A 139727-nucleotide genomic window follows, 5' to 3' on the forward strand; every position below is an offset into this window, starting at 1 on the left:
ATATATTATTTAAACTGATGACAGTTAAGCTCAATACACAAAAAAAATTGAATCAGCCTTTTTTTAAGCCACTTCATCAAAACCTCTCATAATGAGGGTGGGGGAACGGATTCCGACAGCTGTTTTTTTGCCGTCGGATTCTGTTCCCCCCCTCTCATGTTTCTTAGCAGTGAGGTTCAAATACTCAACAAACATTCTTTTTGCAGTTGTCCCCTATAGCCTAGCTGTCTAAGCACTGACATTTAACACTTTTGGGATTTTGACGACCAGAGTTCAAGTCCCGGGTCATCGGATTTTTTTTTTTTTTTTTCATACTTTTGGGATTTTGACGACAGGTCCCGGATCATCGTTTTTTTTTTTTTTTTCATACTTTCCTATCATGGTTAAAAGGCAAAATATATTCTTTAAACTGATGGCAGTTAAGCTCCATCCACAAAAAAATTGAATCAGCCTTTTTTTAAGCCACTTCATCAAAACCTCTCATAATGAGGGTGGGGGAACGGATTCCGACAGCTGTTTTTTTGCCGTCGGATTCTGTTCCCCCCCTCTCATGTTTCTTAGCAGTGAGGTTCAAATACTCAACAAACGTTTGTTTTCCAGTTGTCCCCTATAGCCTAATTGTCTAAGCACTGACAGTTAACACTTTTGGGATTTTGACGACCAGAGTTCAAGTCCCGGGTCATCGCTTTTTTTTTTTTTTTTTTTTCTTCATACTTTTGGGATTTTGACGACAGGTCCCGGGTCATCGTTTTTTTTTTTTTTTCATACTTTCCTATCATGGTTAAAAGGCAAAATATATTCTTTAAACTGATGGCAGTTAAGCTCCATCCACAAAAAAATTGAATCAGCCTTTTTTTAAGCCACTTCATCAAAACCTCTCATAATGAGGGTGGGGGAACGGATTCCGACAGCTGGTTTTTTGCCGTCGGATTCTGTTCCCCCCCTCTCATGTTTCTTAGCAGTGAGGTTCAAATACTCAACAAACATTCATTTTGCAGTTGTCCCCTATAGCCTAGCTGTCTAAGCACTGACATTTAACACTTTTGGGATTTTGACGACCAGAGTTCAAGTCCCACGTCATCGGATTTTTTTTTTTTTTTTCATACTTTTGGGATTTTGACGACAGGTCCCGGGTCATCGTTTTTTTTTTTTTTTTCATACTTTCCTATCATGGTTAAAAGGCAAAATATATTCTTTAAACTGATGGCAGTTAAGCTCCATCCACAAAAAAATTGAATCAGCCTTTTTTTAAGCCACTTCATCAAAACCTCTCATAATGAGGGTGGGGAAACGGATTCCGACAGCTGTTTTTTTGCCGTCGGATTCTGTTCCCCCCTCTCATGTTTCTTAGCAGTGAGGTTCAAATACTCAACAAACGTTTGTTTTCCAGTTGTCCCCTATAGCCTAGCTGTCTAAGCACTGACATTTAACACTTTTGGGATTTTGACGACCAGAGTTCAAGTCCCGGGTCATCGCTTTTTTTTTTTTTTTTTTTTTTTTTCATTCTTTTGGGATTTTGACGACAGGTCCCGGGTCATCGTTTTTTTTTTTTTTTCATACTTTCCTATCATGGTTAAAAGGCAAAATATATTATTTAAACTGATGGCAGTTAAGCTCCATCCACCAAAAAATTGAATCAGCCTTTTTTTAAGCCACTTCATCAAAACCTCTCATAATGAGGGTGGGGGAACGGATTCCGACAGCTGTTTTTTTGCCGTCGGATTCTGTTCCCCCCCTCTCATGTTTCTTAGCAGTGAGGTTCAAATACTCAACAAACATTCTTTTTGCAGTTGTCCCCTATAGCCTAGCTGTCTAAGCACTGAGATTTAACACTTTTGGGATTTTGACGACCAGAGTTCAAGTCCCGGGTCATCGCTTTTTTTTTTTTTTTTTTTTTCTTCATTCTTTTGGGATTTTGACGACAGGTCCCGGGTCATCGTTTTTTTTTTTTTTCATACTTTCCTATCATGGTTAAAAGGCAAAATATATTATTTAAACTGATGGCAGTTAAGCTCCATCCACCAAAAAATTGAATCAGCCTTTTTTTAAGCCACTTCATCAAAACCTCTCATAATGAGGGTGGGGGAACGGATTCCGACAGCTGTTTTTTTGCCGTCGGTTTCTGTTCCCCCCTCTCATGTTTCTTAGCAGTGAGGTTCAAATACTCAACAAACGTTTGTTTTCCAGTTGTCCCCTATAGCTTAGTGGTCTAAGCACTGACATTTAACACTTTTGGGATTTTGACAACCAGAGTTCAAGTCCCGGGTCATCGTTTTTTTGGGGGGTTTTTTTCATACTTTTGGGATTTTGACGACAGGTCCCGGGTCATTGTTTTTTTTTTGTTTGTTTTTTTTTTCATACTTTCCTTTCATGGTTAAAAGGCAAAATATATTATTTAAACTGATGGCAGTTAAGCTCCATCCACAAAAAAATTGAATCAGCCTTTTTTTAAGCCACTTCATCAAAACCTCTCATAATGAGGGTGGGGGAACGGATTCCGACAGCTGGTTTTTTTGCCGTCGGATTCTGTTCCCCCCTCTCATGTTTCTTAGCAGTGAGGTTCAAATACTCAACAAACATTTTTTTTTGTAGTTGTCCCCTATAGCCTAGCTGTCTAAGCACTGAGATTTAACACTTTTGGGATTTTGACGACCAGAGTTCAAGTCCCGGGTCATCGGTTTTTTTTTTGGTTTTTTTTTTCCATACTTTCCTATCATGGTTAAAAGGCAAAATATATTATTTAAACTGATGACAGTTAAGCTCCATACACAAAAAAAATTGAATCAGCCTTTTTTTAAGCCACTTCATCAAAACCTCTCATAATGAGGGTGGGGGAACGGATTCCGACAGCTGTTTTTTTGCCGTCGGATTCTGTTCCCCCCCTCTCATGTTTCTTAGCAGTGAGGTTCAAATACTCAACAAACATTCTTTTTGCAGTTGTCCCCTCTAGCCTAGCTGTCTAAGCACTGACATTTAACACTTTTGGGATTTTGACGACCAGAGTTCAAGTCCCGGGTCATCGGATTTTTTTTTTTTTTTTTCATACTTTTGGGATTTTGACGACAGGTCCCGGGTCATCGTTTTTTTTTTTTTTTTTTTTCATACTTTCCTATCATGGTTAAAAGGCAAAATATATTATTTAAACTGATGGCAGTTAAGCTCCATCCACAAAAAAATTGAATCAGCCTTTTTTTAAGCCACTTCATCAAAACCTCTCATAATGAGGGTGGGGGAACGGATTCCGACAGCTGTTTTTTTGCCGTCGGATTCTGTTCCCCCCTCTCATGTTTCTTAGCAGTGAGCTTCAAATACTCAACAAACGTTTTTTTTGCAGTTGTCCCCTATAGCCTAGCTGTCTAAGCAATGACATTTAACACTTTTGGGATTTTGACGACCAGAGTTCAAGTCCCGGGTCATCGTTTTTTTTTTTGTTTTTTTTTCATACTTTTGGGATTTTGACGACAGGTCCCAGGTCATTGTTTTTTTTTTTTTTTTTTGTTTTTTTTTCATACTTTCCTATCATGGTTAAAAGGCAAAATATATTCTTTAAACTGATGGCAGTTAAGCTCCATTCACAAAAAAATTGAATCAGCCTTTTTTTAAGCCACTTCATCAAAACCTCTCATAATGAGGGTGGGGAAACGGATTCCAACAGCTGTTTTTTTGCCGTCGGATTCTGTTCCCCCCCTCTCATGTTTCTTAGCAGTGAGGTTCAAATACTCAACAAACGTTTGTTTTGCAGTTGTCCCCTATAGCCTAGCTGTCTAAGCACTGACATTTAACACTTTTGGGATTTTGACGACCAGAGTTCAAGTCCCGGGTCATCGCTTTTTTTTTTTTTTTTTTTTTCTTCATACTTTTGGGATTTTGACGACAGGTCCCGGGTCATCGTTTTTTTTTTTTTTTCATACTTTCCTATCATGGTTAAAAGGCAAAATATATTATTTAAACTGATGGCAGTTAAGCTCCATCCACAAAAAAATTGAATCAGCCTTTTTTTAAGCCACTTCATCAAAACCTCTCATAATGAGGGTGGGGGAACGGATTCCGACAGCTGTTTTTTTGCCGTCAGATTCTGTTCCCCCCTCTCATGTTTCTTAGCAGTGAGGTTCAAATACTCAACAAACGTTTGTTTTCAGTTGTCCCCTATAGCTTAGTGGTCTAAGCACTGACATTTAACACTTTTTGGATTTTGACAACCAGAGTTCAAGTCCCGGGTCATCGGATTTTTTTTTTTTTTTTTTTATACTTTTGGGATTTTGACGACAGGTCCCGGGTCATCGTTTTTTTTTTTTTTTTCATACTTTCCTATCATGGTTAAAAGGCAAAATATATTCTTTAAACTGATGGCAGTTAAGCTCCATCCACAAAAAAATTGAATCAGCCTTTTTTTAAGCCACTTCATCAAAACCTCTCATAATGAGGGTGGGGGAACGGATTCCGACAGCTGTTTTTTTGCGGTCGGATTGTGTTCCCCCCTCTCATGTTTCTTAGCAGTGAGGTTCAAATACTCAACAAACGTTTGTTTTCCAGTTGTCCCCTATAGCTTAGTGGTCTAAGCACTGACATTTAACACTTTTGGGATTTTGACAACCAGAGTTCAAGTCCCGGGTCATCGTTTTTTTGGGGGGTTTTTTTCATACTTTTGGGATTTTGACGACAGGTCCCGGGTCATTGTTTTTTTTTTTTTGTTTTTTTTTCATACTTTCCTATCATGGTTAAAAGGCAAAATATATTATTTAAACTGATGGCAGTTAAGCTCCATCCACAAAAAAATTGAATCAGCCTTTTTTTAAGCCACTTTATCAAAACCTCTCATAATGAGGGTGGGGGAACGGATTCCGACAGCTGGTTTTTTGCCGTCGGATTCTGTTCCCCCCCTCTCATGTTTCTTAGCAGTGAGGTTCAAATACTCAACAAACATTTTTTTTGCAGTTGTCCCCTATAGCCTAGCTGTCTAAGCAATGACATTTAACACTTTTGGGATTTTGACGACCAGAGTTCAAGTCCCGGGTCATCGTTTTTTTTTTTTTTTTTTTTTCATACTTTTGGGATTTTGACGACAGGTCCCGGGTCATCGTTTTTTTTATTTTATTTTTTTTTCATACTTTCCTATCATGGTTAAAAGGCAAAATATATTCTTTAAACTGATGGCAGTTAAGCTCCATCCACAAAAAAGTTGAATCAGCCTTTTTTTAAGCCACTTCATCAAAACCTCTCATAATGAGGGTGGGGGAACGGATTCCGACAGCTGGTTTTTTGCCGTCGGATTCTGTTCCCCCCCTCTCATGTTTCTTAGCAGTGAGGTTCAAATACTCAACAAACGTTTGTTTTCCAGTTGTCCCCTATAGCCTAGCTGTCTAAGCACTGAAATTTAACATTTTTGGGATTTTGACGACCAGAGTTCAAGATCCGGGTCATCGGGGGTTTTTTTTTTTTTTTTTTCATACTTTTGGGATTTTGACGACAGGTCCCGGGTCATCGTTTTTTTTTTTTTTTCATACTTTCCTATCATGGTTAAAAGGCAAAATATATTATTTAAACTGATGGCAGTTAAGCTCCATCCACAAAAAAATTTAATCAGCCTTTTTTTAAGCCACTTCATCAAAACCTCTCATAATGAGGGTGGGGGAACGGATTCCGACAGCTGTTTTTTTGCCTTCGGATTCTGTTCCCCCCCTCTCATATTTCTTAGCAGTGAGGTTCAAATAATCAACAAACGTTTTTGTTTTGCAGTTGTGCCCTATAGCCTAGCTGTCTAAGCACTGAGATTTAACACTTTTGGTATTTTGACGACCAGAGTTCAAGTCCCGGGTCATCGTTTTTTTTGTTGTTGTTTTTTTTTCATACTTTCCTATCATGGTTAAAAGGCAAAATATATTCTTTAAACTGATGGCAGTTAAGCTCCATCCACACAAAAATGTAATCAGCCTTTTTTTAAGCCACTTCATCAAAACCTCTCAAAATGAGGGTGGGGGAACGGATTCCGACAGCTGGTTTATAGCCGTCGGATTCTGGTGGCAGTTACTGTAACCGGGTTTTGTCTGTTTGGTAAGGTAAAATGTTCCAGTATGCAAGTATGACAATTTATTATTATGCAAGTGGTTAATTGGAATAAATAAACATTTTTCGTACAATGGAGTTCAAAGGTGCAGCACGCACATCCAAAACAATAAAACTGGGTGCTGGGCAGACAAGTAATAGTGAAGGTAAACAATGACACAGAAACGGAACAGGTACAAAATGTAATCAACCTATCCAGCAAACCACTATCTGACACTTGCTTGACTGCTTTAAGTAAAGGGCTCTCTTTTGTTCCCACCACACATTGCCAAGATTTTGATACAATTGTAGACTTTCATAAGTTTTTTCGAACATTGAGACTTAAAGAATTTTTCAGTAGTCAAAATAAGTTCCCTTCCAACTTTACTGTCACTGTGACGGAAGGCACTGAGGACTCAGAAGACTTATCCGTGGCGTTAGAACGGGAGAGTGAACTAAGTACCAGGCTTCCTGCTGGATCAAGGACCCCTTTTAGAGGTAAAAGCACTTTTATTCCCCCTCATAAAAGAAATGCATCAATAGATACTTACTGCAGACTAGTGGAGAAGGATGTTTCCCTCCTATTAGGTAAAAAGAGGGATTATAAGGTAGCCAATAACATGTCTAAAGATCAGAGAATGGAATTGAACTCTATAAAAAATGATAAGTCAGTGGTGATCCAAAGTGCAGATAAAGGTGGTGCTATTGTCATCATAGACCGGACAGCATATGATGGGGAAATTCAGAGACAGTTGAGCAATACGATCTTCTACAATAAACTCAATTATAATCCCACACAGGAGTTCAAACAGCGTATCAGGGGGAAGTTGGATTCCCTCCTACAAATGGGAGAAATTACAAAACCGGAACATGCTTTCATGGTAGTAGACTTTCCTGTCACTCCAGTTTTGTATACTCTCCCCAAAATCCATAAAACCTACACAAATGTACCCCCAGGACGGCCCATTGTGGCAGCCATTGGGTCTTTAACAGAGAAAATTGCAGCATTCGTGGATCATTTTCTCCAACCTCTTGTCACTTCTCTTCCATCCTATGTAAAAGACTCTATGGAATTCATTAATATGATACAATCTATTCAATTATCAGATGAACATTGCTTCCTGGTGACCATGGACATTGAGTCTCTTTACACCAACGTACCCTTTGAAGGAGGGTTAAAGGCAGTAGAATTCTTTTTAAATCAACGCTCTAGCTGCACCCCAAGCACTTCCTGTATTGTGGACCTCATTGAAGTTGTTCTCACATCTAATTATTTCCTTTCTGGCTCTGACTTTTACTTCCAGGTGTCAGGTACGAGCATGGGAGCAAAAATGGCCCCAAGTTTTGCATCTTTATACTGCGGACTCCTTGAAAAGGAAATCATCCTGAATCAACTATGCAACCCACATCTACCCTCAATTTCCAACTGGAGGAGGTATATAGATGATATTTTTTTCATTTGGACCGGTTCTGAGACTCAGTTAAAAGAGTTCCATGAGTTTGTCAACGCTAACAGTTGCCATTTGAAATTCACAATGGAATATGACAAACACAAGATGAACTTTTTAGACATCCTGGTTTACAGAGTCTTGAATAAACTGAGATCCAACTTGTACCGAAAAAGCACTGACAGAAATTCTATTCTTCATGGACAATCCTTTCACCCTATTCCACTCAAGAGGAGTCTGCCTTTGTCTCAGTTCAGCCGCATTCGCCGGATCTGTAGTTCTGATAGTGATTTCCAAACTCAAGCAGCTAACTTAGAAAAACGTTTTCAACAGAGACAATATAAACATGAATGGATTACCCAAGCACGTAATCGCTTTGAAAATATATCGCAAACCGATTGTCTCAGCAACATCAGATCCAGAACTTCTGAGTCTAGAGTTAACTGTATTGTCCAATATTCACCTATTGGCAGAGACTTCGAATCCATCATTAAAAAACATTGGCATATTATTGACTCTGATCCAGCCCTTAAATGCTTCACTTCGTCACCTCGCATTGTGTACAAGAGAGCACCTAATCTCAAAAACATGTTGGTGAGAGCTCATCTTCCACCATTGACTCCACCACATTTTTTGCAGTCTATTCCCTTTGGGAATTATAGATGTGGCAACTGCCCTCAATGCAACTTCACACATAAAACTACCACCTTCAATCACCCATGCACTGAAAAACTTTATGACATCAAAGGTGTGATCACCTGTAACACGAAGAATGTGATCTATTTACTTAAATGCCCGTGCGGCTTGGCCTATGTTGGTAAAACGACCAGGCCACTGAAAACAAGAATCTCAGAACACAGATCAAACATTCGTAACCATGACATCAAAAATCCAGTAGCGGTGCATTTTTCACAAGCCTCTCATAACGTTTCCTCTCTCAGATACTGTGGTATTGAACTTGTGAAAAAGCCCTCCCGTGGAGGAGATGTAAATTGTCTGTTACTCAAAAGAGAAGCATTCTGGATCTATACCCTGGACATTTTAGCTCCAAAAGGGTTGAATGAAGATTTTGACCTAAGGCCATTTCTGTAACAATTTCTGTACATTTCTGTAAATAACTGTTGTAATTGTGTAAGATTGTAAGGGTTGAGGTTCTGTCTTGCTGACTTGATATATGATAGATGTTACACACCTTTGCGGTTTTCCTTATGTATCTATACTCTTGCTCATCTATCACTACTGCCTACAGTGGTAGAGACATTTTTTTTTTAAATTCTAGACGATGTTTTAAGCACTGCATGCCTTCTCTTAGCCATTTAATGTATTTTTAGGGTATTTCTAATGTATTTCTAATATGTTTCTAATATATATTTTTGATATGTTTCTAAAATATTTCTAATATATTTTTTTCCCCTAATATATTTTCGTATTACAAATGTTGGTGAATAATTTTCCTGTTTTCTAGATGTAATTGCTTTTTCACTTGATTGGTCATGTGACTAATCATGGTTGTAGGTAATCATGTGATCATGTAGGGCTGTATATATGGAGGTGTGTCTCCCCACTTGTTTCATGTCTGATGAAGGGCTTGGGCCCGAAACGTTACATGCGGTGAGCAATCATTAAATTTGCCTAGGAGCACTTTCTGGTGTGCGGACTCATTGTTTACCTTCAATAAATAAACATTTAACATGGTTACCGGTCTTGGTTTAACATGGTTTGAGTTCTTAACAATACATAAATCAACAAAAAGAGAAATTAATAACTCAGTAAATGTTAAATTACAGAAAAAGGGCATGGTGAGGACATGTACAACACGAAACAATACACAATCAGTAACACACATATATCTGCGTTAACTTGATGTTAACATATGCGCAAATCAGATAGTGTGTTAGGATGTTAGTGTGAAAAGTGTAAGCACTGACATGTAACACTTTTGGGATTGGGACGACCCGAGTTCAAGTCCTGGCTCATCGAATTTTTTTATCCCATACTGTCCTATCATGATTAAAAGGCAAAAAAGTTAATCAGTTAAATATGTACTGCAATGGGCCAAACCCAACTAAAGACGATAGACAGAAGATATTAAACCTCCAACCTAAACTAGATGAAATTTACAGTCGTAAGGCCCAGGGGGCTTCATTAGATCCAGAAAAAAGAAGACAGGAAAAAAATAGCATCAGATGGTTGATAATAATGAAGTCACAGATGAAAAATTGATCTATTCAGAAATCTGGAAAGTCTATAGCCAGCTCTATAGCTCTAAATTTTCTAACGTGGACTGTCAAAAAAAATTAATGATATAGCAAAACATATTCCTAAAGTAGAGGATGGCCTCACACAAACATGTGATAATCAAATAACAATTACAGAACTTGACGCTGTAATTGGTCGTCTCTCTCTTAACTAATCCCCCGGATCCGACGGTCTCACAGGTGTCTTTTACAGACATTTTTGGGTAGATTTAAGAGACCTGCTGCTACTACATGTTTTTACCGAAATATTTGAAACGTGTGCTTCCACCAACAATGACACATGGGGTTACCGTCTCAATTCCAAAACCTGGGAAAGATCCCAGAATTATAGATAACAGTTGACCCAGGCCATTACACTCAGAAATTCAGACTACAAACTCCTAACTTACATCTTCACTTCTCGTCTTCAAACAGGGATTTCGGATCTTATTGCAGATACACAGTCAGGATTCTTAAAAGGAAGGTCAATCCATAATAACGATAATGGACATACTGTAAGATTGATAATGGACATCATTGAGTATAGAAGCCAAATTGAGGATGATGGTTTCCTTAATCTTTCTAGCATTTGACTCCGTGGAGGGAGCATCCATTTATTCTTTCGGCGCTCAAACACTTTGGCTTTGGAGTCAAGTTTAGAGAATTGGTTGGTGGATTATATTGAGATATTAGTAGCTGTGTCCTATTACCTGGTACCACCCTAAGCTTCAAGATTAATGTAGGTATTCCTCAAGGTTGCCCCATCTCACCATAGCTGTTCATCTTAGCCACAGAAATGCTAGCAATCTATATTAAAATGTACTTGGCACAGACATAATAGTCAGCCAACTAGCAGATGACACAACAATATTCTTAAAAGATAGATACCAAATTTCATCAACTATTGCCAAAATTGAAAAATTCTCCAAAGCCTCAGGCCTAACATTAAACTTAAAAAAGTGTGAATTGCTGGCTGTACACGACACTTCACTGAAAGACATCTGTAATATCCCTAATAAATCGGAAATTAAATACCTGGGGATTTACCTTTCCAAGGACCAAAAACAAAGCCAACTTCTGAATGTAAAATAAAATTAAAGAATGCAAGTCAAGACTCCTTCCAGCCGCACATTAACAAACTAAGATCTAAAATTAAATCTAGAATTGGCTTTCTTTTCCGCAACAGGGCCTCTTTTACTTATGCTGCCAAACTGGCTTTGGTGAAAATGACTATCATTCCAATGTTTGACTTTGGTGATGTCATTTATAGAATTGCCTCAAATTTTCTGCTGAAAAAACTGGACGTTATCTATCATAGCGTCATACGTTTTGTTACAAATGCTCCTTACAACACCCACCACTGCGAGCTCTATGCACTAGCTGGTTGGCCGTCATTAACTGTGCGACGTTTAACTCATTGGTATCAACTTATTTACAAGTCTTTGCTTGGTAAAGTCCCGCTGTACTTAAGCGGTCTAGTTACTATTGCTGTACCTACTCGCAGTCTACGATCTAGTAGGTATATTGCCTTAGTCACCCCGAAAGTCTGCACAACATTCGGCCGCCAATCATTCCAGTTTTCAGCTGCCAATGACTGGAATGAATTACAAAAAACTTTAAAACTTGAAAAACTCATATCACCAGTTGCTTTTAAACTACTCCTTTCTGAACATCTGACCGATCTATGTACCTGTTAATTGCCTCCAATCTTTTTCTCTTTTATGCTATATCCGCTTTGCACAGTGGACTTTTTCACCTGCACTACTGTCATACTTGCTGAGTTTCTTGACTTATTGGTTAGATATATTTTAATAAGATACATTTTATATATCCAGTAAAATAATTATTTTTAATCTTAAAATACTCTCGCCAAGTCTTAATTATGTTGCTTAACAGACTCGCATAGATCTTATCCTGTTTTGACCCTATATTGTCCTATTGTGTTCACTGTAATTTGTAAATTTGCACTCTTGTGTTCTGTGTATTTATTATGTAACACTGTTGTCTTGCACATGTTTTTGCCTTATCTTGGCCAGGTCGCCGTTGCAAATGAGAATTTGTTCTCAATCGGCCTACCTGGTAAAATAAAGGTAAAATAAAAAATAAAAAATAAAAAGACTAAATATATTGCTACAGAGGGACCTATCAATACTAGGTCGAATTTACCTAAGATGGAATGTTTATCGAGATGTATTTACCCAGCCTATTCCAATGCCATTCCAAACAAACTGATTTAATCTATCAACCAAATCCACCTAAACTTCATTTGGAGAAACAGACCACATTATATGAAGAAAAGCAGTATGGTTAAAGACACAAAGGATGGAGGACTAAAAGTTATTGGTTTTGACTGCCTTAATGGAACCTTAAAAATAAATTGGTTAAAATTTTGGATCAAACACAGCAACTGCTTTTGGTATTGTATTCCAAAGACCTTATTCAAGAAAATTGGAGGATTACAGAATACAGAATCTTCTTAGAGTGGACTTTAATGTTGACAAATTACCCATATCATTGTCAGAGTAAAATGTTATATGTAACTTCTCACCCCACACATCTGTACTCTGGAACAACAGATATGTTTTGCACCGCAACAGATCTCTGTTCTTTGAAGATTGGTAATGTAGAAATATATGGTCCATAGCCAACTTAATGGATACCAACTGACATTTTTTAAATTATGAACAATGAACAATGAATTATGTCATCAAACATAATTTCAAACCCTTAAAATCAGACTTTACAAAATTACATAGAGCACTACCCAAAAAAAATTTCTTTCTAACAAGAAACATTTTGGCATGTTATCCAATATAACCACAATTGGCCCCACTATCAATTCAAGGGATCTTTGTTCTGGATAAAAATGGCACTAACCACTTTGTTGTCTTCACAGATGTCTTCATTCCCAACCTCTGTCTCCAGTGACGACATAATTGGATTGATATTGCAAAGCAAGGGTGATGAGCTCTGTACTAATACAATTGTATGTCTAGCTAAATTTTTCATTCACAAATGTAGAATTGTGAAATCATCTCCCAAATTAGTTTTTTGTTTTTTAAATGAATTTAAACTTTATATAAAATCTCTGAAAGGTCCTAAAGCACCAAAAATATATGAAACCCTAAAACACTTTCCCACTGAGGTGAATAGCTGAACAAAGACTGAATTCTCCCCTAATTTCTTACCGTTTATCTATTTGAATTTGTTTATTTGAATATTTATTTTTTCTTTATAAATCATCCTTATTTTTGACTACATATATATATCCTGTTTGTATTAAGAGCTGCTCCCTCTGGCTATATTTTCTCTGTATCCTATTCTGAAGAAACGGATTTTATGCAGCCATGTTTGTCCATAAATCTTGATATTTTCAATAAAGCAAAAAAAAAAAAAAAAAGGAGTGAGGAGGATTCCTGAGGAGTCATGAGCGAGGATACACATGTGTATCCTTACACATTCTCCTCCCTCTTCACACCGGTCACAATCATTTTATTTTATCCTTTACCTTTGCAGTTTAAATAAACCACACATCTATTTCAACAGGGTATCTGCCTTTATTATTATTTATTATTTAAAAAAATGTTAACAAAACTTCAACAACATAAGGGCAGATCCTCTGATGAGTGATCAATAACCCCAATGTATAAATAAGCTTTAGTTCGATTCCCCCGTCCTCCTTTTCTTTCCTTGCAGCGTTCCCTCACACCCTACAGTGGGTGGAGCTGAGACGCGAGGAAAGGCAACAAGGATCCACAAATAAGAAATGAGAAGCACTCCCTGTGCATTTGGCTCCTTTGCCATGTCATGTTCTTATTGGTTTATGAACTCGTCATGTGGTTTTCAGTTGTGTCTTCCCATTGGTTCATTGTGTTGATTACTTTTAGGTGTGTCTCGTTATTTCATTAGTCCTTGTGTATACATAGGCATCATGTTTCCATAGTCTTTTATCAAGCTTTGTTCTCTACTGTTTGGTGAGTATCATGTTCATGTTTATTTTGTTCTTAATTTAAATAACTTGCACTTGGATTCAATGGTGCTCCTATCAGTGGGCTAAGTATAACGATACTGCAATAATTTGAGAGTGAAAAAATGTGTTTTAGAAAATTTCAGAGCATCTGAACTCCAATTTTGTACTTTTGTTTTTGTTATAAATATTGTGTGCTCATGTGTCCCCTTAAAATAATTCCAGGGCTTTCCTTCTGTTCACACATTCAACATGCTGGTGCAAAAGCTAAGCTGGATCACTTGTAAGTACTGATTCAGAGTCAATTCAACTTGCATGATTTCAAATGTTTCAACTTGTTTTTATTGGACTTTCAGTGCTGCTGTTCCTGTATCAACATGGTAAGGCAATACTGACTAATACATGTGTAGTCTCATTAAATAGACTTTTGAGTGCAGAATGTTTAAGTAATTTTACTTGTTTCCTCTCTTTAGGTGCAGAAGCAAAAAAAATGGTGAAAAAAATGGTGGTCTGTGAAGGAGAATCTGCGCATCCCAAATGTGGTGAGTAATAGTCATTTACGTTTTGCTTTTATTTATAGGACATTGTGTATCTTAAGCTTTTGTGTCTCCAACCACATGGACTGTGCTTAAACTACCACAATTCTGTGTTTTTTTGTTTTTCCCTTTAAACATCAGATTCAGGATTCATAAAAGTCATTAAAGCCAACTATGGGCGGACTGATTGCAAAACGTGCGCTAGTGGGAAACCAGCTAATCAGCTCTCAAATAAACTCTGCAGGACAGAAGCGTCCCTCTCTATAATGTCCGCTCGGTAGGTTTAACCGATAGGAAAATAAGTTTACAATTTCAGTTTTTGCATTAAGCACAAGATGCATATTGTCTATAGTATATTAACGCTATAAGTACTGTGATTTGTCTGTCCATGAATCAGGTGTGATGGAAGAAAGAGCTGTACTGTTCCTGCAGTGAACTCAGTTTTCTCTGATCCTTGTGTTGGGACTTATAAATACCTGGATGTATCTTATAACTGTATCCCAGCAAGTAAGTTCACCTTAAGTTTAATATTTTATAAATAAAGGCCTGCAAATGATTACAAATATTTGCATATCTTGTACTGGTAGTTACTGTATATCTGACCTCTGTCTAGAAACAAGTGTAACCTGTGAAAATCATCGAAGCGTCATAAAGTGTTGTAAGTACTTTACTTTCTGTATGTTATATGCTGAGATCAGTGTGAATGGCCTCTTGTCCACAATGCTTTGAATGGATCATTGCTGCTGTACGTGTTGGCACAAATTGTTTTGTTTTTTATAAGTAATTGATATCAATGTCTGTGTATCACAAGGTAAAGGTGTTATTCATGTTCATCATGCTAATTATGGGAGGCGAGATCTCGCTACCTGCCCTCATGCGTTAGCAACCACGCCAGACTGTTACTCTCCTCAGACCAGCAGCCTGCGTTCCAGGTACAGCAGCAGATGCACTTCATCTAGAGACACTTTAGACTTTAGGTCACACTGTCTTCGGCTATATTTGAAATTTTATTTATACAAATTTTATACAAATTTTCAAAGGGACAATGTACATTGAGAATAATTTTTCTGTGTATTAAATAGCTGCTTTACACATGGACTTCAGTTTGAGACCGTAGAATGATACAAGAGCTAATAGACAATCTTTTCTAATTCTTCCAATTTTTCTTAAGGTGTGACGGGAAGAAGTCTTGTCAACTAAATGCTTCAAATTCTGTCTTCTCTGATCCATGTGTGGGTGTTTATAAGTATCTGGAAGTGACATACAGCTGTTATTGACCCTCCTGCCACAAATACACCTTATGACTGTCAACCAATGATGGAAAGCAAAATAAAAAAGAATCCAGATGCTTTACAAATGGTCTATCGTTTTTTTTTTTTTTTTTTTGTGGAGTGTCTAATAAATGTTACACTTAACTGTAAAATATAGTGCACATTAATCAAAATAAGCTAAGCAACTTAATTATACAATTTTCAACTTAAAGGGTCATTGGATGCAAAATTCACTTTTATATTTTTTCTTAATTTCTAATATGCTTATTTTGCAATCTGACCATGGTGAAATGTCCCGTGTATGTTTTAGGGTGTTTACTTCCAAGTCTTCAAGGTGGCATAAAAACAAGTGTTTCTGGAGCTAGGCTCAAAACCAGGGTGGAAAATAGCCTATTACTTATTAATTTTGATGTTTTAAAATGTAAAAACCAAGCAAATGTTGTAAGTTGACCTCGGACAATAAAACATTTTTTTTAAAAGCCAGTTCATGACCCCTTTAAGAGGCTTATCACATCTATGTGTAACAACCAAAGGATGACAGGCAGAAACATGGATCTAAGTGCAGGAATTTTAATAAGAGGAAAATCAGAAGGAACAGGAAAATGTTCTGTACATGTAACAACTGACAAAAAAACATGGACCAGTTTATAAACTATAATCTATTATAGGCTAACAGAGGAACCAATCGGAAAATGAAATTAAAGGAATATAAGCTGACAAAGGAAGCTACAACATACAAATCTAACACAAGACAGGAAACATTTCAGTATAAGAAAAAGTTAGAAGAAAAGATTAAAAGTATATTATATTATCTTCCCTTCCATTATTCTCATTTGTTGACATGATCAATAATAATACTTACAGATTCATTGTAATCATTCATTTATTTTAAGATGAACCCCATATTTCAGTTTATTGTTTTGTTTGGTTTTGCTGGGGAATGAATGAATAGACCAAAAACTATTAGCGTGCATTTAACATCTATAATTTAGCCCGTTTTCATTTAAAACAAACACAAAACAAATACAATACATTTATGTGGTAGGATAATCACAATATTATTTACAGCTGTATGTCACTTCCAGATACTTATTAACTCCCACACATGGATCAGAGTAGACAGAATTTGAAGCATTCAGTTGACAAGACTTCCTCCCATTGCACCTTAAGATAAGGTAAAAAAAACAGCAATCAGAAATATTATTATTAACATAGCTTGCCTTGTGTTTCTCCCATAAAATCAAATCATTGTTATGTCTATATATTAATTTGGTAAGTAGCTATTTAATACACAGGATAATGACTGACAAAATGTACAGTATAAGGGTGGGTGATATGACCAGAATCTTATATCGCAATGCAAGTAATTTTATTATTATAATAATTATATGATTTCTTTAAGTAAGGTTATGCTATCAACATTGAACATTGAAATGTTATAATTATCAGTATTAATGATATCACGAAAACATTAAAACTAGCCCAAACAAATGAATTAAAAAAACTAGGAAGTTAACGAAGACATGTAGTCTTCACTATATCAATTAAATACATTTATGCTCATTAAAGTTAGGCAAGTGATTCAGTCAAGAGCAGTGTATGATTTTCTTTGTTTTTGGTTGTATGATTAACTAAATGACACAGATGTGCTTTTCACACGTGATCACCCTGCAGGTCATTCTAAACCCCAGACAAATCCTGGGTTATCTTACTGCTCATACTTTACCAGGGGTTACCAATGAATCCTGGGTATTCGTACGGTAACGTTTCACACTGTACATTCCTAAACTCGGGTAACGTTCTCATTTGGATATTTGCAGTATCAGTGTCATTGATTGACAGAACGAAGCACGCAAAGTGTGTACATTAAGGCTCTAGCATTGCGCATCCATATTACATACTGTATATCAGATAGGCCATTATTTTCTTCGCTCCAATTCACGTGTTTCCCATCAGCATTTGACATTTTCCCTCAAACGCTGAAACAAAATTATGAATGATAAGTCGTAATAAATTATCTAGTTGTAACATTCTAATACTGCATCGATTTATACTGTACAAGTTTGGCACCCCAATGCGGTTAACTTTGCAAGAGCGACTTTTAAGTCTGCTTCTGTGTCTTGTGCTCTGAGGGACTTTTATGTTGTAGTTTCTCTGTGCCTAGTTTTTGTGTTCTCTTCTGTGTTCTGTTACCTGTGGCTAGGTTGTAGTTTTGTAGTTTTTTTCCATTTTCATTAGTCTGCTCCAGGTGTGTCAGTTTTCCTTGTTAAGCTTGTTTACCCCTCTGTTTAAATGGCCCTTGTAATCTCTGGGTCTATGTTGGTTGTTGTCTGATGTCATGCATATGTCTGTGTTCTCTTTATTTTGTTCCTGAACTATGTTATAATAGTTTATTTTAATTAAAGTCTCCCTGCATTTGGATCTTTCATCTCTGCCTGCCGTCTTTGATTCCCCCGTTCCGTGACAGCGACGAGTACAACGATAATCCGGGGTTAAGGGCAATGTGAAATGCCCAAAACAGCATCAGGTATATTAGGCTGCTGTCACTTTAAGACCTCAGGTACAGTCCAATATACTGACATGCATCCGATTTTTCTAATTTTCAGCTGTTTACTTTCGCTTAAGACATAACCGACTGTGTTTACATGAATACTTGCCGAGACTGGCATTTTAACACATAAGTGTGTGTATTTGACTTCACACACAATAAGCTGCAAAAAATTAATTAGTTCAGTACTCAGTGGCTGTGCGACCAGCGGCAGTGCTGCTGCTAGCCATTTTGGTGCCCTAAGCATAATTGCATAATTCCTTTATGATGCCCCCAACCCCGAAACTTCGGCGGCGGGGATGATATTACATGCGCTTCATGAGGCACACGCGCGCAATCTCTTGCTCTCTCTCCCTCTCTGCCGTGCACGCGCTTACGCGGCTTGGAGCACAGTCTCGATCTCGCGGGCGCGCTTGCTCTAGATTCCGGAGATTTTAACTAATTAGCGGGCATCAGTGAGTTGCTATCAATATGCGGGAGACTCCCGGAACTTCCGGGAGGCTGTTTTTTTGGTGCCCCTCAGCTCTTGGTGCCCTACGAACAGCGCGCGATGCGAGCGGCGGCACTGACCAGCGGCTTTATGTGCGCAAGCGTTTGGTGTGTGTGCACAAAAAAATATCTAAGACATTGCGTCGTGCATATCGAATTGAGTTCTTTTAGCTGTTTATTAAAATCACTTATTTAAGGCTGCATCTCTTAAAAATGAATCCAAACTATACACTTTTGTGGTTGCACAGCACTACAATCTCATGATGTGATGGAGACAATAATACAAATCTCTAGTGGTTGACAAATTCCAGTTTATCGTGTCTACCGGTATATCATCCACCCCTAATTGTCCCTTATGTATATTTTTAATGTTTCACATATAGCTGAAGATTCAGTTTATGTGTGTGTGTGTGTGTGTGTGTGTGTGTGTGTGTGTGTGTGTGTGTGTGTGTGTGTGCGTTAAGTGACTCTAGATGAAGTGTACTGTAGGCTATCTGCTGCTGTACCTGGAACGCAGGCTGCTGGTCTGAGGAGAGTAACAGTGTGATCTGGTTGGTAATTTATGAGTGCAGGTTGCGAGATCCCGCCGTCCATAATTGGCATGATGGACAAAAATAGTACCAGCATCTTTTGAAACACAAACAGCACATTTTAAAACAGTAATTTATGACACCACACACTGTAGCTGGACTGATACAAAATATTGTGGGCATGAGGACCTTGAGGGCTAAACAAAAGGTTCTACCTTTTTTGATGCTATGATCTCAGCATAGAAAAAAAACTTACAGAAAGAAAAGAGATCTTACCACAGACAATGACGCCTTGGGTAAATTCACAGATTACACTTCTTCCTAAAATGAGTTTGAGGAAAATGGGAACCGAGGTCAGTATAATAACAGTAACAACCAGTTATAAATATGTAAAGAAAAGAAAACATTCAATAAAAATAATTTTAATTAATAATCAACTTCAAAATCTAGGATGAAAATTCTATGTATAAAACCACTGGCTTACTTGCTGGGATACAGTCATAAGATACATCCAGGTATTTATAAGTCCCAGAACAAGGATCAGAGAAAACAGAGTTCACTGCAGGAACAGTGCAGCTCTTACTTCCATCACACCTGATTCATGGACAGATAGACAAGTAGACCTACATAAGAATAGCTTTAATATAAGATAGACAAAATAATTACACTTGGAAAATTATGCATAAAATGACTTTTTTTTTTTTTTGCTATCTGTTAATCCTACCGATTGGACATCGTATGGAGGGATGTTTTACGGAAGCAGTGTGTATTTGAGAGCTGATTAGCTGGTACTCCACTAGCACATGTTGTGCGATCAGTTCGCCCATAGTTGGCTTTAATGACCTTTATGAATCCCAAATCTGACACATTTAAAGAAAAAGAAAAGGAAAAAAATTAACATGAGAATTGTGGTAAAGTTTAAGCACACTGTACATAGTTAAATTCCAGGCTCAAGATCCCCTCCTGATCCTGTTCTACCGTCTTGCTGCTTGTCTATCTCGTACTGTCCTATTTATACACAAAAGGCCAAAGCTATAACTTAAAAATGATTGAATTACTCACCACAGCTGAGGTGTGCAGATCCTCTTTCACAGATCTTTGTTCTTTTTGCTTCAGCACCTGCAAAGAGGAAACATTCTGTTTTAGGCGAAATTATATAAAATTACATGAAGAAGTGATGAATAGAAGAAGAGGTTCTATATAGAACCTTAAAAGGTTCTATAGGCGCTTCGTATTTGGAACCCCTAAAAGGTTCTACACTCTTAGAAAAAAAGGGTTCATTTGGGTTCTATATAGAACCATAGGGTTCTTTACTCAACTCCAAAGAACCTTTTATGCTAAAAAGGTTCTATAATGACAAGAAAGAACCCTTTCTTGGGTTCTGTATAGAACCTTTTAGGGGTTCCAAATATGAAGCGCCTATAGAACCTTTTAAGGTTCTATATAGAACCTTTTCTTCTAAGAGTGTAATAATGTCTTTTTTATTTAAAGAGACTATTGTAAACTGCCTTACCTTGTTGATACAGAAACAGCAACACTGAAAATCAAAATCAAATAGAAACAAATTGAAAAACTGAACATTTGAAATCGTGCTACTTGAATTGATTCTAAATCAGTACTTACAAGTGATCCAGCTTAGCTTTTGCACCAGCATGTTGAATGTGTGAACAGAAGGAAACTCTAGAATTCTCTTAAGGAGACACATGTGCACACAGTATTTATAACAAACACAGACCCACCATTATCTGTTTACTGTAGAATCTAGATAACAAATGCGGGAAAAGAACAATGAGGATGTGATGACAAACAGGTCAATCGTTTATTGTTAACTTGGTTGGTTGTACTTTGCAAATGTTTTGATTATATGATATCCTATTTTATTGCTTTGTTTTGAAGGTCAGTCTCCTTTAGGACATTTCTGGAAAATTTGTTCCTGTTGTGAGATTGCCTGATTTTGTGCATTTACAGTCCCAGAGCATTCCAGTCGCCGTGTTCGTGTGCTCATGGACAGTCCAGCAAAGTAGGCCTATTTCCCAATCCTGTTTCTGCAGACACACCACGTGTTTGACGTTTTTGTTGGAACTCTTCCTAAATCAAACACATCTGATTAAACTCATCAGCTTGCTTATAACAAACACAGACCTACCATGTGCTTCTTTTCCCGCATTTGTTAGGCCTACAGTAAACCAATTTACTGGTTTATAGCCTACCAATATCTGTTTACTGTAGGCTAACAAATGCGGAAAAAGAATTATGAAGATATGATGACAAACAGGTCAATCGTTTATTGTTAACTTGATTGATTGTACTTTGCAAATGTTTTATGATTATATGATATCCTATTTTATTGCTTTGTTTTGTTTTGAAGTTCAGACACCTTTAGAAAATTTCCGGAAAATTTGTTCCTGTTGTGGGATTGCATATTGTTTTGTTTTTTTACACACAGTAGGCCTATATTGCTATTAGGCTATTAGTATTATGTTTACAGCGTCTCTTCTCTTCCGAAAAACGCATAGGCCTAAACTGTTCACCCAAGAGGACATCTACATCAATCATTGGTGATGTTTATGCAACTGGCAGCTGAATACATCAGCAGAGTTTCACTCACGATCAGCGATCAAGTCATGATACAAAGTCAATCAGCGTTCGGTTGCACCTGGCTAGTTACCATGGTTACTAGTAAACATCAGGACGCTATGGCGACACGGGGCTCAGGTAATTTGACCCATTATCAGATATCTTTTGCCATCAAAAATGGAATTTACTAATAGTTTTTTTAACCACTTTCTAGCTCCACTGGTCGCGTTCGGCAGCTCCCAGCAACGTCTTATTTTCCCAACGCACTTTGCGCCTAATCGCATGGGCAATGAAATGCTCGCACTGCACGGTTCTGACTCCAAGGAACTAGGACCTGGATGTTACGACAACCACACGGTATGAAAGCAGGGCAGTTAGTAACTTATAAGTTAAAGCTGCAGTCCGTAACTTTTTTGTGTTAAAAATTGACACAAATTATATAACGAGCGAGTAGCCTACATTATGAAATTGTCTTATCCTGAATCACTACGGTACACCTATAATAAATATTTATATTCAGGTTAACAGTTAACTTACATGCGGTAACACGTGACAAACCGAGAGAAGTAACGTTAGCTCCGGCTACAATGTGCGCAAGATGCATGCAGTTCTTCTGTTTATTAACTGCTAGAGCTACAAAAGTTACGGACTGCAATTTTAAGCAACGTGTTATTCTTTTCATCTAACTTATCAGTTCACATCACAGGTGGGCACTCTTATATATGACCTCCAACACAGACCTGAGAGTAAGAGGGGATATGTGTTAGCAGCCCGCACTGCACCACGCTTTCTGCCTCCATTTAAGGTACGTTAGGCCTATATTGTATGCATTTCTAAGTAAAATCACAACCATTTACTTTGTTTTAATTTCATTTGAATCCCATCGCCTGTTTTTATAGACAGTCACCCCTTCACCACAGAAATACCAGCAGGACTGGACGCAGTCTAAAGTGTGTCCTCCAGGAAAAACTCCCTTCAATAGTACCACTTTAAGACCCAGACCCTCAAATGCAGACTCCAGCCCTGGGTATTATCTTTTTTAATATTTGATCTATCAAAAGCTGTGTGTTTTGGTAACCAAAGCAACTAATCTAGAACAATAGTTTTCAACCTTTCTGGCTCCATTGTCCTCAACAATAATCGAAGGCCCCATAATTTTTACAGTTGTTCCTGACTTACTGAAAAAAAGGATTAGGGATCAAGTAAAATATGCTAGAGCTTGGAATAATAAACATAATATAGCTTGGAAAATGTATGTTATAAAAATGGACACGTTTTTTATTTATTTACATGCCTCTGTGAACCACTAATCTAAAATGAATTTTCCCCCATATTTGTTCAGATTATTTATATACTGGGTTGAGGCAAAGCACATTTAAAGCATTACATAAAATGTGGGGTCCAAAAATGAAAATGTTTCTTTTTTTTCTTCATCATTTTAATTGTTTTGCATTACACATTACATTACCAATAACAATCAGTGAATGTTGAATTGGAAAAATCAGCATGAATTTCAGATGAATGACCATCTTGAACTCCAAAAGTATATGAACCTGATGCTTATGTCTTCTCCGGCTTTATTTGGGAATGGTTCAAAGAACATATGTGCTTCTGTACAAGCAAGAACCACCTAAAATGTTTAATTCCAGGTTTAGTAAATTAATCCCAGACTTTCTATGTATATCTTTTATTTTTTTAGTCCAGGGGCATATGCTCACAATACCATCTTAAGCAAAAGGGTGTCGTGGCCAATGAAATTCGGCTCTCCAGACTGGTCAAAAGTGCCGTTGCTGGAGAGAAGAGCACTGCGGACAGAGGTACAGATATGTCTGACACTGCAAATTACAAATCAAAGAAGCAATAAAAGTATCTACACAACAGCCTGTTTTCCTTAGCCGATATATTATTTTAATTTTTAACTTCATGTGTTTTGTCCATGCAGCTCCTCCATGACAAAGAGTTTAGGAAACAGAGGAACAGGGTGGCATATCTGAGCTTGTTTTACTGATGACTCCGTAATACTACCACAAAAATGCAGAGTGATTCTCAATGTATACAAACATTAAAGCTTTAAAAGACAAGTTCTACTTGTTTCCCATTTCCATTTCATAATGTCCAGTTTGAAACCAGATACATTACTTAAAATGTAACTAATGTAGTAGTGAGTAAAGTAACAAGACACAGGACACATGTTTCTAATGGAGATGTTTACTTTATCCCCACATTCTGGTTTAATTTTCAATTTGTCCTTTTGAAACAACGGCTTAAAATAAACAATAAAACACATGTATTACCATCATTCACAAATGAGTAACAAACACGCACAAATCAAAAGAGAATGTCATGTTTCTGATGCGTGGAGAACTGTAAAAACTAAATGACATTTCAAGGTAAGGCTTATCAAAACAAACTGCCAAAGATCAACTGTAAGGGGTGTTACTCTTTAGGGAAGTTGCCTGTGTGAATTCCATCTAACATTTGTGAGATGTACAGAACAGTCTGTCATAAGAATCCAACGTCGGTAACATGATGGACCACTGTGTTTCCAAATTCCAGTTGTTGAAGACTCCTCCATGTGTTAGCTGTTACTTCAAGGGGCACAATGTGATTACCAAGTGCTAAGAAGTCATCATTCGTCATAACCTGCTGATGTAGAAGTAGCCGAGTCAAAGCAGTTTTCATTTTTTCCTTCTCACTTTGGGCTTTTTGACTGGCCGTAGGTATGGGTTGTCAATCATGTTTTCCTCATTGGCCTTTCCTGTAGGCACAGCGCCACCAGGTGGCAGCACTGCGTTCTCCTTATCTGCACCTGAGTCATCCTGGAAATGGAAAGAAAAAGAATTAATACTTTTTTTTTTAATAAATATTACATTATTATTATAAATTTTTAATATATATATATATAATATAATGTAAATTTATAACATTATAAATTAATAATGTACTTAACTCTTCCAATAGTATGCATTATATGTATGTATATAAATAAAAATTATATATATGTGTGTGTGTGTGTAAATAAGTACATTATTATTATTAATTTATTTTATTATTTATATGTACATAACATTACAATAAAAAATCAGAAAAGCAAAAATTTTCTTGCATAAAACAAACATTTGACAAGGAAAAACGCTTTAGGCTTGCCTGAATGATGTGACTGGGGTTGTTCTCCGAGTCTGTCTGGTCGTCCTGCTCGGATGAATCCGTCTCCTCCAGGGTCTGTAGCTCTAGTTCAGAGGGCAGCAGGGCGCTCAAGTAAGGGATGGAGCTCGGCCTTGCAGCGATCACTGACAGATGAATAAACAGATGAATAAACATTCACTGGGAAGGCAAAATGTCAGTCAAAGTATAATGGGAAACTAGTGATATATGGGACAGAAAAACTCACAAGGAAATGCAGTGATGTCATCCTTAAAAAGGCTTTGTGTCTCTCCGGTCTTGGCCATGAAGCGTGTGAGAGCACGCTCCACATCTCTCCTTTGTGATGCCGCCTTCTCTCTCACCACCTGGTAATCTGACACAGGCTCTCGAAAGGTCTAAAACACAACAAAAGTGAGATATGCTGAATGTATGTGCTTAATGTTGTTAAGCTGAGTTAAGTTGCACGATAACAGGGAAACGGGAAATCAATAGAGGACTTACTGGTGTTTTGATGTATGTATGAGGATCTGGGAACTCTGGGAAGTGGCTGGGGATGTGTGATGGATGAGTGCGCTTATGTCCAGCCATGAGGGCTTTTGGGACCACTGGAGCATTTGTTACTGGAGCTGTTCAAAGCAGAAGTGTTATACGTTTAAAAAGGAAAGGTTAAAGCAGATTATATAAGATAAATGGATATATTCGTGAAAAACGGTACACATACGTGCAGTTATGACCATCCTTTGTGATCTTTTGGCATACACTGGAAGAGTATCCACATTAAAACCTGCAAATGTGACAAAGTAAACCTGCTTGATTCAACCACATAGAGAAGCCCTTAAGGGACCTTAAAGAAAAAAATATAGACTTTTTACAGTAATACAGACATCATTTTTTGCATGCTCACACGTTACAACTTCCATTTATGTATACTATGACCAATTTCCTTTGTGCGTCACTGCCATTTTACTATGAAGAAAAGGAGAGTACTGATGTGCATGAATTATTAAAGATCTATTTTCTAAAAATTTGGCTTTAGTTAGGGCAGTATACCTCTAATATCACAGCCTTATGTCCACTTATCCTCTGTGACGGCTGAGAAACTGCTGTGAACTGGGCTGATGCCACAATACGGCTGTGTGCATTGTCCTATTTCCCAAGTTCAAGGGTCCATAAAGACATATACAGTAAAAATGCTTAAACTGGCAGGGTTAGGGTTAAGGCAGATTTCAAATTCCCCTGCGCATGTGAAAAGTTTATTGTGCGCACGCAAAAGTCTGTATTTTTTTTATTTTTGCAAAGGTCCCTTTAAAGAAGTGAAATCTTTTATACTTTAACTATATATTGATAAAAAGGGGAACCAACCCATTTCGACCAGAGTGATGACCACATCAGAGAGTGTAGGGGTGCTTCTAGCTGTGTGCTCACAGTTTGCCTTCGCACAACGTCCAACCTCGGTGATATCTATCACAAGACAATGAGACTCTTAATAAGGAAAACCACATAAAATAAACTTCTGTTCATTTTGAATTTGAAACATACATATACACACACTTATATACAGCTATATATTTATAAATATGTCATTTGTATCATGCTATTTACAATATACTAAAAATAAGATTTTTAGAAATTATACCATGGAATTAGCAGGGTATGTTTTAGTAATGGAAATTCCAGGAACTCAAAGTGTGTCTTACACTCCTGGATAATATTTATTTATCTAAAGCTGGGTTCATACTGTACGATTTATAATAGTCCTTAATGACTGTTGCTGGTCATTGTTCCCTGATCCCTGCCAAAAGCCATGTCACACTGTAGGATCTGTTATCATTAATGTTAGACTAGTGACTAGCAAACAGACACAATTTCTAGCATTCATTTTGCGTTAATTAAAAACCAAGACTTGTGTGAGCAGCAAGTGGTGATTTGCTGTTGTCTCACTAATTGCCTCAATAGGTTCAAAAACTAAGAGGAGAACGCTGCAGTACTGCGCCTCAAAACTAATGACACTGCCAGAATTTCATCTGAGTTCAAATTTGATTCCAATGGTTATTAATCAGCTGCCCACTGCTCTGGGTGTGTGTGTGTTTAATGCTCACTGCTGTGTGTGTGCACAAATTCCGAGTGTGGGACACCACACCTGGCTAAACGTCACGTCACTTTTACTTTACAGTGTGAACCCGGCTTTACACCCCTGGATGGTCCGACACATGCAGACGTGGTCTAATGTCCAAGCTAAACATTTGACAAGCCTCACAGGTGACCTGCTTAAGACAAATGATGGACTCACAGCTCTGCATCATCTCAGTGAGTGTCTCCACCGCAGCTTTCTCAGCGCTCTCAAAGCCACACTCCGTCAGCAGAGAGCTGACCACCACCTGCAGTGTGCGTCTCCGGGCCAGCTGATAGTTCTCTGTAGGACTTGTGCTGGTCTTACTGCTCCCAGAGCGCTGCAATTATTAAAAGAACAGAGTATTAAAGATCAGGATGTCCCGTGCAATTTTTTTTACTTATCTGCATTATAAACATTTTAAAAAGGCAATTGTTTGGATGTCTCAAAACAAGTGTTGGTTCCTGTCATTAATGGTTCTAATCAAAAAGTTAAAACCAGCCTTAGATTTTTTGCTGGTTATCCAGCCTGGTCAAACTGTGAGGCAAGTTAAACATTTTAGGGACAGTGGTAGCTTTTTGGGTGTGTGTCTGTATTCCAACAGCATTTCTGGGCATGTGATGCAAGACCACTACGTTTTAGAGTTAGACTGTAGCCTATGCTAATAGACACTGAACTGTTACTAGATAGCTCAGCAAATGTATTGTCCACATGTCGTTTCTATTTATGCATAACATCAAAATAAATAAAAAAGTGCTCGCATATGAAACAGTGTCTACTTTTAAATATAGGACACATTTGCCCTTAAACATGCCTTATATTTAAACAGAGTCATACAGTTATTGTTGTTTGGCTAAGCTAGCAGGCTGCAAGCAAGAGAAATGAAAGGAGATATTTACGCTTCCGGAGTTTAAAGATCCGCTCCCCATCATTACAGGGTCTGCCATTTTTTACTCTAGTGATTTTACCTCTGGTATTTATTATTCTCAAATAAACTCATTGTGCGTTCTGCGTTTACTAAAGACTGTATTTGTTTTGTTTTTTTATATTGAGTGAAAATGGCAACCCTATCAGAATTTCCAACAGGGCCACCGGAAGGTTGTTGTTTTTGGTGTCTGTTTCCAAAGTAAAAGTCAAGAGATAAACTTGCAGACGTAATGAGTAAAAAAAAATATAGATTTGTGTGTGTTTTCTTTGAAGTCATCTATGTGCTTTACTTTTAGTAGATATGGATATATTTACAATTGCTTCAAAATACGTTTTGTTTGGATGCATGATTGAACAACACAATATATGGGATGGGTTTCTCCAACATCCATTTAAAAAGCATGATCCTAAAACATCTTAAACATTCTAAAATGTAAACTGTTAAATGATCAGCATAAGCGAGAGAGGTTTGTTTGCTCATTTATTTTATTAGTTTGAACAGAAGAGGGCATATACACTGATAAGAAGAACTGAAATGTGTGTATAAGAAAGTAAATGTGTGCCTTGAAATGCAATGTAAGTCGCTTTGGATAAAAGCGTCTGTCAAATGCACAAATGTAAATGTAAATACACATGAACTCCCTTTTGTAAAGCAAAAAATCGAGCCAAGGATTAGAATCACTTTCTTACAGAACACGCCTCATCCTGTTGAATAAAAAGGACAACAATCAAATCACCCTTCAGTATAGAACATCTACTTTAAAATCTTTTTTTAGTTATCATTAAGACCTGCATTAAAATATTTTTATGCAATCTTAACATTTACATAATTGTATAGGCTATTATTTAGTGAAATTATTTGATTTGACTTGATTTTAAATTATTTAGAAATCATGATATTGTGATTATACTTCATTGTAATTTTATCTATAGTTTTTAACAGTAGGAAATTAAAACAATTTGGCCCCTGCCCCCAATTCTTCTGCAATTCAGAATGGTAATTGTAATCAGATACTTTTTAGAAAGTAATGCAATACTGTAATGCATTACTCTTAAAAGTAACTTCTTCTAACACTGTAATAGTTGGTAGAAAAATGTTTAATTTAACACATTGAATATTTTCTAGTATTCCTACAATTTCAAGCTTCCATGCACAGGATAAAAGTATTTTTATAAATGAAATATATAAGTAACTATATTGTTTTTATATGCTTTATATATTATAGAGGGGTCCTTTGCTAGGTTTATCTCACGGGCATTTATTTTGAAAGTTGGTGCAGCATGCGGCCATCACGCTGGTGTCGCTATTTTCAACTGCCTCACCAGCTAAAGACGCACTCATCACGTCTATAATCGCAACACAAGATTGTAGTCTTGGTTTCCCAGCCTCGATTCTTTACTGATGAGGGACTTTCGGCCCGACTGACACAGGGAGATGGGGGTACTCAATATTTCAGACCAGGTGAGGGATATTAAAACTCCACGAGTTGCATAAATCAAGCACATTGTTGTTCGCTTTTTGCGCTTGTATGCAGAGCCTGATATGTTAGCTAGCTTCCCGACGATGGATTATCCTATTTCCCTTATAGATCCTGCATCAAAACGTGTTTTTTTTTGTTATTCATTTAGGTAAAAACCTCATGGGTGCACCGTATAATGAGGGTAGGACTACCAAAGAGAGGTCATAAATGAAAAATATCCCTTCTATCACGCCCAGACGTTAGCCAGCCAGCTAGCCTAATGAGCTGGGTGTCAGCCAGCCGCATAGGAAAACATCTATTGTGTGTTTGTTTTTAAAACGCACATGCTTATTAACCTATTTATCAAATACTACTTTTGTAAAGAAATGTCTTTATATAACAACATTGTACGCATATTTATCTAATCTACGTAGATACAATAGCAATGTGTGTTGTTTGCAGCAGCTTGTTAATGATATTCAGTGATAATCATATTTGATTATGATTATACAGCTATACACCTCACAATTGGCACTCAAAGTTTTGCACTCAGAAGTATTTAAAACCAAAGGGTTGAAAATGTATTGTCATGTTTTACAGCAATTTCGTAACATCCACCTTTTTTCCTTCTCCAGCCGCCTCTGGTCCAGGCCATATTTAACAGAAATGCAGATGAAGTCAAGTTATTTTTGCACAAGAAAGATGAAGTCAATGCACTGGTATGTTTTGAATTGCATATATTAGTGTGCGCATGAATTATGTGCATCATCTGCTTTTGATGGCATAAAAATTTAGTAAGAATGGACAGATTTTCTGAATGGCTGCACATATGGGCCTGTAAAACTCGCCACTGTGGAAAAGAAAGTTAAAAAAAAAAAAATCTGTTCCTTTTCCCCCCCTCCATTCTCGTGTCAGGACCAAGAGCGCCGCACACCTCTTCATGCTGCTGCCTGGCTGGGGGACGTTAATATAATGGAGCTTCTCATCAATGCAGGTATGAAGTTATACAGCATTGCTGCCACCACATGCAGTGTTTTTTATTGATAAAATTGATTGGTCAATACAGAATTCAAGCCTTGCTCAAATGCATGAAATAGTATTCATGCATTTGCCTAAATTCAGTCTTTCAAATCAAGGTTTCCTAAATGAGGGTTTGAGGGTTGATAAAAAGTTAATTATTAAAGGCCCCGATATATTCACCAGTGAAGTTCTTTTTCGCTGTGGATGTTAAAATAGTAGATGCATTTTGTATTACTCGCTTTTGTGTTTTTGCCTCCTTCCGCCATTCTACGCTAGCGAGACCAGCGCATATGCGACAAATTGGAGCCTTTGTGAATTCACCATACCACTATGCTATAGTTTGGTTTTTAAATGGTATTTAATACCCCGTGCAGCCTAATAACAGTCTAATAATGTAGTTGATGGATTCTCGTCTGTGAAATGCACCATTTCTGGTATTTTGCCTGTTGCTTGACATGGGTAAATTGCTATCTACTAATGTAATGATAAATTACAGTATAAAACATACTGTAAATTACAATATAATACATGGAAAACGTGTCAGTGTCACTTTCATTTAGAACTACAACTTCAATTTGTCCTATATAGCAGCTCTCCAGTATGTTCTCATCTGTGTGCAGCTTATATTGTTATATAATATAAATATAATATAGTAAATGCTGCTTCACGTAAACTCCATCTTTGCAAATGTTGTGAGATTAACGTGTATTTGAGAACTCAATATTTGTCTTGTAAATTAGAACTTTCTGTTAGCAGTAGAGTCTTTGTTCTTTGCATATGGATATGTCTCAGGAGTAGCAAAAGGGAGACTTTAGCAACATTGACGTGCATTTTTTACCTGTTTGGAAACCATCATTATTTTTGACTTTTCATTTGTTGATGGAATTTACACACTTAAATTAATTTACTACGGGTTTTAATAAAATTGTCACAGCTCTACTGCATGTCACAATGCCCTTTATCCATGAATGGAATTTACAATGTAGAAAGATGTTATTGCTAGTATTTGTCTTTATTTATTTTAAACTTCTTTCTTATATATATATATATTTTTTTACTTCACTTAACTGCATAGGTGCGAATGTCAATGCAAAGGACCATGTGTGGCTAACACCATTGCACAGAGCAGCTGCTTCCAGAAACGAGGTGAGCAGCACGTGTGATTTAGGCTATGTTCAGACTGCCAGCAAAAATCTGGTTTTATCCAGATGGGTTTTTGAAAATCTGGACAGCAAAAAAATGGATGCATTCATGTCTTCATATCGTGAGGCAGCTGAGACTGAAGACCCTCCGAGCGTCGTGTGTGTGTGCGCTAAATGAAGCCGCACGTCTGTGCCATTCATTCACACAGACAAGCAGAACATGCATGATTCATATTTTAAAAGTATTTTTGTGGTTTAATATTCACAGACACTAGTATATATCGTCTACAGTGCTCCTTGTAAAAACGACAAGTCCTTTTTATTTATATAGCGCTTTTTACAATACAAATTTTTTTCAAAGCAGCTTTACAGTGATAACAGGAGAAGTTTGTTTCGGCTGTACACCAGATCTGGAGCCTCTGGATAAACACAGAAGCAATAGAAAGCAGGTGCCTATTAGTGGGTACCGAATATACTCTGTACTACAGAATGCTGGTATAGTCACATTTTCAAAATTTCAGTAACGACTTGTGTACTGAAGTACCGGTACTGTTGACAACCCTAGTCTGAACATAGCCTTATATGCCTGAGTGGAGGCTTAGTCTGAGTAACCGCTTACTCATGCCATTGTTTAGCATTTGAGCAATTTAATATAATTCATGCATTGTTTTGTTTGTTTTTTTTACCCAGAGGGCTGTGGGGCTGCTGCTGAGGAAGGGAGCTGACGTGACCGTACGGGATAAGTTCTGGCAGACACCACTGCACATTGCGGCAGCCAACCGAGCCTCGCGTTGTGTCGAGGCCCTGCTGCCCCATGTGACCAGCATGAATATGGCCGATCGTACGGGCAGATCGCCCCTGCATCATGCTGCTCAGAGTGGTTTCCAGGAGGTAGGGTGGAATTAGTGATCTAATGCACTGAATTAAAAGACAGGGTGGGCCATCAGCCCTCAACATCTTTATTACAGCACTCCACAAGGCTGTGAAAGTGCAAATTACTATTAGAGCAAATAACATCCTTATCTCTGGCTGATAACAGAATATTTCCTGAACATTTAAACAAGCATTTTCTCTAAAACTGCTTTGAAACAATATGCCGCCAATGCACAGATGGTTTTGATTAAACAGATACAATGTTACTTTGTGCTTTTGCTGCCAACTAGATGGTTAAATTGCTGCTGAACAAGGGAGCCAATCTGAGTGCCAGTGACAAGAAGGACAGGCAACCCATTCATTGGGCAGCTTACCTTGGTAAGTCCATATTTGGATCTCCTTGAAGTGTTTTACTTGTTTTCTGTAGCTGAATAGTCGTTTTCCTTGTGTTAGATTGTTAAATCATATTCTGCTAGTGGTGATTCCTGTTAGTTCTAGTAAAACTAACCTGTTTGTTTCTCTCAGGACACCTGGAGGTGGTTAAGCTGCTGGTGTCTCAGGGCTCAGATAAGAGCTGTAAGGATAAGCGGGGATACACCCCTCTCCACGCTGCTGCTGCCAGTGGCCACGTCGATGTGGTCAAGTACCTGTTACGCAATGGAGCCGAGGTCAGCACTCACAATTGTTACTTTATTTCTCAGAATTGCAAGTTTATATCTCGCATTCTGACCTTATGTCTTGTGATTGTGAGTTTATATCTCGCAATTCTGATAAAGTCAGAATTGTGAGATAAAAGTCGCGATTACATTTTGTTTGTTTTTTATTCTGTGTTTGAAACAAGCTACCATGAATATCATAAATAATTTGTCAGGTAACCAAATGACTTTTCAATAAAACAAAAGGATCAGTACGAATTAGTTATGTTGAGTGTTGGGAAAAGTTACTTTTAAAATTACAATATTGTTACTTACTGCGTGACTAATTGCCTTACATTTATGGAAAGTTGCAATGCTTTTGTATTACTTTTTACCGGCTGGGCTTGCTTCTTTGTTTGTTGTTAATAACAAAAAAACAAGGGTTAGGCCTATATTCTTGGCACATGTAAATGCCCTTTCACACCAAAAGTGAAATGAATAAAACTCGGGCTGAAGGAAATGCATATTCACACCTGTACAGTAAAAGGCACAGCTCAAACAAACCTTTCAGCCGTGCTGCCTTTCGGGATTGTAGAAAAAAAGTGTTTTTTACGCTTGTTGTTATGGTTGAATCGGATCATCGAAGGGCAGCAGCAAAGACATTGGTTAATAAAGTGAGATTAAATACATAAGTAAGTTTGTATTGTTGAACATTATTGCAGGTTTGCATGTAACTCCCTTTACTTGTAATGTTTTACCCCAGCACTGGTTAATACACCGTCACGACCCATGATTTTCTATTTGTTAGGTGGTTGCAAAAATCTGTATAGTGCAGGATGAGTCATTCATATTTTGTTTTTGTCTATGTTCCGGGAAGAGAAAGATGGTTGATCTATGGTTTATGTCTGTTTCTCAGATTGATGAGCCTAATGCCTTTGGAAACACTGCTCTCCATGTGGCCTGCTACACGGGACAGGAGGCCGTAGCCAATGAGCTGGTGAACCGTGGGGCCAACGTCAACCAGCCCAACCACCGTGGCTACACGCCCCTTCACCTGGCTGCCGTGTCCACTAATGGGGCTCTTTGCCTGGAACTGCTGGTCAACAACGGTGCTGATGTCAACATGCAGGTCTGGATTAGTTTAATATTAAGACCACCCTGTTATTGGATGATCTAAATTTGTTTTTTTAAGTCAGATATTTATTTATTTTCTCTGCAGAGTAAAGAAGGGAAAAGCCCTTTGCACATGGCAGCCATTCATGGACGTTTCACTCGCTCTCAGATCCTCATTCAGAATGGTAAGGTCTCTTTCCTTCTCCTTTTCCTCTTGATTTCTAATTCCTTTTGTAATGTTTAAACCCCGTAATTCCTCTTGTCGTCTCCTCAGGTGGGGAAATAGATTGTGTGGACAGATATGGCAATACACCTCTTCATGTTGCTGCTAAGTACGGCCACGAGCTGCTTATCAGCACCTTGATGACAAACGGTGCTGACACAGCCAGGTAAAGAATCATGCGTTTGTTGAATGAGACTGTTTGTTTGGGTCTTTTTTGTAGGTAATTGGGGTAAGATCGTCTCCTAAATGTTGACAACTGTGCATAATGTCTCTATCATATACAACCTTAAGTAAATTATCTGGCTAAAAATCATGAATTATTTAAACATTTATGCAAAATGGTATATGAGAGGCTAAAGCAGTGTTATTTTAGTAAAATGTATATACTATTATAGTATTCTATTAATGTTTTAAATTAGCTTTAATTTTTAGATTTTCAATTTATTTTAATTTGAAATGTTTAGTATTTTTTATGTGCCTCTGTTTTTAGTTTTTTTCAGTTTTAATTTTAGTAATTATAATATAAATAGTAATATAAATACCGTAATATTAATCTTACAAATCACCATAAAATGTTGTAAATTGTACCACTACATTTAGATATTCGTATTGCACTTTTCTCTTGCTTATGAAAATGTGAATATTATGCAGCAAAATAATATATATTATAAGTTTATTGAATAGGATGAACCATCTCGTTTTCGAGGGGGTCCTAAAAATAAGACTTAATAAATATTTTTTTTGGCCTTATGTTATAGATGCTTAATGGTTGTATATGCCCTTATGTTATAGATGCTTTATGGTTGTATATGCATCTCATTTCTCCTTGTCTTTCTAACAATTGAGTTAAAAGTGGCATAGCTTAACCCACTCTATATACACATGAGACAAGGAATTTGCATTTACAGAAAAACTTGATTCTAATCTTTTGATAGTTTGCATGTAATCTGCTTCTGTGGCATGTGTAGTGAAATAATTAGCTTGTTTGTCCTCTTTCTACAGACAAGGGATTCATGGGATGTTTCCTCTACACTTAGCTGTGCTCTACGGGTCCTCTGACTGTTGTCGTAAGCTACTTTCCTCAGGTATGCACACTTACTCCTACAAATTACAGTAAAGGCCAAAGGAAAATAATTTTGTCCCTTAGTCTGTATTATATATGTCCTTGTGCCTTACACAAATGCACAGATTGTAACAAAATGGTACTAAATGATTGTCATGTTATGTACAAATGAATTTACACAGTGATTCAAGTAATACCATGGTACTTTTGTGTGTGTTTTGTGATGGATTAAAGTCATGATTTTGTTAATTTCCTTCCATTAACTGCTTTTCACAAGACTCCAGCTAAAATGAAATTGTATTCCCCTAACTATCATTGCAGTGACTGTGTGCGTGTCTCTTGCAGGTCAGCTCTACAGCATTGTGTTGTCAATGAGTAAAGAACATGTGCTCTCGGCCGGATTTGACATCAACACCCCAGACAATTTTGGGAGGACCTGTCTGCACGCTGCTGCCTCTGGAGGGTGAGACTGCAGCTCTACTTAGAATGGGCTATTTAAAAAGCCACTGGCCCACTTTTTCAGGTTTCAGGTGTCCTCATTAACAGTGTTTTATGCACACAAATGCCAACCAAGGTCATTTTGCAGATGTCACTCAAAAGCCACCATCTAAACGTAATAGAAAAAGATGTGTAAAAGATGTATTCATGCCTATCCTTTATTTTCTTTACTCAGAAATATTGAATGTCTCAACCTGCTCTTAAGCAGTGGAGCTGACATGAACAAGAAGGACAAGTTTGGAAGGTACACATCTTCTTTCTTTAACATGGGATGCTTATAATTTGTCATGAACATATCTGAAGTGCGCCTCATGAAAAGAATCCTAATGCCAACTTATTTGTATAATTTCTTATTTTAACTTTGGATTTTGGCTTGAAATACGATGTGGATATCTTTTTGTGAGATTCACCTGTATGTTAAGTGTTAGAATTTCTGTGTCTCTCCATCAGGACTCCTTTGCACTATGCGGCTGCTAACGGGAGGTATCAGTGTGTGGTCGTTCTGGTTGGAGCGGGGGCGGAGGTCAACGAGCGCGACCGCTCTGGCTGTACACCTCTACACTACTCGGCTGCATCGACTGCGTTCTGCAGGTGAAATGCATTTACACATCTATTTAATATAATAGTTCAGTGTACACAGCAGTTCTAATGTCTGGTGTCTTTCTCAGAACGGATCGACCCCATGCCAGCACCCATCAGAACCAAGAGGATGGAGAGAAGGAATCCTTCCTGTAAGTCCACAAATATTTCTTCCCTAAATTTGACACCCACATTTTTTTTTTTAATTATTATAGTTTTGTGTCATTTGGATTTTCACTTTAATTAAAATTAGGGACACTATACTGTAATAAGCTCTGTCATTCGGATGAGACGTTAAACCGAGTTCCTGACTCTCTGTGCTGTGGTCATTGAAAATCCCATGGCACTTCTCGTAAAGAGTAGGGGTGTAACCCCGGTGTCCTGGCACCATTGTACTGTGGCTGCCGTCGCATCATCCAAGTGGATGCTGCACACTAGTGGTGGTTGAGTGCTTGAGTTTCAGTGTGGGATTACGCGGATTGCACATAATTTTAATCATCCCTGCAAATTTTGTGCTTGCGGCCAAGTATATTGGCTATATAAAACAGAATAATGGGTCCGTGCGTCAGGTCTTAAAGTGACAGCAGCCTAATATACCATCTGCCAAATTATGAGATAATATTAAAAATATCTATGGCACTTTTCGATGTCAAAATTTTGGTCAGTAAAAAGCTGAGTTGCTAGTAACTTTGGAAAACCACTAGCCACAGTGGCTGGTGAGCAAAAAAGTTGGAGACTGTGTGTGTTTATATATATATATATATATACATACACAAATGTCTGTATACATCACAACTATTTTTCCAAATCAGTATATTAAAATGATTTCTGTAGGATCATGTGACACTGAAGACTAGAGTAATGATGCTGCAAATTCAGCTTTGCCATCACAAAAATAAATTGCATTTTAAAATATATTAAAATAGTAAAGTTATTTTAAATTGCAAAAATATTTCACAAACTTTAATCAAATAAATTAAGCCTTGGTGAGCATAATTTTTGAGCTGTATTGCAGAAGTATGAGAAGATGTTTTGAGTTATTACTGCTTATTTCAGTCTTTAAATCCCATACATTTTGATACTTTTAGGTGTGTGGAGCATTTGTTGGATAATGGTGCTGATCCATCTCTGTGCAACACTAAAGGATACAGTGCTGTGCATTATGCTTCGGCCCACGGCAACAAACAAAACCTGGAGCTGGTGAGATTGACCTTTCACTCTAGCATTGTCCACCATGTTTTTTTTAGCAAAAAATAAATACATTTCAAAGTTTAACACTTGATATATGCTATATCACTTTTTGTTCTTTATCTGTAGCTTTTGGAGATGTGCTTCAACTCACTTGGAGACAATGAAAGCAATGGGTCCGTCAGCCCACTACACTTGGCGGTACGTACGAAACAACAGCTTCTATTTATTCAGGACATATAAATCAGCAGATATTCTGTAATTCTGCCGAACTCTGCCCCCTGTTGGTGCAATGTATATTATTGATTATTCCTATCAGGTGGAGTCTGGTCACTGGGAATGTGTCACAGTGTTAATTGAGTCTGGAGCGTGTGTGGATTCATGTGACCCGGTTGGGCGCTCTGTGCTGTACGTGGCCTCGCAAAGAGGGCATGCCCGCTGCGTAGAGCTCCTGCTCGGCCAATCAGCATCTTGCCTGCTCACGGAAAACTGCAGCAAATGGGGCCCTCTTCATGTTGCAGGTACAGAATATATGTATGTGTGAATTAGCTTGTGAAACTTATCATTGTGTGGGAGTTTGACACATCCCTTTGTTTGTTTGTTGACAGCTGCCAACGGCCACTCAGAATGTCTGCGGATGCTTCTCTGTAGTGAGGGAGGAGCTGATCTTGTTAATGTTACAGACGCGGAGGGACAGTACGTATGAGCTCATGGCAGCATTCAGTATTAATATACAAGAAAACAGATGACAAGTAATGCATCTTGCATAATGCAATTAATAATGGCCCAAATATGCAACCATTTGGAATCAGCTCATTATTTTTTTATACTATTGAGTTTGTATTATAATTGTATTTATATATTTTTAATTATATTGTTTTATATGAATATAGCTAAAAATATTATTGAAATTAATTCATTATTAAAAATATGTATATTATAAGGCTTGAGCCTGTTTTGAACTACTGTGCAATTAAATATTCATAATCGCATAATCTGCTAATATTCCAAATAATAACAATAAATATGATCTGTTACTATACTAAACTACAAATCAAAAAAAAATATTTAAGCTTTTGTCAGATTTTAGTTAAGTACTATTCATGTCACACCCTGTGCGATGTTTATTTACTGAAATCATACTTGTTCATGCCATATACATTTCAGAGATGTAAACAAAAAAAGACAACTTATTAATTGCAGTTGATTGTATGTAATTTGTAAAAATAAAAAAAACGAAAATAAAACAAGCAATGCATAGCACTTGATTTTGGATAAGAGATCATCGTTTACAAATTGTAAATAAAATCTTAAAGGTTCCCAAACAATGCTGAAAAAGGATCAAAACTGTATTACATCTTCTTTGCATTCTCAGCTTCGAGTTGTTGATCTCACTGTTTCCCTGTCTTCATAGAACTCCACTAATGCTGGCAGTGCTGGGGGGACACACTGACTGCGTGCATCTGCTGCTGGAGAGAGGAGCTTGCCCTGATATGAGAGACAGGAGAGGAAGAACAGCCTTACACAGAGGGGTGAGATCCTGGAAACATTACTAAAGTTTACAATGCATCGTAGTCCTCATAACGTGAGGGGTTTCTAACCAGGACTGTTTTTGTAGGCGGTGATGGGTCGGGAGGACTGTATAACCGCCCTGCTGTCCCACAATGTCTCAGTCCTCAGCAGAGATTTTCAGGGGCGAACCGCGGTGCATCTGGCTGCCTCTTGCGGCCATGCTGACATTCTCTCCAATCTTCTTTCTGCTGCTGACCACTCCCATCCCCACGACCCAATCACAGACCGCCACGGCTACACACCCGCACACTGGGCAGCCTATCACGGTAAGAGATCAGACTTTATGAGCCCCTTAATAATTACTAAAACTATATTTGGTTAATTAAGTGACATTCGTTATTTGTGAAGCAGGTCATGAAGACTGTTTGGACGTTTTACTTGAACTTAAACCATGTAGTATCCAGGAGGGAAACCCCTTCACCCCACTGCACTGTGCTCTGTGAGTATTGAAGTATTTCTCTTTTTAGTTTTAAAGGTGGTGTACTTATTTTCAATTTTGTAATAATTCCTGGAAAGGCAGAAAGAGTGTGGGGGGAGGGATGAACTGAAAAAGACAGGGAATTCTTTTTTTTTCTTTTTTTTTCAAAAAGTAATGATAATTCTAGTTATTTCACTCAAATATTTTTAATCCCTTTATTTTTTGCTTATTTTCTTATTGTAGTTTTTTGTTCCAGTACTACCCCAATGTACACTACCATTCTAAATTCACACTACCGTTTCCAATAAATGCGTTTTTTATTTTATTTTATTTTTTTATACTATTCATTTCAGAATCCTGGAAATGTGTATCATGGTTGCCACAATTTTAAGAAGCACAACTGTTTTCGACATTCATAAGAAACGTTTCATGAGCAGCAAATAATTTAAGGCATGCATTTTCTAATCGCCATGTTGCATGTTCTTGTCATCCCATTGCAGCATTAATGGCCATAGTGGTTCTGCAGAGCTGCTGTTGGAATCCAGTGTTTGTAATTTGCTGGTAAACATCAGGGATGCCAAAGGAAGGTTAGTGCAAGTACATATTTAAATACAGCTGCTGTGTAGAAGCTGTCAAATAGTTACAAAACCGTTTCATAAATTGCACTAGCTAAATGACCGTTCTGACATCTTGCTCCCAGGACCCCGCTTCACGCGGCCGCAGTTGCTGAGGACGTGGCTGGGCTGCAGCTGGTTCTGCGGCACGGAGCTGACATCAACGCCGTGGACCACTCAGGGCGTTCTGCACTGATGGTGGCCGCCGATAATGGCCAAAGCGGTGCCGTAGGTAAGAGTTTCACCATGTGTCATAAGAGTAATCCCAGACTGAAACCCTCAGACATTGTAAAACATGACTCCTTAGTTTTAACAGATGTTTTCATTGTTGTATGCAGCCCTGCTGCTGCACAGAGCCAAAGCTGACCTGTCCCTCCTGGATGTGAACAAGAACACTGCCCTGCACCTGGCCTGCAGCAAGGTAACAAACACAGCTAGGGCCCTCTGAAATTAATTCCGTTTTAATGGTTGAATTAAATTTTAGCAATCATGTCACATGCATTGAAATCATGAAACTTATCAAATTTAACAACTTAATTTTAACAACCAAAAAAAAAAATCAATATTCCTTAAATAATTTTTTTATATTTTTAAAAACTGGTTTAGACTTGGCAAATGTGCTTTTTGCTAACATTGTGAACTTCACTGTGTTTGTGTTTAAAGGCTCATGAAATGTGTGCCATGCTGATCTTGAAGGAAATCCACAACCCTATCCTCATAAACGCAACCAACAGTATGCTTCAGATGTGAGTATCTTTGTCAGTTTGCAAATACAACTAAGTTATAGGTTGTGCATGGCTCTGTAGCATTATCATTTTCAGCTCTTTGTTTGAGCTTCCTGATCAGCCTGAAGCAGCAAATGGGCTTTGTTTACCTTTGTGAATTACACACACCACCATGTCCCAATGTGATTTAAACTTGGCAAGCCTTTTAGCATTTTAACTTAATTTGATCTATATTTCAGGCCCCTCCACATTGCCGCCAGGAATGGTTTGGCCACCGTGGTTCAGGCCTTGCTGAATCGTGGAGCCACAGTGCTGGCAGTGGATGAGGAAGGTAAGACAGTATAAAACAGGGAAATTCATGTTTTGGGATTTTGGTTAAAATTGTTAGTTGCTCACAGCAGTAAATGACAACGTGGGTGGGACAAATGTTAATACTGTTGAAGTTTGCGTTCTAACAAACTTTACACATTGATTTTAGTTCTGAACATCGCAAATCTGTTGATTATCGCCAGTTTAGGTTGGCCAGGTTAAAGGGTTAGTTCATCCAGAAATGAATATGTTGTCGTTATTTACTCACCGTCAAGTTGTTCCAAACCTGTATGAGTTTCTTTCTTCTAAATGTCTCTGTTTTTGTGATGTCACAGGTCATACGCCAGCCCTGGCTTGCGCATCCAATAAAGCTGTTGCTGACTGCCTAGCTCTCATTCTGTCAACCATGAAGCCTTCCTCCTCCACACCTTCCTCATCCTCACCCTCTTCTCCCAGCCTCAACCTGCTCAAGCACTGTGGCATCACCGCCGCCTGCCCCCCCCTGCCCAATGGAGGCCTTCACCATGGTTACGGCAAAGATCGCCATGGTGCTACCATCGGCTTGGATGGCTGCTTGACCGAGTGAGGCGTTCTTACTTGTTTAAAAAAAAAAAACGCGTGGTCGCTTGTTTTGGTCCTCTCTACACACCTAGATAAACCTATATGCAATTACAGCCACACATCCCTCCTGTGCCAGTATCAAAGCTTTTCTTCACATCTCAGTAGAGAGCGAACACGAGAGGACAAATTTAGCTATTTATTTCTATTTATTTTCCCCCACTTTCCCCTCTCCTCCCACCCCCTGACTCCCATCTTAGATGCTGTCCATTCAATATGAGTCTAATAAGTCTAAAATCTGAATCTAAGCCATCTATTCGAACCAGTATCCATCACTGGCGAGTCAGTCCTTTATTTCTTCATTGCAGTCGATATGACTCGGTTTATGTTAGAATTATGCAGCTGTGTGTCTCCATGGTAACAGTGATAATGGATGGGTTTCCATATCATGCCTCCTATTTGCGTGACGCTGTGGCCTTGCATAGGAATTTACAGCCTGCCCTGAGGAACAATTTAAACGGGTTACTCTAGATTTGCATGAATTTGCGGGACCATGTATTTGATAGTGGTCTTGTGTGTATGTTTGTGTGCGTGCGTGAGTGTTTGCGCTGTATGTGTGACATCCACTTTTGCGCAACAGTCCAAGTTTTTCATCCCATACTTGATTCTTACTTTTTGAAATTTTTATGTGAGGTGCAATCTGATTTAGCACAGATCAGGAAAAAACAAACAACCTAACAGAATCATTTTGACAGAAGGGAAACCATACTACCTTAAGCCAAAAGACCAATGACCTCCTGGTAGAGGGGTCCGATATAATATAATGCTTGTTTACTGTTAGAGAGAAAAGGGATAGTGTTCGGATGGGTAAATTCATATTAGGTTTACAATAAAGGTAATAGGTAGTCCAGATCACTGTTTGCAGGTGGGCAGAAGAAAGAGGAGTTTAAAGTGTCATTATTTTGGGCGTTTAAAACTTTATGAAGATACTACACTAGGAAGTATAGAAAGCACAAATGTCATTACAGATGCAAACGTCATACACAGTACTTGCTCCTTGGGACCTTTGGTTTTATTTATTTTGGGTTGGCAGGGCCTCGTAAAATATCTTCAATAAATCTACTGCTTTACTTGTTTATTGTTATACTATTAAGTGTGGAGTTGCTTTCACAGTGCCTACTGAATTATTTTTTTTGTCTATTTAGTGTCCAGTTAGTTAAACACAACATATGCACTCCCCAAAGTTGTTGAGATGGTGCTTTGACCAGTGAAACATGAGTTGAGTATTTCACTATAATCCGTTATGAAATGATTACCTAAATAGATGGATGTTTGATTCATGTATCAGAACCCACTTGGGGGAGTGTATGTAAAAAAAAAACCGAAGTGTTGAGGCTGATTGGACCTTTTTACTTTTGTTTATGGTGTTGGGGAGCAGTCATGGGTATGACCAAAGTTGCGTGATTTCTAAATAGCATTTTATTAGGCACTTGCAGATATCCCCCAAAAAAGCATTATCTTTTCAATTATAATCCTTGTTTTCTTTTCAATAATATTCACCCCTGCTCTATATAAAATGCTTCCTTATTGCCAAAGGTAGATTAATTAATAAAGTTAAGATTGTGCTTCCTTTAGGTTTTTTGCACCTAAACACAAAATAACAACATGTGAATGAGTGTTTTTGAAACGTCCCTTTTTTCGTGCACCACAAACAGGCAATATATGCTCAGTCAGTAATGAGACAATCAGTTGAAAGGGCTTTTAATTTTGCCATAGATTTCTTTTTTCCTAAACAAACAAAAGCATACACTTTTTTTTTAACAATTAGGAAGATCTATACCCCTTAATTCAAGACATCTACAAACTAATGCATACTTCAGGCATGAAATGTGGACTTGTTCTCAATTATACCAATACTATTATTTTCATTACAGTATATCAGGATTTTAGTGATGTAGATATAGTAGTATTGTAACTGATATTTTCTTGATGAATGAAGGTGCGTAGAAAAATGAAACCGTAACGTTAGATGTTTAAAGGCTGCGTGGAGAGCATATTTATACTGATTTATGAAATGACCTCTTTGTCATTGTAATGACAAGTTTTGGCTGCTTAAACTAGATTCTCCACTCTACGCTGGCCTGATATAAAGCACTTGCTTGTTCAGTTACAAAAAAGGTTGGAAAAATACGCTTTTGCATCTATCACAAGCTGTAAATGGGCAAATATCTGACCTCTACTTGCAGGAGTACAAACGTGCATGCGTGCAAATCAGATTAGTCAAGTTCTATCAGTGTTTTGCCTGGGAAATATTAATTCATATAAAATATTAGTGGGAGTTTAATTCAAGCTTATTTACCTGTACTTGATCTTGACTTTATCACGTACACTAACTTTTGCTGCGGTGTGGTGGAGGGGAAGTAGTGCGTGTATAGAGACGGCACAGGGTACGATAATGAAGTGCAAGTTGATTATGAGCTTGGAAGTTTTTTGCACTGCCAGTTATACTGCTTATAGTTGTAGAAAAACACATTATTTATAAATTAAGTCTAGCTAGTCATACCACACTTAGTCGAGATCGAAAAACAAGTGCCCGTGGAGCCTGTGATTAGTAATGCATTTCATTTGGTGCAAGAAAAAGTGCTGCTTTCGGTTTGTATCTTGGAGCAATTTTTTTTTTTTTTTTTTTTTTTAGAGGTGATCTTTGTCTATTTATTAGCGATGATAATTCTTATCCAGCCAAAACAAACTAAAATGTACTTGTTTTAATTCCTCAAATTTCTAATTGTCTTATTGGCATTGCACTAAAATTGTTGAATTTGTTTCGTCGAATGTATGCCGTGATAAAAGCAGCTTGCTTCGATGTTGGTGAAAATCTTGTATGCAGTAGTTGGCGATTAAATGATTAGCTTGACGACAGGAACTTTGGAACTGAACCCTTTCAGAACTTTTCATAGATTGAGTTTGTGCAGCTGGTGTTCTGTTCGAACAATAAGGGAACCGGTCACAAAGTGGCAAGACTTTTTTTTAGGGTAGAGCATAACTTATAAAGGGGAGTTTCCTCCCTAAAATCATTTAGTGCCATAAATGTTCTTTTCCCTTTTTCATTTTGACACATTTGTAAAATGTGAATGAATGATTCCTTGGGTTCAGTTTTTGAGTGTGCATCAAGACCATTACCAAAAAAAATAATGAAGTCCAAGCTAACATAAGCTACTGTGCCCATTTATTTATATATATGTATATATGTATACATGCATACAAATAAATAAATAAATAAAAAATTGGAGATCCACGTAGTGTTAATTATTGTAAAATGCCAGTACATTCACAATCAGACTGTCTCAAAATGCCAGTATATTCTTAACTGAGCTACTGATGGGCTGGTTAACTCTAAGTGGACCTCCCCTCCACCTTATTAAGTGAAAGCTTTCATGGCTAAGCTATAACTTAACATTTGCCCTTATTAATTGAATAGCCGGAGTTGAGTCATTCAGTCAACAGCTCCTTTAAAAACAATATTTTCTAAATCTTCCATTGTAATTGATCAAACCCACGAACCATTGATAACTTGAGGTTTATGTCTACGCAATGGAATTATGAAACGCCTTAATTTCATTTACTGAAGGGCAGATTTGAAATTTACCAAAATGACACTTACTTAGCTTTTCTTGTTTTCTTCTGGATCAACAAGATGTGCAGTTTAAGGAGCTTTTTGTTTTTGTTTGTTTTACGCAACTTTGCTATGAAGGGCCAGCTTTCATTGCCTGTTGACCAAGCTATAATGGTTGCAGTTGTAAACTCGAGTTGTCTAATAATTGTAACCATTTTGTTGGAAAGCAGATTAATTGTAGCTAACTCAGTGTCCTTATTGTATGTCCATCCTTGCATATTTGTACCGATATCATTTGTTTTTCTCGCTAAGGTATTAATGGCTGATAGAATGTCTGATTTACCTCAGCGGACCTCAGCGTCCCTACTACTTGAAGACATCCATTTAAGGCAATACTCAAAACACCCGTTTCATTTAACCTTTGTCTATCTCCCAACGTTTTGCCTTAAGAGGAAATGGTATAGTTCAGCAGTCGCAGCACTTGAGGGATTTTGTCGTTAACATGGGATCTCATTTCGATGAGATTCATAAGAAGCACAGTTTTACAGGTTGTTTTGCTGAAAGATGTACCATACTGGCTTCTGGCCTAAAAAAGAATTTTCATTGAATTTATTAGGAGTTTTTGCACTAGAATATATAGAGAAAAAAAATTAGTGTGTTTTTGTTTAACACTTATGCGTATTTAGCTGTAAAAAATAATTAGATTTTTAATATTTGACCATGAAACTAGAAACTCTTTGAGGGGAAAAAATAATCATGATTTAGTTCCAAGTACTGATTTTCACACTTGAATGTGACTTATAAAAACATCATGAAAGTCTGCAGGAAAAAAAAAAAATCTGTATTGGAACGACTGTGGAACCACATCTAAAATCAGTAAATATAATCCAATGGTAAATTCTTTTTACAAAACAGGTTCGATTTTGTCCCCATTTTTTCAGTGTCTTGATTGAAACATTTAAGTGGTAAAACTTGTGTATTGTTATAAATGCAAATATTTCTAACAAGGTAAATAACAGAAGCACAAGATGTGCAAGGTGTAATTCCTCACGTGTGGTCGGTATTGCCTTGACGTGGCAATCTTACCTCATCGACTAGCAGTCCTTAAAATCTATCGTGCTATAAATACTGGTACATGTAATTTGGGTGGGCTTTTTAGCTACGCATGATCCATGCAACTAGAATCCTAAGGTCACGTTCCAAGGCCTTGAAATGGGAAACATTGGAGTTTTCAAGGGGTGCTCATGAACTTAAATGATGTCCTTCACCCTGGCTTAGTGTTACTTAATGTTTCTACTTTATAAGCGCTAATAGTTCAAATTGTAAATCTGCAAGCGAATGATCTAGTCATAAAAAAAGCTGCTTTTTGTTGTTCTCGCCAGCAGCTTGTTTTCATAAGGCTATTTAGAAGACCATCAGAGCCTGACTGAATGGCTGATCTGACAGGGCACATAGGGATCCCTTTAAAATACATTTTCATATTTAAAAAAAAAAAAAAAACCTATGCAGGAATATTTTCTTTTTATCTCACAGAGTTGCATAGTGCCACCAGAGATAGCCCAAGAGCTTCACTGACCGATCACGGACCTTCAGAAGTTCATCTGTAAATCTAACACCGACCTCACTTGCTTGTTGGCTTCGGTTGAGAAAATGACTGCTTTGCGTGGCATGCTGCTATTTCTTTGGAGTCTGCAAGCATCTTCATCATCTCTTTAAAGTACTACACTTTGTGACGAGTATGTGGGATTGTGCCTTTTGTTATCAAGTACATGCCACAGGGTATGGTCTTCCATTAAACACCTTTAGTGAGCCTTATGAATGAACAACTGTTGTAAGTTTCAGAAATAGCCACCATCCACGAGGTTGCGTTTTGAGCCGTCAAAACCTGCGATCAAATTTGTCACAACACCGCAGATGAATAAATAACCTTTGTAAATTGAATTCAACCGTAATGGCAAAACATTTGATCGGTTCTAGCTAGTGACCTGTTCAAACTCTGTATGGAGAATAAAAAACGTGTTTAGTTTTACAAAGTGTGAACTCTTAGTGAAGTAGACGTGTGCCGTGTCGTTTTTGTGTGGTAATGCATTGGAGATTAGTTGTAACCCAGTGTCTTGTAGAATGTTGGCATGACTCCTTTTCTCTATGTTGTATTGACGTCAAAGTATCCACCTGAAATGGACTGAAGTGCAATAACTTTTTTGTGCGCCATAGTATCCTTAATGGAGGAAAATGCCCTCTTACATAATCCATCATGTTTTTGGTTTTTTTCTTCCTTTAAGCAGGGTATTTAATTTCACTTATTTATGTTTTTTGGATTGTACAAATTTGAACTCCTTCCTGCTTTGCCTCCGTAAGTGGCACTTTCTTGTGGAATGTACAATGGACTTGGTGGAAACTGTGATAGGTGTCAAAGCCTTATCGATACTTCTTGCTTACTGGAAAGATGGCATTTCTGTTTGTTCATCGATTGATAGGTCAGAGAGTGCCGTTTTCCATGAACCTTCTTCTGCGCCACTTAAAGTCGGTGTCTGCTTTTTGTGGCATGTTAAGCGTTTGTGTATGTTTGTGGGGGGTGTTTAGACCTGTTCATTTACCTCTGATCAATTGATACCAAAAGCAAAGTGCATTGCCAGGAATTACAGTCCTTTTTTGGATTAGAGATTGTGATAGCTGTATTTGGAAATGGTATCTTGAATGTTGTTGTTGTTGTCACCAGTGAAATATGCAGTTTTTTTTTTTTTTTCTCCCCACAACATTTGAACTTTGGGCCATATGTTCTGCGGTACCAAAGAACGTTTCATTGCTGATCTTTGGATCAGGTTTTTTTTTTCTGACATCAAGATCCCAATATTTGTTATTTCATGCCTTTGTAAATTTTCGACAAATTAAAAAAAGAAAAATGGAACTTGTACCATAAAGAAACATTCCTTTGAATTTCATTGAACAAAACAGAGATAGCGTTGGCAACTAATACCAGAAGTCATATAATAATCTTCAAATTAACTTAAGTTGTAACTTAACTTTAAGCTCTTTCATTTTGGCCTCAAGCAATCAATGACTTCATATTTGATATCACAGGGAGCACACTGAATAAAGTAATCTAGTATTTCACAACATAGGACCAATGTATGTCTCTGTAGAGATGGCCACTTGATTTCATTCAAGAACAAGCAATACAAGTATCAAGAGACAATTGTATATTTCTAAAGATTTGTTGGCTCTGGCTGCTTTTGGCCTGGCTATGTAATCTGTGGCACCTTAGGTTAACACCCTCTTCTTGTAACTGAAACCAACATAAGAGATTTCAGTGCTGAGAGAGCCTTATTTCAGTCAAACTGAATGTGAATTGGATGTGTGCAGGATTTGGCCATTTCAAAGCGACTGGCTTTAATCGAGCGGACCTCCTGCGATCCGTGTTTAAATCCAGTTTCACTAAGACCCGCCGTCTTTAAGACTTTCCAAAAGATTGCTGTTTCAAGAAAAGCAAATATACTACACAGTGGGTACGTTTCCATCGCCAAAACGCTGAACCTAAAGGCTGGGATAGATGAAAGGCTCATTTATTTCTGATAAAAACAGGGTTACCGTCAAGCTCTGCTTGAACATGCCAAGTATTCGACTCGGTGATGTGACGAAACGCATTACGACGTGAAGGAAATGTGACCCTGACTAAAAAAAATGCCACCAAACTGCACTATTTACTTGAGGATTGAAACCCAAGCTGTTCTCTGCTAATTGTTTAGACGACGGAAACGTAGTCACGATCGTGTAGGGCAGCACCCGGTGTGTATGTGTTGTGCGTGCGAGTGCGACAAACAGGGGTCATATCAACCCTGTATACCTCATCGACATATCTGCAAATATTCTTATCCTGTCTTTAAGTTAAATGTGTAGGAGATACCATCACCAGCAGAAGCCTGGGACCATTGCAGGGTCTATGACATCACACCAACTCCATATCAAACAATAAGATCACGACTTGCTTGCCGCTTCAAGTCTGACCCATACCCGCAGTGTCACAAACAATGGTTTAGAATTAGCGAAACGTGAGGCATTTTAAGTAGCATTATCCTACCTCTGTGTTACAGCTTGATGCATCTAAATCTCCACCAGTTGTTGACAAATGGAAATATATATGTATATGGAACAGATATAACTTATAACCAACAATCGGTGATATAAGACAACAATTAGTGTACTCGACTGTGTGTGTGTCTGTCTGTGTGTAACATGACATTTGTAAGTGTATACACAGAGTACCACTGGAATGTGAAGCCAGACTGTATTATTATTTTGTTTTTTTAGTGTGTGCGTGTGTTTTTTTTTTTCTTCTTCAAATTCAACTTTCTCCCCATTATATTTCAAATGATGTCAAATGTGTCTTGCCTCTATTGCTTTTTTTTTTTTTGCTTTTTACAAAACGGAGAAAAATATCAGCCTATACTAGCTGGCATTTACATTTGTGCTCATTTTTTCCCCCTCCGTTTTTCACTTTCTCTCACTCTAAATGTTCACTGTGAGCGCTCTGAACTCAAGTTTACAGCTCTTCATGGTATGTACGTGTATTTGGTCGAGTTCAGTAGAGTGCGTGGATGGTTGTATGACTTTGGTACTGAAGCAACAACTCAATTTTCTACTGGTGGTGGGGGTTTGAAAGGGGGTTGGTTTGAGTTATGCACATTCATTCTGTACTAAAATATGGGGTATGTAGAATTCCCTAGCCTTACGCCCTTCCAAAAACACTACGCCGGTCACTGGCTAATTCGCGTTAGCTATCCACCACCCTGCCAACTTTGTACCTCTGTACATATCCATTTTGGACCTGGGGGCACGGGGCGAATTTGGTGGATTCTACCTGAATCTGTCAGGACGGTCACGTGACCCCCCTCCTAGACTTGAGGAAGGAGAACCCTCACCCTTTCAACCCCACAAAAAGACCTCAAGCCATTCATTTCCTTATGTGACAATGCAATCCTGAAAGCACTTTGCCTTGTTAATTCATAGTATGAGCTTGTGAATGGTTACTTGTTACTAACAGATGTGAAACTCTGTACATGTATTTAAGTAAGAAAGAACATAATCATTTTTAATTTTGAGCTTATTAAAAATGAATTGGTCTCTCTGACTTTAAAGACAAAAAAAAATCCCATATGTTTTTGTTAGTCAGGTTCATGAACTGCTGCAGCCAGTAGGTCTTGTCATTCAGTATCGTGGCTTAGAATTGGTAATGTTGAAATAAAATGCTATTGCTACATACAAGTTGTTGTTTTGTGTCTTCTGTTTCTCTTAACACTACACAATGTTAGCATGTGGTAACGGCATATTTTATTAAATATCATGTTTGTGATGGGATGTATTTAAATCGCATCGTATAGGCCTTTTAACTTGGAATTTTTCAACTGCTTTGGTTCAAATTAAAGTCAATCCCTTTTCCTCTTTAGCAAATCATATGAATGCCAAGGGCGGTTATATTTTTCATTAAACATTTTTATTGCAAAAAAATTTTTAATTTGCAATGATACCTGGAAATTATTCTAATATAAAAATTATGAAATTATAACCAATTAAAAAATATAATAAAAGAACAAATTCTTAAACACCCTTTTGCTGGAAACAATGACATTATGCTTATTGTAAATTTGTAAAGATTGTAGATTATCATTTTAACAACCATGTTCAAAACATTTTAAAAAAAGCGTTTAAGGTTGAATAGGCATAGAAATATTTATATGATAAATGAAAGACGTATTGATAACTATTTTCCTCATAGGATACACATAGGATCACATTATTCAGATGTATTTCCCACATAAAATTCAGAAGGAAAAAAAAAAAACTTTAGTGAGCTTCAGTTTAAAATATGTTGACCGATGATGCCTATGTATGAGAGCCTCCCATTGTTCCTCTTTTTATAATGATCCATTATCCAGTTCCAGTGCACTTTCTTCAGAATATCCACATCTACACAGTAGTTCATAATGGGATGAGGTATGTGCACAATACTGCTGGTTTGGATGGAAATTCTCACACAGGTGTTATCCTGAGGATGACGTTGCATATGAATGTTCTTTAGTTAATATCCTTAGTCTTCTCCCAGACTAATGGCAATATGATCCTCAAAAAGGGCGATGCAAAGCATGATGGCGCCCCCTATCAGCAGGCCCAGACTCTGCAGGAGGAAGCGCTTCAGAGGACTCAGAGATCCAGCATCTCCATGGAGCATTTCCGGCATCTAGGGAAACAGCGTCACAACGTTAAAGTTATATAAATATACTGTATTCATTATGACTGTTATGGAGATGCAGTCTTTAACATTAACTACAATGATACAGTTATAAATAAAACAGTGTGTTCTATGAGAAAATATTATGTCAGTCAGTCAGTGTGATAACACAAAGGGTTCCATTTGTTACCATGAAATGACAATGAAAAATATTTCTAAAGCATTTATTAATCTTCACTGTTAATTAAAAAATATACAAATACATTAAGCCTATTAAAATAAAAAGTTGTAAACCATATATTAATATAATATTTAATGGATCTGAGCTAACACAAACTAACAATGAACAGTTGTACTTTTATTAGCTAACATTAACAAAGATGAATTAATGTTTTGCTTATTTACACTTGACATTAGTCAATGCATTAACTAATGGAATCTTATTGTAAAGTGTAACCTTCAGTCTTTCTACTTCAGATTTCATGTTTAATCCAGTGTTAATTGCCATTCTTTTATACTTAATTGTGAAATTACTAGCAATTTGTGAGTTAAAACCGCAGTGACTTCATGACATAGGCATTCTGAATTATATTAGCTTTTCAAGTCAAATAAAAATGAAGAAGTCTTAAATGAACATTATGTTTACCATATCAGCAAGAGCAACATAAAGGAAGACCCCAGCGGTGACGGTGAGAATCCAAGGTGAGTGTGTCGCCCACTGGTTTCCCAGCGCCGTCCCTGTAAAAACACCAAGAAAGCCCAGCAGAGCCGAGATCGCGCTGAACACAGCCAGTCTGCGTACAGGCCAGCCTGCAGCCAACAGAACCGCCAAATCACCTGCAGACAAAAGCAAACATATATATATGCAATACATTATGATGATTCATAATGACCATTTATAGGCTACTTGAAACGACTCAATGGTGTACCCAGCTCATGTGGAAGCTCATGGCAGAACACAGCGATCGTAGTGCTGAGTCCACCGGTCAGACTCTGAGAAAACGCAACACCTAGAGGACAAAAAGAAAAATGAAGATTAAATGTAATAAATGCATTCAAAAATACTTTTATACCTAAATTAAAGGTCAGTGTTTCTCAGCCTGTTTTGTGACAGGGCAAATATTTTACATTGTGCACCAATTCACGGTAATGTATGAAGACTTCAGATGCAAAAGCCTTTAAGTGCCATCTGAAATTTTCTTCTAGAATGATCCTTTTTATCAAGCTTGTATGTTTATGTTCAGTTATTTCACTTTAATGGCAATGAAAATTACCTATTAATTGTCATTAAATATATATATATACATATCATTTATTTTTTTACAAATATCTTCATCTAATGAAAGTGTAATTAATGAAACATTAATTTTAATATTATTATTTAGTAGTTAGTACACCTTTAATGAGTGATCGTTTTATCTACCAATGGCTAGTCCATCTGTAAGGTTATGTATTCCATCTCCCATCACCACCATCCATGCCATGCTTCTGATGTTTGTTTTCCCTGGTCCAGGCTGCCCATGAGAATGCCCATGCCCTGAGCTCTCATTCTGATTGGCTAATGAGGTACCTATAACAGAATACAGATACATTTATAAGATGCGTAATCGTTTTTTTTTTTTTTTCCTTTCTGGTTTGCTCTTTCTCACGTGTGAAATTAAAATACCTTGCAGGTCGTCAAGCTCCCTTCCAGACTCTACATTGTGCCTCCTTTTCTTTAAAATCTGTTAAAAGAAGGGAACATTTTGTAATGATAAATGACAACCACTCTTTCCTCAAAACTAAGTGTTTTTATTTAAGTCACCAGGTCATAATGAAAGTCCAAAAAATATGTTTCCCACTGGACGAAGCTCACCTTGAAATGTTGCTTAATTCCCAGAAGACTCTCAAAGACGAATAGAAGGTAAAGTCCTCCCAGCACACTGAGACCCTTGAAAACAGCATCCTGGTGTGCAGTGTGTTGACTGAAGATGGCCTGAAATCACAAACACCCAACATCTATAGCACTTGAATAAAAAAAATTAACTTTATTTTATTCGTTTTTTTATATTATTGTTTATATATATAATATATATATATATATATATATATATATATATATTATTTATAATTTAATAATTTATAATTTAATAGATCATTTTAGTGTATCCCAGCTAACAGGGAACTTTCTCAGAACTTCAGCTAACGTTCTAGCAAGTTCTTTCAAAGTTGTGAACAAAATGTAACGTTAATGGAATGTTCATTCAAAGTTATCTGGTCTTTAATAAAGTTCTTAAAACATCTGAAATGTTCTGAAATGTTTTAGTTCATCTAACATTTTTTAAATGTTACTGCTTGTTTCAGATTGTTCAAAGAACATTCAAAAGTAACACAAAGAAAGATATTTTGAAGAATGAGTTGCGTTCAGCAGAAGAAGAACATTCATACAGGTTTGGAACAACTTGAGGGTGAGTAAGTGATGACAGAATTTTCATTTTTGGGTCAACTATCCCTTTAAACTTTAGTCCCAGACTAAAATGCATGTTTGAACTCTTTTAACTGAAAGCAACTTGTCTTGCACTGATATCTTAAAATATGTCAGTGCCATTGTTTTGTCTCAAGATGCACACCAGTAATGTTTTTTCTAAGGCACGTTTATAAAAGCTACTTATCCTAATTGAACTCAGGCCTAATACTGGCATAATCTAAGCCTTGTGTGTGAAACCATGCCTGCGGGGGTTTTAAACATTCAGAGAATGTTTAAAATTATGTTTTTATAACTTAATGGGAACATTAGCAAAACGCTCTTATGACATATTTTTGTTAGCTGGGATATTTAAAGAATTACAGAATAATTATGTGACTTTTCATTTGCATTGTGTTACTTACATGGGGCAGGAGGTGCAGGAGGGCATCTCCACAGAGCGTGCCCACTGCCATCCCAGCCATCGGGCAGAGGAATATTTGAAGGATAGAAGGTTGAAGCAGGGGTGCCAGTCCCAGGGCAACCAGAGAGGGCAAACTGATGACAAAGAGTGCCAAGGAGGCCCAACCTAGAGCTGAGATCAAATTATTGTTTAATCATTATCATGAAAACAAACACAAATTTGTTCTGATATTATACTTAAGGGAAACAGTTCACACACACACACCTCTGAGGAATCCCTCACTGGTTTTGCTTCCCTGTGACTGGTCCTCTGTGTGTCGCAGACACACTCGGGTGTCAATCTGGTACAGGAGGGCAGGGCACAGGAAGGTGAAGTGGGCAGGAGTGATATGGGACGCTTGGCCCAGCCCAAAGTTCCACAAGAGCTGGGTAACGTTTAGACACTGCGATAAGGTAATAAAAAATGTGAGATAAGATTCAGATTCAACATTATTACATGGCTCTCTGGAAAACTCGATTCTGATTGGTCAGTTTTCCTTATCCGCTGTTGTCTGTTGCAATGGTGCATATTACAGTGCTCTTCAAAGTAAAACTTACATTACTTCCATTTCTCCCACTTTCTCTTGTTTTATACACTGAAGTCAGAACTGACTTTATTATTTGAAGTCAGGCAGCTATTACTGCAATATTGTTGCAGTGGTCGTCATGTCAGTATAAGGTCGGATGTAAATAACTATTATTTTCCTTATGGGACAATATACAGGCAAAATAGTCTCAAATTCATATTTGAAAGATATAAATTCATCCATATCAGATAATGACTACGACTACCTATCTCGTAATGGAAACCCATTTCTGACACTTTCAGAAAATAATAATGCTTTGGTAAATGGTAATTAACTTTATGACAAAAACTTTGAAATTATGAGATTAAAAGTCATGTCTGTTATGACATACTAAATTATGAGATTATAAAATCAAAATTATCATATTTCAATTACGTTTTTTTTTTTTTTTACTTTTTAGCTCATAATTTCAAAATTTTTATAAAAATAGTTTTTGTCATTTTTTGTCATAATTATTACAATGTTAACTCATAATGTCGACATTTTATCATAAGTTTGACTTTTATTTTATAATTATGGTTTTCATGTCATAATTTAAACTTTTTGTAAATTGAGGCTTTTTATCTCATGATTATTACATTTTAACTCGTAATTTCAATACTTTGTCATTTCAATCTTTGTCAATTATTTTTTGTCATAATTGTCATAATTACTCACAATTATGACCTAATATGTCACCATTTTTACTTTTTCATCTCGTAATTATGACTTTAATGTCATAATGTTGTGACTATTAATGTCATAATGTCGTGACTATTAATGTCATAATGTCGTGACTATTAATGTCCTAATTATGATTTACCAAAGCATGATTTTTTTTTAATGTGGCAGAAATGGGCTTCCATATTTACATATGTTAGATACTGTGTTTTTTTAACGATATTTTCTGGTGGTTCAAGAAGGATTATTTAAGGCTTTGAGTTTAACCAGTATAATTTGATCAACCAGCATCACCAAAAAAAAAAAAAATATGACCATGATGGTCAACTAACTTTGCCAGTTGAGTTTTACTCATATACACTATGGCTTTTCTGGCCCACCAGCTAGACCAGCATTAAACCAGCACTAACCAGTTTATTATCTCTCTCCAAAATAGCCTGTGTACCTCACACAGGCCAAGAAAGGCAAATGGATTGAATTTTACTGTCTGCACACCTCAAGATATCAACAGACCTTTGGTCATGTGATAGTGAAGAGGATTCATTTGTAGACTTTGTCCATTTGTAACACCCTAACAGGAAGTCCAGGAGAAAATACTCACATTCCCATGAAGGTGTTTCTCTGTAGGATGGACTGACAGTGGTGACACACTTTCTTCCACTTTGTGTCTTAGGCCAGGGTTTGGAAAATAGTCAGAGTGACCCCATTCTGCAGGAGATCCACTGAGCACTGCTTTATTGTGAGGTCTAGGACTGAACGTTTGAATGGATTAGTCTTTGGCACCAACCAGAATCTGTGAATGTAGAGAAGATAATGCAATAAATGTTTAGCCATCTTACCTTTCTTTGAGTGGAGGTGAGTTTGTGGTCTTTGGATGATGATGATGGTCATCATGTGAGTGGGAATGGGACAGGGTTTGAGAAGAATGCTTCACTCCACCATGTTGGATCTCCAGGACACTGACTTCCCCCAGACCTAAACTGCCTAGCAACTTCTGCAGACCCTCATAGGTTAAAGTCTCATTGTCCCCATACTGAAGGAACAGGCGTTGCAAGTAGTAGCCCTTGAGAGAATATTAAATCTGGATCACTATTTTGTCAACAGCCATCATTTTCAAGGTCCACACATGTAAATCTTTTTATGATAGTGCATTGTGGTTATAAACTCAGTCTGCAACTGTAACCCCAATCCATGAATTTCAACACAGGTGCTGAAACTGTAACCTAGTTAAATTTGAGTGATTGCATCAGAGTCATTGTTGATAAGATTTTTGCGCTCAGTGTTAAAATCACTTGATTTCTTTAGCCTATGTTTTAAAAAATCCCACAAGGAATGTGGTAGATCTACTTTACCAGGCATGTAGGAACCAGTAAATCACAAAAGTCACTCTGGATTCTCAAAGACAAGCATACTTAAACTTTAGTTTTTTTATAAAATCCTCTAAACATACCTGCTCTTCAAAAGCTTCCTCTAATTGTTCCTGTGTAGATTTGACTTGTGTGCTCTCATTCAACTTTTTGACCTTGTCGACCTGGGCATGTGTTGCCAGTATGAGGAATGGTGGGATCATCACAGAAATCATACAGTGGTAGAGCAGAAGCTTCAAGCTCAGAGTCGTCCTTGGGGGAAATGAAAACAAATATTAATCATTTTATCATGTGGGCCTCAGCAATCAATATAAGTTTTAATTAAGCATAATTCAATAGGCATTGCTGCATTAGAATAGTCAAGTCACATACATTTATATAGCGCTTTCTACAATACAGATTGTTTCAAAGCAGCTTTACAGAGATAATAGGAAATTAATGCATCAAAGATTATTTTGGCTATACAGCAGCTCTTTAATTAAAAGTCATGTGTTTCTAGCAATTATGCTATGCAATGTAGCCTAAGAAACATTCAGAGCTATGAGAGAGCAACATTTGAGCAATTTTCATCTGTGTAAGCCTTTTTGTGTAGAATTTTCGAAATAAATTATTGCTAAAGACATTCTTGTTACTGTAATAAAACAAAAGTTTAAAAGAATAAATACTTTAGAAGATTCTTAAATTAAAAACTTGCAGGAAGCACATTGTAATTAATTTAGCTAACATGCAGTCTTTAAAGTTATATGCAAGTATAAGATATATATAGAATATACATTTAGAATTTATGCTTTAACGGATCAACTCTTTACCAGACTATCTGTCCATCCATTATTTTCTGCAGTCTCTTAAGCGCGTTCCATGATCTCCTGTATCCTCTCAGTATCCCAGTGTTTAAGCATGAGGCATGCCGCACTGTTTTTATGAATCTGAGGTTAATGTTTCACCAGCGGCCAGCTTTGAATCTATCAGAGATCACACGACGCGAAGGTATTGATCAACTTGGTTTACCTCATGACTGACTGTCTGTGATTGTAAATTCAACACATGCTCACTTCCATCACGTCAGATGTTATTGAGTAGGCCTGCTTTGACCTGTTCAAATAACTTTCATGTCATCTGTATTTTCATTCTTATATATACCTTACTATGCTTTTAGATTAGTAAGCATGCGGTAGCCTATGTTTAAGGGTAAATCTGGTATAATTGCTCCTCCACACACACACTGTCCTGTAGGCGCAGCAGCAGATTCAGACTTCATCCGCTCGGCTCAGGAAGAGAAATCAGCCATCTCTCAGATCACTACAAATATCAGTCTCTACATCCAGAAATCACATTAAAAGCCTTGGAGGAATACCGCAATCTACGGGAACAGGTATTACAGTCCTGCTGATAACGTTAGATTTTTAACGCTTTATTCATGTCGACTTGTAAAATGACCGTATAGTAGCACAAACTAAAGGCAAATGCAGTCACGAAACATGAACACAACAAGACGTTATTTAAACGGTGTTTAAATGACATGTACGTGGGTTATGCTGATGGCTAGAAATTGTAATGTGGCATTTAATAACGTGTGGTGTAACGTTAATGTTTTTAGACCAAATCTGCTCTTTCGCATACGTCAGCTAGTTGGATTTCATGCTAGTTAGCCACGCTAGCTCCTTAGCATGAGCGGATGCTTTAAATGTAATTTTACAGTGAATAAAATACATTTTGAGCCATTCGTTCCTTGCTGTAGAAAAAAAACGTGAACACGACAAATACGTCATATGGTTGTGAGGATTATTTTGGTTGTTTTTGCACATCACCCTTAGCGAGCCGGCTAATGCTAAGCGACACATTTAGTCGCTCAAACACATCAGCAAACGTGTTTTAGGTTGGCAGACTTGAAGCCTTTTTCATCGCCAGGAGGTGTGATAGCTATACATTTGTTTACAGGTGTGCTGTCATGCCTGGTTTATTACTGTATGTATGTTAACAGGAATGTACTAACGTTAGTTAACTTAGCCTGTCTGTCTGAATCCAGCATGATATATTAATGTTCAAGACTGACTGTTATGTTCAGATGCAATTATTTATGATCTATATGCATATCGTTTAAATGGCTACATCTGTCCATTTAACATTAACCCCTCAATGAGTACGCTTATTTTTTTATTGGTGTCTTTGCAGGAGTCTGTCTGTCTGTCTCTCTCTCTCTCTCTCTCTCTCTCTCTCTGTATGTAATAATACGTGTTTTGTGAAAAGCACTCTACAAATAAAATTGAATGGTCCCTTAGTGATTGCAGTGTAGGACCCTCTTGATGACATCTAAAGATCTCCCACTTAAATGTAGTGGTTTGTCAGACCTGTCATCTGCTAAGTGGTCCAAAATATAAGGCAGTTTACACTTGTTTAATGGAACAAAATATTTTTTGCCACTCGTAAATGTTTGCCAGAGCAGCTCTGTTCTTCCAAATGCACATTTGGTGATCATGCATCCGTGCATGATCGACTAGATCTTTATTGAATGAAAGCGAGGGATGCCATCGCTGAAATGGGGGTTTAGGGGAGAACGTTCTGAACCACCCACGCTCTCCCCCTCCATCTGCTTAGACAAGCTAAAATTAGGTCACCACCAGCCTACTGGGACAAAACACCACCCCTCCCTGAACTGTTATGAATCGAAAGAGATGCTGTACCGTTCTTCGATTTGGATTGGATTTAACAAACAAGAAAAATTGATCTGTGTAGTAACCCCAGCATTTTCCTTCTTCTGTTTTATGTCTTATCAGATTTAAGGGAAAATTAGTGCTGGTAAAAGTGTTTTTAGCGCTGTTACATCATACATGTTTAATCCTTGCAGACCACATCTGCTTTGTTTCAGTAGGCTGTGGAAAAGTGATGGATGTCTAAAAACACAAGATTTTGTGATTGCATTGAGTTGAAAACTCACCGCTATAATTTGAGGGTGTAATTGTTGCCAGGGTGTTCTGGGTGGTTGCTTGCTGCCATTCCAGCCATAAGCCTCTGATGATTTGGTCCCTATAAATGGCTCAATGTAAGACTATGGTATTTTTTTACATACCAGGCTAAATTCTGATTGTGTGAACCACATTTGAGTCATTGTTTCATAATCACTCTTAAAGCACTGTCCACTGATGGCCACCCAAATATATATTGCAAAGTGAACACATTTCATCACACATCCAACCCTGTGATAGGGTGTACACATGTGTCTTGTTGTACCATTACGTCATCAGCCCTTTTAAATGAGCTGACTCTTAATTCGATTGCGATACATCAAGGCTTTAATGGTTTTGGATTTTCACTCAAGAGACAAAGTGGAAGGAAAAAGCATCTCGATAAGCTTAAATGACGACGTCTATTGGATACAAAACCGCTTGAAATAGGGAATGGACTAATTGATGATGGTAAACATGCCAAACTTGTCTGAAGCTTCCAGGAAGTGTTTCAAACAGGCCTTTTGAGTCTTAATTAATAGCAGTGTATTGATTGCATCGTAATGTATGTCCTTTCTCTTTCTTAAGGGGGATGGTCGGTCTTGCATCGTAAGGAAAGTCGCCTTGCCCACCTGACACATGAGGACCGCTCATTGTACAGGGAACATGAGGGCTGTGCTTTAGTGAGGTACGAATGGTCTTTTCTTTTAAATATAATGGCAGTTAAATCACTTGTACTCCATTAATGCTACTGTGCACTTTCTAATTGCTCAGATCATGAATATTTCATAGAAGTTAATGCATTTTACTATAGATCTATCTTTTGATCTATGTGGTATATCAAGGTCTGATTTCTGTGAGTTCTAGGACAGATAATGATGAGTGATGAATAATGAAGATGGATTTTAATAACTGTCTTTGGAGTTTATTTTGGCTAATAATCGCTCACTCGATCGAAAATGTCGGTCTTACTGACATGTAAAATGACTAACAGTTTGTTTTGTTTTTATTTGTAGTCTAGGATTGAGTTTATCCAAAATGGTTGATACCAATAGTAATTTGGCACCGGAAACACTCAAATATGTTCAAAATATGGCACTGCAGTCTCCGTAAATATAAATTAATTGCAGAAATGTGTGTAGATATTGTTTTTTTTAAATAGAATTTCTATTTGTTCTCTAGTATTATTTCAAAAACAGATACTCTGCTTGTGAATGTCTACGTTTAATCTACTTTTGTTCTATATTTTACTTGCTGCTAAGTGAAAAGTAGCCTATCACATGGGAATCAGGGCTATTTAATGTTAAATATACACAGCTACATGAAACGATTTGGTGCCATAAGATTTCTTGTGGAAAAATAGAAACCAACCAATTTACAAAATGTCCTGACGCTTGTTGCAGCTGGTTAGGACTAAAACTGAATTTACATATAAGTGATGGTTTTTTTTTTTTCTTTTTTTCTTTTTTTTTATCATGTCACACCCATTTAAAACACAGACAGTTTCATCTAACTGATTAATGATTGCTTTCCATTTTGTTGTTTCCCAAAATGAAGTCAGAAAGGAGGTGAAATTTCCATCCACACAATATTAATCTTAATGCAATCTCTAGGCCACTCAAAATGATGTTGCTTTACTGAGTTTGCCGCCACACTTCACAGAGGACCCATATTTCCTTGACAGCACATTAGTAATCTCATACCAGCATACACACAAACACACAGCCATTGCATTTTTCACTTGAGAGAGCTGTGTAGTGCTAGTGGAAAAAGAAGAAAAAGGTCACCTTTGAACAGGAAATGCGATCATATTACTTCTGTATTGTAGCAGGATATTGAGTGCCTCCGTGTTCAGCTCAAAATGCCATGATCATTAAACCTCTATCAGTTTACTTTTAGTGCTTCTAAGGAGTTTTGTGATAGCTTTTCCGAAACCTACATTTTAAAGCATTGTTTTGCTTCTGGCATAAAGGGTGTTCCAGAAGCGAAAGCGATGTCTTGTTTTAGCCAAATTTAAAGGCTGCATCGCTAGTATCCCTAAAAGAACACATCTTTTGTTATTGTTTTGATCTAAGCCATTCGCTGTAATCCTGAATAAAAGCTTCAGTTTAGTACTTTGGTTTAAATCCTTTTTAGGCCTGCTTCCTCAGTTCTTCTGCTCCTGTGTTAGATTTGTTTTTTACTTCAAAATGGCCAACAAAGGCTGCAAGTTTTCAGTTTCATCTTGTTTTACACCCAGAGCTCCTCATGCTTTTCTGTCTCAGAGGCAATTGGCAAGCGTACTAGCCGAGCTCTCACTACACGCTCTTCCTGCTGCTTTTGTTTCAGATATCAAAGGGTTCCGGTAATGTGCCATGGGGTACGACGTCACCAGGTTCCAAGGAGAGGTGGACGAGGATCTGTTGTGTCCCATCTGCAGCGGGGTGCTAGAGGAGCCAGTGCAGGTCGATATTTATTTTCATTCAACCGCAGCATCCCAGAACACCTTGATATGAGCCTCTGTCACGACATTATGGGTTTGTGGTTATCAGATGTCACTGCCCTGAGACCATTGTGTGAATGTGTTTCACAATCACAAAGGTCCAAATTTTTCTTTGTAAAACCTGCCAATGGCAAGGGAATTAAGGGGAATTGACAGGCTATATTTCTTTCACCAATTTTTTTTTAGTTTTATTAATAAAATTGCTAATAAAAAAAACTACAATTGATTATTTATAGATAACTGTTTTTTCCTTGCATATTAGTAAAAAGCTTATTGTAACATGAAACAACTAGACAGTAAAAGGTCTGAAAAATGCACATCAGTTAGCCAGAAAAGTCAGTGCCTACTGAGTTCAAGTTACTTCCTGATCCGTTTTTCTGTTTTCTCAGGCCCCTCACTGTGAGCATGCCTTCTGTAATGCCTGCATCACACAGTGGTTTGCACAGCAGCAGATCTGCCCCGTGGACCGCACCGTTGTGACCCTTGCCCACCTTCGACCCGTCCCCCGCATCATGCGTAACATGCTTTCCAAGCTGCAGATGTCCTGTGATAACGCCGGCTTCGGCTGCACGGCCACCCTTCGGCTGGACCAGCTGCAGTCGCACCTCAAGGACTGCGAGCACAACCCCAAACGACCTGTCACGTGTGAGGAAGGTTGCGGGTACGTACTTGAACAACCATCTTCGCCATCTAGTTCCCACTTGGTAATTCATAGCAGTCTTTGGAGGGAGAATGCAGGGCTCCAGACTAACATCCGAGAGCAGTAGCACTGTTGCCACTAAGTTCTACAGATGGGGGTACCATCAGAAAATCTCTTAAATTAAAAAAAAAAATCTCTGTTTGTGCCTGACTGCTACACAAATCATACTCAAATCTGCTTTTACTCTTTAGGCTAGAAATGCCCAAAGATGAGATGCCAAATCACAAATGTATTAAGCATCTACGCAGTGTGGTGCAGCAACAGCAGACCAAGATTGCAGATCTGGAGAAGACTGCCGCTGAGCATAAGCACCAACTTGCAGAGCAGGTCAGTCCTGGTGGATTAAAAACTTCCCATAATTTCTTGGATTCTAGGCTCTGTATTTTTAATCTGCCCATGATTTATTTTTTTCAGAAACGTGACATCCAGCTCCTGAAAGCTTATATGCGAGCAATACGCAGCGCTAACCCTAACCTACAGAACCTGGAGGAGAGCATAGAGTACAATGAGATCCTGGAGTGAGTGATCTGTTCTTCTTCTGCCTCTGTTTATGTCAATATGAATTCAAACTAGACTGTTTAAACTAATTTTGCATAATTTTAAACTTGCATTAAAAAAATTGGGGTTGGCATGTTTTTTTTAGTTTTTTTTTTAGTTTTTATGTTCACTAAGCCTGCATTGATTTGACCAGAAATACATAGTAATATTAATACTATAAATAGTAATATTGTGAAATATTACAATTATTAGTGTTTTCTATTGTAATATGTTACAAAATGTAAACTATTTCTCTGACGCAAAGCTGAATTACTGAAATCTGACGCACCCATTACTCCAGTCACATGATTCTTCAGAAATCATTTAAGACACAATTTTTTTACTATCATCAATGGCGAAAACCGCTGTGCTGCTTATTTTAAGAAACTGTAATTATTTTTTCACATTTCCTTGACTAGAAAGTTGAAAAGATTAATTTCAAAATTTAAATCTTTTGTCCTTGCTTAATAAAACGATTAATTTCTTTACAAAAAAAAAATCTTACTGACCCTAAACTTTTAAATGGGAGTGTTAATTATTTGTGTTTGTATCTAATATATTTATCAAAAGAATATGAAAAACAAAAATCTAAAGGCACAGTATGTAAATTTTGCTGTTAGAGGTTGCTTATTCAAAACAACAACAAGGGCGTAGCTTGATGATGCCGTGAATGAGTGTGGCATCATGGGAGTTGTCTTCACCTCCACAGCTGATGGAAAGCAATCAGACGGGACTCAGACAGAAATCATATTCATGGATGAGCTAATGTATTAAAGTTTTATTCACGTTACTGTGGTATGAAGCAGGGTGGGCCGAGAGCCTGGGACATTTTCAAATTAAAATTGTAGGGTAACGCAGCGCTGTTTTACTCGCTTAAAAATACATTTGTGTGTTGAAAGTTATGTTATAACGTTCACTCGGTGGCTGGTGTGAGACACTTGCTGCCCACTGCAGTAAGCTAGATCGATATTAGAATATCATATTAATAAAAGCTGGATGCTAAATTGCATGCAATTAATTTTAAAGTATATTGTATGGTGGAGAAAATGCTGTATTACTGTTCCTGCAAATCAAAATCTTTCTTATTATGTTATGTTAGCCACTTGATCAAATATTGCTGTCTATGAGGCATGGTACAAACATGTTAACTCACGGTAAATCTAGAAAACAAGAGATTCAAACAATAGGACTAACCCGATAAAAGGTATCCAAAGAGTTGCAAACCTGTCAATATATTAAAGCATCTTTGGTGTTTATATGGAATTAAAGGATAACTCTCACCAAAATTGAACCTAGGCTCTTTTTGTTAATCTACCCGAGTTAAACTTTCATGTAAAAGTATAATCAGAATGGAAACGCCACTTTTAAGATTGACTGTATTTTCGTTTTAGGTCAAAGTACCTTTTGAATGGGAGTGCTAGGGCACTTCTATGATAGCATCAAAATCGCTATTTTTAAAACACTAAGAAGGCTCGACACAACATAAAACTGCTCGATGCATCACCAGGGGCTCTACACATTAACTTGAGCTTTGACTACATTGTTTGTGTACTCAAAGTTTACTGAAAAGAAAGGTTTTGTACGACTCACTTTATCAGTTAGTGTTTCCGGTGGCTGGAATTTTGTCAGTCAAAAGTAGTCGATCTCCGAATGCAAATGTAACATGAGGAGAGTAAAGATGGAAAGCTCATAAAGCTTGTTTCCATATATATTGCCATGAGCTAAGTGTCTAAGTTATCATGCTTTTCATTGGAATTACAAGTTCATGACATTTCCTCATATCGACTACTTTTGACTGGCAAAATTCCAGCCACCGGAAACACTAACTGATAAAGTGAGTCGTACAAAACCTTTCTTTTTAGTAAACTTTGTGTACACACAATGTAGTCAATGCTCCAGTTCATGTGTAGAGCCCCTGGTGATACATCGAGCACAGTTTCATGTTGTGTTGAGCCTTCTTAGCATCAAAATCGCTGTTTTTAAAAAACTATCATTGTAGTGCCTCTAGCACTCCCATTCAAAAGGCATTTTCACCGAAAACGAAAATACGGTCAATCTTAAAAGTGCAGTTTCCATTCTAATTATGCTTTTACACGAATGTTTGACTCGGTTAGATGAACAAAAATAGCCTAGGTTGCAATTTGGCGGGAGTTACCCTTTAAAACCGGAACTCGGGGGTAAGGCGGATATTACGTCATTGACAGGCAACGCAATGACATTACAACCTGATTTCTCTGGATTTAAACCTTATTGGAAACATTTGGGATAATGTTAGTACACAAGTCAAGAAAAGATATAATATTGTTTTAGTGGATATATTAATCCAAATCTCTTGCATATAAAGCCATAATCATAGTTGTTTGTATTGTGTTGTGAATAGAATGTCAGTTTACTAAGTACTCACGAGTAATTTACTTGCTCATTATTTACAAATAAATTACTGTTGAGCAAGTTATAATACCATAATTGACAATCAGATGACTGTCAAACTAACTACACTCGTTTGGCCACAGATGGGTGAACTCTCTGCAGCCCGCTCGCGTGACCCGCTGGGGAGGAATGATCTCCACACCCGACGCCGTCCTCCAGGCCGTCATCAAACGGTCGCTCATAGACAGTGGATGTCCTTTGTCGATCGTGAATGACCTCATCGAGAACGCCCACGAGCGCAACTGGCCCCAAGGCTTGGCTACGCTGGAGACGCGGCAGATGAACCGCCGATATTACGAGAACTATGTGGCCAAGCGCATTCCGGGTAAGCAGGCCGTGGTGGTGATGGCCTGTGAGAACCAGCACATGGGTGAAGATATGATTCTGGAGCCAGGTTTGGTTATGATCTTCGCTCATGGTGTGGAGGAGATCTTATAGTCTGTACATAGGTGGGTGCAAACGATGAAAAGCAGGAAGGGGTTTACAAAAACTGAATTACCACCCCCACCCCAATCTAAAAGATTCTTAAATCATCCCACTAAAAATATCAAGACCTCTTCGGCAGTCTTTACCTCAAATTTTCTGGAAGGACGAAGGCAGAGAAAGCTCTCCACTCGTTTGACGACCTCCAGCATTCCTATTCTCTTTGCCTTAAAAGGACATTTTTCAAAAAGTGGACCCTAATGACAAATACCAACTTGAAACATTATCAGGGATGATGGTACACATATGTTTTAGCGTTAACATTGAAATCGAAAGGATTTGAAGTGATGTCTAATTTCCCCTTTAACATTTATTTCTCTTGAGAGCAAATACATGTCAATCACAGCTTTCAACAGTGAAAAAGACCAGTTAAGATTCTTGTATATACAGATGATTAAGAAATATAGACAAATATGCTATCTGTTCTTGTTCTAATAGAGTAGTAGACATTTTGCCGTCTTCATCTCAGTTTGCTATTTACAGTAGTGTGTTTTAGCTACCATGGATCTCAATGTTTGTTTTTGTTTGTTTGTTTTTTAAGAGAGCTATGATTAAAGTATGCTAGATAAAGAGCTCTCTTCTCGGTGTTTGCACTCTGTGGCGATTGGAAAAACAAGATGTCATGAATCTCGTTTTGTGAAGATGTTTGTCCTTCTTGAGGAAAGAGTGAAGAAGGATTTGTATGATGTAAATCAACAGCCGGGTTGATACCTTTTATTCCACACTGCTCTTTGAGTTTTTATGTGCAACCAGAAACTCTAAATTTTCAAATTTTTCCAGAAACAATATTTTTATGCTTTTTATTATTTTCTACTGGCATCACTGGCTCTCTCACTATTAATAATCAGAACTAGATTTTTTCTTTTTTTTTTCTCTAAGACTGGTCTGGTTGACCTCAAAGGTTTCTTCTAGGTGATTTAGCGAAACCATAAATGATGGATGAAATGTATATGAAGTATACAAACATTTTGAAAAATGACCAACTTAATACAGCTGATGTAAAACCATAATGTCTGCAGATGCTTAACCATATCTGGAGTGTACATCCGAACCGTTTTTTTATCCATCATTTGCCACAGCACCTCTTGATGAATTTTAAAGAATAAAGAGATGGGACGGTGGTATATTTGTGTATATTGTGCAATTGGTTAAGAATTTATTTTGCATATTTTACGTACCTTCATTGTATATAGTTGATTTAATCAGTTTAATTTGTGTTGTACGACAGTTGTCCTTGCAACCAAAGTGTTTTATTGTGTTGAATGCACATCGTGCTTGCTTTTTTTGTTTGTTGTTGTTATTGCGTGGACACCGAAAATGTAAGTTCAGCGATTCTGAAATGTATCTTTGAAGCTATTGTGTGTCATCTGCTTCAGTGTTACATAGACCTGAATGCTCAGTGCGTTGTTTACAGTAGCTTTTTTGCAAATGTTGTTTAATAAGAGCTGAAAACTAAGGACCCAGAATGTTTTAACTGCAATATTCAGCCGGGTCTACGTGAATTTGAGAGAAATGTATGTGAACTGCCTTATCACACTTCATTCGACACTTTACTGCATGATTGCTGTATAATGTGTCACATGGCTTCTCACAATCTCACCCTGAAGCTGGAGAAATTGAACATGACCCAGTGGATTTCACTTCATGGATCTGATCACCTTATGCTGTTCATTAAATAAAGGTTCACTACTTCTTGTGCTCAGTTTAATGAGGCCGATTCATCATCTCTTTTTGGACACGCAAGACTTTCTTGACTCTCAGGATTTATCATCTGACGTCAGGGATGAAACGTTCAAAGAGCTCATGTTTCCCGCTGCAGCATTGTCCGTGGATGTGGCAGTCTTCTGTTTGTTTTTGTCTTTCATTCTTGCTTTTGTGCTGTGGGTTACTGAAAGAATATGAATAAATATCATTGATTTTGCAATATGACACTAGTGTCGTTGTCATTATTATTATTATTAACTTGGTAGTAGGAACTTCTTGTTGGTTGTGTTGTTGTAATCAGTGGTTTTAAAAATGACCAATGCAATGCCAATCAGCTTAATGACCTTACTTCCTTTTTTGTTGTTTTTTCTCTCTTCTACCACACAATGTCACTAAAGTGCAATTTTACGGTTACATTTTTATGTAACAGTCTGAAGGGGTTTTCAAGTATTTCTGTTTCCATATGATAATTTTCTGCTAACTTTGCCATTTACCGTTTAGTGATGGTAACTTTTATCTGCTGATCTCTATCTATTTAATGGCTTGAACCCAAACAGTGCACACAGGAATAATCCTTCTGTTGTTGGTATTTTCTTTGACCAGGCCATAGCCACGAATGCAGCAAGTCATTTTAATCCAGCCCATTATAGTGCCTGTGAGGAAAGGAATGTCGCATTGTTTTCCCAGCAGCTCTCTTGACCAGTTTCTGCTCGACTCAAGCTACATTGGCTGGTCTCATATTTCGTTATAAAATTATCTTATGGTTTTGATATTGCAAATACCTACCATCCATCCATCCTGTCATGAGCAATCACAAAAGCCTGACAAGTTAAACAGTCATGTCTCCCTAATAAATGAAATGGTTCTTAATCCCTTTCAAAAAGTAAGGATTTGATTGGAGCTTTTACAATCTGGTACCACAAATTCCTGTATCAGTTAATCAAGCATTTGCCAATCAAATATATTACAGCTTAATTGTATGATAACTGTTAAAGCAGTTGCACTAAGTACTGATATAAATACAATCACTCAGATGCCAAGCCTAACACTGAAAATAATGGCATTTAACGATGACACTTTTAATAGTTTAAATGTCACACCACCCTGTTGATTGTCGATGTGTAACCATAAATGTAACAAGTTTCTGTTGATTAATCATTCATGCATATGCCTATATCTATCTATCTATCTATCTATCTATCTATCTATCTATCTATCTATCTATCTATCTATCTATCTATCTATCTATCTATCTATCTATCTATCTATCTATCTATCTATCTATCTATCTATCTATCTATCTATCTGTCTGTCTGTCTGTCTGTCTGTCTGTCTGTCTGAATGTCTGTCTGTCTGAATGTCTGTCTGTCTGTCTCTCTATCTGTCTGTCCATTCGTCCATCTATCCATACATCCATCCTATCTGTCTGTCTGAATGTCTGTCTGTCTGTCTGTCTATCTGTCTGTCCATTCGTCCATCTATCCGTCCGTCCATCCATCCATCCATTCTATCTATCTATCTATCTATCTATCTATCTATCTATCTATCTATCTATCTATCTGTCTGTCTGTCTGTCTGTCCATTTGTCCATCTATCCGTCCATCCATCCATCCATCCATTCTATCTATCTATCTATCTATCTATCTATCTATCTATCTATCTATCTATCTATCTATGTGTCTGTCCATTCGTCCATCTATCCATACATCCATCCTATCTATCTGTCTGTCTGAATGTCTGTCTGTCTGTCTATCTGTCTGTCCATTCGTCCATCCATCCATCCATCTATCCATACATCCATCCTATCTATCTATCTATCTATCTATCTATCTATCTATCTATCTATCTATCTATCTATCTATCTATCTATCTATCTATCTATCTATCTATCTATCTGTCTGTCTGTCTGTCTGTCTGTCTGTCTGTCTATCTATCTGTCTATCTATCTGTCTATCTATCAATCAATCATCACGCTCGATGAGAAGCACAGAGTTCCACACACACATCTGATCAAAGTGCATCGCTCAGCTCAGACACGAGTGCGGGCGGTGCTGTGACTTTATGGGAGTGTCACTCACAGTTAGGCGTGTTCACTTTACTGTCAGTTCTCAGCCGGACAAACACAGCTAAACGCTTTCTCACAGACGAAGCTAGTTCTGCCTCCTTCGCCACTTATTTATTAATTTTGTAAGCTCTGAAGCAGTTTTTGAGTGCATCTGAGTGATTTTGTTCTTGGCGTCTGTTTTAAAAACAAGACAGAATCACTAACCGGGTGCTCCAGACCTCAAGACATTAAGGTAACGCAAATGTTTATTTATTGTTATGGTGAGACGAGCGAGTTTTAGAGAGTTGACGACCTTTAAAACAGTAATTTAGCAGGGATTTTATACTGTGCTGCATGTCGTTTTTATGCATCATTTCTAACGGCAGCGACTCAAAACCTGACTGTCCATACGGAGTGTTCATATGCGACTTCAATCGATTCGATGCCCAGAATGTTGTCTTGATAACGATGGGAATTGTAAGGAATTTAATGAATCTTTCGATTCGTTTAAACTTGTTCGGTTCCTTAACGGTTCCATTTAAGAATGCCATTATTTTAGTAGGCTACTCTGACGAAGAGATATCTTTTTAAAAATCGATTGCATTCAAAGGTTAGCAAGTGATGAGTTAATTACAGGTTTCAACAAAGCATTAGCATAACAATAATGTGTGTGTGTGTGCGTGTGTGCGTGCACAAAAATAAACAGAATAAAATTTTCTTGCAAAAGGTAGGCTATTTATACACACTTTTTTTAGGCCACACAAATGCAGTCCAATAATTAGCTCTTTAATAAATACAAATACTAAACTAACAAAATTTGGTATCATGTTTCAACTATTGTTTATATAAAATAAACTCATCATGTATATCAAATAATTGTCATATAAACAACCAGTCAGTAGCCAAACTCATTATCAGCCAGTAGGCTACAACATAAAAGACGATAAAAGTTGTTTTCGAGTCGTGAATGATGACGAAATTAATACTTGCGGTTAAGTAAATGAGCATACATTCAGTAATCGATTCATAAGTTTTTTTGATTCACAAAAAGAACCGGCTCATAATTTCCATTCGTTCAAGAATCATTCTACGATGCTTGCGCTGTATCTTTACGGTTCTTTAAAAGAACCGACTCATATGAGTAATTCGTTTGGGAATCGGACTGCTGTGTGTTCGGACTGTAAATTCGTTAGTATGTAAGTGCAGGAAAAAAAGATCACTGTATTTTCTAGCATGCCTTCCGTATAAATATATGTTAACTGATCGGAACGTCTTGAAAACAATTCTGTTAAGGTATTTTAGTGAGCTAAATAGATAAACAGCTCACTAGATTTTGAGACGCATCCTAGCTGTGGGATTCTCAGTCATTCGTGTGATGCACAGATCAGTCTATTTTTAATTGTACCAGTTAACTGCATTTTGGTGGTTTTACTCTTTGTTTCAAAGTTGTTGGCTTCATCTGGTTGTTTTGTCAGATGTTTTGTTTTTCTCTTCCACTGAACTAGAGACTGTGAGTCATACCCTACTGTTATGTCAAGTTATGTGTTACTGTTATGTGCTTGGAAACGTAAAATACACTTAAAGAAGGAAAAGTCCTAAATAGCCTACGTGGTTTTTGGAAGTTTTTTTTTTTACGGTTTAAAAATACAAATATGGTTATGCAACATACTTCAAAGAATACCATACTGATCTTAACTGGGTTTAGGTGGTCTCATAATCTGACCAACCGAAAAGTCCCCCAAACCCATTCAAACCCATCAAAACAGACTGGCAAACCACCATAGCTTGGTTTAATATGGTTTGGTTTTATTCAGCAATTACTTTTTGTACTTCTTATCATGATGTTTGTTGACACATTTATCTGAACTGGTTAAGTAACTGTTGCATTCTCTTGATTTTTCCCCTGAATTGTTTATTTTACCATTATCTCTTCACTAGATTTATGGATATCTAAATGTCTGCATTGCTCATGCTGCCTTAATAATACAGATTTTATGTACTTATTTATTTTAACCGTCTTTTATTTAAAGGTTTCCAATAACTGTGGACTGATAATGTCATTAAGTTCATCTTATTTCAACATCATAAGAGATTTAAACTCTTCCAGTTAGACACGCATCTTTTTTTTATACCATACTGGAAGTATTTTGTCACATATCCAGTTTTAGCCGACCGGGCTATATAAGTCACGAGTCACGACAGTTGAAGAGAAAGGGTTTTGAAGGTCTTTTTCTGCTCCCCTGCATTTACACCTTTTGCCAAATTGCTTACAAAGTCAGTCATTCCTGTTTTTCCACTCTTGTTTCTGCTGACCAAAACGTATCCATCTCAGTGCAACATGATTATATTTTAGTTTGCGGTTTTGTATCTCTGACTCATTTGAAACCCTATACTAAATTTGTGGATGTCCCAAAAGAAATTAAAAGTCCTAATTTAGTCCCACATTCTCTCTGGAGCTCTTGGCTTAGTTTACCTGATAATCGTAACTCATTCTCTGAGGAATCTATAGCCTTATGGGCTTGCTAGAAAATCACAGGGTTGGTTTACTTTCTTCCCAGCTATCTCCTGCTTTTATAACTCTGAAAAACTGGAATCAGGAGTAGCTTGTCTTTCCTAAAGCCCAATCATAATCTAACTGCATTTATGCAACAGGGACAGATGAAGGTCTAGCTTTGTAAATGGAATGTGGGTCAATATTCATTTCACCGCAGATTTCCTCACTTTCACCTGGTGAGTGGTAAGTACGTATTAATCTCTAAAAGGTGGGTGAACAAAACCTGGAAATTGCTGCTCCAAAGAGCTTGTATTCCCATATTTCCATTCAGTGGTCAGTAAAACACCACCACCATCTACTCTAGCTTGAATAGTTGGAAGCCAGAGTGGTGCAGATTCACAAGAGTATCAGGACTGCAGACAAAAAAATTATGAGGAAATGAACCAAATTACATCTCACTAATACAACGTACACACTCAGCGGTCTAACATTGCTCGTCAGTGTCAGAATGATTGAGGTGGCCAATCAAATCAATGAAGGCAGGCCTTATACTGTTCACAGAAGACGAGTGAGAATTCCAATGCAACACTTAGTTTAAAGGAACACTCCGACTTTTTGGGACTTTAGCCTATTCACCTTATCCCCCAGAGTTAGATAAGTCCATACATACCTTTTTCATCTCCGTGCGTGCTATAAGTCTGTTTGACGCACCCACCGCTAGCCTAGTTTAGCACAAAGACTGGATGTAAATGGTTGCAGCTAGCATACTAATCCAAATAAGTGACAAAATATCGCAAACATTTTCCTATTTACATGTTGTGATTTGTATAGTCACAGAGTGTACAAAAAACAAAGTCACATGAGACACAGACATATTTTAACCGTATACTGGGAACTATATCCCCTGAAGGCGAAGCACTGCTACTTGGGCGGAGTGATAACCGCAGCACCTGAGACATCACGTTGGTTTTGTTGACAGAAGAAACAACGGCGCGTCTCAGGTGCTGCGGTTATCCCTCCGCCCAAGTAGCAGTGCTTCGCCTTCAGAGAATATAGTTCCCAGTATTTATACTGTTAAAATATGTCTGTGTCTCATGTGACTTTGTTTTTTGTACACTCTGTGACTATACAAATCACAACATGTAAATAGGAAAATGTTTGCGATATTTTGTCACTTATTTGGATTAGTATGCTAGCTGCAACCATTTACATCCAGTCTTTGTGCTAAGCTAGGCTAGCGGTGGGTGCGTCAAACAGACTTAAAGCACGCACGGAGATGAAAAAGGTATGTATGGACTTATCTAACTCTGGGGGATAAGGTGAATAGGCTAAAGTCCCAAAAAGTCGGAGTGTTCCTTTAAAATAAAATACAATAATATTTTTTTTTACAGTGGAATTATAAATTAAAATAGTTATATATATATATATATATATATATATATAATATATATATAATATATATAATATTTTATATTTTTCAATAATAATAGTTAAAAAATATTTATTATTATTATTATTTATTGTCATATTATATATAATTACACGATTTTGATTACACGCATATGATACAAACAGGCACAGCAAACATGTAGTTCAGTAAATCAGATTTTAAATTGTAATCACATTTTTATCAGACAATTCACAATTTTTCTCCCAAAACGTGTCTGGAGCCCTGAGTATGTTCATTGTACACTGAAACCTTTTGGAGATAATTGTTTTCTAGTGGTTGTTTTCATTGTGAAGTGTTCAGTTGTAGTTTAGGCTGTATTATAAATGAAATATTTATCTGCATAAGTGATATAAAGGTCCTCTCGTTATTTTTGAGAACACTTGAGTCTATGATTCCTCATTCCCTCTCTTGTGCATGGTAATACAGTCTAAATGTTCAATCGCTTCACCCGTGACTGCAACTCTTGCTATTGCTCTGTGTAGGAAAGAGAGTAGCGCAACAGTTGCTGCATGTCTGCTGTCTGTAGTGTTCTCTCCGAGTGGGTGTAAGTACGTTTCTAACATGTGTCTCCTCGAGCGTGTGCCTTTGCACAGGCTTTTCTGAAGGAAGGACGGCGTGCACGGCTGCTGTGCAAGCTCAGACATGCCTGCGGCTAGGCAGTTGCTTTGAAAGGGTTTCCTGCGCACCGCTGAGGCCCCTGTGCTGTTAACAAAAACTCGTCCTGCCACAACTTAAATAGTCGGTGATGCTTTTTTTCCATTGAAATGCAAGAAGGAAAAAAGCTGAGGGAGGCGAGCACTGCAGCAGCCGTTCTCAGACGAGGTGTGAATCGCGCTGCTTACAGTTTGTGGCCTGTGTTTTATGGCACGTCTTGAAATTGGCCTGTCATTTGTTTAGCGAGCTGTTTCAAGTGTTTAAAGCTACATCTTTTTCATCTAGTGAACAAAAAATTATCTTGAGTCGATTATTTCCACTTTTCCAGTTTCACAGTTTGTCCTGTATGCACAAGGTGGATAAATGCACGTCGCAGAGCCCCAAATGGTGCACATTTATAGACAAAAAAAAAGCATCCCCTTTTGTTGAGGTGTATGATTCACACTTACATCAGCTGGTGTGGAATGCAAAGCAGTCTGTTTGAAGGTTGTGTGCTCCGAGCAGCTCGCGTAGGAGCAGACCAGCAGGGGAAGACCCGCGAATGCTGGCCGGGTTTCCTCCCCCTCATCCGTCTCTCCCCCTCCTCCCTTCTTCATTCTAGTCCTGTCAGTCACCCCTGGCAACAGTCTGAGGCAGCACTGCTGATGGGGAAACTCTTTCCAGAGCGGACAGCATTTGGCAATCCTTCTTACTGACCAGATGCACATTGTGTTTCCTTGGAAAAGCTGAAACGACTTGATTTGATTTGACTTAATCTAATAAAGTGCAGCTCATAACCAGCAAAACGAGCATTTCCCATTAGAACCATAAGAAAAAATGACAATTATCATTTTTGTCACAAACAATAGTGAAATCAATTATTCTTATTTGTAATTGTCTGATGATTGCCAATATGCAGAACCAATGTTTTTATTTCTATTGTATTATTTCTATTATTTGTTCTATTTTCTCTATTTTACATATTATTTCTATTTTAATCATTTCTAAATAATTAAACTACTAGGATAAACATGTATTATCATTATAACAATAATAATATCAACAACAATAATAATATTTATTTTAAGCCAAATATTTTGCAATTTAAGGGGGCGTTTACACAGCAGTTTTTAACTTACGTAAATGGGAAAAAAATTGTGTTTTGCCCGTTCATTTACACAACAACTGCGTTTTGGGGGCCTGGAAACTTTTGAAAACGGGTTTCAGTGTAAGTTGTGGAAAAAAAGACCGTTATCGTCTCCATGCAAACTACAAAAATGTGAATTTGTGAAAACGGTGACGCTATGTGGATGCGTATTACGTTTTCAGTCATGGGTTTCTTTGCAAAGTGACATCGCCAACTACTGGCCTGGCATGAATAATACAGCGTTTTTAGTCGGTTTCGCTGATCCGTTTGAATGGGGATGGTTTTGATAACGTTGTCGGCTGTAGACAAAAAAACCCGCAAAGGACATTTTTTTCAGTTTTTAGTTCATTGTCGTGTAATTGTACCCTAAATGTTTGCCAACTTTTCACTTGAATATGTTGTTGTGGGTGGATAATGTCTAAATAATAGAGCCCAATTTATCGGTAGATTGAATATTTATGTGTGAATATTGGATTAAGTGTGAATTATCTCTAAATACAAATTAGATTTCCTTAGTATCTAAGTATCTAGTGTCTAATATTTATAATTGTTAAAATCGCATTCATTTTAATACTATACTGTATTGTCTCCTTTATTTTATTTCTTGGAATATATATCATCTCAGATCATTTGAGTTATGAAAGAGCAACCTTTGAGCAATAAAATGAAAGGAATATATGAACTCTTGCAGATACAAAGCAGCAGTTTGACTTGACAGGAGGCAACAGCTTGTACAAACATCAGCACAAAGCTTTAAAAACGATTGTACCTAAATATAGTTTTAAAAGACATTGTTAAGGTAAATAACGTGAACCGCTAATCTTAGATCACTAGAACAGGTGTGTAAGCTCAGCATGTGAGAATCACACACTGTCTTGTCTATGTTGTGTTCTAAGTCCAGCTTTTCTGGTAAAGTGGGTTGGAAATGCAACTTAATGGGCGAGATAGTGAGAGGGGTTGGGCAAATTACTGTTGTAATTTAATTTGTTGGCCTTATGCAACAGTCGTTTACATTTTTGCATGTTTTCTCTTTAAACATGTTGACTTGTTAACAGAGGTTTGCATTGCTGTTGTACAACATTCTTATACTTTTTGTGAGCTCATATTTTAGTAGAATATTTGAACATTTAAAAATGTGTCACAATGCAGGACTATTTAAGTGCACTGCAAAAAAATCTGAAATGTGATTAAAACAACAGGGGGAAAAACGTATTCAGCATTAAATTCCCTTATTTAAATTGTAACTTAAAATATTGATGTTTAATTCAAAACAATTGTCAGCTACCTTACAAATACAGGAAGAGAAAAGCTTGCCACAATGCGCACAATACAAGGGAATCTCTCAGCAACACGAAACTTAACTACTACAAACACCCACTACTTCCTTAATGCTACTGACATTTCTGTAATGCTACTGACATTTTTACCTGCATCGTTTTAAATGGCATAGAGATCAAGATCTAAAGAGACCCATGACTCTCATGCACTTGTGGGGGCTGCCAAGTATAATATTAGAGTTGTAGAACAGTCAAAAAAGATCAAAGATATTTATTTTGTGATAAGGAGCAGCTGACTGTACATTATCCAGTGTATTATGCTGCTAATTACCCAATAACGATATAAACAGACATATTGATTTGAGTTAAAATTATTTTGAATATAAATAGTATATTTATTTTGGTTGTCTGGGACAAAGACTGATTATATAGATTAGCAGACATTATGAAACAAAATTACAAATTAAATCAAGTTTTCGAAATCCATTTAATCAATAATGATATTGGTAACCCTCGTCTATAATGAAAATATATATATATATATATATATATATATATATATATATATATCCACCTTAGCAAATGGAAACATTGGCATTGAATGTGCATCTTTATTGTATAAATGACTGGCAACTGTTTCTGAATATATGAAAACAATTTACGGTTCAAAAGAGTGATGTTATGGTTTATGTCTTGTTTTTGTGGGTGGTCTGTCTCAGAGACAGTGTACTTTGCCGAGCCACAAGGATCCCTACAGCCCGGTGTTTTAATGGACTAAGTGTTTGGTGAGCAGAGATTTGTCTCCCTCCATAAAACAGAGCTATGCATGCAAATAAGTGATGAGAAAGCCCAGAATCAAATTACCACGCTTCTGTGCTCAACCCAAACAATTAGAGATGCAGAGAGAGAGAGAGAGAGAGAGAGAGAGAGAATCCAAGACCTGCAGCCATCAGCTACAGTCTGACTGTTACAACTGGTGTGAAACAAGACCATCAGAAAATATCAAACATGACCATCCTGTTTGTGTTATGCGTACTGTCGTTTGGTTGAATATCATGAAAAACTATTTTCATGTGTCATATTTCAACCTACACTCATAATACTAAATATATATAAAGAAAATAAAGTATATTTTTGCTCCCAATAACAGTTTTTGCATTGTGACATTATGTTCATGACAATTAAACCCCCTTCTCCAAATTGTTTGTAGCCTATAAGAAAAAATCTCATTCTCGTTAATGCGATGTGGGGGAAATAGTTGCACCTTAACAATAAGGTTGCATTTGTTAACATTAGCTAGTTGAACTAACATGAACTAACAATGACAAATACTTCTAAAGCATTTATTAGCATGTTCATTTCAACATTTACTAATAAATTATTAAAACCTGAGCTAACATGAACTAACAATGAACAGTTGTATTTTAATCAGCTAAGGTTAACAAAGATTAATTAATAAATACTTTAGCAAACGTATTGCTTATTGTTAGTTAATATTACGGTAGTTCAGACGTTAACTAATGGAAAAATAATTGTATATTATTTACCTTAAATTACATTTGCAAGTATAATAACAAAGCTGATTTGAATTCATGCTGACTCTGATCTGAAATCTATTTTTCTTGGAAACATTTTTGTTAAGTCCCTCTGTGGTGAAAATCAAGCTTTTAATGTTGTTTATGTCTATGTGGTGTTTTTAATATGCTTTAAGACAAACCATATACAAATGCATAAGCCAACACCATTGATGAGTACCGTATTTTCTCTTTAAAATCTGCATTGAATCAAAGACAATCTCAAAACGTTTAAATATGTAGTTTTGGTGATTTTATGATTTATTTTAGGCGTTTTTTTAGGCGACAGGACTCGAACTCGGGTCGCCCGAAGCACAACGGCTCTACATGTCGGCGCACTTGCCCACGAGTCTATCGCCGCTGACCAAATATGAGTTTTAAGGGATAAAAAGATTGACTACAGGGGGACTTTAACTGTATTACAGTAATGAGAATGAGATTTTCCCACAGATTTTAAATAAGAATAAGAATTTAAAGGGAAAACTTCAACTGACAAAAAGTCAAAATACAAAATATTACCTTGACTTGACATTTCTCCATTTGAATGTAAATCTGCCATTAAAAATGTGATTTAGGAGGTATTATTGGACATTTTATTCAATTACATGACTAATGTACTTTTGTTTCACATGATTTACCTTTTTCAGAAGATTATGAGAGAAGGATAACTTCAGCTTAGAATGTTTACCTCAGGATGTTTGATTTAAATTAATATTTTAGCCACGAAACTCGCATTCTGATTTGTTCGTTCAATGTGATGTTCTCAGCTGATTGATTTTGCCTACTCATTACTATTTCCCTTTATAACACGAAACACCCAAACTAATGCATCTACATGCAATGCAAATTCTTATTAGCCCCCCGTCTCCCCAGCACCACCTGCCTAGATGTGCTACAGGGGTCTCCCTCTCTCTAGTAGCGGCAGCATATTTCCCTTAATTTTATGTTCTGATCATTCAGTACTTGCTCTGCAGCAGCGTACCAGTTCTGCCAATACCAAACCTATACATTCCACTTGCATTAATAAATGAGTTGTCATGACTGAACTATATATCAAGCGTATACATCAGTTCTGGCAGGTCACGTTAGTCAAGCTCGCATCAGCTGACTCTCAGCTGATCCACGTCTAACTATAGGAATATGATGCCTATCACTGTATACATATATAAGCTCCTTCAGTATTACCAGCTGCTATCGTGTTTCTCAGGAGTGAATTACCCTCCTCCATCACCAGCTCCTCCTCTTGTCCAGTCCCCTTGCATCAGAATAAATTCTCGAATTATGTTGTACTTTAAAATCTTGAATTAATTATATTTGCATACATTCAGGTTGGTTCTGTTCTGTTTACCCTAAAGCTGCTCTCCAGCTCTTATCCATGCTATAGGCTCCATGGATGCGCAGGGAGTTCTCGCCCAGAACTGAACCATACCGCCAATCCAAACTACATGCTAATTGTCAATCGTATTTGACAATAGTGGTCCTGAGAAAAATAAATAAATGTCAAATTGAAAATGTATATTTCCTTTTATCTTTCAGAAATGATTGATAAGCCTGTAGTGTGTATGTAAAATTGTCTGTCACCCACCAGCTAGCTTCCGCTGTTAACACGAAAAATGCATTGCTTCTGTTTTCCCAACTTTCTCTCTCTCACACACCCACCCATATATACACGGAATAGACCACACAAACAAAGTTCCTAGGCAACGACACTAACCTTTTGAGGGAATTAACTGAGAACGGTGTGACCCTTTGTTAGCTCACATCACATGAGAGGAGTGGGTGTATGGGCTTCATTCTCTCTGCCGTTTCTGTCGTAACGGAGTTTTGCAGCTCTTACATTCTAGGAAGAATATAAACTCCCATTAAAGTGGATTGTACCCTATTTCAGGCTGACAAACTTTCATTAAGGGTTAGGTTAAGGAACTCCTCCTGATGTTCGGACTAGAGCTTTGCATATGTTTGTTTGTTTGTTGGCTTTAAATATGTGGCTGGTTTTCTTTGTTCAGGATCACTATTATGAAACTTTTACTTCGACTACTATTGTTAGTTCCAAAAAAAGATCTGTAGACGTAACACTAGGTCACCCATTTATTCTCACTGTTTGGCTTCTGTAAAAAAGTTTGAAGAAACCTTAATGAATGTGCATAGGAAGAAAAACTTTAGCCTGGCACTAGCATGCTAATCTCCCTGGACAGGCTTTTTCCTTAATGAGAGTGCTGATCCATTTTCCATTACAGATGAGAGCCAGAAACATAGTGTTTGTGTACAATACACACACAAAAAGAGAGATATTGCGTGTCTCATTTAGCCTTAGGTCCTTAGCTATGTAAACACTTTCATTTTCATTGAACATTTTGTATGTTGAGAATAGTCGTACATCAACAAATAAAATAATATAAGACTCTAACTTTTGTATGTATCATACACAAAAACATAAGATTAATCTTTTAATTGGGAACACAACTTTTTTGGTAGTCGAGACCATGAGCGGTTGTGCGTTTGATGTTTTCTGTTCACATCGTTTTTTTTTTTTTTTGAGCATGTCACAGTGACTATGTAAATTAGGGATTTTATGTGACATGCTCATTTACATAGCCAGGCTGGTATACATTATAGTCAAAAAAACTGTCAGAACAATGTTCATATTATTAATGTATAGATAATATTGCACATTTATAAATAAAATATAAATTAAAATAAATAAATATATAAGTTTGGGGTCTGTAAGATTTTTTTGAATGTTTTTGAAAGAAGAAGTATCTTGTGCTCACCCAGGCTGCATTCATTTGAAACAGTAATATTGTGAAATATTATTACAATTTAAAATAATTGTTTTCTATTTTTATATATTTTAAAATGTAATACTGTGATGTGTGATGCAAAGCTGAATTTTCAGCATCATTACTCCAGTCTTCATGTGATCCTTCAGAAATCATTTTGATATGCTGATTTGGTGCTCAAGTAACATTTATTATTATTATGAATGTTGAAAACATTGTTGTTGTGCTGCTTAATATTTGTAATATTTTTTGTTTAAACAGCATTTATTTAGAATATAAATATTTCTGTAAAAAAGTCTTTACTGTCACTTATGATGAATTTAAGTTTTTTCTTTTTTCTTTAAAAATGCATTATATACTTTTTTTATAATATCCAAAATTAAATCTAAATTCTTGTATAGTGTGACTGTACAGGGCTTTTCTCTGTTCATGCATGGATAAAATCAAGATGTCTTTATTTATCATCACTATAAATTCCTTACAAAATAGAAAAAAAAAGAAGGGCAAATTATTTTGACACATTTACAGTCTTTGCTCAGCCGTAAAAAGAAAAAGTATCATTTTGGACACCAGAAAGTCAAAAGGTGAACTTTGAATTGTTACTTTCTTTTATAAAATGGTTCACCATGTTCATGGAGATTTTTTAGTATCATAAGGTGTGTAACATTATTAATGCAACAATGTTATGAAGCTGACAGCAATGTGCATGCTTTGCATTTCCATAATTGTGTCTACTCTAGGCGTAAAGATTTTCTTTTTGCTTTAAGTGCGTGAAAACTGTATCTAAAGTAAAGATGGATTTGGCTTTTAATCTGTCTGTTTGCCTCTCACCAACCGTTCTCTTTCCCTCTCTCAGTGTTATTCAGAGGCTCTGGCGTGATGTCAAACCCGGGCGATTCAGATGATAGAGAGCTGAGGCCCATAGACTTCATCCAGCTTCAGCAGTACATTGACTGTGAGTCTGTGATGCCCACACATCCCTCCCACTCTCACTAATTGCTCGGCATCATTACAAACCATGAGTCACTCTCAGTTCTTAAGTGCAAAATGACACTGTATTCTAAGGGTCAAAAAAACATGCCAGTCGTGTGCATCCAAGACGTCTGTGAGCCCGGTTTACTTACAGTTTTTCATTTGCTTCAATATTTTACACATGCAACTAGTAGTGGAAAAGACTGATTTGATTTGATTTGATTGACACCATTCAAATATTTATAATGTCACTAAAATAAATGATGTGATTATTAAAAAGAAAATGTGCAAAAATTCACTTTGATAAAAATGAACATTACATTTCTTACTAACATCTCTAACTTAAAAAGGCCATATTATGCTCTTTTACAAAGTCTTGATTTTGTTTTTGGGGTCTACTGGAATAGTTTTAATGCTTGAATGTTCAAAAAATCATTTTTTTTTTTACATATTTTACATTGTTGCAGCACCTCTCATTCCAGTCTGTCCGTAACGCTCTGTTTTGTACTGATCTCTATGAAGCCCCTCCTTCCGAAAAGCACAATGTGATCTGATTGGTCGGGTGCACCAGTGTGTTGTGAATGTGATTGGTCAAGCACTTCAAGTTGGTTTCGTAAATGTCACGCCCCTTACCATAACCACTACTAAGGCTCTGTCCCAAATGGCACATTTCATGTACTTTCGGTCTTGTGGACTTACAATGGCTGCCGCGTGCACGTGTCGGTTAAGCCATTTGCATTTTAGGTTTCAGCCTTTGCGGTCGATATGCGCCCTCGATGCACACTTTTGTCGAGCACGTACTGATGCGAGCTCCGCAACAGACTTCTAGACGACCGTCAAAGCGGCATTACGTCACCAAAGTGTGAACTCGTAGGAAGACCGGCCGCGAGTGTTTAGGGTGCCATGTGGGACAGGGCCTAACGCAACTCAATAAGGCCTTTTTTTCATATACCTTGGACAGTAATTATTTAAATGAGGGATATTGTGACATATATGTCCCCAGAAGAAAACTCAAGATAATAGAGGCGTTACAAGGAGTACAATTCAGTATTAATAATATTCAGCAGTTACCTATTATTAATAATGTTAAAGGCTCATTGCTACTATGCAGTACGTTTTCATGTAGCCTAGGCCTTAATATATTGGATAAAATATTAAATCACTGATATTTTGGTTTGAGTGATGTGACTAGCTTCTACAAAGAAAAACTAGCAATTTACTAATAAATAAAAGCAGGGCTGCCAACTCTCACGCAATTGACACTTTTCGCACACTCTCACGTCACACGTACATTTTCTCACGCGGAGAAAGTGAAGCAAATAGGACACTGAGACCGAAAGACAAGACAGAGCAAGTTACTTTTGATATGAAAGAAATTCTCAGCTCTCAAATTTTTTACATTTTATTACGAAATGCAAACAATAAATACCGTTTTGGCGCTTGTAAATGTGACGTGACAGATCGCTGTAGTGCCTTAGTTCAAGCGTCACGTGAACCGATCATCTCTAACTCTTTACTACTAATTAATAAACATGAATTAACAATAGGTATGTTGAAAGATACAGTACAACTTACCGAAATGTATATGCCTCATACATAATATCGATCAATCAGTGTTATTCAACCTTGGAAAGAAGTCAGTAAAACAGCTGGAGAACAATTAGGCCTATGTCACATAACGTTATTTACCTCAGGAAAGCCTTTTAATGACCATAGCACGTTAGTTGGCTAGAATAATTAGCTATAGAGAGATTTAGCTAAATATGTTCTCATTATATTACTTATTTATTATAGTTTTACTTATTTTACTTTTACTTTATATATCATTCAAATATTATAGCGTTGTTGTTATTATAATAAAAACCTTACTATATTTCATTTGAGTTACTATTTTTAACTGTTAATAATAATACAAGCTGGGCTCTCAAATGTTTACAGCATTAGGTAAGATGTTTTTTTTCTTGAGAAAAATGATCAAGATTGGTATTATAAATACCTAGTAATTTATCCAAATGAATCTATATTGAATCAAGATCGGAATCAAATCACAAGTATTGAATAGAATTTAAATCAAGAAATTTGTGTCAAGCAATAAAAAAACAGTAGCCTATCTGTCATTGTAGCCTACCATGTAAACATTGTACATGTTGTCACTAAACTAAATAAAATGATGTTCAGTTACCAAATGTTTTGATAATCACAATACACTTATTGTGGTTCAAGGTTGTTATTTTTTTTACATCCTCCTTTCCACAATTCTCACTCAAAGCTTAACTCAAAAACTTGGCAAAACTTGGCCCTCATAAAAAGTGTTTTTGTACCTCGTTTGGTAGTATGTGGAGCTAGCAATGCCATGGTCATGGGTTGTATTCCCAGAGAACTCAATATATATACAAACTATAATATATTTTTATTAAAAATTGTGCATTTAAAAAATGTGCATGAAAGAAATATTTTGACAGCATTTTTTGAATGGCGATCAATCTAGTTGTTGCCGTCATGGCCTGTAGTTACAGCATCTGACCAGCATGGGCACAGGCGCATGCTAAGCAGCCAAACTTTGATTGCTCCATCCATGCGTCTCATGCGTGATTGAGGGATTTTAATAGAGTACAGTGTTGTAGGTATTTGCCTAAGTATGTACTGAGTTTCTGCTTAGCTTATTTGTCATGCAGAGTTGATGCAGATACAGTTCATTAAAAGGTGTGATTTCTGTGGTTCATTGTGCCAAAATGTCATCCTGTCAATTTTTTTTCTCTTTCTCTCCATCTCTGCAACCTCCCACTCACCCTTTCTATCTCTCTGCAGACTGCAGTCTAAAAGTAAAAGATGTGTTAAAGGAATTCAATGCAGATGGCAGGTTAGCCAAGTACAGACATGGAGAGGTGAGTGAACTGGCTGCCAGGGGCCAACTGTCAGCACTCTGCTTTTACAGCATCTTAGTCCAATTACCCATGAACAGATCCATCCATCTCTGTAATGTGAATCACTTCACGTCTGGTTAAGCATATCAGAACTCATCCGCTGGACGATTCAACATGTACCTGCTCAGTCATTGAGTGTTGTGTTTACCTCAGTACTGATTTTAGTGGCGTTTCCACACACAAAACTTGTGATGATTTTAAGGTGTTGTGGGTGGTTGCCAGGACATTATTTTTCTGCAGTTCTCAGTGATTTTTTACAGTGTTGCTCTGTGTTTATTAAGGTATCTGTGTGGCCAGAGTCAAATTAGCTCATTATACTATTGTAGGGATTTTTCACCCGTTTTTTTTTTTCGTTTCAACAATTTGGACGATTTAAATAAAATTAGGAATTTCTAAGGCCTTTAAAGGGGGGGTTGATTATGATTTAACTTTTCTAACTTTAGTTAGTGTGTAATTGTTGCTGTTTCATCTCAATTTTTGGCCATATAGATAACAGCATCTGTGCCAAATTGCATATTTTTGCTTAGTTTTGGCCTTTGAATAAAACAGTTTTTTTCTTCCATGAGCTCCATATTCTCCCTATATCATACTATATTGGCCATAAAAGCCTGATGTATCAAATATGATACACGCACATACAACACATATGCACACTTTCTAATTTATTTACTTTAACTGTTCATCCTTGTCCAGAGCATGAAAAGCTATGCGCCCTAACTCTAAGTTTAATGGTTCTAATGACATTTGTAATATATAAACAACAGGAAGTGCAGTGTAAAACGGGAAGACTTTGCTCAGAAGTTGTGGAATTGTAGCTCTAAAAGATTTGCTATTCAGACATGCTCATATATTAGATTTGCTCAGTATACCTGATCTGTGCACTAGTTTTTCAGCTGACTGTGTGCTGACTTGGCTTTCAAACACTTTAAATCAATGTATAAGAGTTCCGTTTCAGTAAATTATGTGTTTGTCTCATTCTGAGCTTTATATCTTGCTTGTTTTGGGGGACTAAAACAAAGTAAACACTGAATTATGTCATGGAAATCTTATGTACTCTATGTCAAAATGGGAAGAGTATTTGTTTTCCTTTTTTTCTCTCCAGATAGAACAGCTGCATCCCGAGGCATTTTAAGTTTGAATACATCTTACTGTTTTTTTTTTCTGTGTTACTAGAACTAGGCCAGGAACAGCAGGCACTGTTAGTAGAACTAGGATTAGGTTTGTAGTGCAGAATCTAATTGGATCTCAATGACATCCCCTTGAGAGAGTTACAGATCATTTTATAACTTTATAAGTTTCCAATAATGTGAAGTTGAACCTTCTGAATGATCACCAAAACATACATTATTAAAAAGCCCAATGATTTATGTGTGTGAATTGTTTGTTTATATTTGTGTATGTGTTCTGCATAAAAGCCTTTAATGTAGCACACTCATCTTTTATTGTTCATAATGATTTATCTTATTCATATTCTCAGTGCATTGATGAGGAAGGTTTCCGGCTCTTCCTGAAGACATATTTGGAGGTGGAGGACTTCCCTACAAATCTGTGCCAGCGGCTATTCAAATCCTTCCAGAACTCAGAGTCGGCAAAATCTGATGAAAAAAGTGGGTCATGTATAAGCTTGTATATGTACATATGGATATACGCTACCGTTCAAAAAATTTGGGGTCAGTTATTTTTTGCAATAACTTTTATTCAGCGAGGCTGGACTGGCCATCTGTCCAGGGTGCTTTCCCCTGCCTCTGGTCTGAGAAACTGGGATATGCTCCAGCCCTATGACCTTAGAAGGTCATGAGAGAGAGAGAGAGCGAGAGAGAGAGAGAGAGAGAGAGAGAGAGATATTCAGCAAGGATGCATTCAATTAAAGAAAAGAAAAAATAACTATATTTATAATGTTTTAAATTCAAACTTTTTTTTAAACTTTCTATTTATCAAATAATTCTGGAAAAAAAATCACAGTTTACACAAAAATATTAAGCAGTTTCTTGAGCAGCTAATCAGCATTTTAGAATGATTTCTGAAGGATATAGTGACACTGAAGACTGGAGTAAATATGCTGAAATGTCAGTTTGATAAATTTAAATATACTCAAAAATAGAAAACAGTTATTTGAAATTGTTATCATATTTCACAATATTACTCTTTTTAGTGTATTTTTGATCAAATAAATGCACGCTTGGTAAAAATAAGAAAATCTTACTGACACCAAACTTTTTAATGATACGGTACGTGTATAGACAAATATGTAAGTGAATCAACAGAATTGGTTGCATTACTGGGAATCATGTTTATTTATTTGAACCCTTTTTATCATATTTGGATTTTTAAATGAATTTGTAATGCTATTAGTTCATTTTGAAAAATGAACTGTCATATCAGGAATTATTCTTGGTGACACTTTATTTTAAGGTGACGTAGGTACACATTACTACATGTACTTACTATAGTAATAACAGTCAATTATGCAGAATTAAAAGTAACTAACCCTAAACCAAATCTTAACCCTAATCATAGCTCTATAACAAGTACATGTAGTTAATTAGTATTACTTGTACTAAGTACAATGTAACTATGTCACCTTTAAATAAAGTAAAACCTTTTAACTCTATAAAAATAATGATTTATTTTAACAACGCTTAAAAAGCCCTGTTTAAAATAATTAAACCAATGAAATAAACTATTTCTAGCACTGTGAATATATATATATATCTTTTTGTTTCTCTCTAAGGGGAAGTCTTTCTGAAGGATGTATCCTGTTATTTCTCTCTCCTGGAAGATGGGCAGCCCAGGGACAAACTTGAATGTAAATCTCAATTTTGTTTTGCCCCTTCAAATATTTAATGATTGTTGACAACTTTACAATACGTGCCCATGTTTTTCCCTTCACAGTTGCCTTTAGACTCTATGACAGAGATGGCAACGGTGTTCTGGACAGTTCGGTGGGTGGTCTTACCCTGAAATATAATCCACTTTCAATTCCTCATTATGTAACTAAATCATCATGCTCAAATTACATCTTTTGGTAATATCTGTAACCAGTCATGTTTCCGTGAAACAGGAAGTGGACCGCATTATTGCCCAGATGATGCATGCAGCAGATTACCTTGGTTGGGATGTGTCTGAACTGAGGCCTGTGAGTTGTATTTTATTTGTGTGTGTGTGTGTAACATTTGCCAAGAAGAAGTGAAATGCCTATGACTTTTTCCATCTTAACCACACCCTGTTGAAGAGACATTCCTCCCTCATATAGCATGAATCAACTTGTCATAGAGCAAAATGAATATTTAGTTACATCATGTACATGTTACAACAGAAATGCACATTGTGATTCTTCTCAGGTGCTGAAGGAAATGATGACAGCGATTGACGCAGATAGCAGTGGAACGGTGTCATTACAGGAATGGGTGGAGGGGGGGATGAATAACGTCCCGCTACTGGTTTTACTGGGACTGAAGGTAGGAAAACACAAGTACAGATTCTCAAACAGTTTCAGATGCAAAGTCATAGAGCTGCGGTGCTATTTTTGGAGTGTACAAGCCTATTCCTCAGATTACACTGCTCAGAAGGAGTGGCAAAAGGGAACAGAGAAAACAATGTAAAAATTTAGTTGAGGTTTGTATTTATTGCGCTCTTTCTATCCGAGGACACATCCGATTCTGTTGTGTCTCTCAGCCTCACAATAGCGTAACAAAGGCCTGCTGACTCTGCACTGGTTTCAGCAACAGTGAGTCAGTGACACTTCTAACACATGCTTGCTTGCTTGCTTGCACGCACGCACACACACTTATACGCACGACCACATGAACATTAGCAGTATTTTTCATTTTATATTTCATTTGATTTACATTTTTATTATTTAAATTTTAATTTATTTGATTCATTTTATTTTATTTATTTTATTATTATGTTTCATTTTATTTATCATCATATTAAAATGATTTCTAAAGGATCATGTTTAATTAATTTGTTTCAACCCTGGTGCATTTAAAACTTTAGGAATTTGTCAGTGATAAACCCATATTGATTTTTCTATTAATCTAAATATTGCAGCACATGCCGGTGGTGGTTCCCGACCAGAAAAAGCACAAACATACTAGCAGAGATCTATGCAAAACAGAAATCCCTTGCATCTCATTAGCACGCCGTGCATTGGATCCACTTTACATAACATCTCACTAAAATAAGCATGCATCTAAAGAAGGCATATATTCAGAATATCCCTGACATGCATCTTTCCACACAAGCCACTTGACAGCTTTAAAATGCAAGTTCAAACTGGCATCCAGCAAGTAACACCAGAGCAGTACCTGGCTTCACACTTCACACCAAGACTCCTCTGTCTGTACAGAGTTAACTGCCATGGCTTAATACATCTTAATATAATTTAAAAAAAATGTTCAACCCTTAAATTCTAAGCTAATGTCACTTTCACACTAGAAATGAATATAAGTGTAATTCACAGTTAAACCACATGCACAGTCAATGTGGAAGTTACGATTACGAGAAATTTGTTGTTAAGACCAACGGTCACAGTCAGCAACTCACAGATCACATAGATTATTTTATTCACAGAAGAGCTAACATGAATTTAGTCATCCTAAACTCATATTCCCGACTGTCTTGCGTTTGTGATCCAGAGCTTAACCGTGTATCAAAGCCAGGGACTTCCCCGTGTGCTATTTCTACCTGCCCAAGCAACACACAAGGGCTAAGCCGAGCCATTGGGCACAGTTACAGCTTGGCTGTGTGGGCTACAGTTTCTGACCTCCTGTTCAGCCGCCTGAAAATCCCGCCTGAGTCATACAAACCAATAATATTATGAATTATTAATAATTCTCTGATGTGACTGCATGAGTCAGTGTCCTTAGCCCACCCTAACCACCTCCAGCTGGCTGTTGAATTGCCAGTAGGTGTAAGATAAGGAAGCAATGTGAAATAAACAAGACGAGTCACTGAAAATGATAAAAAAAACACTTTCCACTGATTACCGTATTTTATTTACGGTTATGTCGTCATCTGTTCCTTTAATAGATGACTACTCTTCATCAAAAAACACCAAAAAGCATCAGAGTAGTTCATGTGACTCATATGCTTTAATTCAAGTCACAAGATAGCATTGAGTAAGGATTTACAAAATGTTCCATCCAGAGTAAGCTACGACTAGTTCATCGAGTTGAACTCAAGAACCAAATCTGTGAATAAACGAGCAGATTCTTTTCATTGAACCAAATGATCCAAATGATTTCATTTTCACAAATCAAACAGATTAGTTCATGAATCCCAAATTGTTCATGAATCGTGACTTACAGTGAAATTTAGCAGAAAGCAGATTTCTGTTGGTCAAAGTGGCGAACCTGCATGTTGCGAAATCTGAGTGGGGAAAACTTTCGCCCTCACGTGAAATTCTCAAGTCAATCGTACAGATTCCTATTGAAATGACTGGATTTCGCTCATGAAACTTCACTGACTATGACAATGTGTTAATATTATCACACCTTTATTGACTCGTTCACAGCAATTCTCAGGTTAACAGTTCACTGAAGGGGGATAATACCGTATCATTGAATAATTACTTTAATTTGGAAGACCTGGAAAAAGTTATATGGAATACTTTTATAGTGTTTTTGTTGTCATTTTTTTAACTATCATTGTTAGACTTTTAAAGTGTGATTTTCTTTATATATATATTTTTTAATAAATATCAACATTTTTGCTCCTCAGAAGAAAGTCAGTCATGCAGGTTTGAAATGACATGAGAGTGAGTGAATTAAGACAGAATTTTGGGGTAAACTTTTCCTTGTCATGGGGCTATATATGTCAGAGCTGTTTCTTTACCTTTTTTTACCTTGTATCTACAGTAACACTCTGGTTAGAGGCACATTAAAGAATGTAAAGCATTAGCCTCATAAAAACATATTTGATTTAGATAATCAAGAAAAACATAACCTGTTCCCTAACATGACATTTTTCCGCTTTCCCAAGATGACCCAGAGAGACGGCCAGCACCTGTGGAGGATGAAACATTTCAACAAGCCTGTGTACTGCAACGTCTGTCAGAATATGTTGCTGGGGCTCCGCAAACAGGGTCTCTGCTGCACCTGTGAGTGGAAGTCTGGGTAATTTGCAAGAAAGGTTCACAGATTGTTTTGCAAATGTAATCAATATTTCCAGACTGCCAATAAAATGTTGAATTGTAACAACTAAAATGCTAAAATTGTCAAGATACAGTCCAGAAATCCAATGTGTATTGTGGTTTATAAACCTAGTGAATCATGTTTAGTTCTGGTCAGTTTGGTATGACAACCATTTGCTATCATACACAGGCTGCAAATACACAGTCCATGGCCGGTGTGCCAATAAAAACCCGGCTCCTTGCACCCGCACATATGTGATGTCAAAGAAAGAGACAGGGGTAAGTACACCTTTTTTCTTTTCTTTTCTTTTTCTAATTTAACTTCAAACCAATACTGTTAAACATCCAAGGAGTGTATGACATAATAACTGTAAATAACATAAAAAGTAAAATGCATACAACAGTTAAAAAATGCATAACAGTATATTGGATCTGTGTATTAGCTCTTAAAGTGACGGCAGCCTAATATTCCTGCTGCTGTCTGTGTTTTTAATGTTAATAAAACAACAAAAGACAAAGAACAGTCACCCTTTGCTCTTGACTGAATAACTGTTTATAACTTTAATCTATGTTTCATGGCTGGTGACTTTTCTTAAGTCACCGGCTTATTTTTTAAGTCACCGTTTTTTTCAACTGAACATTATCCAGGTCCTGTAATGAGGCAGCCTCACTAAGGTCCTTTTATTGTAAATCCGAAATATTGGGCCTAGTGGAGAAGGGACCCTCCTCAAGCATCTCCTATAAGCTTCTTTCTTCTGTACTGCCATCAAGTGGACACTGGAAATGTAAACAGCACATGTGCATCTCATTTGTTTGTATGCAGATTGCGACGCATGACTGGGTGAGTGGAAACTGTGATTCTGGGAAGTGTGACCGGTGTCAGAAGAAGATCAAGAGTTTGCATGGCCTTACTGGGAAACGCTGTGTCTGGTGTCACTCATTGGTGAGATTGGGACTTTCTGAAAAGCTACTAGACATTATACAGTTACTGAAAACGATAGGTTAAAAAAATAAAAAATAAAAAACACTGTTTATAAAATATATCTAAAAGTAGGATGTGCGTCCTAATAAAGCAGGTCAGTTTGTCATATTCACTCTGACTCTAATTTTTCATTACTTTTTACTGTCCTAATTTAGAGACATGATGAGTGTGCAACCCAGGAACCCTTCGAATGTGATTGTGGCCCTTTCAGAGATCATATCTTACCACCATGGGCAATTTATCCAGTCTTCAAGGTAATACAAACAAAAGTCTCTCTGGAAGAAAATTCCATGGATGCAAGTTGCAGGATTTGCAACTGTACTATACAACAAAATACACTCATTTACTACTTATTTAATTAGTTTAATGCTAGGCCAGTGGTTTTCAACCAGGGGCAGGGGCCCACGTGGGGCCCTCAACAAACATCCAAGGGGGCTTGGGGTTTGTCCGTCCTCGGACCACTGTTGGTAAATTCTTACCACTGCTGACCAGGAGCAAACCACAAGCCTTGCCATTTTTTAGATACTCTGACCCAGTTCAAAGGGCAAATAAAAGGTAGAGAACCACTAGACTGTTTTTACCTAAGCGAATTCCAAGACTTCCAAAAATGGATTAAAAATATGTTCCTGGTTTAGATAATAAATATTGCCTGCAAAGCTCCGTGGCTGCACAAAAGCACAACAGCACCATTTGATTATACTAAAAACTACATGAAGAACGTTAAAAGATTAAAGATCGGCTTACATAGAAAACATTAAACACAGATTATTTGTGATTCTCCATTGTACCTTTTGTTCTTTGTTTCCTCACATAGGAGAGGCAAAACTGCGTAAAGAACAGCTGCACATTTTCAGGTGATGACAGTGACCACAACACTACACCTGATGGACAGGTACTACAGGTAAGACACACAATGGACAGTCTTTTGTGTTTCTGTTATCAAACCATGCAGAGACAAGAGGTACTGAATGATGGCAGTGAAACTAAAACACAGCTTCCTGTCCCCAAACAGATAAACCCAATTGCTGACACTCATCCTCTTTTGGTGTTTGTGAATCCTAAAAGCGGCGGTAAACAGGGAGAGAGGTGAGAATACTTCCATCCATCCATTCATCCATCCATCCATCCATCCATCCATCCATCGTTATCTAATTGCCTATGTATGTTAGATATGTGTATTTCACTATTTTTAATCACTAAATATGTGTTTTTACAGAATCCTTCGGAAATTCCAATACTTGTTGAATCCTCGGCAGGTTTATAACCTTTCCAATGGTGGGCCAAGTCCAGGGTAAGGAATTCACTACTATTTTTAGCATACATAAATATTTATTTGTGCCCCTGCATCCGCTTGGTTGAACTTGTGGAAAACAAAACTATTAAAAATGGACTAAAGATGAAAAATGCATGATATCATCCACATTTTAGTTTTATAGATGTGGATGGTCTTAAATTGACTGAAGCTTGTAGAAGCTCAATGATTTTCTGTTTCCAAACCAGGTTATGTTTCTTCAGAAATCTGCAGAACTTTAGAATATTAGTTTGTGGAGGTGATGGCACAGTGGGCTGGATCCTGGACGCTATAGGTTGGTTCAAACATACTTCCTGTGACACTCACAGTGACTTTGTTATGCTCTCATTTCACTTTCAACCAACTGTTCTTTTCAATTCCACAAAGATAAAGCCAACCTGCCAGTGCGCCCCCCAGTGGCCGTGCTTCCTCTTGGGACAGGAAATGATCTTGCACGCTGTCTTCGATGGGGAGGAGGTGAGGACAGAAGCTGAACTTGAAACTTGAACATATGCCTATATGTCTTCGTGTCTCTCACGGTTATGACGCTGTAGGTTATGACGGGGTGGATCTGGGCCGGATCCTGAAGGACATTGAGGGCAGTTCTGTGGTGCAGATGGATCGCTGGAGCATACAGGTTACCCTGGAGGACAGTCAGGAGAGAGGTGATCCTGTTCCCTACGAAATCATCAACAACTATTTCTCCATTGGAGTGGTAAGACACATACAGTACAGCATTCATCTGAAATAGTCTAATACATTACCTGTTAGGTAGTTTCAGGACCCTCATTTTCGTTCTGTGCTTTTCCTGCCAATATAATTATATTTGTATAAAAAAAAAAAAAAGTTTATCATTCTCTGTGTTGGCTGTGTGTGGAACAGGATGCTTCCATTGCTCACCGCTTCCACACCATGAGGGAGAAACATCCACAGAAGTTTAACAGCAGGTGAGCATGTCACACACTAAACCTATTTCTTTACAATATTTTCTTAAAAATAATATTAATAATATACACAAAATCCATCACCTAATTTTAGTATTATGATATACGAAAATAACTCAGTCTTGGCCTTTTATAATTATGCTGTGTTTGTAAACATGGCGTATGTCTAATGTCCATTAAAATGCACATTGGTTCTGAACTGTGGATCTGATGTAAATTTGTAAAAAAAAAAAAATTCATATTTTTCAAAGTTCATATCACTTACAAAAATTATATATGTGTGTGTGTGTGTATTAATGCCTTTATTCAGCAAGGGCACATTCAGATTAATCAAAAGTGACAGCAAAAAACATTACATTGTTAAAAAAATGTAATTAAAAAAAATGCTGCTCTGTTGAACTTTCTTTTCATCAAGGAATCCTAAAAAAATATTTCACAGTTTCCACAAAAATATTAAGTAGCACATAATTTTCAACATTAATAATAAATATTTCTTGAGCACCAAATCAGCATACTAGAATAATTTCTAAAGGATTATATGACATGATGCTGAATATTCAACTTTGTTATCACAGGAATACATTTAATTTAAAACTATATTCAAATAGAAAACAGTTATTTAACATTGTTATCATATTTCACAATATTACTGTTTTACTTATAGCATAAGAGACTTCTGTCAAAAACATAAAAAAATCTTACTGACACATGTAATAGTGTATACATGTAATAGCCTGATTTATTACTTTGTTCTTTTTTTTTATTTTTAAGAAGTTTGCCTTAGCAGCATCCAATTTAATGACCATTTTTGATTTGATATGACCAAAAAACATAAACCATAAAAAAAAAAACTCTTTTGGTCTGCATGAGTTTGTGGCTTCCTCTTCATGCATATATATCTTTCTTTCAGGATGAAGAACAAACTGTGGTATTTTGAATTTGCCACGTCTGAGACAATCTCAGCATCTTGTAAAAAACTCAAGGAGTGTCTCACCATTGAGGTAAGAAAAAAAGAAGAAGATCACACTCCCATGAGAGTTCAAAGAGGTTATTGATCATTCTCTTCCCTTGTGCTGAAAGCCCATCAAAAAGAATCATCTAAAAAGCATGAGCACTGTAAGGGCATTAGAGTGATAACACCTGTTATTAACCTGCTTTTGGTATTAGTCGTCTGTCAGAGCTCAAGCCAGGCCCATTTTAATCTACCAGATCAGGGGCATTCATTCAGAATATGAAGCAAATGCAATTCATTACTTAAAAATCTGCTTATGCACATATTCGCCTTGAAATCATTTTTAAAATGGGAAAAGTAACGGAACTGACCCCAGCGCCTCTGTCTGGCCTTATCCAGTGTTGCGGGACCCAGTTGGATCTCAGTTGTCTTTCTCTGGAGGGAATTGCCGTCCTCAACATTCCCAGCATGCATGGTGGCTCCAACCTGTGGGGTGAAGCCAAAAAAAGTGAAAGAGCGGACCAGGACTTGCCTGAGGTCATAGTAGACCCTGAAGTCTTAAAAGTGAGCCCGCAAGGTACGTTTCATTATATACAGGGAGAAACCTATAAAGCCCCTATTATGCTATTATAAAAATTCCTAATTTTTTATTGGATGTCTCCTACAACATGCATCCAAGGTCAAAAAACACTTTAATTTTCTTATAATATACACTGCAGCATCGCATCTTTTAACCTTCTTTCCGAGAGCCTACTCTACTCTACTCTGATTGGTTAGACGACCCAGACTGATGTGATTGGTGTACAGCGTGTCGGAAACGAAACACTCATTACCATATCTGAATTTCAGCTCCGGAGGCTTTCTCAGCACTCGTATACACAATGATACGAACAGTAATGATTTGGTTTTGCGAACAATGTGGATTTGCTTTCACAGCGCAGGAAAAAAAGTGACTTCACAACATGTTGACAACACTAACCGAACTCTTCCAGGCCTCAGCTACAACTGAAGACCATAGGCTGGCATTATGCTGCAAAATCGTTGTAAACCTACCTTAGTTTGTGCAGGAAGTAAGACTGGAATGACTTTCTTTTGGGTGTCAATAACTCCATTTATTGTGCATTTTGATCTTTGAAACTTCACAGACCTTTTACATTCACAAGCAGCTTACATGACACGAATGAATGGTCATTTCCGAAAAAGCATAATAGGGGCACTGATATGTAGGTTATCCAAAACACTCAAACAGACTGTCTCCAAACAGACATGAGCGATAAACGTGTGGAGTTGGTGGGATTGGAAGGAGCCATTGAGATGGGACAGATATACACAGGGCTGAAGAGCGCAGTCCGGCTTGCCAAAACTTCTCAGATTACCATCAGGTGAGACAAACAGTTACCGCCAAATGTCATCTATGGATGTCTGTGTAAACAAGTCAAGACGTGCTCAGACACGTTCACTGTCAGTCTGCATTCCCTGCATTTACATACTCATTTGCATTTTATTCTCAAGTAAAATGTTCAATTTACATCCCATTAATTCTTTTGTCATTTTTCATTGTTAACCATTCTTGAGTCTTAAGATGTGAATGTGTGTTTAGTCACCCCAAGCAATTGCGCATTATATCATTCACTCATTATTTTTGTTTCTAAAAATTTTACCCAAGTGTTTTATTCAAAAATGCCCACTCATTTATAGGACAAAGAAGCCTTTGCCAATGCAGATAGATGGAGAACCGTGGATGCAGCCACCTTGTACAGTAAGTGTCTACACCACTTTCAAAATACTGCCTTTCTACACAAGAGTCGTTCCAATCTGTTCACTATAAAGATTTATTCAGATTCATACACTGATTTGTTCAGTGACCCTTTCTGCAGATTACATTGTAAGTGGTGAGAAGTGTCTTTTGTGTTTTATGAGTGAGTCATTTGATTCATTCACTCATCCAAAATTCATAAAATGTGCGTTTCTACAAAACTAATAAGCGACATAAACTGTTTAAGCATCATGAGTGTTGTTTCCAAATTATTAAAAAATACAACTATAATTTAATAACCTAAATTTAAGATTTTTAGTGAAGGAGAACTATAAGGATTAGTTCAAAAATACTGAATCCTTCAACTATGAAACATCACTAAAGGCTCGGTTTAAATTTAAGTGACAAATAGTCATCCTAAATGAAACAAAGGATATTTGACTTGTATTTAACCTTTAGTTTGGACAAGTAGAAACATCTCAGCATTAAATGAGATTTAACTTATTGTGTTATTTTAATCTTTTTTATTTTATTTCCTCAGATTCACATCACACATAAGAACCAAGCTAGTATGATGATGGGCCCTCAAGCCAAATCTGGCTTTTTCAACCTGAAATAGAGACCTTCGGGGATGATCCATATCGCTTCAAAACTGTGTGTGCATTAACAAGGACTCTGAAGCCAGTGAAAGTTTAAAGCGATAATGTAAATATTGCAACAAATGTTTACTAAGGTTTTAGCTCTTACTCAAATCCTTGTGTTTTAGGAGATTGTCCTTACATGAGATACAAACTTCTCACTTGCTATCTTAATATCAATTATGCTCTCTTTAAAGAAATGTAGTGCTCTTAAACAGTAGGTCATGCATTCATTTTTGCTGTGATATACATATATAATATGCACAGGTCATTCCAAGTACATATGTTGAATATTTGTTTATGTAGATATACATAAAAATATGCATCACTCCAAAGCATCCAGTGAAGGAAGCTTTGATGCACAGTGACTTTGCTGTAAGATTAGAAACAGATCTGCATTAACTCTGCACTGTGCTTTTTGTTTTTCCTTTCTCAGCTAAGCCTAAATCTTCTGTTGCTACTGCAGTTACTAATCATGAATGTCAAGATTAATCCAAGGTGCCAGTGTGCTCTTTGCCAGAACAATGACTAGATTTAGCAAATCAAAATCTGAAGAGCTTGATTAGACATCTAATTTATTTGCTGTTAAATTGTACACCTAAAATAGTAGGTGTAATATTTAGATAATATATTAAAACAAAGTCCATGGTATGTTAAGTAATTTTATTAGGTTTCATTGTATCAAGAATGTATTGTGTACTGTTTTTGCAACATTTCATACATTTAAATAGTGATAGTTCTCTGTTCTATTCTATTTTCTTCTGATAACTCAATGGACAACATCCTAAAGGTTTTAGATTGCACACATGAATGGCCCTCTGGCAAGCTTTATAATTCTATGTTGTTCCTGAGAATGTAGAGGATCTATTAATTTTGTGAATTTGTCTGAATAAACATTTCAATGTTATATCTCTTCTTTTTTCTTCATTTGCCACAACGTTCATAAGATGTTTTACCGCATATAAGCACTAGAGGGCGCCATCAGTTTAAACATTTTTACACCAGCCTGATCAAGCATCGGGTTCAAGTTCACTTTCTTATAGGCCTACCATTTTTGGGCTACTAAAACAAGTTTTTTTATGTACAGGCCTACACCAAAATACTCAACTGAAACGAGAAAACTATCATACTTAATTATCTTATAATTTCATAAAATAACCAAAATATTATATTAATATCAATATTAAAATGTTCAAATCATTTTTAGTAAAATATTGCTTAATTATTTTTGGTTGGCCTTTATTAATTCAAGGTTCACCAATTTCAATAAACTTTCACTAACTCTGCCTGGCATTATATATCTGATTGCTGTGAGCATGTTGTGAGTGCTCTTTAGAGTCGAAGCTTTTTAATGAATCGGTTCACAACCGCGTAGGCCTGCGTCATGTTATCCGGACTGAATCGACCAGAGTGGTAGCCTGGGAAAACCCAGACCACTCTCAGTTGTAACTGAGGTAGGGTCTGGCAAAGCTCCATAGACAATTCATTTCCACAGGGGCGTCACCAACGAACGTCGGATAGATCTAAAACCAATCAGAGCGATGAATGACATGACGTATGCAGAGCGACGGAGAAACATCTCGAGACTCTCAGCAATTCTCTGTTTGTGTTAACGAAAATGACTATTTTAAATCGCTTGAAACAGACGCGAAACCTGATTCGAACGAGTGATGTTTTGATGTTCCACGGCGGCATCCATGTCTGTAATGTACAAAATCTGCGTCACCGTCTCTGCTCTGTCGTCATCGTGTAAAACGTTTCTGATTGGTGCCGCGATTTCGGCGGATTGGAAATGGGTTTCAATGGGCTCTTTGCCAGACCCACTTGCAGAGCAAATCTAAATTTGCCGGAAGTGGTCTGGGTTTTCCCAGGCTACCAGAGTGGTTCTTCTCGGTCAACAACTCAATGGAGTCAAGAGCCTCTCTTACAAACATGTGCGATTCGAATGAACCGATTGCGAGCTTTTGAAGGGAACCGAGTTAAATGATGTGGCTAAATGTTTACTTTAATATCCAGACACAAACATTTTACAAATAAAATTGACTGGAAATATGTTTATTGTGTACGTATTATTATCAACTCGCATACAAAACCACAGAGTTGGTTCTAATAAATAGCTGTCAAACTAAAATGCAATCGTAAATAATACTACTCTACTTCTGCCTGCTAAACCATTTCAAGTAGTCATGGCTGAAGTGCATGTCCCCGCCCCCTTTTAAGATAGCAGGGTCCCTCCCCCTTTTCCTTCACATGTGCTTTTCATAACTCGACGAGTCTGTCCGTAGATGCTGTTGCTGTTGCTGCTGCTGAGCTAGAGCTGGGGATTATTGCACAAGTCAAAAGTGTAGGCTGGTGCCGAGTGGGTGTCTCCTCACCCACACTCAGTACTTTTCATTTCTCGCTCTTCTTTCATCCACTGTTACTTGCTTATTGAGTGACACGCGGACTATGAAAAATATGACTTTCCGACGCGTAAAGAAGCTGAACTCAAACGAGCCGGACAGCGGGTCGTTGTGTCATGACAGTGGAGACATCTACTTTACCTCCTCCAAATCGGACAGCTGTACTGTGGACCGTGGACCCTCAAAGTCCACTGAGGTGTATAATTATAAGACCCTCGCTTACTCTGGGGGGACCCTACCAAGGAACTTTAAAAAGGTTAGAGCATTTCATTTTATTTTCGAGATTCGAAACGCTGTATTTGAGTCCTTAAAAGTGTTTACATGTACATTGGCAGATTACACACAAGTGATCAGTTTATGACATTTATCTATCTTTTAATTCTCAACTGGAAAAAAACTTTTTAGTCCAGCCTTAGATTGATTTTCCGGGTTTAGTCAGCCTCCCTATGGTCAAATTGGTATTTTGGGTGGTTCTAGAGTTCTGGACACTTTTTAGCTGGTTAGACAAGTTAAGACTGTTTGTTAAGAAAATCCTGCTAAATCATTGTAAACTATGTTATTATGATTTTAGCTGGGTTAAGCTGGTCTGGCCAAACAAGACCAGCACACCAGTTTTTTTTTTTTTTTTCAGCAAGGTTGAGCTGTAGTTTCCACTAATAATGAACACTTATATCGGAGTGAAAACTTTATTATAAGTAATATTACACTTGTTAGTCTCTTTTATATCCTGCCCTCTATGCATGAACATCTTGAATGTATTGTATGATGTTGTCTGGCCTTAATTAAGCTCAGAGACAACAGCCCTATGAGTTTGTTTTATTAGAAGCAGCAGTGTGCATGCGCCACTCAAGTTTGATTAGTTTAAAGGCACACAAGTTGAGCTCTACCTCTCTTATTGACTTTATATGCCATCATCATTGGCTGAACATTAGCTAGAACTGCACATTTTGGATGTGTCCCTTATTAACACACCTGATTCATATCATCAGCACATTGTTTGGTGCTCTGAACTGGGTATGAGACATTCAAAATGTCAAATGCTGGAGTGCTAACCACCACTGTTGAAGGGGAGTAGTTCAAGCAATGATGTCCTTGTTTGAGTTTGGTCCTGAATGGTTCAAGCAGTTGTCACACTTTGCTTGGCATGTAAAGAATTTCTAGACCTGCGCTCATTCACACCTGTCCCATCAGTGTGCATCTGTGACCATCAGCATGTGACGGTTCCTTTGAAGAACCTCGTTTGCATGTATGCATATGAGCAGTCATGCGAATCTTTAGGAGTGTTACTACTTTTTTATTTCTGCATGACTGATTCATTAGGGTTCATACAACAGATCACTCATATCATGCCATAAAAAGTAGAGATTGCAATGACACCACCACTGTGCATTCAGCAGGAAACACTAGTATTCTGTGGTAAAGAACTAACTTATTTGATTCATTGTTTGCAAAAATTAGCTCAAGGTCAAAGCTTGTCTACTTAGGTAGCAACCATTCATTCTCAAGTGAGAAATGTGTAGCATTTTAAGCCAACAGTGACCCAAACAAGAGGAAAATATTGTCACGTGAATGATTTTATATTAAACATTTATTAATAATTATAATTTATTGTTATTATTATTATTTCAAATTAGAACTTGATTTTTTTTAACTACAACACATTTGCATATCTGAACATGTATTCCCACTATATTATTATATTTTATTAATAATAATAATTATATTATTAATAATTATAAATAATGCGCATTTGATTTTCACTTATTTGAAAATGTTTCACTTGTATTTTTATTATTATTATTATTAATGCAAATTAGATTTTCATTTACATATCTGAAAATGTTTCACCTGTATTTTATTATTATTATTATTATTATTATTAATAATGGAAATTATATTAATTTACATATCTGAACATGTTTCCCAGTATTGCTGTTGTTGTTACGCCAATTTGTAATAGTATAGGACTATAGGTATAGATGTATCTAGTATAAAGTCTCCCACACTTCCTTCCAAATCCAAAGAGAGTCATTAATCTGCTGCTCACCTCTACACTGTACTCGGCTTTGGCAAAAAGCAGTTGCTCTCCTGGGCTTTGACCATGCAGAAGTGAGCCTGCTTGGTTTTGGCCCTTGGGTTTAGACACACTGAAGTGTGTTTCATGGTCACTCATGGTGTAAAGTGTTTCCCAGTGCTTTTGGACCACCCACACGCAGGTCTTCTCTCTTGAGGAACTGTAAACAGCTCGTATGTGTCCCTGCTGAATTTTGGGCCTGCTCTTTAACAGTCCACCTCCTGTGTGGCCAGCCAAGCCGTTTTACGGTACCTGACCAAGTGTCCGGGGCAGAGAAGCCCCCTCAGGATTGTCTGTGACCTTTGTGGTGTGGAACTGAATTTACTGCAGAATTGAAAAAGCTTGAGTAAACAGGGTCAGTGTGGTTTTGTTGTTGACCATGTAATGAAATGGCTTTTGAAATTCAAATAGCTCTGATGATCTTGATATCTCCAAGTATATGTCTGGTGGCAATCAAAACAACATCTATAGTGTAGTAGCCTATGTGTTATGGCTCTGATATTCTTAAAGTGATAGTTCACCCAAAAATGACTGACAATTGTCATCATTTTTTCTCCCTTTCAAACCTGTATGGCTCTCTTTCTTATTCAAATTCAAAAACTTTATTGTCTATCCCCACAGGGGTAGAAAATTGTCTTTAGACAAAGGCTCAACAAACAATACAAAAAAAACACAACATGTAACATCAGTTTTAAAACCTACTACATTAAAAACTATGGAATCCCATTTAAAATACCAATAGCAGTTGGAATAAATGTCTTCTTATATTTGGTCTTTTTCACCTAAGGTACTTTATACCGTCTGCCAGAATAAAGTAACTGATATCATGTGGAACATAAAAGAAGATATTTTAAAAATGTTTCTGTTTTGTTTTTGTCCATGCATTGAAAGTCAATGAGTCCAATACTTTGTCATTCAGGTTTGGAATGACAGGAGGGGCGAGTAAATGAGGAGTTTTTTTTTTATTGTTGGTTGGGTGAACTATCCATTAGACTATGTTGCTGTGTTTTAGATTAATTGTGTGGTATGACAGCAATTTTTCAATTGCCTTTTTAAGGTCAAAAACAACAGCTCCTTTACAGCTGCTTGACTCAAACTAGCCAGCAACATTTAAATGTTGTATTTTAATTTGCAGAAATTAGTCCTAAACAAGGCTTACTCACAGTGGAGTACTACACGGCAAGATTTGGATTGTAGGGCAGGGTAGGTTTATGAACAGCTCTCTGTATCGTGACTCCTACACTTAGTGTAAACGCCGGGCCACAACAGGGTATTGTGCGACGGAGAGCTTTGCTTCTCCCTCCAACTGCCCCCGAGGGACCCTCTTAGTTACATGGAAATAAATGAAGTCATTGAGGGGACCCTACGACAATTCTCAAAGAGTACGAAAATAAAGAAAGGCAACGTTTTACTAGCTTAGGAGGGTTCTTGCACAAAGTGCACTTTGTGGAAAGCTGAAGTTGTTGGGGTTGAGGTAGAGCCCGATTGAATGGGCGTCTGTAAGAGCGGGCGTGATATGAATGAATACTTGTATCCGTTGTGCGTTTTGCGTTGGATTTTCAAAGTTATCAGCCGGAACATCAGGGCAGTTATTGTAGAACGTGCCAGAACTTGTATTCGCCAATCTGGTTACATCTTAGATCATCCTTGTGATAATTTCCTAGACATTTACTGTAAGTAAACCTGTAGTCTGGAGATAAAATAAGATCGGAGCATGAACCAGAGAAAGCCGAGACAGGAACGGTTCAGAGAAGACAGATATGCATTTCAGGTTACGTCTGCGATTGTCATCCGAGCTGTTAAACAACATATGTGTGAAATGAACACATTGAGCACAACCTGAAGACCTGTTGATCAAGGGGGATTTCAAGTGCACAAGGGCAGATCTTCCAAAAGTCACAGACACTCATTTTCTTTCTCTTGTCTTTCTATCTTTCCTCCTCATCAATCTGTCATTGGTGAACAGAACGGTGGGCTGCAAAAATGGAAGCCCCTCTCACAGTCTCCAGAACCACAAAGGTAAGATCTGCTTTTCTTCCACCTACACAGATTTGATTGGCGTATGCATGCGTCATCGCGTTATTTCCCTAAAATACGCTCGATTTATTTAGACAGTTATGAGAACGTCAGACCATAGTCATTCACGCCTTTTACAAGGTGTCATTCTGTCATAGAATAAAAATAACCCCCTTTGAACAAACGCAATCATAGATTTATATAAAATGGCCTGTTTGTGGACTGAATGAAGGAAATGAGCCCTGAATGAATCTGTGAATAAAAAGGGAGTGTGTGTGTTGGATCGGCCAGATGGTCAGATATGACCTTCACTGTATGTATGTGTCTCTCTCTTTATTGTAGAGTATATGCAATGCATATACATAATTCATGAGTGCCTAATAATGTATGAGTGCTTTCAGAAAAACAGGGTCTTGTCAAAGTCTTGTCATGTCTTTATGATTTACACGTTTGAATCCTGAGATTGCTTAATTGTCTAGACTAGTATTATCAACACAGAAGTCCTCTCTAGTTTAAAGTGCACCTCTGTAATAATTCATGTCCTGAGGTGGTTGTTATTATTGAGAATCAAAACACACTGTACACTTATGAAACTGAAAGTATACTGAAAACAAAGTTTGAGAGTGAGCTGTTCAGATGTCACACTTAGAATTTGGTGCTTTTTTAATTTTTATTTCTTTTTCACACATTTCCTATTACGCCATAAAGACGTATCCTCCAAAATAGCAGAATCATTGGGTTGATTATGCATTTCCTCTGTGATCTTTCATCATCCTTGTTCCTGTAAGCATTGACAGTTAGTCAAGGTCATGGATTGAGACTAAACCAGTCAGACCGTCTCTGCACAGCAGCCCTTTCCTCTGCTCATATTAATAGAATCATTTTGCTGAATTTCCTTCCAGGAAAACGGTGATCCTAGAGAAGAAAGAGGAGGAGGCCTTTGGCTTTGAGATCCAGGTAAGAGGGATTTAGACACTCTGTATGCAAGACATATTATCTGAATTCGTTCATAGCATCTGATCTGGTGAAAAATAATGTAAAATCTTTCTAAAGTGATCTAGGGTATGTTTACATGACAACGATGTACTAAAAACGGTAACACTTTATTTTACAGTGTTAAATGTTACATGTACTTACCATAGGGATAACAGTAAATTATGCATAATTACATGCAACTAACCCTCAACCTAATCCTGCCCTAACCCTATATGAAGTGCATGTAGTTGCTTAATATACTCAGTACTTAAATATATAATTACACTGTAACAATGACACCTTAAAATAAAGTGTAACCGTTTTTCCTTTGCATTTTTTTGCATACCAACGACAAGGTTGTCAAAACGATCCTCATTCACATGGATCCACCAAAACGATTAAGAGCGCTGTATTCATGCCAGGCCAGTATTTGGCGACGTCACTTTGTAAAGAAAATCTACATGTCTATAGACTGAGCGCTTTATACGCATGCGTATGATGTTTTCACAAGTTCACTTTTTTTGTAGCTTACACAGAGATGATAACGGTATCGTTTTTTAAAAACGTGCACTTTGAAACCCATTTTCACAAGTTAGAATTTTCAGGCCCCCAAAATGCCATTGTCGTGTAAATGAGTGGCCAATATCATGCATACGTTTTCTATTTTTAGTTGAAAACAGTGTCGTGTAAACACCCCCTTAGCTTGTACATGTGGGTGGGCTGCTCGGGATTAAATAAAAGCAAGACCTTGGGTGAAGGATCTCTTCATTGTTAAGTTGCTGTTATATTCAGCTTCAAGGTCTCACTTGCGATTAAACTTCAGTGGATGGCACCTCATTTCAACAGAAACAAGTATTAGCTAAGGTTTCTCCACATATAATCCAGTTAGTTTTGACAGAAAAAAAAAGAGGTTGTCTTGTAATTTATTCCTCACAATACTCACTTTATCAAAGCCTGATTCCTCAATGTGGAAACGATTATGAACTCTGTATTAGTAATTATTTATTCTGCTTCAAAGCAGTATGTCATTTGTTGTGACATGTGCCAGATAGCTAGTTTATATTTAGCAATGTGTAATAGTTCAGATGCAGGATGGAGGACCCCTCCTTTCCTGCCTTGTCCTCTAGTACAGGATATGACATCAAGTTTCTGTCACATGATAGGTCGACATATCAAGAAATTAATTGTTTTCTGGGATGGCGTGCTGTAGACAACATTGTTTGAGTCTCTTAGCATTGGGGATACGGTTGGCCGTATCTACTATGTAAATATGTATGTACTTTGCATCTCCTGAGGCGCTTGGTGTCTCAGAGATTCGTGTAAGCATTTGGAGTGTGTGGGAAGAGGAAGGAAGCAGACTATTCCAAACATTTGAAAACGCTTTATAAATGATTCACTTTTCAGAGATGGGCACATTTGCATTTTTTCTCCTAAATGAGTGATTATTGGGAGTTTTTTTCCCCCTCTAGAGTTCAGACCTGAATTTAACATGATAGTGGCTTTTCTTAAAGGGACAGTTCACCCAAAAATTATGTTTTCAAAATGTACTCCCCATCATGATATTTGAAACCTGCATTACCTTATTTCTTCTGTAATATATTAAATAAGTTATTTATAGCAGAATGAGAATGTCAAAAAGGCTCTTTTCCATACAATTAAATGAATGGTGACTGGCTGTCAAGCAAGAATATCGGCTGAAATTTCAGTAAACGTTTCTCACACAAATTTATTGCATGGGTTTAGAAGACTTGAAATATAGCGCGCAAGTCATATGGACCACTTTTATGGTGCCTTTTTGAACAATAACAGCCCCAGTCCCCATTCACTTTCATTGTAATGGTAAGCAGCAGTGTGAGCCCTCTTTAAAACATAATCTTTTGTGCTCTGTTGAAGAAAGTAAGTCATAGGGGTTTGTACCATCCAGAGGGTGAGTAAATGATGTCAGAATGTTAGTTTTTGGGTGAACCATCCCTTTAAAACAATCTTTATGAAGTCATCATAAGTTTAGTCAGATTCACCTTTCTTTTGACAAAATGAGGTTTAACAGTGTCCTCCGCTCACTAAGCTGTTAACCTCAACAACAGCTTTGGGTTTCAGTTGAGGAAATGAACACCAACATCAGTCATCCTCCAAGGCGTTGAGGCGTTCCTACGCAGGCGTTCCTACGCAGTTTACACACTTAAATAATTGTCATTCATTGTGAAAGTGAACATCGTGAGAGCGCCTTATAGCCACAGCGTGTCTCTTTGGTGACTGGTGAAAATGTTGCACGCTACAAAAAAACATTATGGCTCTACTCGCGTCAGGAAATGAACAGCAAATTGAGACGCTCATTTGAATCTACACGTCAGTAAACCAAAGATGCACTGATACCAAAGGCACCAACATGCAAATGACCCTTCCAAATAGTAGCAGCATATCAGCGCGTGCGTCTTGAACTGAGCTACTGATTACGGTTATGGTGGAAGCTGATGTTTTGCATATCGTCTCTTCCTGCTCTGTTTTAAACTCTTGCTGTGTAGAGTTGCATTGTATCCTTTACTAGAATTTGTAGTGCAATTCTCTAAAATATCTCACACCACTATGATATGTTATAGCCACTTAACATCCTTCACAGTTTACACCAGGTGCTAGTCCACTGAAGTTGACTTGAGTAGTTTTATGGCAGAATAGATAAACTATATAAGATCTTAATGGTGCAAACTACATTTTATTGCTACTGCTAAACATTTATTTTAACATAATTTACAGTTTAAAACAATGTTATCCATCCATTTTGAAAACCACTTGTCCTATGTAGGATCGTGGGTATATTATATTTTATTGTGTTATTTTGTATGTTATCCATTATCTAATTTGCAAACCGCTTTGTCTATGTACGACTCTATTCTATTCTATTATTATTATCCATCCATTATGCAAACCGCTTGTGCTTGGCCAGTTTATATTATATTATATTATATTATATTATATTATATTATATTATATTATATTATTAAACGTAGCCTAGTAAATGTAAATTGCTCTACTTTGGAAAACTTTCCTTTATGACTGAATATCATTTTCACTCTGAAATGCCCCACATTACAGTAAAACAGAAGTACAATTTTTACTCCAAGAAAGCACTCTGTATCTCTTGCTAACGCTCAGAAAAGGTCATCAAATATAAAATGTTGATTAGCCAAAAAAATGTGTTCGCCTCAGTCAGATGGCTTGGAGTTGTCCTGCATACAGTTCAAACATTGAAATGACAACAAAACACAGGTGTTCCAAATGCCCTAGTTTCGGTGTGGCTTGTTTATCAAAGATGTTTGCATGTGTGTAAACAACCTGAAGCCGTTCCTAACGCTCAGCTTCCTTTAAGCCATTGTCTGTCAGTCAGTCTTTGTGACGCCGTGCAGGTCAACATTCTAGTCATTGAGCACATGATGGTGTTAAGCCACTGTGGAAATGCTATCAGACCTGATTTAGCAATGCTACGTCGAACAATGAGTCCTAGTATTGAAGAAAATGGCACACCTTTACTAGCTAGACTATGACTCATTTTGTTTACTTTAGTATAATCTGAATGCATATCTATAAATAACATTACTCTTTGTACAAGAGACTGCATTGTTTACCACCCTTTTTTTGTGTGTGTGCCTGCAGACATACGGACTGCATCACCAGAGTGAGAACTCCGTGGAGATGTGCACCTTTGTTTGCAAAGTTCACGAAGACAGTCCTGCCCAACTTGCTGGCCTTAAAGTCGGTAAGTGTGCTCACATTAACACCACCCTCAATGTTTGCTCATTCAGTCCCGCTCTAAACCAGCATTTGACACAGACGCTAGAATATTCCGAGTAGTCCTCGGGGTCAAAGGGAGTACATTTCAAAGCAATAACAAGGATCACTTTCCTTCATCCACCTCTTGAACATCCTGTTTTGTAGTAAAATGAGTCTGTGTGAACGGGAGTAATATTTCAGAAGGCTTGCTTTCTGACTCTTGGATCTCATCAATCTGTCAACAGCAGAACAGTTGAGTGACAGCCCTACTGTTTAAGCAAGAGCAAATATCACAGGTCAGCGCCCACGTAGACAGTTGATGGATTTTTACTCTTTCAAACTGTAAAACAAAATACAGTCAAGTCACTGTGGTTTTTTGTGGGTTGCATGTTTATAGACAAGCTCTATTTTAATCTGCTAGTTTTTTTTCTTGAACATTTCTGTTTCCTTTTTGTTTGAGCTCTTATTGTACTTGGCATAAATCTTTCATCCTGATATAAATTAAATAGAGCTGTTGAATTTTTCATGATTTCATTTTGGAATATATAAAAGTATTTTACTTTAAAGTAAAAGTATTTATATATATATATATATAAACACACACACACAGGTGAAACTCGAAAAAATGTAATATCGTTCAAAAGTTCATTTATTTCAGTAATTCAACTTAAAAGGTGAAACTAATATATTAAATAGACTCATTACATGCAAAGTGAGATATTTCAAGCCTTTATTTGTTATAATTTTGATGATAATGGCTTACAGCTTATGAAAACCCCAAATTCAAAATTAGAATATTGTGAAAAGGTTTTCATAGCTGTAAGCCATAATCATCAGAATTATAACAAAGATATCATATTGTTGTTTTGATCACTTTAATGCATCCTTACATAATACAATCCTTGCTTTGAACAGTAGATCTGCGGTTAGCGTTAAATAAACTAATTTTGCTCATGTTAAATTAATTATATCTCAAAGGCTACAACAGTGGTTCGTCATGCATGTAAACTTGCATTTTTGTGGTAGTTTAATCCTTCTAGAACCTTGTAAGCAACTTTATTTAGAACGTTGACAAGTAAAACAAGATGGTTTTCTAAAAATACATCTTTGTCTTTGTCCTATAATGTCACATTCAGGCTTTTATGAATTGTTACCTCTTGAAATTGAATATGCAGAATTTGCATTCTTTTCTATCATCTCTGGAAAAAAAACACTTCTGCATCTAAAATATCAATTTGCTCTGTCCTAGGATCAGTTGATCTTCTCCTAGTCCAAAATATAACAATTATGATTCATAGATAAACTGATGTCAGATCAGTAGTAAACAGGAACTCCTCCTCAGAGTTGCTGTGCGTGTGTGTTGGTTTCGCTTCCTGCATTCCCTGCATGCCTTGCGCTATTGTCGCCGTTGGCCTGTCTCTCAAAAGCACATGACCTCATCGTTCTAAGACAAGAAAACCCAAAACTCTCCTAGGACAAAAGAAATTGTTTCATTACATATTGATGTGTAAAGTCTATTTGTCATGCGAGAAGAAAAAGTAAACAAGAAGATAGTAATGTATTCCAGTGGAACACAAAAGGAGGTGTTTAGCAGAATGGTTACGCTGCTCTTTTCTGTACAATGAAAGTGAATGTGACGTCAAGTTTTTAAAGGGTTAAAATAAAACGCCATAACAGTAGTCATTCAACTTGTGCACTATTTTAAGTGTTCAGAAGCCGTACAATAGCTTTCTGTGAGTAAACCGACTAAAACTGAACGTGTTCACTGAAAATGTTTCCTCTGAACTCTTGCGTAGCACTTGTGGTCACCATTCACCTTTATTGTGTTGAAATTGGACATTCTGCAATAAGTGTCTTCTTTTGTGTTCCTTAGAAGAAAGTCAGTCAATACAGGTTTCAAAATACATGAGCGTGAGTAAATAATCGTGACAGAATTTACCTTGTTGGTTGAAGTATCACTCTAAGGCAGCACAGCTCACGAAATGTTAGTATACAGTTTCCAATCAAATCAGTTCTCAGTTGAACACTCTTCTCTGGGCTTTGTAGGAGACACGATTGCCAGCGTGAACGACACTTCTGTGGAAGGCTTTCGCCATAAAGAAATCGTCCAGCTCATTAAATCATCAGGCAACGACATTAGGTATGTAGATGTTCCGTGTTTTTCCATTTCTGATAAGCAAAAGTCACATTTCACCCCAAAATAGAATGGTTTTAAAAGTTTAAATTGAAACTAAATTGTTTTAAGTGTGCCTGTGGTCTTTTCTGATTAGCTTGAAGAAATAGATCTGCTATTACTTGATTGGAACCACACTTTCCTTCCCCCCCGTTTATTTTCTGTTTAATAAAAGATGAAAGGCCTGTGAAAATGAACCTCCATTTATAAAGTGTAGATGTGAACCACATGAATGCATAGCAGTTAATGCCTTCCCTCTCCACGGCTTTTAACTCAATTATTTCCACTTTTAAACATGGGGTTATGCTGTAAATGAGAGTTTACAGCAGTCCAGTAAAAAGAGGTGCCCGCTTCATATCCATATCACCAATGAAATCATATACATTTGGGGGAAGGGGAGTTTTAAATGACCACTAAGCTCATATTCAGACACGTTGTGGTCTGAAGTCTGTTTTAAAGAGCTATTTGACTTTAATTGGTTTGTTTATTAGATTGAAGGTTTGAAGACTTGTAACTCTGCACAGTATAGGAAGTGACTTTGTCATGCAACACTGTGTTATTTTGTTCCTGTGTCTAGGCTAGAAACTGTCTACAGCAACTCGATTAGAAAAGCAGAATTGGAAGCCCGACTGCAGTATCTAAAGGTAAGTCCCATGCATGTCACGTATCAAGCAGCGTGTCGTCTCGTATACCGAGACGTTTACAAGTGTTGTAATGTAAGCCCAGCTTTAACACAGCTGCCCCGGCCTGGCACCAAACACTAGTGCCTATCACACCTGTTTCCTCTCACACCCCACCTGTTCCAATGACAGTCCAGTCTTAATCCGCACATACCGCAGTACAGCTGAACAGAAGCACGGTTTTACATTCCTCAGGATGTTCTCATATGTGTAAGAAGATGCCTAGGCTATAAAGTTTAACTACAATAAGAATACGGTTTCATTTTGGTACTCGCTCCTGCAGTTTTTGAGAGTAGCTGAATCACGGTGATGGTGAACATTGGTTATATATGTGTTCGTGTCATATTTGCTACACAGCTCTGTTGACATTCACAGTTGTATATGAGGCATGCACAAGCTCTCTTTTATAAATATTGTAATATTAACTGAGCTGATTATGTTACTAGACGGGTAGAGTTTTGCAATCGTTGGTTGGAGAACTTTAAACCAACATGTTTTGCCACAAAGACCTTTGTCATTGTTGAAAGAAAAACATTTATTTAAATGCAAACTAAAAAAAACTAATTTAAAATCAACCAGTGGAGTAGTAGACCGAAATGTCTAATATCTACCAATTAAACAAATGGCTAATGGTAAAATAATATTGGCACTATTGGGAGAATCAGACATATAAAATGTTTAATTTTGAATGCTAATTTACTTTTTTTACATTTTGAGTACATGTGCCATCATGTTACACTCACGCTTCAGTGTTTGCTTCAGAGTTATTGTTAACTGGAACGATTAAAATTTTTAATCGATATAAAGCTAAAATAAAACCTTTTATTTCAGTTAGTTGCCAAGGCAACATTTCTAATTTCCATTCATTTGAAGTATTAAAATGACAAACTGTAAATAAAAAATTATTAAATCTTATTAAAAATAAAATGGCACCGTCACATTACAAAATTACTATAAATGAAAATGTAAAAGCCGATTCAAAACCATAATAAAACCTATAATAGTATACTTAAATTTAATATATAAAAAAAACTAATTTAAACCCTGTTACATGTAATCTTTTGCAAACCTTAAAATGAACATTAATTTTTCACACCGTACATTATAATGTTGTGCTGCTTAAATTTACTTGTCTTGTATCATTTAAAACAATTGATTTTAGTTTTTATTTATTTAAACAAAATAGTATAGAATTATAATTAGCCATTTAACAGTTATCTTCCATAACATGAAAATAATGATCTGCTCCTGACTTTGAATATCGGTGCATCCCTGTAAAATACCTTCCATGAGTTTTTTTTATTTTTATTCAGTAGAATAAAGGATCGAAAAACCAATCGAAACCACAATCGTTACAAAAGGTAAAAAATCATGACATCTTTTCATTCATTACTTCAACAAATTAACTTTACGAAAAGAACTATGATTACAAAAATGGAGCCAGACAAAAAAAAGAACTATGATTAAAAAAAATGGAGCCAAGCAACAAAGAACTCAGCATTTTGTTCAAATTTGATGGCTTGCTGATTCGAGAAGTAGCGAGAGAGAACTGAGAGCTAAGTCTGACCTCACTGACCACACACTTCCCTGTTCTCTATGAAGATGATGATGGGAAAAAAGTAAATGAACAGACCAGCTAAATGACACGTGGAATGACTCTTACTGTGTCTTTTGTCTCTCCAGCAAACCCTGCATGAGAAATGGGATGAATACAGATCTCTAATGGTGCAAGAACAGCGGCTTGTGCATGGTGAGTTTTAGCACATGATAGCAATCTTGCTAACCCAAGCCTTTGAATAAGCCACCAGTTGCTTATGAGGTTGTTTTGATAGCGTGTAAAGGTTGGACATATGACATCTGAGCACTTCTGCATGTATTTATGTCCCACACAACACTTCCTGTAAGCACAAGTTTGCATTAGACACTTAAAGAGTATGATAAATTAAGAGAAACATTTAGAAGCATATGCTAGTATTTTTCCGGTATGACTAAAGCTCAAACTAAATGCATTAGTATACCAACATAATACTGTACTAGTCTGCAGAATCTCTTAGACTAATTATAAAAAATTAAAACGGAGAGTAATTTTCCTTGCATGCAAGACACTACAGGCTAACTGTTTTTGTTTGTGCACTGGTCGATTTTGTGGGGGGGTTTTTCAGACTAATGGAAAGAAAACATGCAAAATACACTTTTATTTTATTGCAATTCATCTATTTGTGCACCAAGACAGAAATTGCCTGTCTTCTTTACTGAGGGGTTTATCAAATAATTTCCCTGATTTTCATTCCTAAAAACATAGAATATACTGTAAAAAAAATGTACTGATTTATTGAATGATAAAGAGATATCAAAAATCCCTTTGACTCTATAGGGCTGTTCACACTTCGAATTAACTTTATGCAAATAATTAACCCTGGGTCATCGTAAACCCTGTGGAAACAGAATCCTTGCTTCACGTTTCACATTGCTTATAAAGTACCTGGCGTTAACAATTGATCCTTGGTATTCTTTCGCTGCCGTTTCACACTGTTCATTCCTAATCCCCGTGTTGACGTGTCAGTGTCACTGATTAGACACAATACGTTTACATGACGGCTTTAGCATTGCGCATCCTCATATTATATATTGCCGAATGTACTATCAAGATTTTTTTTAATAAGAATAAATAAGTTTTTTACTATAAGAATGAAACGGTCTCATCTTCACTCCAATTGTGTTTCCAGTCACTATTTGACATTTTTGCGAGGGTTAGATTCAGATTTCTGTGCAAATTTTGTACATAAATTAAATAATGTCGTCTTTGTATATTTCAACATGACAATTTTTTTTACAATTCTTATTCTAATCGATCGTCACTTTTTTAAAACCCTGTTCAACTTGGGTGTCTTGCTTTAAACATTTCCAGAAGTTAATTTAGCTATCTGCTTTCTCTCTCACAGGCATCGTACTGAGTGACGTGGCTGTGTACGAGTCTCTGGAGTCAGCCGGCGTGTACGGTAGTCTGGGAGCTCCGAGCCCCGCGGCCATGCGCGCGTTACATGGCACCAGTAGCACGAGCAGCAGCGTGAGCCATCTCAGTGCCGCCACGGCTGAGGACGATCCACTCTACCAAACCTGCATCTACCAGGGGGAACGTGGCAACAACACCAGCAACGACGAGCTCGACACAAACCAAGAGAAGACTCAAAGCGGCCGTCCGCGGATGACCCGACCCGCCAGCGAGCTCTTCGCTACTGCCAAGACAACCCTGACCCGCAGCGCCAGCACACGCAGCTACATGAGGGGCCCGGCATCGTCCTCGGTGCCTAATGGAGAAAAACAGCAGAGTGGAGGGTTCAGCACACTGCAGCGTAAACCCAAACAGAAGAGCTTCAGGCGGAGGCTGTTGAAGTACATTCCCGGACTAAACCGACCCCTGGAAGAGGAGGAAAGCAAACTGTGAGAAACTAAAACAGACTAAAATTCAAAGACTCACTTAGCCAAAGACTAAATGTTTAAAATGTGAAATGCATCCAAAAAAGCAAACTGAAGACCAAAATGGGAGGCCAAAACAAACCAAAGAATATTGTGATAAAAAAAAATCGAGAGCCTCGTTCCTTTCCAATGTTTGGACCGATTAGAATTTTTTTTTTTTTTTGAGTGTGCCAAAAGGCAACTTAAATTTTTGTCTAAAACGCTGAGTAGATGTGGATGCGTTTCTATTTGTTGCTGGAATATGGTTTAAAGTTCTATAACCAGTAATATAACAGTTAAGACAAAAAATATGGTGAAAATGTTGACTTAAAAAAAAAAAAAATTTGTCTTCATTACTTTGTCAACTTCTTAAACGTTATTAACATTGTTTAACTTTATTTTCTGGTGCACATTTTTCATCTAAATCAAGAAGTAAATGTTTGTACATATTTTGTTAATGTTTAAGTTATTTATTTAATGTTTTTTTTTTTTTTTTGTGAAGTTTTTTTTTTTTTTTGTTATTTGAAGATGTACAAAATGAAGGATTTTTCTTATTTGATCATTTATATTTGAAAATACTTTGGCCCTGAAGGATATTTAATAAATGCCTGTTGGCAGGTATGTGTAAATAACTTTTCTATTTTTTGAAAAATAAAAGGATTTTCCCTTATAATTTCTCTAGTATGCTTTTTTTCTCCCCTCACTTTTGTATTAAGAGGTTATTTTCCCCAGAAGTCCACTTGACAAATTCCCTCCCATTTGAGCACAAGTGTTCTTATTGTGTTGGACGTCTTTGATTTCTTCCTAAAATATTTTTCTTTGCACTTACGATACCGGCAGCTCACACAAAAGACTACAGCCTAATGTGCTTTCCTAACCTCAAAAACAACAGCTTCCTCTGGGGCAGAGACTGTGTGTTTTGTAGTATGAAGGGGCTGGTTACATTCCTCTAATGCTTGGCTCTGTGAGACCTTCAGTGATGTCAAACAAATTCATTGTAGGGTCGCTGTTAGGAATATGCATTGGAATGTGCATCTAAGAGTGACCCCAGGATTCCAGACCACAAGCCTTGATTCTCTTCCTTTAGGTCCGAGCTGAACCCTTGCCCTCTGCCTGCACACACAAACACGTTCCCCCATGGTGCTTTGACAAGACACAAACCGCATCATCATCCCAGTGTATCACCTGACCTTCCAGGTCACAAAATACCCCCCCTTCTATTTTCTATGGCTCTCTTTACGTTGTTTCCCTTTTGTCTGCCTTCACAGCCGGTCCCCGTTACGTCAGAGCCTCTTTGGATGGTCGCCGGTGTCAGTACTGTGTAACTCCCTGTGTCTTGACTAGCTATTGTTTCGTCTTCAGTAATAGAGACGGATGTGTGGGTAACTTGTCAGCTTAAGACATAATTGGGTTTTTGAGCAGATTTTGAAGGCTGAAGTCATTTTAAGTCGTGACGATTGTTTAAAAAAAGTGAATGCATAATTAGTTTGAAGACAAGGGGACCTAAAGCAAAGCCATGAATGGACCATTTAATGGTTGGGCAAAACAATAGGCTGACAGTGGGTTGCATGTAATTAGCATAGCAAGAGAGATGGGAGCTTGGTACAGAAAGGACATTAGAGTTTGTTTATACGCGTATTTATATTTTAGTGATGTTTCCTAAAGTAAGCATCTGTATTATTGCTTTTACTTGGTTTTGTTCTAAACCACTATCAAAAAATGTAAACATTGAGGTGTAACTTGTTTTGCACCATGCGTGCTCTGGACTGATACTTAACATTAGCCTAATTAAAAAATCTTATACAGTATTTGCATTAAAGAGGCGACCCGAGGCACATATACTGGCCAGAATATCAATGTCAGAGAGATTTGATAGTGGACTTTTACATGGGCCACCAAGCAACCACCAAACAAACGCAGAAGGACGTGCTAAAAACCATTTAAGCAACCACATAGCAGCGCTCAACCAACCACACCACCCTCACCCTCACAACATTGCGATAAGTTTTGCATAGAAATTTACCCGGGAGTGTATGTGTGTAAAATGTGTGCAAATTTTTTTTGATTCAAATTCGCAAAATTAATCTGAATTAACTCAACCTACACGTAGGCCTACGCGAAAACGAGCAAGAATGAGACCGATTAATTTATGCAGAAGGCCCTTATATGGATATGTTTGGACTTGTTTTATGCAAATTACTACCTGCAGGCACGCGCCCCCTCATTTTGAGCTCATCAACGAGAGTGGGAAATGTGCGTTGGCCACTGTTGTGATGATTCCGTGGAAGTTACCAAAACGTAAGTCTGTCCACATAAATACGCAATTTGTTTGCAGTCATTAATGAATGAGGCCAATAGTCTTCGTGTATGTGGGTGTTAACATGGGAAAGTCGGTAAACAGTACCAAAAGTCAAGAGGCGATTAGCACCAACAACATATTTGAGATAGGCCTAATGGAGAGAACGTTTTGGAGAAAGTCCGTTCAGTTTGTGCACAACGTCTTTTGTCCACAGACTAGGTAGGCCTACAACTGAACTGACATCCTTAATTCTGTTTCCAGCATTCACACAAAACAGTCTGTGTCTGTGGTCTATGTGCATGTTTGTAGTTAGAGCGTGTTATATAATAACTTGAGAAATAGGCCAGAATGCATTGAGCTTATCTTATGCATTGAATTATCCTGGTGAACTTAATTTATTTTTTTATATGTCATTGGAGTTTCAATTAAATCTGTTTGAACTTAAACTACATCGCCTAATATGTAGACTTCAAATAAATTGAGAAGGTTTTGCTTTTTCCCAAATTGTAAAGGGAACACAACTATTGGTCCTGATTTTTAAAGCATAAAATTGCTATAAATAAGAAATGGAAGTCTGTCTGCCAACATCACTTTATGCAGCCATGTTTTTTCATTACTATTTTGTTGTCTTATCAACGATTAGCCTACTCTCACGTTTTGTGAGTTTGAATTTAACAGCTCATATATTCACTGTATGCATCAGCTTTTTTTCACACTGATATTATAAGAGGAAAGCTTAATTCTTTATGGGCGAAATGGACCCTTGATCAGTGTGATGTGATATGAATGTCCGTTATGACAGGAAGTAAATGAGATGAGGGTGTTTGGTTGAAACCCAGACTGTCTCTTTTAGAGCTTCTTGTTTGGGGCTTACTGTGTCTCAAGGGTGTAGGCTACAGATTTGTGTTACAACATCCCTCCAAACGGCCAATATCTGCATGTATAGTAAATATATGATTACATAAGAGCAGAGAGGATTTTCTAATCCCCATCCATTGTCACTACTTTTGTTTGTAAAATTTATTTGACCCTGTGTAAAATGACTATCACAAAATAAGTAGGCTATAATCTATTTTTCATTTTTGAAAAAAAAACAAAAAAAGATTATCGCAATTATAGAATGCCGATATTACAAATAATATTACACATTAATTGAGAAACAGTAACAATCATTCAATCTTTTAGCTGACAAAAAGTGCAAAAGAATATTGTTGCAGCCCACCAGTGTGTCTTGTTGCTTGTTGCTAAGGAAGTTGAATGGATTGATGAATGTGGCATCTTGGCGTGCTCACATGAACATGAGAGAGTACAGATACTCAAGTCACATGTGCAGACAGGATGTGGCAGAGAGATTGCGAAGGAAATGCATCACAATGCAAAGCTGTCTGGTGAAAAAAGAGACTGTAACTCTTTCCAGAGAAAGAAAAGTTTTTGTTATCTAGTAGTCCCATTTGAAGGGGATTCCACCTGAAAAGTTCCCGATATTAAATCAAGACATATTTAGTCAGTAGTACATCACTTGAATCTTTTTTTTTTTTTTACCTCAGTAATTACCAACAATGTCCTTGGTGTTTTTTCCCAGTTTATTTCAGTAAACCTATGCTGATCCTTCTATTGCATTTATATAATGGAATGTCATCTAATTTAATAAAGTTAAATACTTGGTGAATAAGTCACCATAAAATAAAAATTGACAATTCTTATATTTATGGAATATTGCAGTATTTATTATAAATAATTTATCTGTGTACATCCTTTTTTACATGTGCCCTTGTTATCTTTAATCAAAATAACTTCCCTGTTGCATCATCATCATCATCATCATCATCATCTCTTCTCTTCTCTGATGATGTGTTCACTGGCATGAGGGCGGGACAACCTGTCACTCACATAACATCACAGCAATAGCAAACCACAACCATACAATAAATTCAATAAAATCTTTTTCGGCAGCACTTGATCCAGTGATAACACTTTCTCTATCTATTAAAAAAAAAAAAGACAAAAATACATTATTTTTTTTACATGATTGAACTGATGTCATAGCACTTACATATTGGTGTCCTACTGTTAGTTTAACTGCTTCTATTGTTCTCATTTGTAAGTCGCTTTGGATAAAAGCGCCTGCTAAATGAATAAATGTAAATTCCAGATGGACAAGGAATAAAAGTTCGCAACTTCTGTTTAATGCCAACTTTGTACAAAAAAATTATAATAATAATACTAATTAATACAACACAGTGACAACATATTTAAATCAGTGGATCTCAACCTTTTTGACATCAAGTCAAAATACCTTACTCACCTGTTGAGTAATAAAAACTGCACCTCAGTTCTCGCCATCTCTGAAAAGCCAATCCAATGATGATTCTCGTTTTATAATGAGCTCTGTCATGTTCTCTTTGTGCAAGCAGACTCTCCTCTGTTTGCCTTCTTTTTTATTTTTACAAGTGATTCCCCGGAGGTTTGAGATTGTCATTCTCACACCATAAATGCATCAAAGTAGCCAGAGCAACTTTTCTCAATTTATGGATATGACGATTGACGAGAGATGCACGGACGAGTCACACAATATGCAATTCTGCACAAAAAGCATCCCGCACTGTCTAAAATATAAACACTTATAATAGGCTTACTGTCACGTTTTGGTTTTGTTCATGTCTTGTCATGTGATTCCCTGTTTATCATGTGATCCTGCCATGTGTCTTGTCATTGGTCTGATCATTGTTCACAGGTGTCCCTTGTCTTGTCATTAGTCTTGTGTGTATTTAGCCCTCATATATGCCATGTGTCTTTGACAAGTATAACTGTAATCTCTGTTGTTAAGCGTCATGTTTATGTTTTTGAGTTTGAGGTCATGTCATGTTTTAGTTTTATGTTTGATCTTGTTATTTTTAATAAACTGCACTTGGGTTCTTATCAACACTTGCCTCCAGTGGATCACTATTACACTTACCTGAATCAGGGTAAGATAAAAACACGTTTTGGAAGAAGGATTTATGGTGTATTTAAATTTGGTTTATTTTGAACAAAAAAAAGTTACATAGTGCACCTTTAAGTTATCTTGATGCCCCCTGGTGGGTTCAGCCCCCTGGTTGAGAAACACTGATTTAACACTATCATGGCAGCAGGTTTGGCAAAGCCAAGCATTACTGGCATTTTCTTTCAAATATGTCCAAATGTAGTTGCTAATGCTAACTGAAATGAAACTGCATTAATTCATTGTCAGTTTGCAAAAGTAAATGTGTGTGAGATCACTGAGCACATTAACCTGTAAAGTAGGTGTTGTTGAAAGCCTCTGTCATGCCTGAGAACTCAAAAACAACATAAAGCATTTTCCTAACTGCTATCCAAGCTCTGCACCGACTCACTCTTTCCACACACGGTGAGGGTACTACTTCCAGCTTATTGCCTAGTTGAGACAATATCCCCTCTGTCTACAGGCTTTAATATGACTTTGCCTTCCATGGCAGGTGAGTAAATAATGGCCTCATAACAAATGAACACATTCAAAACAAGCATCTGTGCAGCTTTGTTATTTATGCCAATAGAGAATAGACCATCTCTGTTTTTTTTGTTTTGTAAATGTTGGTGTATTTAATTCATTGCTTGATTGGTAATGTTTGTCATACACTTCGCAAGCGGTTATTCAGGTTAACACATGTACAGTACACATTAATTCCAGTGCCTCAGGCTGTAACTGATGTGTAAATGTTTGTTAATGAGTGTTACTCCCATCTCTCCAGCCTCTCTGTCTGTCTTTCCTCTTGGAACAGTGAAGCAAAAGGGTCAGTTAGACTATAACTTGTCCACTGATAGCAGAGATTAAGAACTGGAGAAGTATAGACAGCTGCACTTCAGCCGCTCTCAGTGGAGAAATTAAGCGCAACCTGCTAACAAAATGGGAAGCTCTTCCATTCACATTAAACCCTATGGCTGTGAGCCAATACATTTATTAGGAGTGTGTGTCTGTGTGTGTACACTGTACAGGTGAAATAACTGAAGCCAGGATATGGAGGCCGTTGTCAAGCATTTAAACAGAAGACTATCTAAATTGCACTCCATCCTGTATTTTGGCCACAGTCTTAGTTCCTCATTTTCAGTGGTTTTATGATGACAGACCCTCTCTGATAGTGGTTATCAGCATAGACGTCAGTTCTCGAGTGGACGCCATCTGCCCGCCATTACAACCGTTTTTCCTCTCATCTCGTGACTAATGTTTGTCTGGTGCTGGTAAATCCGTGTGCACCTGGTTAAATGATTATATTGATTGCCATGGCCGCCTTTGAGACAGGAAAACCATCTGACCAGTGGTTATATAATAATTATCTGGCCTATTATGTGGAAAATATGTGTGTAAATACTTGGGTTACGTAGATGAAAAATGGGAATTTCACAACAATTCTTACAGCTCTTTATAGAAAGTCCCAAAAGAAATGACAGGAAGTGAAAGCAGGTTGTTGCAGGAAGCTAGAGTCTATTTGACATAACAAGCACTGATAAATTGGTTACTTCAGTTAAGTAAACTTAAGTAAAGATTTCCTCATTAAATACTTGAGGTCAAATTGCAAACGTAAAAGAGCAGCAAATATTACTGTTCTTTGATTTATTTCAATGTACACAGGTTGCAGTTTTGGAGGGAGTTAATATAAGGCCAATATGACAAGGATATTATGCTTTCTGATTTTCCATGGCATTCTTGGCATATTAATAGTTAGAGTATAGTATGCTAGCTATTCCAAATTCAACAAAACGGTCCAAAATTATTTGCTTGCAAATGTCTTGTAAAATGTGTGAATTATGGTGTTGGGGGGATCTGAGCCCCTAATAAAACAAAATTAAATATATTTAAACAGCTTTTAAATGCAAACATTTCAGTAACCACAACCGTTGAAAGTTTTTAGAAATGTGCTTTTAAATACAGTTTTGTTTGTTCAATATCAACACATAATGTACTTCTGTCATTATTATGACTTTATAATATATTTACATGCCATAAATACCTCACGTAAACTTTCAGTTTTTTGTTTAAAAGTCTTTAAGATAGTAGACTGTTAACTAACTGTGAGAAGGGTGCCAAAAACAATTTGGATACGCAGATTAACAGATTGCACACTGAAAATTAAATAAAATATTATAGAAAGTCTGGTAACACTTTAGTTTATGGTCCAATTCTCCCTATTAACAAATTTCTTATTAGCCTGCGTATTATCAGATATTGGCTGTTTATAAAGCACATATTAATGCCTTATTCTGCTTCACCATATTCTGCATCCCTTAATCCTACTTAATACCTAAAGTTAACAACTTCCTTACTAATTATTAATAAACAATAATTAGGAGTTTATTGAGGCAAAAGTTGTAGTTAATAGTTGATGAGAATTGTACCCTAATCTAAAGTGTGACCGAAAGTCTATAGAATTGACATATTGGTAGACATTGCACATAATGTGGGTTTATTTTTGTGACTGTCCTGTGTATTGTTTCTCTCTAAGAGATCAAAGATGCATATCTCCCCGCGGAGATCAGAGGGTAGACACTGTGTACTTGTGCACGTCTGTTTGTGCCTCGTGATTCGTGAATGCTGCGGTCTCTACTTAGTTATTAAAAGAAACGAACGCACGCATTAGTAGTAAAAGCTTTCCATCTCAACACTAAAAGGAAATGTCTTTGCTAAAACTCAGGCACACACTAAAGAAAGGATACTTCAACATAATATGGCCTTGCCTTGCAGTGAATGGATTTTAGAACTGTACACTGAGAGATTATTTTATGCTTTGCTGTTACTACTGTTGTCCAAAAACACCACAAGTGGAACATAATGTCCAGCCAGGTCTCACTAACTGAATGTTGTTGTTGTGTGTGTGTGTGTTTGAACAGCTTGGCTCCGCTGGTCCGTTCTGTGACACTGGTGAGCGTGTTTATCAGGGGGTCGGGATGTGTTGATTCATCAGGGTTTTCCTAGAGGCCAAGCCATCGTTTGAGAGGAAGAGAGCTGAAAGCACGGAACTTGGAGATACTGTACATCGTTCCCGCTTGTTTCCCAGTGTAAATTCCAGATGAAGTAGGTCATCTTGACCAGCTGCCTTTAATCACACTACTTACTGAACTATCACTGTGACCCAATGTTAATGAACAGATGCTTCAACCAGACAATCAGAAACGGAAAATTGTTATAAAAATTGTAAAAAAAAATAATAATACTTTATTTGGAATGTTCATGTTCAAGGATCCGCAGTTGATAAGATGGATGAAAATCCCATGGACTTAAATTGAAGAAACTAATATTATTTAGAAAGTTTTAATGACTAGATATTTGATGACCATGAATCACAGAAAGTTAATTTTTTTTAAGAAATTAATACTTTTATTCAACAAGGACACTTAAAAATTAATAAAAAGTTACAGTAAAGACAATTTTCTTGAGCAGAAAATCAGCATATTAGAATGATTTCGGAAGGATCATGTGACACTGAAGACTGCAATGATGCTGAAAATTCAGCTTTGTTATCATAGGAATAAATTACTTTTTAAAATATATTAAAATAGTATTACAATTTAAAATGACTGTATTCTATTTTATAAAATTACTGTTTTAATGTATTTCTGATCAAATAAATGCAGCCTTGTTGAGCATAAGAGACACAAAAGGTCTCCCCACATACTTTGACCCACTGACTGTCTCATGTGACAGTTGGTCATACATGGATTAAAAAGAGACAAATATGCATATTTGCATGACTTCTGAGGTCAGGATATTTATGAAGAGCAAGAGCATACGGTCATATAAGGCTATAGAGATGTACTAATATCAGAAATTAGAAGTGAATCCCCTCTAAAAATCCCTGTTTGGTTTTTCAAAAATCAGTGACAATGTTATTAGTCAGTCAGTGTGTGCGATATGAAAAGTATAAATGATGAGGCTGAATTTCAAAAGTAATTATGACGACAACGAAAGAGGCAGATGGACGGATGCGAGCAGCAGCGTCGCGCTGTTATCACGTAGGCGTAGGGTTCTATGGAGCAAGAGGAAGCTCTGTGGTTTCTGATTGGTTGCCTCAAGTTTTCCGTTTGCTGACAGATCTCCATGATCTCTGCAGCCAGTCTGATTTAGACATGGAGCGGTTTGTCACCTCAGCATTGGTTAGTTACTCAATGTCTTGAGGCCTGGGAGGACATTTTTGAGTAGGTACATACTGTAGGGCTAAAACATTCTGTCATTCAGTCTGACTCTAATTATAGATGAAAATAAGTCTCTTATGAAACACAAAAAGATTGAATAAGTTCCCTATCCTTCCCCCATTTCTTCTTCCACTATTAAAATCTACTTGGCGACGGCAACCCTGAGTGAATCAAGGAAACTCTGAGACGGTATCACTGTTGTGCTGTTCCTTGGAGCATCAACATGAGTATTGGACTATGCAAGACAAAAACAGAGAAATGTATAAAGACGGCTTGAATCTACATGAATGAGTCATAGATGGCGTTGATCCTGGTTTGGAGCGAAATCAGACGCCACGGTAGAGGTGTTGGCTGAGGCAGCGTCCCTCTTAGCACTTGCCGCCTCTCCTTTTCCTGGCTGAGCCTTTAGCTGGAGCCTCAGCGCAGCTTCCTGACCGTTTTCCTGTTCAGCTCTGGGAATGCAAACAACGTGCACCCCCACCCTTCACTGCTTCCCTGCATTTGGAAGTCCATAGTGACACCAAGTGTCCCATATTAAAAGTTAACCATGTAAAGCCTATTGTGTCATATTTGATACACAAATTTCTAAGGCCTCTAAATGATCGACGTGATCAAATTGTCGCTGTACACAATCTACTGCATGCTTTGCCTTCTGAAAGTTTACACTTTTTTATTTATTTGAGAAACAATGTCTAAAAGTAACTTTAGAGTTAACATAAGAATAGCCTTTTTGTTAGTAATATTATTAGTAATATTTTAACATGAACATGCTGGATTGAAGCAATATAGATTTATTTGAAATATGTTGAAATTTGTGTATCAAATTTGATACATCAGGCTTTTGAGGAACGTTTATTTCTACATCACCTAATCATTTTATTGCATTGACATATATGTTTTAAATATCATCTTAAGACAGGTTATTATGTTGATTCTCCTGAAACATGATGAGCTCCATATTCTCCTATATCATACTATATGAGCTATAAATGCCTGATGTGTCAAATATGACAGGCTACTCAACAGGCTACTATAACAATAAAGATAGTTTAGTTCTAAAAATTGATCTAAATTTAATAGAAAAGGAGAGTCCATAACGACAACGGCACCGAGAAACGATATCGTTGGAATTTTATTTTAGCTGATGAATGATACAAACATTGACAGCCAATCAGAATCCACCCTGCTTTAAAAAGCGTCAGACAACAAAACTGTAGCACGTTTAGAATAAACAGAACAACGTCGTCCGCTGCTGTGAATGCTAATATAGTTATTGTTACAGTTGTCATTTGTGTGAATGGGTTTCTGACTATTATTTCATATTCCAGGCTTTACATGGTTAAACTAAGTGTAAACTAGTATCTTATGTCAAATTTAAATATAAACTAGACTTTCTCAAGTAAATGTGAAGTAGCTCCCACAATGCTAGAGTGTTTTGGTTGGTCGCAGATCATTGCTATGCACTTTATAAAGTGTTCAAGCAGTCATTTTTCAGGTGGTTGATTCAGACAAAAAGCCGTCAAAAGAGTCAGAATGATATTCTGTCCCCTATAAAGGGCTCAGGTCACTTCTTAAATGTCAGACTACTACTTCAGGCTGAAATCTTTAGTCCGATCACAAAAGTGTAGCTCATTCTTTTTGGAAGTTTGGATAGCAAGCACCACTAATAAGAAAAAAAACACTAGTAAAGTAGTCCAAAGAAACTGAAAAAGGTGCATGTAGATGTCTTATGGTTCATTCAAACCCAAGTTGGAAAGTTTGGAATTTAATTACGACGTCACTTTAGAGCATTTCTACAAAATGATGAATAAAGAATGAGCATCGGGTGTTTTCGTTTCCCTATTGGGAAGTATGAATATCCAAGTGAAAGGACTTCTTGAAGGTAAAAAAAAATAAATGTAGGGCGTGTTTGATTTTGTCCATTGAGAATTAAAGGTGCAGTAAGCGACTTCTGAGAATCATTGTTGAACACGGTTGATATTTGAAATCAACCCAAACAAATACACCCCTCCCTTCATTGCTCTGCCCCCAAAATGCACGAACATGCAATGCAAGAGTGGATGTCTCTTTATCATAGCAGAAGCAAAGCAAAAAAAGTTTTTTGCGAAAAATAAAGAAAAGATGACGAACAAACAACAAGGAAGAACAAGAAATGAACATGCAGTACAGAACTTTTATTTTATATTTTACAGAACATAAGCAAGAGTTCATTGTTAGTCACCAGCAGCACACTCAAAACCAATGTTACTCACTTATGGAGGAGAAAAAATACAAAGTTGTTACAAGGGGGAGAAATGACTGTTTTGGATTAAAGATTACGGGGTCTCATAAAAAAAAAATATATATATAAAATTATGCTTGCACAACATTATTTATTATAAACACAGAAATATTGCCAATTTTGAGGTTTTACTTGTTTACTTTACATTGTTTAGTCATTGAGGAAATCATTCGAGTCAAATGAGAAAAGAGAGATCAGAATGAAATCTCACACACTCGGACAGCCGTTACACATGTTAGAGAGTGGGTACCAGCCCAGGGAATGTGAGAGTGGGCACAATCAAAAGAGGTCTTTCAGAGGGACAATGATGTTGGTGTTCGAGACAGAAAACAGGCAACAGCAAGAATCAAGAAGTCTTACTCTTAGTTTCATACAGAAAATGCCAAGTATTATTAAAAGGTTAAAGATCTCTTCATGGTCGTGACGTATTTAAGAAATGCAATCTGGAACAATGGCCTTCTCTTCAACAATGAGCAGTGTTGTTGAGAGGCTTTGCTAATTTCCACATTTCAATAGGAGAAACAGTTGATCTATGTTCTCTAGGACTCATTCAGCATAGGCCAGCAATAATTTATGGCTGTAGGATTGTAAAGCATGTTGCATGTAAGACCTGCCTATAAGGAAATATAGTCTATACTCAATTATTGAAATAGTTGTAACCGGCTTGAAAGAATTTAACATTATATATAAAAAAAATTAAAGAAGACACAAAGAGGACATAAAATCACAGATATATTGCAACGGAGTCAGTAGACAGCACTGTAAACTTGAACAGAATTGTGGAGTGAATTTCACGCACTTGATCACAGACTGCCCTCTAGTGGAGCAAATCAAGCAGTTACAACACTTGAGTCTAGCTAAAATTGTCATTATATATTTTTTAATTATATTATATGGAAGAGCCCAAGACAATCTGATAAACTTTCAATTTTGTGTTCCACCGGGAAAAAAAGAACGTCATAGTCGAGTTGGGTTAGTAAATCACATAATTATGGTTTACTTGAAGTGTGATCTCAGAGTTTGCAGGCATACAATGCTTGAAAACATGAAAATGACATGGAAAGTTCTTCATCATAGCTAAAGTGCTTCTCTACATTTGCTGTTTGTGTATGCATTCACTCTTTCAAATCATATGACGGTATGCTGAATATGGTTCTGTTTATAGTGTTTGTACAGTTTCCAGCTCCTATCTTTCCACTCAGATGCACCCTGAAGCGATGCTAAGGGAGTATTAGCAGCAGTAGCTGTGTAACTTGAGGACTAGTTCTTCTCCCACAGCTTCACACAGCTGAGACGCCTGACCTTGTGCTGCCCCGAGCAGAAATTCAACACAGCAAAATAAACCAGTGTTTATGGGAAATTTAGCCAGATGAACACTACCTAACTAAGAGCCAAGCTCTTAACACTATTCCAACATGGCAGTGTGTGTCCTCATGTAGCACTGGTCATCCGCAGATGGATAGATAATTAACCTAGGGGTAATTTTAGGTTACATAAAAGTGCATAAATATTCAACTATTGTATGTATTGATGAATTTGATGTGTAATGAGGACAAATAAAGGGAAACACTGCTGCTAATAACCTATAAAGCTGAATTTTAGTTGGAAAAAATGTCTTCGCAGAATCCTCCTTTGAAGAATAAAGTTCAAAAGAGCAGCATTTATTTGAAATTGAAATATTTTAAAAAAAATTACCACGTTTTTGAAAGGTAGTGACTAGCTACCAATGGACATAAATGTTGTTTTAATTAAGTTTGAAGCCTTGACACAGTTTTGTCAAACTTGGCTGTAGTCTCTCTCTCTCTCTCTCTCTCTCTCTCTCTCTCTCTCTCTCTCTCTCTCTCTCTCTCTCTCTCTCTCTCTCTCTCTCTCTCTCTCTATCTCTCTCGCACACACACACACACACACACACACACACACACACACACAATCTTTCTCTCTCTCTATTTCCAGATGTGGTTTGGTTTCAGCCAGTAGGACATTTCCAGGCGCTAGAAAACTATAGGGTTTCAAAAAGGGCACACCGGGGTCTAATATGGTTATAAATTCACACCAACGCTGCTAAACCACGTGCTAAATGTCCACACGAATCAAGTGTCAAAGGCTTTGGAAAGACACCCTTCTCATTTGAGAGCTGTGTGTGAGAATTATGTGCATCCATGAGCTGTTGGCTATCCTTTACTTGATGACAGACCAGATATCACAGCACTACAATCGACATAATTTCGCCTGATCCAAACAATGTTTTTTAATGAACTTATTGCACAAGTCACCAGCAGAGGGCGCATAAGATCTATAACGGCTGATTAGATGAGGCCTATATAGAAAATGTCTATACACAAATCTGGATTTTTCGCTATGACTTTAATAGAATATCTTTACTTAAATAAAACATAATTGTTCTGAATTATTTATATCCCAATTAACCTAAAAAATATTTAATGTCATTGTTTACTTCGCCAAGTTCCCCTTACCCAAATTGCACTGTGTTTATGTCATCTTGGTGTCTCATGGGCAATGATAGTGTCTTCAGCCGAACCCGGAATTCACAGTGGACTACAGAGCTGAGACTCAGTATCTTGTGGTCCCCTAACGAACTCACTGGTGTAATTTATGTAGTCTATATTTAAATATGGCCTCCTATCTATTTTCTGGAGCGCCAGGAGTGGAACTGGATAAGGTGAATGGTGAATTAAGACTGCTGGAGGAATGCCTGAACTCTAGGAAGCACCACAGCAAAGGGGTTTCCAACACAATAATGCTGGACCAGTTCAAAGTGTAGCCTACACTTGAGACAAAATTTGGTTCAGTGGGGTTCTTGACTCACTTTTAACAAATCCTTCTTTACGCCCAAAAGGTTCGTCATCATTAAATGTCTTAAATGATTGTATAATACTTTCATGTTTAATGAGTTTTCCCCCTCACATTTTTCTAGGCATAAAGTATGTTTTTGAGCGGTTGAAAAATGTATTAAAACAAAACGAATTAAAACTAATCCATAAAATTATCCCATTTCGGAACCCCTAGCCTAGAATATAGGCCTATACCAAGCACCAGACAGAACCCTTAATGGTTCTTTATAGAACCCTTTCCTCTAAGAATAGTTTCTGTAGAATGGAAGTAAATTAAGACTTAGAGCTGACAAATGCCCCCCCAAAAAAGCAAAAGTTGTGCATGTGATCTGTGATATACAACTTCTGAAGCCATTTGGTAAATTTGGATGAGGAAAGAACAAAAACTTTAGCTGTTTCTAAAAATTGTCCCTACCAATGGGCTGTCAGTCAGTGAGTTGAGCGCAAGAAGATTCATATGCGCTGTGTCCGAAATCACAAATTGTATAGGCACATTGGTTTGAAACTTAGCCTACTTCTCGACTGCATGCGCATAACGTTGACGGGTCGAGTGGCAGGCGCATATATCAGTGACGGGTCGAGTGGCAGCTACCCCTAGCGGTGACGGGTTGAGTGGCAGCTCCCCCTGCCACGCAGAGATTTTACCCCTACTGCCATATCTTGCAATATGCAAGACACTGTTCATGAATTTTATTGGCAATGATTTTTTCCAGGGTAGGTATAGGCTTGGGACCCATACAACACACGCATTCACACCTACGGACAATTGAGCCTCTCCAATTCACCTGTTTTTGGATTGTGGGGGAAACTGGAGCACCCGGAGGAAACCCAAACAGAGACAGGGAGAACATGCAAACTCCACACAGAAAGTACTCCTGGCTCGGCAGGGACTCGAAAAGGGGCCCTTCTTGCTGTGAATGTGTAGTATGGAAGAAATTTGGACGTATACATCCCTCATGTCGTCACTGTCATGTGATCTGGTGTCACTTGTGTCACTTCACCGCCATTCACAAATCACAAATTGCCATGGCCTCATGGGATAGTAAATACCAGACTGTAGGTAAATACGCACTTTCTGAATCTCAGCGGAAGTGTCATCCAAGCATACTGTTTTCGAATACCATTCGGACATACTCTGTTGTCATACTGTTTTTCGATACTATGTAGAAGAGAAGTATCCGATTTCGGATGCAGCAATGTTTTTTTGACTGAAGTTTTATGAACAATTACTTGTGCTGGAATTAGACTTAATTTCTCTCACAAATTTGCCATTCAGAGCTAGTGCGGATGACAAGATTTTCTGTAAATAAAGACGTAGGCCTACTGAATATTGTTTGTAAAAAAGACTTGAACAATAATGCAAGAGCAACACATATCCTCATTAAAAGGTTGAAATAAAAATACAGTGATCAAGTTGGTGGTTCACATTTGATAGCTTTAGCTTGGAGGTATAAGGCAGCTGTCTGGCTTCAGCTAAGCCTTTTGGGACTTGTGCTCACAGTCAATATCCTGACAAGGGCAAGTTTCAGATCCAGCCAAAGTCAAGAGACCTTATCTTAGCACATTTGCATATCATTACATAATCAGTGTGCTAAGCTACAGTTCACTCGAGACAACTATTCAGGGGATGATATGCAGTTGATTTGATTCAAAAGCCAGGCTGTGTTCAAGGCTCTCCAAGCATGCTGGATTGTGGAGAGCCACATGATTCTGTTACTGACATACAGACAGGGAGAGCTCGCTCATGTCCTGCAAGCTAACAGCTGTACGTAAATCACTTTGATTCAACAACAGGTGCCCGAATGAATGCAGAAACCGGGTATACGTGCTATATGTTTCAATGAACAGTGCGCGATGTTCCGTTGTGCATAATGTTACTCAAATGAAATGAAATGGTATGTGCTCATCCAAAAAAAGCAGATGCATGACCAGAAACATCCAAGACCTTCAAAAAATGAACAGTGCACTGGCACAATTCTCTCAAACTCAATTTTAATAATAATAAACAAATAATGTTATACATTTTAAAATGTAATTTATTCCTGTGATGCAAAGGTGAATTTTCAGCATCATTACTCCAGTCTTCAGTGTCACAGGATCCTTCAGAAATCATTCTAATATGCTTATATGCTGCTCAAGAAATATTTATTATTAATTTTGAAAGAAGTTTTGCTTCTTAATATTTTTGTGATAAACAGGATAAATGTTTAATAGATTTTTTTGTAACAAAGTCTTTACTGTCATTTTTTGATCAATGTAATGAATCCTTGCTAAACTAAAATATTGATTTCTTGGTAACACTTTACAATAAGGTCTCATTTGTTAGCATTATATTTTTTACCTCAAACTTTTGGACAAAATATGTGTGTATATGGGCCTATCAAAATTATTCAACAAAAATGATTGAAATAGCTCAACACAACAAATGTTTCAAGTGGTTTCCCCAAAGTCAACTGAAAATGCGACTTTTAATGACTTCTGCAGTCTCAAAATTATTCAACCCCCTGAATAGAATTCCTCACGACAGCACAGATCTACAAAACAGGTGTTGTCTCAAGCACACCTGATGCAGTTAATCAAGGGCTTCATTAGTTGCACCAGGTGTGCTTGAGTTAGAACACATGAAATACCTGTGCTAGCTAGGTTTGTTGAGTGTCACGTTTTGACTGGATGTTAGAAATATGGTCAAAAGAATGGTCCAAAAGGTTAAGAGAAGATGTCATCGCCCTTCACAAAAAAGGAACAGGATACAAAAAGATAGCGAAGGCACTAAATGTTCGTATAGAGACACCGTTGGAAGCATAGTTCGCAAGTTCAAAGTTGAAGGAACAGTGTTACACTACCTGGACAGGGCAGAAATAGGAAGCGACAGTATCAACGACTGCAACCAGATTTCTGAGAAGGCAGGTTCATAAAAACCCTCGAGTGACTGCAAAAGACCTAAAGCAAGACTTGGTGGCAACAGACACTGAAGAATGAAGCATATGCTGATAAGAACACTCTACAGTTAAACATGGTGGTGGCTCGTGATACTGCTTTGCATCTTCTGGCACTGGAAACCTGCAGTATGTGAAAGAAGTATTGAAGTTTTAGGAAATCCTTAGAGAAATGTTGTCAGTGAGGAAGCTGAAGCTTGGGCGTCATTGGACCATCCAACAAGACAATGATCCCAAGTATACCTCAAATTCCACCAAGGCTTGGTTGCAGAAGAAGTCCTGGAAGATTCTACAGTGGCCATCACAGTCACCTGACCTGAACCCCAAATACAATCTGTGGTGGGATCTGAAGAAGGCGGTTGCAGCGCGTAAACCCAAGAATATTACAGAACTGGATGCTATTGCTCATGAGGAATGGTGTAAGATTCCTCAGAAACGCTGCCAGAAGCTGGTGTCTGGTTATACATCTCTTTTACAGCAGGTAATACAGCAAAGGGTGTTCTACTAAATACTAAAGATGCTAGCCATGAAGGGGTTAAATTATTTTGAGACTGCAGAAGTCATTAAAAATTGCATTTTCAGTTGAATTTGGGGAAACCACTTGAAACATTTGTTGTGTTGAGCTATTTCAATTACTTTTGTTTGATTTATTCATTGCAAACAACGTGAAGTCTGTCAATTTTGCCAATAAACCTGATTTGCAATGTGGGTTTAATCATTTTGATTACGTGTGTGCGTGCGTGTGTGTATAATTGGCTAAGCAAGGCCTCTGCTAAAAATGATTTCAATTTTGTCAACTAAAAAAAAAAATTTTAATCAAAAGAAATGAATAGTAGCCTACTTTTGGTAAAAACATAACATGGTTAAAGGTATGTGGACACCCTTTCATAATTAACAGGTTTGGGGTTTTCCACTATACACTCAAAGCTAACAGTTGCATGAACTCAAGTATATAATCTCATTAGACAAACATTTTCAGGAGAATGGAAGAGCTCAGACTTTCAACGTGGCACATTCATGTTGCAGAGCAGAAGAGCTTCCACAAAGGCCAAACCTGAACCCTACTGAACACCTTTGGGATGAATTGGAACGCAGACTGCAAGCCAGACCCATCACCCAACATCAGCGCCTGACTACACTGATGTCTTCTTGTGTCTCAATGCGTGCAAATCCCCACAGCCATGTTCCAACATCTAAAGGAAGGTCTTGCCAGAACAGTGGAAGTGGTGAGGGAGGACCAATCCCCTATTAATGTCCATGGTTTTGAAATCGAATGTTCAACACCAGGGTTGTGGTGTTTAAGATATCCATTCGCACTGCAGCTTTTTTGGTGACCTAGAAAAAGCTGGTCCCTCCTCAAGGTGACTGCCATGTTGAGATCACATGACCAGTAGGCCTATAGTGTCATTTTTTGACATATTTGTATAGTGGAGTGTGTATCTATAATTTGTTTAAGATATTTATTAAGTGTGGTTTATTTGTGTAAAACTATAATAATAATAATACGTTTATTTATATAGCGCCTATCCAGGGCTCAAGGACGCTTTACAATGAACAAGCAACAATAATGGCAATGGGCAATGATGACAAACAAAACAACAGTAGATGGGAGTAAAAGTACAGTAAAGGAGAATTATGTAGACGGGGCAGCATACAGCAGAATACAATTAGGCACAACGAAATGTAATACAATTTAAGAATGGTAGGTATAATAAGAAAATATTCAGTAAAAAACAATATATGAAAATAAGTGTGTTTTGAGCATAGTTTTAAATTCAGAAATAGTATTAACACAACAGAGTGACCGGGGGAGAAAGTTCCACAACTAATGTTTAGGTGGGCTACTGAGTGCACCTTTAAAACAGTATTGAATGTTTACGACTTTGCCAAACTATATGGAATCAATATAGTGACTTTCATGTCCTGTTGAGTTCTAAAATATACTCTTTTCTTGCTAATTTAAAATAGGTATGTTGTCTTTTTTTTTCTCGTAACACCTGTTCCGATCTGATCGCTTACTGCGTGTCAGCACAATGTTTTTCTCATGGTCTTGTGACCACTTCCTCGTCGTCTTTTTCCTATCCCGCCCCTCGTGACAAGTTCAGCTCAACCAAACCAATGTGCCAACAGCTCAGCAGCTGTAAGATAATTGAACTGTAACTGTCCCTCGGTACTCGTTTACCTTATCATCAGTTCGTAAAAGGTTTATTTTAAAAGTAATTAAGCTCGTGATCCAGCTTACGGCACGATGTAGCCTAAATGGACGCAGTAATGGAAAACTGTCGCGTCATTTAGCAACAAGCTCTTCTGCTGTATTCGGCTGGGCTTCCCCATATGGCAGCGCGCGCGGAAGGGATTCCTGCTACGTCAGCAAGCGCTTCATTGCGTCATTGGCGGAGCTTCCTCTTTTTGGTCTCAGTGACAGAGACAGACACATCCTTTCTTTTCTCCAACCGCATGATCAAAAGAGGAAAGGCGAATCTACACAAACATCGATGCGCGCGCGGCTCCCGGTCCTGTCTGCGCATCACAGGTGGAAGAAAGAAGGAGATTCCGCGGCTGCCTTTTCTCGTGAGCAAAAATCTTTGATCAGGAAAAAGATGCCAGCTCGTGATAATGGGGGAAATAAGCGGTAAAGCCAATTCTGAGTATAGCCTACAGACTGCGTGATGGAAATAGGCAAAAACACCAAGAATGTCAGGAAAGACCGATTAAAGAAAGACTTCACTTCGATAAAGTGTGTTTTAGGGTGAAACCTTCCTAGAGGATGTCATTAACCCTCAATATCATACGAGGAAATGATATATAAAAATGTGCTTATAGAATAATTTTTAACTAGCCTATATTATAATTGTAATTATAAATATTTTTTTGCATTTGCATAATAAATGTATAGCTCATGTGTAGCTCACACATCATGATCGAATGCTGTTTATTGTATTGCCTATAGGCTTCATTTTTTTATGGATATTTCTTATATTTATTTTGGTTTGAAAGTGTACTTGGACAATAGAATCAACCTTCAAGAGGAATAAAGATCACTGAAATAGATCCATGCTGTATATAAATAAACTAGGCTATTCTCTGTGTTCCAACGCTAGTCAACTTGCCACCCTGCCATGTTGGCCTGCTCTGAATTCCTCTGAAGACCCATTGTCCTTGTTTTTAAATACCTAAGCTGGATATGTGTCAGCGTAGCGGCCTGCATTTCATGTTACTTGGCCACCTACACTTGAATCAACCTATTCAGGAAGAATAGGTCATTCGCTCACTGCGTTTTACTGAAAGGTTATTGACAGAGAAAAATGGATTATGACACGGAAACTGTGCGTCTTAGGCGTGAAAGTATGGTGAGAAACTATGGTGAGAAACAACCGATATGGACATGGCGTCTATATATCACATTCAGAAACCGCAGGCAATTCTGGATCAGGACATGCTCTTTAAAATAGCAGCACAAGCATCTCACCTTCAGAAATTTGTGGCTGGCTGTTGATTGATTGTACCCAAAAGGTTGCCAACAAGACTCCCATTGTTTACTAATATGAAAAAGTACACCTGACCTACTACATGCATGGTTAGGATGTTTTTAGACTTGTCAATGTCTATGAGTTTTGGTTGTATCTGCAAGTTAAAGTGAAATGGAGGTAGGCCTATGGCACACATAAGGTTTAGATGTCTGTAGATATGGCAGACAGGACCATAACCATCATATATTCAATGTTTTTTTAATGTCAGATTCTTAAAATTTTACATTTGGTTCCCCCTTAGATTGAATATTTTGTTAAATTCTTACTCACTAAAATAACATTTGTGACTTGATGTTATGCTTGATTTTTATTCTTAGTTAAAAGGAAAACATTTAAGGTTAAAGGGATACTTCACCTCTGGAAAGATGAATGTGTATTTAAAATGGGTCATTTATGTAGTAGTAATGTGAAATTATTTTTAGACTGAGAAAAGCCAGAAAATGTATTTGTGGCTCATGTGGATGAAAGACAACAACTCCCAGAATGCACTTGCTTCGCTGCCCTATGAGGACACTCCCAAGCCACGCCGACCGGAAAGAACGCAGTTAAACAACAAGGCTACTAATGAGTCTCCGTGACAAGTCTGCCCGGGATTTCGAGATTGCCAAAAATGTCCGGGATTCGGCTTTTGCGTTCTACAGTCACCATTCATGATGTTTACTGTGGCGAGCAGGACGAGACTGACGGCCGCGGGAGAACGACGCGAGGCCGGTAGCGTGATTACTGATGAGCGGCACCTGTGAGAGGGAATTTTCTTAGCAATGTTAAAACGCACATTAACCCATCACTTGTTTAGCGTTCATGTAAACACTATATTCAGATTCACCAATCAGAATGAATTCAGTTACATTGAAGCAAAAGGTGTGCATACACAATGAATGGCGACAGCAGAAAGCAAAAGCCGAATCCCGGACATTTTGGACGATCTCGACGGCCGGACATGTCCGAGAAAAAGAGGATGGTAACCCCTACTACTCAGCTTTCTCCACAGAACAAGAGCCTGTTTGCTTAGCTTCCAAATAAAGATGGCTGACACTTTTTGTACATTCTGTGAGTGAGATCCCACCCTCTATGGGCGGGTTGAAAACATGCGGATCTAGCGCCTTCGACTGGCTGTAGTTTTTAGCCTCTGGTCAAAAAAGCCTCAGATGACGCGAAAATTATGATTTTTGCGTCATCTGAGGATTTGTTACAGACAAAAAATACATAAATCTCTTGCCTCAGGGGGTTATGAGGGAGGGAAGCACGGTAATTTGAAAATACAGGTTTTCTACTGATACAAAGCTTAATGCTAAAACCTGAAGTATCCCTTTAAGAATCAACGCATGGCATGCGTGGCATTTACTGGCACTGTCAATCCCTCACACACCCTGCATTGTAGAACTTCAGACAGCGCTGACTTCCGTTTTCATTTTTTCTTGACACACTTTCATGTTTTGACACGTTCAGCTTGTGCAGGTGTAGCCCTACCCTCTCCTCGTGGGCTCTTTGTGGTTTTCTTGGGGAGGAAAATGTCTTATTCAGTAGCATATAGAATTTAAGGGGGAAATTAAAACAAATTGTAAGTATATATAGTATAGATTTTACTAACAACATATATATAGGCAAATTCAAATTTGATTTATAAAAAAAAAGAAACCTTTACATTTTCCTCAATCCACTCAGTGAATCCTGTTTAAAAGAATAAACGTTGTATATGTGTGTTTCTTTTTACTCTTTCTGTTGCTCATCTTTGCTTATCTGCTAGTTATTTGTATCTTGTCCTCACTATTTTTAACTAAATTCAGCCAGTTGCACAGCAGTGCGCTGCTATAATTAGAACAATAAACGTGCGGATTGCTTGCGTCAATGGAATCCCGTGTGTGCGTCATGTCTCTTGACAACGAGCGCTCTGATTGGTCGGCAGCCGGAAAGATTTGCCGATGATCTCCGCCCCTGCATGGCCATATTTGCCAGTGGAACGCCTCGAGAGGATGCACCTCTGACGTAACGGCACAATAAAGTAGTCGCTTATATATCTGCTCGCTCACAGAAATATGAGAAAACCGTCTTGTCGTTGCCGGGGACGTTATACATGATTATCAATCAGTTGGAATACGGACACTGACAAGTCCCTCACCACAATACATTTTCAGGTACGTAAGTGTTCTTGCTTTTAATATTCGGAAGTCAGTTAGCCACTCTTTTTTATGCTTCTTTTAAATCCTATACTAACAGCAAATGTGTTTTTAGTAACCCAAAGTATGTTTATGTGTTGAAGAATTGAAATAATTAAGGCTGAGGTCTAATTTAATGTATTTTGAATGGTTTACTACATGGTGCGCACGAGTTATTCCGAAACTAACAGCACAGTGCGTATCCGCCACAGTTAAATGCGCAAAATGATTTGGCTTCTGGCATTTCAAATGTAAAACAATTTGGATATACATACGCATTGAGAAACCGTACGAAAGGAAAGACTAGACTAAGAGGGGGGTGTGTGTGGTACAGTGGTGCGCTTCTGCACGCGCAGTGTCACGATGCAACAGGTGCTCGCGCAACTTAGCTGCACACATTCTCCTTTACTTAGGAGACTGTACTTTGGCTATTTAAATAATACACATATATATTACACGGTTCACATCACACACCTTCATTTGGTGTACACACAATAATAATGA

General features: G+C 37.3%; 9 protein-coding genes across 17 annotated transcripts; 6 read left to right on the forward strand and 3 right to left on the reverse strand.

The window, feature by feature from the left end:
• Nucleotides 1-13608: 13608 nt before the first annotated feature.
• On the forward strand, nucleotides 13609-15648 carry LOC306985749 (L-rhamnose-binding lectin CSL3-like). Of its 2 annotated transcripts, none has more exons than XM_079588355.1 (9): nucleotides 13609-13701; nucleotides 13920-13977; nucleotides 14051-14074; nucleotides 14168-14236; nucleotides 14372-14507; nucleotides 14628-14737; nucleotides 14844-14888; nucleotides 15042-15162; nucleotides 15402-15648. In XM_079588355.1, the coding sequence occupies exons 2-9, from the start codon at nucleotides 13947-13949 to the stop codon at nucleotides 15505-15507; spliced, it is 642 nt and encodes a 213-aa protein (XP_079444481.1). In that variant the 5' UTR covers nucleotides 13609-13701; nucleotides 13920-13946; the 3' UTR covers nucleotides 15508-15648. The 2 variants fall into 2 exon arrangements, with proteins under 2 accessions (XP_079444481.1, XP_079444482.1); XM_079588356.1 differs by lacking the exon at nucleotides 13609-13701 and adding an exon at nucleotides 13704-13784 and having other exon boundaries at nucleotides 15402-15584.
• Nucleotides 15649-16474: 826 nt separating this feature from the next.
• Nucleotides 16475-21235, reverse strand: LOC306986014 (L-rhamnose-binding lectin CSL2-like; the record flags this gene model as incomplete). The annotated part of the gene is made up of 9 exons (XM_079588846.1): nucleotides 16475-16665; nucleotides 19045-19165; nucleotides 19345-19389; nucleotides 19553-19662; nucleotides 19793-19928; nucleotides 20131-20187; nucleotides 20582-20605; nucleotides 20692-20758; nucleotides 21215-21235. The coding sequence occupies 9 exons, from the start codon at nucleotides 21233-21235 to the stop codon at nucleotides 16560-16562; spliced, it is 687 nt and encodes a 228-aa protein (XP_079444972.1). The 3' UTR covers nucleotides 16475-16559.
• On the forward strand, nucleotides 16617-23804 carry LOC306985747 (ciliary microtubule-associated protein 3). Of its 4 annotated transcripts, XM_079588352.1 has the most exons (9): nucleotides 16619-16676; nucleotides 19003-19089; nucleotides 21037-21088; nucleotides 21585-21783; nucleotides 21860-22002; nucleotides 22352-22450; nucleotides 22545-22672; nucleotides 23345-23462; nucleotides 23588-23795. In XM_079588352.1, exons 4-9 carry the CDS (start codon nucleotides 21630-21632, stop codon nucleotides 23651-23653), a joined length of 708 nt encoding a protein of 235 aa, XP_079444478.1. In that variant the 5' UTR covers nucleotides 16619-16676; nucleotides 19003-19089; nucleotides 21037-21088; nucleotides 21585-21629; the 3' UTR covers nucleotides 23654-23795. The 4 variants fall into 4 exon arrangements, with proteins under 4 accessions (XP_079444477.1, XP_079444476.1, XP_079444478.1 ...); XM_079588351.1 differs by lacking the exon at nucleotides 19003-19089 and having other exon boundaries at nucleotides 16617-16676; nucleotides 20965-21088; XM_079588350.1 differs by lacking the exon at nucleotides 19003-19089 and having other exon boundaries at nucleotides 16617-16676.
• A 33-nt stretch (nucleotides 23805-23837) lies between these two features.
• On the reverse strand, nucleotides 23838-28041 carry taf8 (TAF8 RNA polymerase II, TATA box binding protein (TBP)-associated factor). The gene is made up of 8 exons (XM_079588347.1): nucleotides 27799-28041; nucleotides 27080-27239; nucleotides 26152-26250; nucleotides 25511-25573; nucleotides 25291-25415; nucleotides 25037-25184; nucleotides 24793-24935; nucleotides 23838-24464 (listed from the first exon to the last, which is right to left on the reverse strand). Exons 1-8 carry the CDS (start codon nucleotides 27844-27846, stop codon nucleotides 24324-24326), a joined length of 927 nt encoding a protein of 308 aa, XP_079444473.1. The 5' UTR covers nucleotides 27847-28041; the 3' UTR covers nucleotides 23838-24323.
• A 1058-nt stretch (nucleotides 28042-29099) lies between these two features.
• On the forward strand, nucleotides 29100-45078 carry ankrd52a (ankyrin repeat domain 52a). 2 transcript variants are annotated; one of them, XM_079588733.1, is made up of 28 exons: nucleotides 29100-29288; nucleotides 29922-30005; nucleotides 30202-30280; nucleotides 31382-31452; nucleotides 32139-32339; nucleotides 32612-32699; nucleotides 32847-32989; nucleotides 33873-34085; nucleotides 34176-34254; nucleotides 34344-34458; nucleotides 35295-35377; nucleotides 35701-35818; nucleotides 36029-36097; nucleotides 36304-36444; nucleotides 36522-36584; nucleotides 37521-37632; nucleotides 37750-37821; nucleotides 37940-38141; nucleotides 38229-38316; nucleotides 39035-39152; nucleotides 39239-39458; nucleotides 39544-39631; nucleotides 40111-40197; nucleotides 40311-40456; nucleotides 40563-40645; nucleotides 40888-40970; nucleotides 41189-41280; nucleotides 41594-45078. In XM_079588733.1, the coding sequence occupies exons 1-28, from the start codon at nucleotides 29262-29264 to the stop codon at nucleotides 41842-41844; spliced, it is 3216 nt and encodes a 1071-aa protein (XP_079444859.1). In that variant the 5' UTR covers nucleotides 29100-29261; the 3' UTR covers nucleotides 41845-45078. The 2 variants fall into 2 exon arrangements, with proteins under 2 accessions (XP_079444859.1, XP_079444858.1); XM_079588732.1 differs by having other exon boundaries at nucleotides 29153-29288; nucleotides 39541-39631.
• A 5929-nt stretch (nucleotides 45079-51007) lies between these two features.
• slc39a5 (solute carrier family 39 member 5) lies at nucleotides 51008-75661 on the reverse strand. 2 transcript variants are annotated; one of them, XM_079588735.1, is made up of 13 exons: nucleotides 58227-58452; nucleotides 57984-58136; nucleotides 57258-57426; nucleotides 56647-56870; nucleotides 56409-56559; nucleotides 54787-54964; nucleotides 54524-54693; nucleotides 53511-53630; nucleotides 53322-53379; nucleotides 53079-53225; nucleotides 52585-52665; nucleotides 52302-52492; nucleotides 51122-51664 (listed from the first exon to the last, which is right to left on the reverse strand). In XM_079588735.1, exons 2-13 carry the CDS (start codon nucleotides 58001-58003, stop codon nucleotides 51515-51517), a joined length of 1659 nt encoding a protein of 552 aa, XP_079444861.1. In that variant the 5' UTR covers nucleotides 58004-58136; nucleotides 58227-58452; the 3' UTR covers nucleotides 51122-51514. The 2 variants fall into 2 exon arrangements, with proteins under 2 accessions (XP_079444862.1, XP_079444861.1); XM_079588736.1 differs by lacking the exons at nucleotides 57984-58136; nucleotides 58227-58452 and adding an exon at nucleotides 75544-75661 and having other exon boundaries at nucleotides 51008-51664.
• Nucleotides 58045-68677, forward strand: rnf41 (ring finger protein 41). 3 transcript variants are annotated; one of them, XM_079588738.1, is made up of 8 exons: nucleotides 58045-58161; nucleotides 58408-58546; nucleotides 60705-60804; nucleotides 62445-62560; nucleotides 62988-63259; nucleotides 63490-63625; nucleotides 63713-63816; nucleotides 66349-68677. In XM_079588738.1, the coding sequence occupies exons 4-8, from the start codon at nucleotides 62471-62473 to the stop codon at nucleotides 66701-66703; spliced, it is 957 nt and encodes a 318-aa protein (XP_079444864.1). In that variant the 5' UTR covers nucleotides 58045-58161; nucleotides 58408-58546; nucleotides 60705-60804; nucleotides 62445-62470; the 3' UTR covers nucleotides 66704-68677. The 3 variants fall into 3 exon arrangements, with proteins under 3 accessions (XP_079444864.1, XP_079444865.1, XP_079444863.1); XM_079588739.1 differs by having other exon boundaries at nucleotides 58123-58250; XM_079588737.1 differs by lacking the exon at nucleotides 58045-58161 and having other exon boundaries at nucleotides 58188-58546.
• dgkaa (diacylglycerol kinase, alpha a) lies at nucleotides 70539-99352 on the forward strand. Its single transcript, XM_079588734.1, has 24 exons — nucleotides 70539-70749; nucleotides 82708-82806; nucleotides 85632-85708; nucleotides 87225-87354; nucleotides 88479-88553; nucleotides 88640-88689; nucleotides 88809-88883; nucleotides 89089-89205; nucleotides 91733-91850; nucleotides 92074-92162; nucleotides 92707-92826; nucleotides 93021-93119; nucleotides 93680-93766; nucleotides 93878-93951; nucleotides 94082-94156; nucleotides 94366-94451; nucleotides 94544-94633; nucleotides 94711-94871; nucleotides 95039-95103; nucleotides 96011-96101; nucleotides 96452-96629; nucleotides 97317-97434; nucleotides 97751-97811; nucleotides 98350-99352. The coding sequence occupies exons 2-24, from the start codon at nucleotides 82731-82733 to the stop codon at nucleotides 98425-98427; spliced, it is 2190 nt and encodes a 729-aa protein (XP_079444860.1). The 5' UTR covers nucleotides 70539-70749; nucleotides 82708-82730; the 3' UTR covers nucleotides 98428-99352.
• Nucleotides 99353-100629: 1277 nt separating this feature from the next.
• tamalin (trafficking regulator and scaffold protein tamalin) lies at nucleotides 100630-116659 on the forward strand. Its single transcript, XM_079589016.1, has 8 exons — nucleotides 100630-101104; nucleotides 104889-104941; nucleotides 105841-105895; nucleotides 109562-109664; nucleotides 111725-111818; nucleotides 112429-112495; nucleotides 114215-114281; nucleotides 115474-116659. The coding sequence occupies exons 1-8, from the start codon at nucleotides 100895-100897 to the stop codon at nucleotides 115974-115976; spliced, it is 1152 nt and encodes a 383-aa protein (XP_079445142.1). The 5' UTR covers nucleotides 100630-100894; the 3' UTR covers nucleotides 115977-116659.
• The last annotated feature ends 23068 nt before the right edge of the window (nucleotides 116660-139727 follow it).

Source organism: Phoxinus phoxinus (assembly GCF_949152265.1).
Source record: "Phoxinus phoxinus genome assembly, chromosome: 18".
Classification (NCBI taxonomy): domain Eukaryota; kingdom Metazoa; phylum Chordata; class Actinopteri; order Cypriniformes; family Leuciscidae; genus Phoxinus; species Phoxinus phoxinus.

What these genes read in the sequence shown, in the direction of transcription:
- LOC306985749 (XM_079588355.1), top strand. Translation starts at nt 13,947, where the DNA reads ATGCTGGTGCAAAAGCTAAGCTGGATCACTT. An exon ending in GCTGTTCCTGTATCAACATG is followed by an intron (nt 14,075 to 14,167) that starts GTAAGGCAATAC and finishes TCCTCTCTTTAG; the next exon opens with GTGCAGAAGCAAAAAAAATG. An exon ending in ATCTGCGCATCCCAAATGTG is followed by an intron (nt 14,237 to 14,371) that starts GTGAGTAATAGT and finishes TTTAAACATCAG; the next exon opens with ATTCAGGATTCATAAAAGTC.
- LOC306985747 (XM_079588351.1), top strand. Translation starts at nt 21,630, where the DNA reads ATGTTTATGCAACTGGCAGCTGAATACATCAGCAGAGTTTCACTCACG. An exon ending in GATGTTACGACAACCACACG is followed by an intron (nt 22,003 to 22,351) that starts GTATGAAAGCAG and finishes TTCACATCACAG; the next exon opens with GTGGGCACTCTTATATATGA. An exon ending in GAAGAGCACTGCGGACAGAG is followed by an intron (nt 23,463 to 23,587) that starts GTACAGATATGT and finishes TTGTCCATGCAG; the next exon opens with CTCCTCCATGACAAAGAGTT.
- taf8 (XM_079588347.1), bottom strand. Translation starts at nt 27,846, where the DNA reads ATGGCAGACCCTGTAATGATGGGGAGCGGATCTTTAAACTCCGGAAGC. An exon ending in GATCTTTAAACTCCGGAAGC is followed by an intron (nt 27,240 to 27,798) that starts GTAAATATCTCC and finishes TAATAATTGCAG; the next exon opens with CGCTCTGGGAGCAGTAAGAC. An exon ending in CACTGAGATGATGCAGAGCT is followed by an intron (nt 26,251 to 27,079) that starts GTGAGTCCATCA and finishes GTCTTGTGATAG; the next exon opens with ATATCACCGAGGTTGGACGT.
- ankrd52a (XM_079588732.1), top strand. Translation starts at nt 29,262, where the DNA reads ATGGGGGTACTCAATATTTCAGACCAG. An exon ending in TCATTGGGCAGCTTACCTTG is followed by an intron (nt 32,700 to 32,846) that starts GTAAGTCCATAT and finishes TGTTTCTCTCAG; the next exon opens with GACACCTGGAGGTGGTTAAG. An exon ending in AACGGTGCTGACACAGCCAG is followed by an intron (nt 34,459 to 35,294) that starts GTAAAGAATCAT and finishes CTCTTTCTACAG; the next exon opens with ACAAGGGATTCATGGGATGT.
- slc39a5 (XM_079588735.1), bottom strand. Translation starts at nt 58,003, where the DNA reads ATGGATGGACAGATAGTCTG. An exon ending in CAGTGAGGGATTCCTCAGAG is followed by an intron (nt 54,694 to 54,786) that starts GTGTGTGTGTGT and finishes ATTTGATCTCAG; the next exon opens with CTCTAGGTTGGGCCTCCTTG. An exon ending in TGAGCTTCCACATGAGCTGG is followed by an intron (nt 52,493 to 52,584) that starts GTACACCATTGA and finishes TTTTGTCTGCAG; the next exon opens with GTGATTTGGCGGTTCTGTTG.
- rnf41 (XM_079588738.1), top strand. Translation starts at nt 62,471, where the DNA reads ATGGGGTACGACGTCACCAGGTTCCAAGGAGAGGTGGACGAGGATCTG. An exon ending in ACGTGTGAGGAAGGTTGCGG is followed by an intron (nt 63,260 to 63,489) that starts GTACGTACTTGA and finishes TTTACTCTTTAG; the next exon opens with GCTAGAAATGCCCAAAGATG. An exon ending in GAGTACAATGAGATCCTGGA is followed by an intron (nt 63,817 to 66,348) that starts GTGAGTGATCTG and finishes GTTTGGCCACAG; the next exon opens with ATGGGTGAACTCTCTGCAGC.
- dgkaa (XM_079588734.1), top strand. Translation starts at nt 82,731, where the DNA reads ATGTCAAACCCGGGCGATTCAGATGATAGAGAGCTGAGGCCCATAGAC. An exon ending in ACGGTGTTCTGGACAGTTCG is followed by an intron (nt 88,690 to 88,808) that starts GTGGGTGGTCTT and finishes TCCGTGAAACAG; the next exon opens with GAAGTGGACCGCATTATTGC. An exon ending in AGGAGTGTCTCACCATTGAG is followed by an intron (nt 96,102 to 96,451) that starts GTAAGAAAAAAA and finishes GGCCTTATCCAG; the next exon opens with TGTTGCGGGACCCAGTTGGA.
- tamalin (XM_079589016.1), top strand. Translation starts at nt 100,895, where the DNA reads ATGAAAAATATGACTTTCCGACGCGTAAAGAAGCTGAACTCAAACGAG. An exon ending in TCATCAGGCAACGACATTAG is followed by an intron (nt 111,819 to 112,428) that starts GTATGTAGATGT and finishes TCCTGTGTCTAG; the next exon opens with GCTAGAAACTGTCTACAGCA. An exon ending in CCCGACTGCAGTATCTAAAG is followed by an intron (nt 112,496 to 114,214) that starts GTAAGTCCCATG and finishes TTGTCTCTCCAG; the next exon opens with CAAACCCTGCATGAGAAATG.